We start from the raw sequence: 126,439 nt of genomic DNA, 5'->3' as shown, positions 1-126,439 counted from the left end.
CAGAATTTTTTTTTATAATTTATCTCATTATTTTCTAACAAGAGTTGACATTGCTCCATTGAGTTGTTCCGCGAATTTTGGGGCACACATTGACCCAGTACTAGTAGATGATGCGTTCAGTTCAAGCAACTGACACAACATGGGATATGACAGGTGTCTAACCCTCAGGACTTCTAATCCGTTTGACCATCCTGGGTGATTTCTTTTCAAATAAGACCGTGATCACCTATGCACAAATGTCTGTTTTATGATTAAATTAGATGAATCTTTTCAGTTTACTTATTCGAAAGAAAATTTTCTTGGTACAGGTGTCCCATTACTTGTGTCAAGTAGGAAAATGGCTTTAAAAATAAATTATATTTATGTGAAGGCATTGTAGATGCATAAATACTGTTCACCGCCACAAAAATTGGGTATTACTTTTTTGTTAAATTAAAAATTACTTAGGTACAGCAGCCAAAAAACTATCACTTTAAAAAAATTTAGTACTATTGCGGACAAAAAAGTGGGACATCAACGTCATTGTCTTGACTTTTAATGTGAAATAACACTTATCTGATTCTAACCCTACTTCGAATTGATTGACGTTGTCATTAAATGTTGTAGGTTGTAGGGAATGATTATAAGTAAGCACGTAGTGAATATTTATTTAATGCAAAGTCCCAATCAAAATCTACCTTTATCAAAAGAAGAGGGCATTTGGAAAAGGAAAATTGGAGTATAAAATAATTTTTTAAACTGTCAGCTAGAGTAGTGTCAAAAAAAAATGACAATAAAGTTTAAACTACATCGAATTTTTCAAAACTGACAGAAATTTGATGTCCCACTTTTTATGCTCCCAATAGTACATTATACGTTATGAAAAAATGATAGAGAAATAAAATCCGTGATTAGAATTTAATTAAAATGTTTTGATGATGTAAAGATATTGGGTTAATTTAATTTGGGCCCTTCTACTTTATGAAAATGTATGGCAGACAAAGTTAAGTTTATGGTTATTACTCTTGTCCGTAATTTATGGAACGAAGACCATTCAAGAGGGTTCCAGTGGTAGCTGCCTGTGTTACGGTACGGCCTCAGACAAACTGCAACCCCTCATAAATCTTCGTCTGCCATAAATTTTCACTTGTTCCAGAATTTGCTTCGACTGCTTTCTAAAATCTGTGGTTCAACATCCAGCACCCCCTAGAAATGATCTCTACCACTATCTTCCGTCCTTGGATGGAATTTTCCTGTTTCTCTCAATCGTTGCACCATGGAAGTAAACATTTTTGAATTAGGCACAACCATTGCCAACCCTATCTGGAAACCACTTCTATTTAATTCTATTTACAGTATTTGCGCGTGAACTCGCGGCGAGTGGACTGCGTTATGCCACCCGCCGCACCGTACGCGAGCAGTCGAGCACTATGTCAATTAATTCCACGTTTGTAAAATTTGGCATTTTAAACGATTTAATAACAAATACACGATTATTGAATTATTAATGTATAAAATGTCCCAAAATGGCACACTAACGGTGCACTACGGTGTAGAAGTTATTACCGCAAACGTCAGAAACATGTTTAAAAAATTCTATTGGACTTATTTGCTAATTTGGCAGTCTTTGAAAGTGGCACTTAATAGGTCAATTATTTCGAAATATATGCATTAAATTGCCATGAAAACTTTTTTTTTTTGTCTCGGAAGAATTTTTTCCATATTTTTTTCATGTACATTTAAACATCCTCGATAAAGCCAATTTTGGCACACTGCTACATTGCACCTTTTTTGTCATACAAAAAGTGTATGGAGCGTGTGGAAATCGAGAGTTCGCTTTTTCTTTACTATTGCCTTTATGATTTCGACTATGAAACCAGGACATAATTTATTGTCTAAATTGCCATGCCATTTATTCACGTATCCTTACGTTTTTAAAAAAAACGCATATTTTTCCTTTGACGCCCGTTTTTGAAAAAAAAATAGCGTGACATTGGGAAAAGTCCATAGTCCATATGAGGCAAAACCCAAAAAAATAGCGGATGGGCCGTAAACTTCCCAAAAAAAAATAGTAGGTTCCACAAAAAATGTGTATTTTGAGCGTAAGGACGACTTCGACCGCAACCCCCGCGGGAATATACCTCAGGACCTCATCCGGACTTCGCCCCTGGACCCCAGGGGGTAAAAAAAAGAAGATGTATGCAAAAAGTATATTTTTCGGAAATGTGTAGCAACACATTTCTTAAGCGATCAGCAGCAGTAGGACCGTAATGCTGCCACCACAGAAACATGTCAAAATATTCGGGAAGAAAAGGGCTCTGCGTGATACCTAGGCGCCGAATCATCCCCTTTAACCTCGACCAGTAGCCCTCGAAGCTGTTTGTGCATATCCCTGTCGTCGGATCACGGAAATATCGGGAATGGTTAAGGGTTTGGCAGGACGACTTTCTGAATATGCTGCAACAGAGCTTCCGAAGAATGGTGGGGAATGTATGCAGCATATCTCTTTGCTGAAGAACAGTCCTAAATCCCGATTCTCCACTTGGAGGAAATATGACGGCCGACGGGGTATTTCTGTTTAGTGATCAGTGATCACACTCTCGTCAATTTGAATCACGACCTCCTACCAACATGAAAAAAGATAAGGGTAAAAATGGAAATTTGCTAGATACATGTAGAACATACCAAGAAACAATTAAACAAATCAGGTTGTTGCAACAATTTCCAAGAACAAACGTTTCGAAAATTCCGATGCTGTTGGATCACTGTCTGCAATGTCAGCCGTGGTGGATATGCTGTCGCTGGCGACACGTCGAACATATGGGAAGCTCTGTGAATGTAATGTAACTTTAGTTATGGCCCCTTCGCAAGGATGAAAATTCATAATTCCCGCCCACCGCCGGATCCGCGCCTGACCACGCGACCACGCCTGACAAGATGTATTTTTTAACCTGCAAAGTGCGGTCGTTTTGGTTATGCCCTCATTTTTGCATCAAAAAGTGAACGAACGGCGTTGAACGTTGTGCAACGCAGTGATGAGGCTACTTTTACTCTAAATTGTGTCTTTCGTGCGTACCTTTATCGCACATTCAATCTTACGTGTTTAAATATTTCCTTACGATAATGTCAACAAGAAATTACTCTCTAGGTTTTAGGGATATTCGTTACTAGGTTGCCATAAATTTGGTTAGGTTGGAGGCTATGCAATGATCTCTATGGTGTACCATAGACATCAGTGAGACTATGCGGTTTCTGGTGACAAACAAAAGATATCATAATCATGTCAAAAATACAGAGTGAGCAACAATAACTGTTTCAGTTGGCAAAAAAAATTTTACATGACATTTTCAAGACTGTAAATTGTACCTATTTCGGTTTGTTTTATTGACACTATTGACAGCTGGTATACATTTCATATTTAAACGTCTTGGTTTTTGTATTCTTTTATTAATAAAATGGTTTTCTCGTTGGAACATGACATAAAAGTCACCAAAAGTCACCAGAATTTATTGCCAACTCAATCAGTAATTGTTGCTCACACGATATAAGGCGGCGAATTCCTTGTAACAGTTGCAAATTGCTAATTTCTCGCTAACTGATTCGTTTCAGAATCAGTTTTGGTTCTGGCATGACCAACTTCATTAAACTATGTTATGGCCATTCCAATTCCATTAAAATGAGCTTCGTATGAAGTATGTCATGGATAGTGATGAAGTGGAAGTGGTGCCATCTGTTTGTTAGACATCAAGGTAAAATTGCCGTCAAATTTAAAATTTTGTCAATCAAAAAACTCTGAAAATGCTCATTAAATGCATTATTTGTGGCAATTCTGAAAAACCTTTATTTCAATTTCCCAGCGACAGTGGAGTTAGAGCTAAATGGTTTGAGGTTCTTCGGGAAATTTGTGGTACTAGAAAAGAAATTCGTTAACATAGTTTAATGAAGTTGGTCATGTGATGGAGATGAAGTGGCGATATCTAGTGAAATTTAGAATAACCACACATTTAAAAAGTTAAATATCAGGTTATGTTATATGCCATTTCATTGTCAAAAACTGTCAGTTTATACTTATATGACACTATGGCAGGAACATGAAAAATTAGTTAGCGTCTTAGAACCTCGAATTCTGTAATTCTTGCATCGTTTTACTCCGAAATGAACAAGTTCCACGACGAAATTCTCATTCGGAGCGGTTTTGCTGTGATCTTTCATACTTGCGTGTGTAAAAACGTATTTAGAGGAAAGTTAGCGTCTTGAAACCTCGATTTCTGTAATTCTTGCATCGTTTTACTCCGAAATGTTCAAGTTCCACGACGAAATTCCGATTCGGCGCGGGTTTGCTATGATCCTTCATATTTGCGTGTGTAAAAACGTATTTAGAGGAAAGTTAGCGTCTTAGAACCTCGAATTCTGTAATTCTTGCATCGTTTTATTCCGAAATGATCAAGTTCCACGACGAAAACGTATAAACTGACAGTTTTTGACAATGAAATGGCATATAACATAACCTTATATTTAAGTTTTTAAATGTGTGGTTATTCTAAATTTCACTAGATATCGCCACTTCATCTCCATCATCGACTTGTCATTTGGTTTACTTTTTTTCGACATTTGGGATGGCCATAACATAGTTTAATGAAGTTGGTCATGGTTCTGGCACCATATTTAGTTGGAGTTGCGCAAACAATCTCACAATTGATGGTAACCAACGTTAGACATACAAAATTACTTTTGAAAATTCTAGTTACATACAACATGAAAAACCTCATTTCCCTAAAAGTTCGAATCCTAGTGAGTAATTTCTTGTTAACATTACTGTACATGCTGTACTTCAGATTACAAAATACGGGGTGATCAAGAAGGACTGTTTAAATTGGTAACACTGGATCGTATTTAAAATCGTATAACAGGAGTAACTTCCGGTTGTTGGTGGCTTGTCGTTGTTAATGCTGTACCTATATCAGATATTTGTCAAATAAATCAACAAAACATATCCAGTTGCAGTGTTATAAATAACCGAATTAAAAAAAGAGAGAGTGGGTCGTAAAGACGCACGATAGAAGTGAAACTTTTGTATTACAGGAAAATCAGAATATTGTAAATTATCACTGATAGATGCAAGAGGAGGTGGCTGAGCCGAGGTGCTAGTTGCTGGCTCATTGTCTTTATTATTTACCTATACCGTTTTTTTCACATTCTGAACTGTCACTTCACTCGTACGTTTTCTCTCACGCCACGCTCTTCTTCTTCTTTCTGCGCCTGACTTAAGCATATTTACAACAAAATTGTATATTTTAACGATAACACTAAACAATATCGAATTAGACTCCAAATTAAGTGAGATGGAAATATTGGCGCAACCGTTGTGCGAGACCACCACTTTTCGTCACACAAAAAGGTTACCGATCAGAATTTCAAACCCCTCCCATAAGAAGTTTCACTTCAAAAATTTTCTTAATTGTACTGCCAACTTAAACAGTCCTTCTTGATCACCCGGTATATTCATGATATTGGTACCCATGATTGTCATTTTCTATGGGGTATTTTATTTTATAACTAAATTTAAATTTGAAATAACCAACATTAAAGAGTCAACAAGTTCGTGACAGGTGAAGGGTGAAGGTGACATGGTATAGTTTCAACAATAAGACTGATAGAACCTTCATAGATTCGCTCCATTATATTTGTTTGTGCGTGAGCTTGAAATTTTGTAGTATATAAATATTAATTAAAAGTGACAGAAGAACAAGATGCCTGAAGATGATCTGCTGAGGCTTTTTGATCAACTGAATGTTAAGACAGGAAATTTAAATTCTAACGTTATTAAGGCATGGTTTGATACAGAGTGCGAAGATTTTCTAAAATGGCTATGTTGTTCAATAAATGAAGAATGTTATATAACAGCACAGCAAGAATTTGAGTAAGATACCCTGTTGTTTTAGATTTAAATAATTAACGTGTGTCGATCTACATCATTTTAGGTTCTCACAGCTTGACAATGTTTTCACAAATGATGAGTTAAATAAAAAACTGAAATTAACTGAAACACTATATCCAGATTTTTTGGAGGTTGATTTAAATTTGTTGAACATCGAAATTGCAAAAGATACTATTGAAATACTTGAGGAACAACTAAAAAATTACGACCATCAATTACAAATTAATCAGTATGAAATGTAATTGAATTTTTAATTCATTTAATTCATTAAGTTGATTTTAGGAAGTTAAATGAAAGTTTATCAGTAGAATTTTCAAAGATCTCTTCAGAAGAAATTAAAGCACAACTTGACAAAGAGGTTGCACAAGAAAATTGCACAAAACTGAGTATAAGGCTTGATGATATAAATAAAGAAACTTTTGCTCAAGTTACAAGATATAGTTTTTACTTAAGTAATTTTCAATTTGTAAGTACAATTAAGTTAACTAAAATAATCATTACATAAATGTGTTCAATAGATAGATTTTCCAAACTTCATAAACAGCATGGATATGTTAGAACCTTTGGAAAAACTCACTGAAGTTATTAATAACATAACTGCCATTATGAAAATAGATGATTTGTTAGAAATGAGTAGTGCAAAGTTTTTAAACCACTCTTTAGTGGAACTTCAAGACTGGTAAGCATATTATTGTACATATATAGTATAGCAGTTTGCCTGGACTGATTGGGTCATACATAGTAATAATTGGATTAGTACTATATCTATAACTTAAAACACCTAAGGTTTTTGCAAAAACCCTGATTTTGTGATATGGCTGCAATAGATAAATAACACCGTTAAAACTTGAAAAGACTACTCGCTAATTTTACTAAAGAGGCAGAAAATTACAATATTTAATAATAAGGCTAGAATGAAACATTTTTAAAAGCCAGCAATGTTTAAATGTAGTGCAGAACTTTTTGCATTTTACTGGTAGTTACACGATTTTTTGGATTTTAACGATGATGTGTATGAATTTAATAAAATTGTCATTTACAGCTTATTTCATACTAAAATTAGTAATGTGGTCTTAAAAATGGAAGTTGAAGCGTTAGAGTATACATTAAATTTTCTTGAAAACTGTGACCTCCACATTATGTACTCATTTATGGACTGGTAAAACTATGCATCATACTTACCTAATAATTGTCTCATTATTATTTTTATTCTAGTGATAAAACAATGTTAACTGTGGATTTAGCTAAGGACCAACAAAACTGGATGCTTAAAGAAATTGAAGAAACAGCTCTAAAGATGTCTGAACAGTATGTAAATGAACCATCTGTGAAATATTCCAAAAGCGAGCTTGAATTTTGTTTGTAAGTTCCTTTAACTTGTTTTCTATATTTTTTGTATTGTAACATGTGTTTGACTTTTTCTAGAAATAGATCAAGCTATTTAACTAAATGTAAGCAGTGGCTAGAAAAAAATCTATTACACTTTATATTATTGTATAAATTAAATTTGCAAGAGAAAATGGATGTAAGTAGTTCCAGACAATTTTTTAGGAACATTCGAAATTATATTTGTAAGGATGTTGAAGCTACAAACTTTAGGAGAGTATGTTGAAATCAAGTTTATTTAATATGTATTATTTTAAAAAGAGAATTCTAGGAAGCAATGTTCAAATTAAATGAGGAATTTAAAATGTTTTGTAACAAACCTATTGAAAAGAAGTTTAAGTTAATAGAAGATGTTGGTTTAGTTTTGTCAAAAAATGATGTACCACTAGTAAAGGTTATGAAAGAAGGCACCTTATTAAAAAGCAAAACCAAACAACTTAAAAAGCAACAGTTATCTTCTATTACAAGTAACATGATCATATCAAAAGAATTGTACTGCAAGTAATTATTTATTTATGTTCTTATTATATTTTTCTATTTTAGGATGTTTAATATTCAGGTTTTAGAAAAGTTTTTACTTTGCGGTCCAACTCTTCAAAATGTAATCATACCTCATAAACTCTGGAAGTTATTCATTAAAATTAATCAAAGTTTAACATCACAGAACTCAGCTGTCAAATTATTACTACAAGCTGCACAAAAACCTAAGGTAAGACAAAATATATTTTTCCACATAAATGATTGCAGAAATCTTTCCAGGATAAATTTTTGAAAAACAAATGGTTACATTATCAGAACCTGTTGTGGAAGTACTATGTTACAGATTATGTAAAAATGTTATCTTTTCTTGATCAAATTAAAGCTGATGGTTAGCTGCCTGTAACAAGTGGTGCATGCATACAAACTAATTTTGCAATGTCCATTAGTGAAAGACAAAAAAAGGTAGAATTACATAGTTTACATTTATTTTATTAAACGCATTTATATAATATACTGTGAGCTAAAACGTTATCCTGTTAGAAAAACATAAATTCTTTTTTATTAAATTTAAATTCTGCAAATATTCCTTTTTTAAGCTTACTGGTACCTAATAATCAGTCAAACACTCCATAGAAATCCTTTAAAAAAAACTATTTCCATAACTTTTCTTGCTAATATAATCGCACAAAATTTCTGAAGTTATTGAACATTGAACTGTTATGCCTCTTTACTCCACACTTTGATTGAAAGTGATGAAGCCATCCACCGTGAGAAATATTTCAAGAAATCAAGTCGAGTTTGGTAAATGTTAAATTTGAACTCAAGGTAAGTTGTCAAATGACTTTCAAATCGGTAAATCAATATCGGTAAGTACCCAGTGGACAGTAGACAACCATCTTTTGAAGCCCATTTTTAAAAAAGAACTTTACAAAACAATCGGCCTTCTGAAACCAGAGTTACAAAAAAATGTTACATATCTTACTGCAAATAGACGATCATTCGTGGAGAATGTCCATTGTCCATCAACAGTTTTCCACATTAGAAGCAATAAATAATAAATACTTGTTTGTGATTTTAAAAATTTCAAATATGTCAGTCTAATCGTGGAAAGATGAACAATTCATGCTCGACATACTCAAGTAAAAGAAAAAACTAAATATCAATAGTAATGTCAACTTTACATTACTATGGCGGACAATAAATTTAGGCCGGCAAATTTCTGACATTTCAAAAAAGTCAATGCAAGCGACCATTTATTGTCATTATGACTGATGTGTCAGTTTGTCAAACTGAAGTTTTTCAAGCTGTTTGGCGTTTCCTTCGCCTTTTTCGTAACTTACAGATCATGACGCACTAGCATTACTGATTTGTAGTAGCACTTCTCTCTGGGGCACGCTTCTTTTCCCAATTTTAATTTTGATTATCGCTGTCACGATGACAAAAATCGAAAATGGGGTTAGTTGAACATTATGCCAGCTTCACATTTTGATGTCAACTCAATGACAGGCCGGCCTAAATTTATTGTCCGCCATAGTACACTTTATACGTATTTGTATTCAAATAACTGTTGACTTCGATTGAACCAGTCCCTTTTAAACAGGGAAGTAGGTATAAGTTGGTTTATAAACAATTTAAATGCTTGATGGCTGTTGTATATGTTGTAGTATAAAGAATAAAGACTAATTTTATAGTTTTCAAAATTTCTTTAATTAGCGTTGTTGGGTTGTCTAACTGTCTGAACTGCATAATGTTTTGTCCTGTATTCAAAAGAAAAAAATAAATAATTATGAATATGGCAACTTTTAAACTTTTTTATTGAAGGTTTCTTAACAAAATATAAAGTTATGTGGAACATTAAATAAAAAATCACATTTCTTAGGATTCAATTTTTTTTTCAATACTATGCATAGTTTAAGTAATCATTAGTTCCCATTCTGAACGAATTTTGAGGATATTGCACAGGTTCCATACCCATATTAACATGGATGGGGTTATTTAAATCAATATCAAAACGATGGTCTGGTTTGAAATGACCTAGAAAAAAAATTCGTTTATTGAAAATCTCATGTTGCTGTTACATTTTACCAGAGAGTGTTCTGTTGAGTTCATATATAATTTGTTCTAGTTGATCCTGATCTAACTTTGCCATAACTTTTGTGCTATTATAATGCACTGATCTCCGTGTTCTTGATAGCAAGGGGAGGGTAAACTCGCTTTCAGAAACTGGAGTGTCATCAGACCCAAATTCCTTTAAAATATAATTTATATATCACAATATGTATAGAATAAAAAAATGAATATATCCATTTATTAAATTACCAAACATTTTCCACTTATGCAATACGCTTTTTTATCTGAAGTACTTCGTGAACAGTCAGTACCAAACGGAAACCATCCTTCTTCTCCGTTAACTAGGTAATACCTATGTAAAATATTCTCATCTTGGCAAGCTACTCGGCATGGTCTGTCAGGATCCTCTTGTAATAAAAAAATGTATTTTTGAGTATTTTGACTGTTCTGTAACGATTGAATCTTACCAACCGCTGGTGGAATTTGCATTCCTACTCCAGAAAGTCTCCCCACTCTTTCTTTATATTTGCTGCAAATCATCGATGCATGTTGAAAGGGGGACTTTATCCGTCCACAACCCTACATTCAAATGTTCACTTTAAATTTTTATAAAGGCCGTTTTGCATGCGACTTACAAATTGGTCGGGTTGACACAGTTGTATGCTAGACTTAGCATGTTTACTTTTACTCATTACTAATCTAATTCCAGTACCAGGTGAGATACAGTTGAAGTGACATCCACTGGCACTTTTCCATTTAATGATGTGTCTGCTTCGTAGACCAGTTCGCCAAATGACTTCATTGTCACTGCGATCAATCGGACAAATTTCAGGCATTTGAGAAAAAGCCACTTCTTCGTATGAATCACAGACAAAATCTTCACAGCGGCCATTTATGCAATAACTTGATTTACCATAACGATTGCGACGAGTCTGACATACTGTGCCGTCAGGAAATGTCCAGCCTCGGCTTTTGGTACCCCCGTTACGTTTTTGGCACCAAACTAAGCAAGCTTCTTCTGCTGCAATCAATATTTCTTATCATTACATTTATACAATTTATTTGCTTTATTAGAACTTACGATCTGCGCTAATTTTCTGCATACCTAAACCGTTCAAATCTTTATCTACATCTCTAGCTCTTGTACAAATTTGTTCCGCAAATTCCCTAATAGTGAGACGAGGAACATTAAGACATTGTTGAGCATTACAAGCTTGATATCTCTTGTTGATTCCATCACAGTGGTTACCACTATGAGACCTAAAAATATTATCAGGTAACACATATTTTTATTATTGCTGATAGGTTCACCTAGGATTATTGCATATTCGCGTAGATATCTTAATGCCAGTACTTCCAGAGCGTAATCTTCCTTCTTCGCCAAATAAACAACCTGAAGCACAATCACTAAATGGTTTCCATTTAGCCCAAATTCCAGACGATTTCTCTATACGTGACTGCGATGTTTGAGAAGTAGAACTGTAAGCAGCACTCACAGGAAAACCTCGCGAAATACATCTACCACCTTTACACCACTGAAAAAGTATTGCCACCTTCAAACTGCTTTTTTTTAACTTCAAGTTTACATACCATGTTATGACCACACATAGTTCCTTCCAATGCGGGATGAGACGTCCATGTATATCTTTCTCGTTCACAGTGTAAATCACGACAAACATCATCTAAGGGCTGCTGTGACGAGTGTCTGCTCCCACGTCCATATTTCAACATACCTTAAAGAACAAAATAAAGAAAGTCTACTGATGCAATTTATTTTGTAACTGGAAGAACACTTATTACAGCTAAAATAATGAAGTACCCAGTTCCTTATCGTGGGATAAGGAACAAGAGGATACATTTTAAGACTTTAAAGAATACATTTTTAAAATTAAATATTTTGCTATGATAGTTTGGTCTTTCTTTTAATACGCCTAAAGTATAACATAGGGTAAGAGTGAAGCCATAATCAAGATTATGTACATCCTTCAACGGTGTAATACTTAGGTCCGTGAAGGATATCAATTAATGTATAAAGCAATAATAATATGAATATTTCAAACTTTCGTAAGTATTTCATGCAGAACATATGTTATGTATATCTAAATTAAAATAAGTGAAGTATATTTCTTTGTGGGAAAGAATTTTATAAGTAATTCACAATACTTCTTACGCAGTTTCAGAAAAATGGAATCCAATCTAAAACTCAATTTATTCGGTTGGAAGTGATATTCATTTTTGTGTTAAAGTTTCTTTGATATTAATATTGAGAAATTAAAGCAAATCGAAAGTAAAACTTACACTGCTGATTTGAATCGAAACGTTCACCAGGTAAAGCACCTTCTGCGCTATGGTCAAGTTGACCTGCTGAACTTCCATGATCTAGTAAGCAGCGGGACTGTGGTGTACTATAAAAACATACATTAAATTTTAAAATTCAAAATTTCAAGGCTGACCTACTCTAAAAATTTTTGTAAATATCGTCTACTACACGCAGACCAAGTTATTTTTCCACTTCCTAAAGTAGGTGACATAATATAACTTGCTGGATCACAGTCATTGTCAGCTAAAGGACCATCATGTCTCATCCCTAAACTAAATAAAAATCGTTATGTTTAGAACAATTTAAGTACAATTAATATACTTGTGGCCTATTTCATGAGCAACGACGTAAACGCTTTCAAAGTGTCTCCCTTCATTAACAGTACAGCTGCTTGTTGTGGTACACATTCCAGCTACTGGAGCCAAACCTGTAAATTATTGATTTAAAATAACATTTTTTTTTAATATAGTAAGTAGAACTAACCCACTACTTGGTTAGAAATTTTGCCATGTTTTCCTCTAACATACAAGTCTAGACCGGTTAAAATTAAAGCATGGTCCCAGTGCTGAGGTTCGCGATCTCCAAGTGGATTTTTTGTTCTTTGCCAGTTGCAAAAATTTGAAAGAAATCGATCAATGTCAGGAGGTCTAACTAAACCCGCGGTTTCCTCTTTGAGTATATCTAGTCTTTTCAGCACAAAATTAACTGGTCGTCCTAGGCTGGGATCATGATAAAGTAGTTGTACCTATGACATTCTGTAATGAAACAAGTTGTACATCCATTTCTTCCACTACTCACTGCGTTGATCATGGCAAGAACAAATCTTATCAATTCTCTCTCCGTATCAACTGGAAAATTAGTCTTCATATGTTCAAACAAATCTTTATCTACAAATACGGCAGTTTCTACAAAAATTGGTGTACCTAAAGGGAAAGTTTCCCTTTTAGAACGATTCAGACTTATCAAGTTTATATCGCCTTCAGCTTTGGCCTTTATTTCTTTGGTTATTTTAATCTCGTCTCTGTTAGTAGGCAGCATTATTGTATTATGGTGGTAAGGACATGTTTTCTTATGATGTTTGCGAATAACGACATGAGGCTGTTTGGAAGTTCCGTCATGAAATCTCTTCGGTAGCGGATGTATAATATAATATTCATTGGGCTCAAAATGCAAAATTCCTCTCTGCATAATATACAAATAAATTAGCATATTAGAACCAGACAATTAGCAGTAATAAATAAAATAGAAAATTAACCAGTTCCTAATAAAACTTAGTTTTTGAATAATTTATGGAATAAAATGTTGGGGACATCACAAGTGTTGAAGGTAAGTAAACACAAATTATTGAACGGAGGGGCCTACAAAAATCAAATTATGAAGGTAAAGTTGCCTCGTTAGGTGATCTTTTAAATTCCACAATAAAAAATTACAATACTTTTTGAAATAATTCCGCATACAGCTTGATAGAATAGTTGTATCTGTTGTGAATTCTTATTCAAGAAATATCACTGACTTAAGTTAATTATTCTGTGAATCTTTATTAAGTCAAGTCCATTCACGTTGGATTTTCCTCTCAAGGTCAAATAATTTAATTTTTTGGCTCTAATTATGTTTTGTAAATAGTGACATGCAGCTAACCAACATAATGCGATTTAGCAATGCTCAATCCAACCTGTACGGTGTTTACCCGCATGTCACTATTTACAAAACATAATTAGGGAGCCAAAAAATTTAATTATTTGACCTTAGGAGGAAAATCCAACGTGAATGGACTTTACATATATCTTTCTGCTACAGGTGTCCCAGAGTTGCGAAAAAGCTCCATAACTTGTTTGTTATTAAAGATATTCGGCCGTATCACGACACCGTTATTAAAGTTGCCGATAACTAAAGTCGTGATTAAAATAAACATAAAACGATATAGATTTATGCAATTATAACGTGCCAGAAACTTTTGCTATTTTTTGCGGCAAACATTCAGGAATCAAACAACGTCAATCATTTTAATTTTTTGTTCGACACTGTCAGAATTTGAGAATTTTCTCCTATGTGAACGGATTTTGATAAACGTCACAACTTGTCAAAACAAAACCTCAAGCTAATTTTAAAGGTTTTAAGCGATTTGGAGCCTTTAAGGGGCTCGTCGAACAAAAAAACGTTGTATTCAACTCGTTCGTGTGTAAATTGGGCCTTTTTTGGCACTCGCGCCAAAAAAGGCCCAATTTACACACAAACTCGTCAAATAAACTACTATTATGTGCAATGGATCAATAAAAACACAATTTTACACATTTGTTACCATGATTTCAAAAAATTGGACCGAATATTCCCACTCGTGAAAATTGTATCGGTAATACCACCACTAGTGATTCCAGCGATAATTTTTAACAAATGAATACAGCCTTGACTATTACCTTCGAAAAATTTAAGCAAATCAAAAAGCTCGAATATTTGAATTTTAGCCAATAGCGATCGAATTACAGCGATAATACTGCACTAGTGCAATTATCGATAATTTGCACTAGTGCCAAATTTTCGCGTAGTCCTAATTCAAAAATCATTTGGTATTAATTTTATATTTTAAAAAGAATTACGTTTATTTGTACTTACTTATCATGTAAATTTTTCTCAGGAAATAGTCTGCCAAAATATCCTCTCCTGCATGTCAAATTGTCGATAATTTGACATGCACTCGGGATATTACTAGTGAGAATTGCTTCCAAATGGACTCACGTGTCTTTTTTGTGTTGTTGGAAACATTTTCTTCGATTTCTGCTTTAATTTATTCTTCCGATTTGCTGCCAAATTGCCAACTGGTTCATGGAATAGTCCTCCGAATACAACTCGTAGTCCAAATTATGTAGACTATTTTTCAAACTGGTTTCACTCATTCAATTGTGCTTGGGAATCTCACTCGTGATGACGCACTCGTGGATTCATTCCCAAGCACAATTGAAAATTCGTGACCAGTTTGAAAAATAATCGACATCATTTGGACTACTCGTGGTATTATAAATGAATACAAGTGTAGGTACGTTGTAAAATTCAATTTTTATCCTTTTGGCAAAACGTCATTATCTAGTAACTTCACGTATGTTTGAGTTAGAATCAGAAACAAATTTGAATTGATCATAATCATAAATAACTATTATGTTTCAAATTTGTTGACAACTGCTTCGAACGGTTATGTTTTTAATCAATGTAATAAGTGAAGGAAATTAAAAATTGTCAAATTGACAGGAGCATAAAATAACCACAAAATAACCAACAATAAATAAACGTGCCGGTTTTTTTTTGTTTTTTTTTCTGTTTCTGTCGTTTCAGTAGAGAGAAAGCGAGGAAGGAAATTGTGACGTCACCTCAAAAGGATAAAAATTGGACTATAGATATTTATATGGATACCTTCATTAGTTTAAAAAAACTGTGACAAATTTTTTCAGTCTGCAATTTATCTATTTTTCCATCAGGGGCCCTTCTACTCTTGCAGTGACAAGTAATTCTTACATTTAGAAACTTTAAAATTGAATTAGCTTTCTAGAAAAAAAAAACATTTTATTTCCGCATTTTATATCCATTAGGTACTTTATAAATCTTGTAAATATTATCCTTAACTTTCTCAAATTATTATTTAATATCTTATATGAACCGATCAACTTTTATTTTAACTATAAAAGGAAAAGAGTAGGTAATGATATTTTTACTCAAAATATGTACCTAAGTATGTATGTATTTATAAATTTTAATATTTTATAATTATTATAGTATAATGGCGGACAAAAAATTTCGTCCACAACTGTCATTCCACTCACGTATGCTGTAAAGCAGCCTTTAAGCGCGAATAACCTCACTTTACATGTTGACTCAAATTGTACGGGTGACAGTAATAAACTTCAAATTTTAATTTGCAAACGTCAATCATAATGACAATAAATTAATAATAAATTAATTAATAAAACATAATTTTTGTGAAATGACAGGAAAAGGGTGGACGACATTTTTTGGCCGAAATAATACATTTCGAGACAGAATTTCGGGCATCGCTGTCAATATACCGTCAAAAATGTAAAATAGGCTTTACATTATTAACCTCAATTTTACCGTTTGCGACGATTTTGATTGACATGCGATTGACGTGAACAGAAAATAAATTTCAAAATTTGACTTTTGAATGTCACGTTGACAATTAAGGGTGATTTACAACGCAATTTTTTGAAGTGACCGAAAAATGATGCCCGAAATTCCGTGTCTCTATCTGCACTACGGCGGCCAAAAAATTTTAGCCGTCATTTTCTGCAATAAAAAAAGAAAAAATTGTAATCCATGCTTTATTGTCATTATGATTACATCTTGATTATAATGGTATTTTTTGGGTGGCAAATTTAAAAACTTGAAATTATTTTGTCATTTTCTACTAAACAGAGCGTTTACCTCAGGTTATAATATCGCGGCCAAAATACTTTGGTCGTCAATGTGACATAAATGATATTCAATTGTAAAGCAAGCTTTAGGATATTTAACCTTATTTTTTACTGTTGTCAAAATTATTTTAATCCATCAGTATCATACGGGTGGGGTAAATCCCAACTGCGGAGGCAGGGTTCAAAATCAAAAGATCAACATGATCGCGGTTTAGACAACCTTCAGAAGCAAGTAAGACGATTCTATATTTATCAAAAACTGAATATGCCATATTTTTGACAAGAATAATTTGAAATTGTCATGTATATTGACATTAATACTTTATTTACATTTGAAGTGTCAAAAAGTGACGACCAAAGTATTTTGGCTGCGATAGTATCATCGTGATCATTAAAAACGACTACACTAGAAATTTGGCTGTGTAAATTTGAATGAATGTCATTGAGACAACTGAAAAATTCCACAATTAAGATATTTTCAAAAAAACATTCTGCAAACCCGAACACATGATGGTGGTACCATTAGAAACATTGCTGCCGAACTGAGTGTTAGTACTAGCACTGTGTTGCGGGCGGGTTTATTTTCACGGATTTGAAAATTTTAAATATTGATGTTGATAAACTTTGACAAATCTCGGTACGTTCACTCAGCCTAAATTTTCAAAAATCTCAGTGGCGTCCCAAGTTAACTGTAGTCGTTTTTTATGATCACGATGGTACCATTGCTCTAATTTTGTTCATTCATGTCGGATTTTTGGAATACATACAGAGTGTTAGGTAAATGTCCGGCCAAACTTTAACCGCGAGCTACTGGCTTCATGTAGAACTCGGAAAAAATATTTAAAAAATTCTATGTCAAAAAATAAATTGACATTTAATTTTTGAGGTACAATTTTTTTTAATTGCTTTTAGTCTTCTACGTTGTCCCACAACCTCGTAAGTAAAATTTCGGCATATTTTAAAAATACACCCTGTATAACATGTTTTATAAAATGTACGCTAATGCGAAGTAACCTATAGGAAATATGCTTTAAAACAAGGAAACCGCATTGTGTATGTTTTATAAAATATTATATACAGGGTGTATTTTAAAAATATGCCGAAATTTTAGCTACGAGGTTATGGGACAACGTAGAAGACTAAAAGCAGGTAAAAAAAAATTTTCCTCAAAAATTAAATGTCAATTTATTTTTTGACATAGAATTTTTTAAATATTTTTTCCGAGTTCTACATGAAGCTAGTAGCTCGCGGTTAAAGTTTGGCCGGACATTTACCCTGTATTTGAGCTTTAAGCAGTTTAAATTGATTCGCAGAATAACAATATGCATGTCAAAATGACAAGAATCGAAAGTGGGGTTACGGTTCCTAAAAGTTTATTTACACTTTACGTGAATGTCAAGATAGTGACGGCTAAAATTTTTTGGCCGCCATAGTATAAGGTGATTCATGAATAGTGTCTGATTTAGCGCCTTTTTTCTTGCAACAAAAATTACTCTCTCATAGAATACTTCACTGTTTTTCAATTTAAATACAATTGTGTGATCATAGTAATCCGATTTCAGAAAAATGAAACAATATTGTCAATCAAATGTATCAAAATAATAATCAAGATTTATTAAAATTTAACATAAAATAACATTTTTAATTTACAATGCGAAAATTTCCGATAATAATGCGGAATCTGGAAAAGTGCCCCGAATAATTGTATTTGACCGCGCTAAATCGGACATCATCTTGTAGATATTTATATACACTGCGCCGCAAAATTAACGCATAATTTAGAAAATTAATCGTATTCCTTTTTAGAAAATCACTGCCATTTGGAAACCAAAAATGTTCATTCGCATTATCTTAAAGTTTAAATCCGATACTAATTAGAAAATCACTTTTCATAATGCATCATTTAAAATTAAAATTTACAGGCTTTTTTAAAGTTTTTTCACAGTATGCGCTAATTTTGCGGCGCAGTGTATAAATAATTTTATATTTATAATTCGTACTACCTACAGTTGGTTGCAAAAAAAACTGTCAGAATAAAATTCACACATTATTACAATTTTTCTATAGTGTGAATCCTTCTTACGAGAGATATGATAGAATTGTGGTCAAAATTCAGCGACATTTTTAAAAATTATTTGATAGGTATTGCCAAGTAGACAAATGGACAAAATCAAATTTACAATTTACAAATTTATTGTGAAATAGTAAATGGCAACATTTAGAATGCGACATTTAACAGTTTTCTTTTACCACTTTTTTTTGAATACCCTATTTTAACAATTCGTCCAACCGAATCGTTTTAAACCTTAAAATATCTAATTTGTTATTTATCGAAGGTAAAATAACAAGACCTAATTTTTTTATCGGATAACTTTTTGCTTTGACAATTTTACAAGTTGAATTTGGGCATTTTTATTCTGGTTAGACTCGAGAGCTTTAGCTCGAGGGTTTAACCTTTTAATAAAAATGCCCAAATTCAACGAGTAAAATTGTCTAAAGCAAAAATGTGAAAAAGTGAAAATTGGGAAATTTATCATATATAAAAATTAGGTCGTGTTAATTTTGGCAAAATTAATTCCAAAATACAAACTTTAACGTTAGGTAATTATTTATTTATGATATAGTTATTAAAAACACAATTATTAAAAACAATTTGAGAATCTGACAGGAGCAGCATGCAATTTTAATCACTTTTGACAGATCACAGAGTAGCAGGATCGTGATAAACATTTTTGATTGGATGAAAGCAAGCGCTCTCATTTGAGAGATTTTAAATTGTACAGTTGTAAGCCAACACTACAAAATGCACTAGAATACATTATACATCAATTAGAGCATCATTTCAGGGCAAAAAATGTTACTGCTTAAAGGTAAATAAATAAATAATTTACGCTAGGTAGTACTTTCTCTGCGTAGAATTTAGTGATTTTGATGTCAGCCAATCTCTCACTGGACAAATTATAGTAGAGTTTTTTGCTTGTACATAGAATCATGTGATGTATATATATTATGCAAAAATTTTAATACAGCCTGTATATGTATAGTACTATCGAATTCATGAAAAACTAGGACAGCAAAACGTCGTAGTTATGACAATTTTTCAAAAATGTTGTAGTGTAACGTTTCTACGTACTTTATTTTAACTGGTTACTATGTTACTAATGTCCAACATGTCAAGTAGATAACCTAAATACGTTTGACGTTGGATTGAGCATTGCTAAATTCGAAGTGTTATAATGACAGACTGATAAATGATAAATATACTGACAATTCAATAGTCTGATACATACCTATAGATTAAATTTTAAGTGTTCCAGTTTTATTTGTCCATCGACCGTACATACAGGTTGTCCCAAAAATGGCGTACTAACGGTGCACTACCGGAAGGGATTACCGTAAACGTCACAAAAATGTTAAAAAAATCCTATTGAACTTATTTGCTGATTTGGCGGTCTTTTAAAGTAGCACTTCTAATCGTACATATTATCAGAAAGTACAAGATCACTCACTACCAATATTTAATCCTGTATAATAGAGAATTTAGAAGCTTTGGAAATCGAAAAAAATATTTTAAATCCACTACGGTAACATTGCAATGTAATGATTTACGAATATATCTTTGTTTACATTGTATTACCGTTAATAATAATAGTAAAAATTATTTTTTTTTGTCGGAAACATTTTTTCCATATTTTTTTCATCCTCGATAAGGTAGTAAGTAGTTTGTACGCCAATTTTGGGACACCCTGTATATCAAGTCAACATTTATTTTTTTTATCCAACACATCATATGTAATATGACAATAAGCATGGCGATTTTAAACAAATAAAGTGGCATATAAGTCACTAGTGATGTAAAAGCCATATAAGTTACTAGTGAACTAAAAACAATTTTTTGCTATGGTAGTCGGAACTAAAGCTTGAACTGATTCTCGCATCGTCGATCAAATTAATTTGTCACAATTGTCATCATTTTTCAACGATATTCTGAAGGTGTTGAATAAAGTTAAGTATCGCACACGTCTGTTAACGGCTATAAGTCACTTGAAAAAACTAAACCACTCGTTTTCAACTGGTGGTTTACCTGTTTTTTCAGTTTTTCACATGACATATATCCCTTCTAACACATTAGTAACAATTGCGGCCACGGAATTTTGGCCGTCACTTGTCATTCCATTGAAATGAGATGTAAAGCGGCCCTTACGTATTCGTAACCTCACTTTCTGCTGTTTGTCATTTTGACGCTGACTGACTTGCATGAAAACGCGCTTCCTCATTGCCTGCAACAAGTCAACCACACACATATTATACATGTATATGCAGGAATAACGCAAAGAGATTCATTCCCCTCGGATTCAAGACAAGACTTTCTTGGATCTTCTTGAATCTTAGCTCTCGGTAGTCTCGGTAAGATCTGTGCTAGGACTGCTAGGGATCTGTGCACCCTAGCGCAGGTGCGCATGTGCTGCATAACGCCTTTCATTAAATAAGCACAAACATGCCTTCCTGCACATAATGCGATATCTTGTAAAGCTACTTTAAGTGACGATCAAACAATGATATTTTATTAACCTAATGTTGACAAAGAGAAAGAAAGCGTAAAAATATAAAAACCAAATAAAAACATAATAAATAGGTAGGTATTACAAACATTCAAAGAAACTAGTATTTTGTAACTGCCCCATTTGCGTCTAAAACTTTTCTTAGTCTATTCGGCATGGAAAGGCATAGATTTCTGATGTAGTCCTGAGTTAACGCGTGCCATGCATCAGTGATCGCAGTAAGGAGTTCCTGTCTATTACGATAAATTTGTCTCTGTTTTTGCAAATGCCTTACCAAAAAACCCCACATATTCTCTATCGGGTTCATATCTGGACTACGACTGGGCCAGTCGAGGACGTTTATATTTTGATCCTGGAACCATGTTGCTACCCTATGAGACGTATGCACGGAGCAGTTGTCCTGCTGAAAGATAAAGTTTTGATTGGGATAAACCCTAGTCACTGAAGGGCGCATCACATTTTCCAGGATCCTAATATAAACGCCAGAGTTCAGTCGCTCTTCCACATGGAGCATTACCCCAGGACTAACAGCAGAAATCCACCCCCATACGTTAACAGAAAAGCGACCGGATCGTTCGGTCGGTTCAACGTAGCGTTCCTCATATCGGCTGTTTCGTGGTCTATACACCCTAACACGACCATTGTGCGACGACTGGAAGACCTTTTCGTCTGAGAACACAACTCGGCTCCAAAAAGCATTATCTTTTGCTAAGTGCTCTAAAGCAAATCCAACTCTTGCCTCCTTATGCTGAGGGGTAAGACGTATTTTTCTAGCAGCTGCGTGGTTTCGTAGTTCACTATTCCTCAGACGATGACGTGAGGTTCTGACGGAGCCCGGGAAATTACTGATATTCACTGCTGCAGTAGCAGTAGTAAAAGGACTGTTTCGTATCACAGTTAAAAGTTGTTCGTCTTCATTACGTGTAGAAATTCGACGTCCCCCGGAACCTGGACGTCGTTCCACTGTTTGATCTTGCCTCCATTTTTTAATAATTGCACTTATCGTGCTTCTTCCTATACCCAAACGTTCCGAAATTTTAGAATGTGATAGACCATCTTGGAACAGGGATATTATCTGCACTTTATTAAAATAAGGTATTGGTGCCATGTTCGCAACTATTTGAATGTCAATTCAAAAAGTCAATCATAATGACAATAAAGCATGGACTACCTCCATTTTTTTTGAATTGACATGAAAGTGACGCCCAAAATTCCGTGGCCGCGATAGTACCATAAATAACTATTAAGTAAATTAAATGTATTGTGATTACTGATTAGTAACATCTGTTATTTCAACAGAATAATTACCATAGAAAGTATAAAAAGTCAATAGAATATACATATACCTATGTTTTGTGACACTGAAGTAATAAAAAATCTTTAAAATTGTCAATCTTGTTGTAAACAAAAACAATCTTGTAAAAGCAGACATCTTATAAATTAATAAGTTAATCACAATAACAAAAACGTAACCCGTAATTATGCTAAAAAATACAAAAGTCAGTATCAAACTGCAAAATTCAATAAAGGAGAGCTGTAATGTTCGAATAGTTTGATTATAAAACTAGGAAGAAAAATAAAACAAACAAAAATGTTCATTTATTTTCTATGAATTAAAATTTATCATAAGAATTGTTCCGTCAATAATTCGTATTTAAATGATTTAGGATCAGTTTACAGAAGCGAAATTAAGTTAATCGTAATCAAATGCGAGATTAACTGTTCACGTGATCAGATTGAACCAATCGAAGTTCCGGATTCATGGGTTAATCGCGCATTAAAATTTAATTCGAATTAAATATTTAATTCTCTTTCTATAAACTGGTCCTTAATGTATTATGTTAGATATTATTTTTGTGGGGCTTGTGGTGAATTTTGTTTGTATATAGCTGATTAGCTAATAAAGACATATTATATTATATTATTACAATCGAGTAATCCAGAACAAAAAAATATAATATGAACAATTAATATTTTCAATACTTACAACGCCATTGCACAGGCTCACAGCAGATTTTTCTCCCCTATAGTAACATTTAGCGTCGTCGTCGAACAATTGTAATGGATAAGATCCATTTGCAAATGTTTCCAAAAAAACGAAATCTGTAGACAGGAGATCAGGGTTTGGAACTAATTCTATTTTAAAGTTTTTTCCCAGACTAGGTGCCTCTATGTGTAGATGATGCACTAAATCATTCCTTTTGTGAGGGACAACGAGATGTGGATAACTTATTGACAATTTAGATCCTGCAAAGAGACAACAGTGCGCAATTAAACACGAAACACGGAAAAGATTGTTGGAGTAGTATAAACAATGGAACTCTAGAAGATGAGTTGGTGCAATTTCCTAATTGCTTCCTACAATTTCAGAAAAAGTGGTTGAACAAATTGCTGCCGAGCAACAATCGTTTCCCAACATTTTGCGCTCATTATTAAGATATTTTCATTTGCAACAATAACAAATGCAAGTATGTAGTTATTACTAATTCATTTACTCCTAAGTAAGACTAATAAAACATTAATAAGTAAAGTAATAATTAATATTGGTTTATATCACTATAAATAAATAAGTCTATTTTAGTTATTAATTTTTAGTACCTACCAATTTTTTAGCATTATTTTAAGAAAAACTATAAAAGAATGTAACCTTATGTCTGACAGATAAAATATAAAACTCTTTTTCATAACTAAGAGACAGTTTTATTCCCGGTTTTATTAGACACTTAAATAGTTTAAGATCCAAATGTGCTAATTATTCGCATAGTTTCACTGTTACACCATTTTCATTGGTGATAATATGGTAACATTATTTCTAGATTTTATACACCTCACCTTACTGCCAGATGTTAAATTTTTAACGATCTGTGGCATGTAAATTTCTATTGCCTGTTAATTTTTCATTAAACTTTGATGTTTAAACAAACTGTCTGACAATTAAAACATTTATGCTGGTTGAATATCATTTTATAATTCTGATAACAGAAATTTTGCTTGTTAATTAGAAGTGGAATACTTTTTACAATAACCTTCCTTAAACTTGTACTGCAGTCACATACCGTTAGTTATATCGTACAAAATATTGAAAAAACGAACGAGTTTCTGCTTATTATAGCTATGTTATCAAAACTGCTGTTAAATTTTAATTGAATCCGATCCTACCATTGTAGGTAGGTGGTTTTACAGTTCACAATACACTCATTTTGCCACTAAAACTCTCATGAATTAAATAAAATCGCTGCAATATTCATACAAAACTGAATAAACTAAGCCAAATCCATAAAAAATACGTAGATCTATGAAAGTAAATTCAAAAGAAGTTTTATCAAATGAAAAACATTAATAGTATAAATGAAATGTGGAGTAATGTTTTTATAAATTCAGAAACTGTACTTGACAACTATAGAACTATATCATGCAAAACGAAGAGTAGTGGTTTATTCCTAAATCTAACGTGTTAATGAGATGCCTATTATCGTTTTGAGTATGACGATGTAGTACCTCTTTGATAACATTCGTTATTAGTTATGAATTACTTATCGAAACTATTTAATAGTAATACATTTTAATTAGTGTTGATCCTATAAACTGTATTAAACAATACATAATAAAACTAATTTAGAAAATTATCATTATATAAATTTTACACAATATGAATGACAAATAGTTTTGTGAATTAATATATAATCTGATGGAAAAGATGTGTGTACACTAGAATTTCAGTTAACAATAGCACACCTCAGTTATACCTACTCGTAATATTAAAAAACAAAAAACAAAATAGATATTCAGACCAACCAATACAAAAGAAATATTTCAATTTTTTAGACAAATAAGTGTTAAATTTGACTTTTATACGAAAAATACATAAAACAGTGTATATCGTTGATTTGTAGCCGGATGTTATTTCACACACAATAAAACGTTCATGACCTGTGATTGCCAACGTTGTAACACATGACCTCACCATTAGGAATTACAGATTTTCGCAAAATCTTAAGCATATTGCAGTATGTTTCATTATTTTTGTTCAACATATAATATCGTATGATCAAAAAGTCTTTGGATCGCAATAGCCATGAAATGTAAAAACCATCTATAGAATTATTTACTTTTACTGCCCATAGTTTTTATGTATACCTACTTCAAAGTAGCGCTAATCTCTCACGAAACTCATTTAAACATAAACGAGATGAATAAACCCATAATTCTATAGATGGTTTTTACATTTCATGGCTATCGCGATCCAAAGACTTTTTGATCATACGATATGATACTATTTGCACAAATGCATAGTATTAAAATGAATATTTACCAATTGGGTGCTATTCTTTTTAAATTTGGGAAATTTTCGGTCTGGTGCTTTCAACGATAATTTAAATATATTTTATATGTATTAGTAAAAGCTTTTTGAAGCGTTACGTTTACAGAAACAATTACTATTCTCATTATTTTGATGTGACATGAATGAACGCTCGGTATTATACCACAAATAAAAGCTGTATTCATACGCAAACAAGTTTCCAAATTGTAGCAAATACCTATCCAACAAATTCGTTAAATCATTTTATTTCAAATACATACGTACTTATAATTTGCTGATAAACATTTAAATACTAAAGTATGTATAAAAATATTAATGAACCAATCACATAATAGGTATTTAATTTTACAAATTAGGCCATAAAACAAGAATGGTGCAATTTAAATTTTTAATTAAAAAACTGCAAATATGGTGCTTTTGTTAAAAAATACATATCTACAAAACTGACAAATAGATCTTGACCGGCTGCCATTGACCTAATATATTCACAATGGTACTGACAAACTACACACACACACACACACACACACAGGTAACAATATATAAGGTCATATTATTTGCGTAAAACCGAAACATAGTAATGGTAAATTTGAAAACACAATGAGATTATTCATCACATTTTTTTATTAAAATTTCCCCAAGAGTAAGTGCAATGCCACTCACATCCAAAACAATAATATTGTTACACAACGAAACATTTGCATGAAATCGTGTTAATTCGAAAGAAAATGGTAAATTTCGAAGTGTTGCTAATTTTTAATTAAACGTCCGGGATTTATTTGAATTGCATGCCACGTTGTTAGGAAATACCCCGCAATAGCAAGGACGGCATTAAATTATTTGTTTGAAATTCGATGCAGCATAATCAGTGAGCATGAGTGCAGTATGTACAGTCTTTGGTGCTATTATTACTTAATGTAAACCTGGTGAAAGTTTAATTATTTTTTAAAATTATGTCGTGACTGAAAGAAAATTAAATGCCAGAATTTTTTAACTTACTTTCAGTTTAAAACCGAAAAAGAGATTATTAACAGTACAGAAAATGTAAGTTACGTGATTATCATTTATCACCTTAGCAATTTTATTCTCTCTAAAATAAAGCAGCTAAAAACTGAGATTATTTTCTAAATGTATAACATTTATTTGAATCAATTTAGGTATATGGTCCTCCCGGTATTGTGTTCATTTGTTTGTACCGTTAATTAAGTTTCTAGTTAAATATTAATGAAGTGGAGAGAGTTATTTCAATAGAGCAAAACGAGCTCGTGTAAATAATATTATGCAGCGGTTAAACTTTCCTGTTATTGTACTTGCTTCATTATTCTTAATTTTGTTCTCTTCCTTTTTCTCTCATCCACTTTCTCGTTAATTTTTTTTTTAATGAATAGTATCTACCTAGTATAAATTCCTCTGTTCACGTAACAGTGGATCGGCCAGACAAGGCAAAATCAATACATGCAACTCACCTGAATGTGAATTTCCTATGATTGATAGCCACTCAGCTTCAGTTAATAGCCCCTTCAATTTTTTTTCCGTTATCTGTAAAGTTGCAGTAATTAGTACATTCATACAACATAAATTAGCAGCAAAATGTCATTAAAAAATATTACATTTCCAAGTAATGATAATAATAAATTTTATATGGGAAAAAGACACGTGGAAAAGAGCTCTAGTCTTGTCTATTAGTGGTTGATCTAATAACCTACAAAATATAATCGATAACATATACAATAAGTGGCAGTCTCACATAACTCCATTGAAAATACCACGTCACCAATATAGGAAATTAGAAAAACTTCTCCTTATAACTCTGATAGTTTGAACCAAATTTTATGTTTATCCACTGAATATTACATAGGTATTGCACACCCCCTTACCCAGTTTATGTTCTTAATTGGAATTTATTACAATCAACTTCAGGAATGTGTAGTCAAGGCTCACTATCGCAAAGTTTCACAAGAAATTTACAACGGATTGATAACAATAATTAACCTTCACGGTTATATACCAAAATTACACCGTCAAATGCATTGTTAATTCTTTTAACAACGTTGAATCACTACGAGCAGATACAAGATTCTGTAAAATTTTTCAAACTTTAAGTGCGAAAATGAGTCAATTTCTAACAAAAATTCCTTATTGGGAGAACAGTAGAGTGGCTGTCAAACAAATGAAATGAAAATAAACGATAACCGATCTTTAAGTTAAATTATTGTCAGTCGCTTTGTTTGCAATCGATAATATAAAATTGATTTCTTCGACACAACGCAGTATCATTTATACCGAGATATTTTACTTAAACATACCGTGACAGCGGTACATGAAATATTGAAAAGGAAGGACGGCTTTATGGTATTGATTTTATTGAAATAACGAACTAGAATTTGCGTCAACATATTATTGTCGCTTTAAGAAAGGAACATCCCAAGGCAATTAAGCATCAGTTACGCCGGATTTTTATAATAAACAGTCAATCAAACATATTTATACCACAAAATGTGAATATTTTTTTTATCTCACCTAATGTTTAGATAACATAAAATTATAAATTACTCTTGGAGCGTTTTATTAATTTAATTTCATAAAACAAATATGGTTTATTGTTTCCTTAAATATTTATTTAAAATAGTTTAAGTATTTAAATTTTGAACATTGGATATTTTCAATATTAAAAGTACCGTATAAAGATTGCCAGAACAATATGCTTTAATTAAACAATTTGTTTCACAGTCTTCAATTTTAAACTTTCAGTAGGCTAAAATTTCACCTGAAATTTATAATTTTAATACAGTGAGCGGCAAAAGTATGGAATAAATTCCTTAAAAATTAAACAAAATTAAAAAAAAAAATCTTTGGACCGGTTAATTTTAGTTTATAAAAATACATATTTTAATGCAAAATAAAATTCCAAACAGTCATTTGTTTTCGAGCTATGACGTCATCTATAGTTTTTTTAAATGGAAACCCCCAATTTTTTTTCTTGATTCTGATAGCCCTTTTAATTGTCTAAATGCCAGTATGAAAAGTTTGTTACCTTACATCAGGAAATTTTTGAGAAAAAAAAAATTTATAACGAACAAAAACAAGTCAAAAACTGTGTTAGTAAGTATTTAAAATTATGGAATTAAATGTTCGAATTGCCATCCCCCAGCTTGTTGACAATAAGCAAATTTATGAAGAAATTCCCCCTGTTTTAGTTTTATCCCAGCACCCAACCAAAATTAAAATTTCTATACGTTGTGTTTCTGTTAAATGAGTCATTTTCGAAAACGTTTTGTAAAACAAATAACACATACGAATGAAATTGACAGTAACATTTGACTGTTTGATTTACCTACTTGATTTTTTGACTTGTTTTTGTTCGTTATAAAATTTATTTTTTCCAACTTTATTTTTTTTTTCTCAAAAATTTCCTCATGTAAGATAACAAAATTTGAATACTGCCATTTATACAATTAAAGGGGCTATCAGAATCAAGAAAAAAATAGGGGGGTTTCCATTTAAAAAACTATCGATGACGTCATAACTCGAAAACAAATGACTGCTTGGAATTTTCTTTGATACTAAAACATGTATTTTTATAAACTAAAATTGACCTGTGCAAAGATTTTTTTTGAGAAAAATTTTGTTTAATTTTTAAGGAATGTATTCCATACTTTTGCCGCTCACTGTATATAATTGATAGTGTACCTAATTGTTTAGCTGCCTATGGAGGCTATTTTGAACATTTCATTTTTATTTAAGCAAAGAACCTTGTTATAACATAACTAATGATAATGAATCTATCGTTAAAAGTAATGTTCAGACTATTTTTTGCAAATAACATTTTGTTTGTAAATTGTCTATTTCAACCATTTAGGTATCACAAAATGAAGTAAGTGACTAGATAATATTATTGTTTAATTTAAAAACAGCGCTAGACGTTGATTTTCACAAAAATAAAAGTTAGCAGGGGGCATGTAAAATGTATGTACTTACATATCCAAATTTGGTAAATTTGCACCGTTTAATTCAGGTTTGCTAACAAATAGGTTAACTATGGTATGATGACAGAAGACAAAAATGCAACGTGTGACACTTACAAACATTTGTTTGGCGAGCAAAACAAAACAGTATTTTTGCTAACGTTTCGCTCGTTAGCAATTGCTCGAATGGTGATACCCTCCCCAAGGTGTCTAATTAGGTGTTTTTGGAATTCAGTTAGATTCGACATTACAGCTGACAAGATAACTGTCAACAGTGATTGTAAAAGTCAGTTTTATTTTGACTTTATCTTGACAATTCAAAGCTTGATAGAAATGTAAGAAATTTTAAGTGTTCCGGTTTTTTTGTCCACCAACCGTACCATGCCGGTAAAAAAATTTTTGCCGTCATTTTCTGTCATTTCAAAAAAAATTGTAATCCATAATTTCAGAAAAAATGATAAGACTATCATATATGATATTGAAGTGAATTTTCTTTTAAAAAATGATTTTCACTCGAAAACACAAAATCCCAGCATCCTATTTTCGAAATAGGAACGTAGAAATGGCGACTGGTTTATCACACACAACTTTGTTTGTTGGAATTTCTGCAAAATCATAGCTGTTAGATGACTGAGTTACGCCACACGTGTCCAAAAGTTTTACTGGCCATAGGCGCCCTTTATCTTCTTTTTATTGAACATATTGTATATTCTATATTGCATTAACATTATACTCGTTGTCATGATCACATTACTGTATTTTGATACATTTTTTTACTCATTTTTTAAATTTTAAAATCAATGACAAAAATATTACTAACTTATAATAAGTCTTGTTAATAAACTCGAAGTAGGTTAGACACTTTATAACTACATACATACACACTCTCTATTTATTTCAAATTACAAGCAAGATATGTTTGATATTAACACAAGAATAATGTTATAAAATGTCAAAGTTGTGACTCAGACTGTTAAACGCAAATCTAGTGGAAATCTTTGATATATGAATGTATGTATAACCTTTCTTCGGTTTATTCTATGCTGGTCTTTGACTTTGGACATAGTAACTGAGGTGTCGATGACAATAGCCGCCGACCTTGGTAATTAGCGATTTTGGCACAAGCTTCCCCTCTCGCAAACGTTTGTGGTATTATGTATGGTCAGCAAGCGTGCCAGAGGACGGGTCAAACAAACAACATATCCGCCTCTTCTCGCGGACGTAATCTATCAACTGTGTATTCGTATATGCTGACGATAGTTGACTGGATTGAGTATTGCACCTTTGTTAAATAACACTTATTATCACGTAATTTTTGTCATTACTGCTTCATTCTTACTTTCCAAGATGGTCCCATTAATTATCTACATGTGAAACCAAGTTAATTAGATAGTGATGCTGTGAAGATGGCCTTTCGATATGAAACGAGTTTGGGATAGTAACTTACGATCTAGTTGCAGTTCTTTAATAACCTACTGAACCAGAAGACCGTATCTCGTAAAGCATTATCGATAATATTTTTTACGAATGTCCATTTAAGGATAAAACAGGATTTGTCGCCATCTTTTAAACAGAGTTGCAAAAAAAAACATTCAGAAATCTCACAGCATCGCAGATAAAATGTTTCTGTCTTCGATGAACTCCTTGTCTGAACCGTTGCACCGTTACCGTTATTTGTCACATGGGAACTGCTCTGTTTCTTCGCAATGAAGACGACATAATTCTTTGTCTAACTCGTTAATGGCAAAAACATGAGCATTTAATAATCTAACTGACGGCAGTCACTTTAACTGAATTGCATGAAATTACGAAAAGAATCATAAGGAACCGTCAGGTGTTACACACGAGCCACGTAATAAGTTGTTACTTTCAAGAGATCACGACAATCACCATGATTATTTTCTCATCAACTGAGATTCACGGTTCATACATTTCTATTAAAAATAATTATGTAAAATATCTTTACAATGAGAAAGTTAAATTCTGGACGAATGGACTAACAAAAACCTTGTACCAACACAAAAGAAAAATGAATAAATCCATTATTTCGGTGAATGTAACATGTCAAATGTAACATTGAATTGTCTTCTACGTGTACTTGCCTTTTGCTACTTCATTCTAATAGAATTGATCCTTCTTTTGTCATTTCGAGTTTAATTTTTTGCAAATATAATTCCGAATATAGAATGAAAACATATTTGTTTCTTATTTCATAGATATGCCAATATTAAAGTTTTACAACATTGTTTTATACGTACATATACATATTTGTATAGCTTACTAAAGATTACACAGGCCTGCAAAACAAAACTCTTAATCGATGTTTGATTTTGATAACTGATTTTGTATAACATTGGAGCCCTGATTACAAAAATACAATTCATTTTTTTGTATCACCTCAAGTTTTTTCACAATAAACAAAAAAAAATTAAGCAATTTATTTAGGAAAATAAGATGTTTATAATAATTCTTGGTTAATAATCTAACTAATTTTTTTATTCCTTATGAGAATGGCATCTTTAACGCTTTGTGAGGAAACTTCTTTTAATTGATTGCCTGCTGTATATTTTTTTTGGGTACATCGCGTTGTAACATCCAGCAAAAGTCTACCATCATTGATACGCTCCATCTTCCTTGATATCACCTCTCCATTTGTTTTATATCTTGGTCAAAACGTTCCCCTTGTTCCTCGCACCTTGGTGCTGTCACCAAGATTTGTAAGAAAAAGATTTAAGTGCCAAAATAGAAAATGTACTTTCAAACTCATATTAGGTACATCCCAAGATGTGAAAATTTTTAAACATGATTCTTACTATATTTTCGTAGTCTTCATCTTTGTGATTTCCAAGCATTTTTTCTATGACGTTCTTAAATGCCGTCCAGGCATTCCTTTCAACAACATTCATAGAATTTTGAAAATCATTACCTTTGTACAAAGATCTTATTTGAGGTCCTAACCTCTTTTCATTTGGCATTGGAGAGATCTGGTAACTTTGTACATTAATACTTGAAACATTGTCCATTTTTATCAAGAGGCTTTACAAATTGCTTCATCAAACAGAGTTTGATATGCATTGGTGGTACCTAATACTACTTTTTTAGGATACAACTAAATTATTTTTTATTATTGCTTCCCGGTACAAGTCTAGTTCTTAAAGGCCACTTCTTTTGAGTCCAATGCTTGTCTCGTGCCCGGCAGTCCCACTCGCAAATAAAACAAGGAAATTTCGAATATCCATATTGTTGTCCGATATTACAATATCGAAATTTTGAAATAATTTATTCATTCTAGGTGAACATTTCAATTTTAAGAAAAAACGATTTGTGAAAAAACTAGACGTGATAGCGCAAAACCAAAATCATTTTCGTAATCAGGGGATCGAAATTGTTCAAAAACTGTGAATTTTATGCAAACATCGAAATCAGTGCAGGCTTGTGTTATCATTTACATTTACACCATCAAAGCACATTCACGTAAGTGAAAGTTATAAAATGTAAACTACAATTATTATTTAAAAAAGGAATGTATTTTATCGGTACTTATTTACTTACTTTTATTTTGTCTAAAAAATTAATTGATTATTTTAAAGTCTAAACAAAAAATTCTTGAACACGTACAAACTGGTATCTATCAAAGTTAAATCTATAATTGTGAAGCATCCATACATACATAAATATTAAATACGTATGTACATACATACATTTTTCTTTAAAACATCTAATACATCTAAAACATCTACACACAGAGTTAATATCTTACTGTTAATTTTCTGTTTTCAGAATTTTGAGAAAAAGTGAGTCGACAGTCCTTTTAATTTGAAAAACAGTTTAATATAATAAAAATAAAAAAAGAAACTGCGGCTTCTTATAAAGTAAATTTAAAAAAAAAAATAAAAAATAATTTAAAACTTATCACATTTAATCACCTTAGAGCCGATTTCACCAACGCCAATTAACGTTAACTGTAGGTTAAAATGCTTCGTTACTTTAGTTGCCTATTGTTATAACAATGTTTTCGTATATTTTAATCTGTAGTTAAATTTAACTCACGTTGGTGAAACCGGCCCTTGCAACTTAAAAATTTGCTATTTATTTATGGATTCTAAAAGACTATTTCCCTCACAATATTTAAGCCAATGAAATCGCTTAAATTTTCAAAAATCATTCAATAGGGGCCAAATTAGGCGGAAATTTGCACTCGTGCAAATTATAGATAATTTGCAGGAATGCATTTTCCGATCATTCTTCTTAATAAAAAACTTTTTGGGAATTTTATTTTTACTTGCACTACTTTTTAATAAAAATAACATATTTGGGTAAATATTGTTCGGGATATAGTCCTCCGAATACCCCTCGGGCCTGTCAAATTGTCGATAATAATTTGACATGCATTCGGGATATTACTAATGAGAATTCACCTCATAAAAATTTGGCCAATGAAAATGCTCTACAGGCTGTTTGATGAAAAACGCCTCAACCCATAACTTTTTTTATTTATGACCCGATTTCAATGAACAAAAAAATCAAAGATATGGTTTTTCAAGCGCTACAAAACAGCCATTAATTTTTTTTTTTTTGGCGTTATCTTCAATAGCTAACGATAGTCAACTTTTTTTTTAATGGACACATGTAGTGTAGTGTAGTGTAGGCTTGGTCTGGTAACGTTTTTTTTTTTTTCTGAATCTAATGATGTATTGAAAGTTATCATTTGGTTCATAGCTAACTGAAAAAAAAAAAAACAATTTTTTGTGGTTCAGCTTATTATAACATTTTTAAGAGTGCCGTGAAAAACAATCGGAATACAAAGTACGATGAATGTCATCTAAACGTCAGCTTAGAAATTTTCATCTGCTTTTTAAAACTTTTTTATTTAAGTATAAAATAACATTGTGAGTCATGTAGGATAGCAGTCATTTGACTATTATTTTATGTTCGAGTGTAATAAAAATCGTAATTAGTCAAAAACAAAAATTTAATAGAAAGAATAATAATAATAATTATTATTATTCATGTTTTCCAAGAAAATAATATTAAAACTCATCAAGATTGCACCTGAAAATCTTCAAACTCACACTTGACAAAAAAAAAAGTTGCTATCGGTAGCTACTGAAAATAACGCCAAAAAAATTTTTTTTATGGCTGCTTCGTAGCGCATGAAAAACCATATCTTTGTTTCGACGACAATTTCCACGAGTGAGCGTTAGCGAACGAGTGGAAATTGTCTAACAAACAAAAATGAGTAAAATGAGGAGAAAAATTTCCCGCAATTTCGTACCATCGAGTTGTATTCGGCATGACAATTCCACGAAGGAAAATTTCATTTTCAAATTTTACACAATTTTTTTAATTTACACGTACTCTTATGACTCTCAAAGCGTTAGTTAACGTAGTAGAAAACAACAAAAATTTTACTGTGGACCAAAAATGAGTTTATCAAAATTCGATCAAGGAGGAGAAAATTACAGCGATAATTTTAGGAAGGTGGAGATGATTACAGCGATAATTTTTCGATAATTTTAGGACCATGCTAAATTATCGGTGTAATTCGTTACTAATTGGTCCAATGATTCAAAATTTCAGCCAATCAGCTTGTAGTCTGATTGGTTGAAATTTTCTGAGTGGAATTGTCAAAGAAACATTTTCTGAAATGAGTGATTAGAAAATACTACATATAATGTGTACATCAGATTTAAAGCACAGTCAACAATTCAACAAACTCGTATTATAAAAGAGGACACTGCATCGAGGTTGAACTTATTTCCATCAAGTAATGATCATTCCTTTAAAAGCACTTTTTATATTATCATTTATTTTTGCCATACGCCAAATTTTTTCACGTCGGAGTTTATTCATACAACATTACAGATTACCAAGAGTAGTGAATTTAAGTAATGAAGTTATGTGGCTCTAAAGGGTCGAGCTGTAAAACTGTAAAAAGAACTAGCGGTTGTCGTTTACATATTAAATAAATTTATCTAAAAATATTTTAACACAAGACTAATTTTTCTTTAAAGTACATAAAGTAAACAAAGAAACATTTACTTTACAACGGAACACTACCACCCTTTCAAACGATGACCGCGTCAGACATTGCTTAACTTCATTTATCGAATGATATACATACCTATATACAGGCTGTTACTGAAATGCATTGAGAAAATTTAAACAGATAAATAAATAATTTTCTCAAAATTCAGAAAATAAGGAGTAAGATATGAACTCTGGGTGTACGTATTATTAGATGTTTTAAAGAAGCATGTATGTAAGTATGTATGTAGGTACATATGTGTGTATACAAAATTGTCATAGTTTTTGTTAAGGAATTCATGAGGTCAAAATCACATATTTTATACACCTTCCAAACACAATACGTTTTGCTACAGAAAATTCATTTTGTAACAAAAAATAACATCTTCTTTCAAATTCTCATTAAAAAGAATGGTGAGCCCATTTTAACACTTTTTGAATAAAAGTCGACTAGATCGAAGGATATGGGTTGATTTTATTCACATAGCTACACACACTTGTTTTAAGAAATAAAACTGATTTATTACTTTATACATATTTAACAATCAAACAAAATTGTTCTTGCTATAAAATGAAATAGATTACAAGAATTCCACGATTGGAAAATGCAAATAATTTACGATTTCGTATACGTATACTCGTCTAATACATTCTAGACATGAATCTGAAGATTTATCGTCATCCTTTTATATTTTTTTTTAACAGAAATATATAAAAGTACATACCTGAAGACTGACTGCGGTTCCAAATAGCATACAGGCGGCTATAAAAAACCGCGTACACATGCCCCGCATGACCTAGAGACGTTTGTATAAGACCCATTTATTTATCACACAACATAACTGCACTAACACTAGAGTCAGACGTTTTCTGGCATTTACACATTTTTATTCTAGGAATTGCACGTTTTCTTTAACATTATGTATATTTATCAATTCAGCCTCTACAACAAGAGAGCGAAAGGTATTATACAGTTTCTGAAAAAAAAAGGCGTTCAAATAATATTTGTTGTTAGTTAGATCTTAATTTTAACTAAAAGTGAAAACTCAGCCTTGCACCAAAAACTCAGCTGCCTAGGTCCGCATTTACCCACAATCCGTTTAATGCGATCTGGATGAACTTCTTCAGCACGGTACACATCAGCTGTTCGCAAGCACTGAACTAGTCTGCAAAATACAGAGAGAGAAGGCTTTGATAGGAGATATTACCATTTCCACTTCACGGGCAACGAACCATGCACTTTGTCTAGTTTTGCCTGCGAACTTGGATTCATACCTGGTACAATTTTTTATTTAATCATAACTGTTAGCATCCTCAACTTCGTATTATTATGACACCAAGTTTTGTAATAGTAATAGTAATGAGCATAATTCCTGTGGCAGGTTACGGGTTAATGCAATCTTGAAAGCACAAGTGACACAACATTTTTTAATTCGCTTTATTATTTTTTGTTAATTAGTCGGGTCGTGAACAATGAATGACAGTGTCTGAAAATAATTCTTTACATTTATTCCTCTTATATGTAGTTAGATCTCTTTTGATATGTGGTTCCACGGGAATTTTCATTAAATTTTGGGGCTTGAAATGTACTTTAAATTTTAGCATTTTTAACTCTTCTCAGAAAACGGACATTCAATAACGATCTACTTATTGCCACATGGCATTTTCAAATAAATAGTAGTATGTAATTCTGAATTCTTAAGATTCCTATTGAAGTACCGTATGCGGACAATTATAATTTCTAGTTTTCTAGCTAGTCTAGCGAATAATAAAAATCTTATTGCAACTGTGTGGGTGCTATATTTAGTTTTAAATAACTTTAAGAAGGTAATTATTCTTATTGACGCACATTTCTAAAAACGATAAGATTTTACTTCTTAAATTATGTTACTTGTGTAATGTAACGAATTTGTTTTACATTAAAATGATTAACCATCTTCCAGACAAATGTAAACACCTATTTTGTACATTGTTCTACAATCTACAATTCTCTCAAACTTTTTTCATGGTTTCCGAACACCGATTCTGAGTGTTAATTTATTATTCAGGGAACAGTTTTCAGAAGATTGTTGAACTTCAGCTGTTTACCTTACCAAGTCTGACATGTAGATGAATAAATGTTTATTAAACGATTTTAAGAATATTTTATTTTTGTTTACAAGTGAGTTATCTGTACAGGATATTTACGATAAAATCTTTTTATCGTTTCTTTCCATGATGAATAAATGCATTCATTTTTACAGTGAAACGATTAAAAATTATCTAAATGCACCAAATTTAATATGCATAACTTTAAAAGCGAAAGTTTTATCATTAAACTAGTCGGAATTAATTCTATAGTTCTCCGTCTTACCATCTGTCTGTACTTCGCAAGTATCGAGTGTTCAAGTGAAAAGTTCATCAAGTAGCCTTTGAATTTTTCACAACATCGTGAAGTATGTCTTAAAAGATCAATGACAAACGTTAGGTTAGGATCCCGTTAAGAAGTGACATTTTGACTAAATTTATTTTATACAGGCTGGAACAAAAGTATCAAATATTGGCTGTAACTTTTTAATTCGACATATTTTTATGAAAAAATGTTTAATATAAAAGTTGATTGTTGTATTATCCTGCATTATCTGGTCTTTCTATTTTGTTCCTATCTTCTTTTGTTTCGCTGCTATGGCAACCAACTTTGGTTTTTTAAATAGCACCCATACATTTTTTGTGTGATTTTCAAACAAGCGTATCTTTCTGTATTCATAAATACAGTTTTGCCATTATGGGGAAAAAGAATAAAATTTAAAAAAAACAAAGGTGATAAAATTAACTTACTAAGTAATAAAATGGAATATCAAGAATGTTGACAATTTTTGTTGAACGTCATGCATGATAATAAATCAAACAATTTTTATATTGAACATTTTTTCATAATTTTTCAAATTAAAAAGTTACAGCGATTATTTGATATTTTTGTTCCACTCGGTATGTAATGTTAGTGCCAGGTTATAAAAAAGATATACAATTTTTTTTAATTGCTTTTAATCTTCTACGTTGTTCCACAACCTGGTAGGTAAAATTTCCGCACATTTTAAAAATACACCCTGTTTATCATATTTTATAAAACGTACACCAAGGGAAAGGGTATCAAAATGGATATAAAAACCATACGAATTTACTTTACAGCGATGTTCTTATTTTTCATTTCGACTAGTTCCAGAGAAAAACAATGCTCACAAGGAAGGTTACCATATAGGACCCTCGAAACCCAGGTGACATTTTTATACCTATTTTACAACTCACAGCAAATATTAACCTCGCAACTTTTTATTTTTATTTTACAATTACACTGAAATATGTAAGACAATCTCACTGACCTAAGAGGAAAAAGGTAAAAAAAGATCGATTAAGTCGTCTCAGTGGAGCGTATGGTTCTGCTGGAAATAATTTCTTTAGAAGTGCCCAAAAACATCTCAAGCATAAGATTATAACCTTCTTAATACAATTTTTTGATAACATTAAAAATTATCAGTATCGCATTGATAACTACATAGAATAGCGTATGTCCGTGCAGTTAAATGACGCGTTAAGTTAGCCATACACGAGCGGGGTTTCCTCAAGGAAAAAGTCTCCGGGATTTCCTTGGGCATTTCCTCTACCGAACCCTGGCCCACACACGGAGAGGATTTTCCTCATGGAAGTCCTCAAGGAAAACGCCTTGAGGATTTTCTCCAGGTTAAACTCCAGGTCAACATACTAGTTCTGTGTTGGCTGGTGGTGGTTGATGGTTATTCTCGTAGTTTTGCAAATTGTTTTCATCATGGCATCAATGGATGATGATATTTTAGCTGCTGTCGGTTGTGATCAAGAATGATTGAATCTGTTGGTAAGAATGAAATTTAGCATCAAAATTAACAGATCTTGAGTCCTCACTGTGACGAACCTTTCGTAAAAAGAATAAGCCTGAATTCCTTATTCAGAGAAAATTTTCCAAAAAGGAAAATTAACATCGATTGGTTTTTGTACAAATTATCGTGAACAAAATAAAATTTCGCAGACAGACAGACGCATGCACAGCAGCCATACAGAAATCCAAATTTTTTATACTGATAAATTATTGAAAATATGTATTCACATTCTCTTGCCGATACAATTTTAACTTTATAATAAAATTCGCTAACCATTTTGGCATTTATGAAGCAAAAAACGAATTATAATTTTTTTAAATTTTTAACCAGCATTTTAAACTTTGTTTCATAACCATAATTTTGTTAATTAATTCCAAATTAAGGCATCAAATCCCAAATCCATTTGGTTCAAGTTAAATCAACATTAATTTAAAGCATTACGTAATGAAGCAAATTTTACCCACACATATTTTTTTATCAAACGTCTTGTTGCCACGGAACAGGAACTTAACAGTTTGTTGTAACCTCTTCAACGCGCCTGTAGTACACATGCCACACCTTTGCATTAACATTGCATTGATAGATAACGACTGCGTAATGAAAGGCTTAAAGCAACATATTCACTAAAAGATTCACCGATGATTGCAATGAAAGTGTTCCCTTGAAATGTTCATTTTTTATTATTATCTTGACCCACCACTGCCGCAAATTATCCGGAATTCAGACTGAACTTCGTCATTATAGGTATTGACATCAAGTAATAACGAGATAATTATGCGCTGCAGTTATTATTACTGATATGGATTTATTAACGGAATTTCAATTTATAAAAAAAAAACAACTTAAATTCTATTTAAGTAACGAAATTCTTCGTGGAAAGGCTAAAACTAAATGAAATATGCATTGACGATATATTAAAATTTGATTCTTAAATTTAAATTTAGAAAATAAAAGTCAAAGACCGACGTCTGACTACGTTTGAAACATTAATTCTTGTCAAAAGACGACTCCGAGCCAAAAGCCCTTCGCGTCCGGTGCACACATTGAAATTTTTAATAATTAGTAATTTATTATCTAAAGACGACAATACCAACACTTTTTGTAATATTTTTGATATTGTTTTGTGTAACTTTTGAATTTAGAAGAAAACTGTACTTAACTTTTTTTCAATGGGTTAAATCCTATCTGGCATGTCAGGCACCATGTATGTTCTTACGATTTTCGTTTTTTTTAATTTATCTAGGCGAGCTGGGCTGGTACTATGGGTAGACTAGAGTCTTAGGCCAGCACTGCATGGACCTTACGTACACACCTATGTTCATATTCGCAGTTGATCCATTATTTATAATTATAATAATACATATTGAACCGTTCACAATAAAGGAGCACAATCATCATCAATTATCACCATCTACCCGATTTTGTTTTAAAGGAGCAAGCGAATGCATGCTCAGCTCAGTCACTATCCTGTGCTCAACAGATCGAGCGAGAATGCTCGGGCGCTTTTGTTCGTTCTTTTATTGAATACAAACAACTATTACTGCAGATCTGAAACTCCTGAGTTTTCTAGTCTTGATATTGTCTCGTATTTTTTTAATATCTACTTTACTGACCTTGTTACTGTTATCAAACAAATTTTGATATAATTATGAAAATATTAACATTATAGTTAATTACATAAAAAGTCAATAATGTAATAACAATTAGTCCATTATTGAGATTAAACACGCACCAACTCTGTACATGAACGCCATGGGTTACACCTTAATAAAACCTACCCTGACTCACCTTTGTTAGTTCTGAAAATAAATTTATTGCTTGCTCGAATTAAAACAGGGTGTGTAAGTTGAATACAGACAGATAAATTTAAGTATTTGCATGAAAACGCTCTACTATATTAGCAACGACCATGCAAATTTTGAAATAAAAAACTATAAAACCCATACACCTGTGTAAAATAGGTAAATATTTTTTTCTCATATTTTGCACAAAATTCCTTACATATACGTACTCGTATATAGGCGAAACAGATACATACTTTGTTTTATGGACGTTTAAAAAAATTTGCATATATAGATACATAATAATACTGTATGTAGTTTTTTACACATTCATACTATTTAAAATTTTATGTAAGTATGTATTTTTTATATTTATGAATTTAACGTGAAACCATAATTCCTACAAAATATTAAGCAATGTAACTTACGTTTTTTAAAATACATATATGTACAGTGGCGGCTATTAATTTGGAAACACCAAGATTTTTCTATTGTAAATTGTTTGTCACTTTGATAATGTTATTGACATATCAATTTCGGCTGCGACAGTCTGTTGAATGCGCTCAACGATGACATGGGTGACATGAGTTCATGACATAACGCTTACACTATCAAATATTAGAAATATCCAGTAAACTAGATTAGGTCGGTGTTTCCAAATTAATGGCAGCCAGTGTACATAATATGTACTTATAATTGAAATTTTTTAATAAACAATTGTCAAAACGTTGTCATGTTGGTATGAGCCAAACAGTGATTTTCATGATAATACGATTAGTCACACTGAGTGTCAACATTTTTTTAATGTAACTGCGCCTGCGCCCCGACGAGCAAGAGTTTATTTCATATTCGAAAAAGATTTCTCCTGATTTCTCATTAAATTTGTTTTGAAAATGAATTCGCGGAAGAAAGGTACGGGAAGTGAAGTGAACATAACCTTAACTATGATTTGGTGTCAAATTGTTATATAGCTGGTCCATATGCCCACATTTTAGGGTGGTACTATGGCGGACAATAAGTTTAGGCCGGCAAATTTCTGACATTTCAAAAAAGTCAATGCAAGCGACCATTTATTGTCATTATGACTGATGTGTCAGTTTATCAAACTGAAGGTTTTCAAGCTGTTTGGCGTTTCCTTCGCCCTTTTCGTAACTTACAGATCATGACGCACTAGCATAACTGATTTGTAGTAGCACTTCTCTCTGGTGCACGCTTCTTTTCCCAATTTTAATTTTGATTATTATCGCTGTCACGATGACAAGAATGACAAAAATCGAAAATGGGGTTAATTGAACATAATGCCAACCTCACATTTTGATGTTAAGGCAATGACAGGCCGGCCTAAATTTATTGTCCGCCATAGTACAGAGTGGTTTTTACTGCATTTTGACATTGACAATTGTTTATTAAAAAAATTTCACTATACATACTTACAATGAAAATGTAAAGTAAGAAGTAATTTTTATGTCGTTTGTTTCTCGCAAAAATCCTCATGCAGGTCAGTATCAATTTCTAAATGGTCATCTTTTGGCATAAATGACCACTCAGTGGGGTGGTACAAAAATTTTAAATGGCAACAGGGATGAAAAATTTTGTAAATCAGTAGAGGGCGAGAATTAGACACGAATTTCGGCAAATTGAACCACAAATTATCCCTAATGGTCTCAAATAATTTGAATACAGCTTGGCTATCTAGGTGATGGATGATGGACTTCATTTTGAAAATTTAGTTTTTGTTTTAATAGATCAATTAAAAAATGCCTCCACTCTTGGATAGAGGACGAAAAGGCTTTCAAAAGATATAACATTTGATCCCTATTACCATTTAAAATTTGTGAGTTGCCCTCTTTGCACCATCACTGGATAGAAGAAAAAAGTAGGTCAAAAGAGAAATATAAATTGATCGGTTCGAGACTTTTTGTCTAAAGTCAACGATATAAATTGAAGAAATTTTAATCGCTATTTTACATTCGTACTGTAGATGTGTGATAGTTATTTATTGTACCTATAAGTGTTTTAGATGGCGTTTTATCCACGGAAGAATGTTTAAACGCGAGACGATAATCGAGCGTTTAATTTTCTTAAGTGGATAAAACGCGACTAAAACACGAATGCAATACAACGTTTTATCCACAATCACACTCATTTAGAATCAGAATCGCTGGAATTTCATCTGGTTTTATCAAAAAATGATTTGACATTTCGCTCTGAAAGCGGGTGTCACCTCAAAAATCATTGAAATGTATTTAAAAAATATCGACTCCATTTGTAAAAATTTGTGAAATTGATGAAAAATGCAAGAAAGTTATTCTGTTCCTGAGATAATCCTTGAGGAAAGCTGAAGAAGCAACTCTCCAATTATTGCCTGGCGAAGTCCAGGGAACATTATGAAAAAGTATTTTCGAATTTAATGAATGGAAAGAAAAACGGAGGATAATGACAATAAATGAGGAAGTGATTGATTTAAGATTGTATTTTTCATTATCTCACTAGTGGAATAAAGTATGTAATGATTTTTGCAATTACATATTGGTAAGACATTCCATATAGAGTAAAAATCAGCAATTATTACAGATAAGTCAGGTTTTATGACTTGATTGATATTGATAATATTTTATCAATGGAATCTGAATCGGTTAAATATGAGAGAAACTTAAATATGAGCTTTACAGTGATTTATTTGTGAGCAAACTCTTTTCTGATTTACTCCGTAACGAACCGTCTCTTTGTGAAATGCAGTTCAAGTTTGAATAAGTGATATCGAAATACATATATCCAACCATGGCACATATCCATTTATTATGATTAAGTAAATGTCTGTTATAGTTGGGATAATAGATATTATTTTCTAATGAATATTTCATTTATTGTGCCATATCCTTCGACAACAATTAACCTCAAAATAAAACAATGTCGTTTCTTCTGTTATATTAAGTTTACATACATATACGAGTATATACTTACACCAAATAGTTAATCAGGACATTCTTGTGTATGTTAGTTTCCTAATGTCGAAAATTAATATCAAACATTCTGTAGTGACAATGACCCCAAAGTACTAGTATATCAATGGAACACACATCTCAAGAGTTTTTACATTACGAGTATTCGGTGACTGGTTATTGCATTTGCAGAGAATTAAACAGTATAGATGTCTTTGTGGCTACTACGAGTAAATACGTATGTACGAAAACGAAAACCAAAAACAAAATCTCACCACTCACTGTAACATCTCACTCTGAACAGATGTAGATATTTTTAGATTTTGCAGATAATTCATATGTTAAAATATTTTTCTCAAAAGGAAAAATTTGTTTAAACAAAATAATAGACTCATTCAATTAGAAATAAGTATAAATAGTTTTTTAAATAATACGAGTATACGCACTAATTTAAATAAATTAAATGAACAAAAACATTTCATGTAATAGTACCGGGTGAGCAACAATAACTGTTTCAGTTGGCAATAAAAAAATTTACATTAAATTGGCAAGACTATCAATTGTACCTATTTCCGTTTGTTTTATTGACAGCTGGCATACATTTCAAATTTAAGCGGCATGGTTTTTGTAATCTTTTATTAATAAAATAGTTTTCTCGTTGGAACATGACATAAAAGTCACCAAAAATCACCAGCATTTATTGCCAACTCAAACAGTAATTGTTGCTCACACGATAGTTTATTTAACGAGTTCGTGTGTAAATTGGGCTTTTTTGGCATGAGTGGGCCAGTTTAAAACGCTCATGTCACTCGCGTTTTAAATGCCCACGAGTATTTAAAAAAAAAACAGTTTACACACGAAGGAGTTGAATACAAGGTTTTTTTGTTCGACGAGCCCCTTAAAGGCTCCAAATCGCTTAAAATCTTTAAAATTAGGTTGACGTTTCGTTTTGACAAGTTGTGACATTTATCAAAATCTATTCACACAGGAGAAAATTCTCAAATTCTGACAGTGTCGAACAAAAAACACTTTTATATTATCACAACTTTTACGCCATAGGGAGTTGCAGAAGCTTCACGGAACATTTAAATATCATATCATTAAAACAGATTGTACGTATCTAAAAAAGTTTTAAAAGGTGATACAAGAATTATTCATTTCTGCATGTACAAGGACAAAATTAATATTATGTGGAATAAATCAATCTTCCGGACTGTGTAATTAGAAGTAGAGAGAACTTTTGAGGTTTGGACCAAAAACGATCCACGCATTGACTCATCGCGTTTGACATTCGCAGTTGCAGAGCATCCTTTGAACTGCACATCATTATACGATATTTGATATGGAGATCTAATTTTATTTAGCAAGTATCGGGTGTTTTTTTAAATTTCACCTTAAAGTTGGCGTTGAAGAGTCAATTGTGAACGCACTACGAATTATGGATGACGGATCAGTTGTTTAAATTTTCCGTTTTTACACGAGTGGTGCATTCACAATCGACTCCTCAAGGCCAACTTTGAGCTGAAATTTAAAAAAATACCCGAGACATTTGTCTAATGGACAGACAATAAAGACGCTGGACGTCTTGCTTTGCTATTATGTACTTCTATATTTCCACAAAGAAATGGCACCGCCGGCGCATTTTTTTGTGTTTATGACCAGGTTTATATACCTCCGTGAGACCATGTCTCACTCTCTGTTTCATCAGGTCTGTCCGAACGACAACTTGTGCATAAACAGTAGCAAATAAATACATGATTAAGGCCCGGTTTCTGGAAACATTTTATTTGGCCAGTTAGTTAACTCTCCGATAAATACAAAAATCATGTCATGTGATTGGTCACTTTCTAGTGTTTCTATAGCAACGCTTGATTTAACCGGCCGTTAAGTTATCGGACCGTTCCAGAAACCGGGTCTAAGTGAAGGGTAATTGTTCACTTTAACTACTTCTGGAATTTTCGCGTTTTTTCTGGCTAGACAGCCTCAGGGCGTCCTCCTAGATCGTTTCCCACCATTCAAACCTTGTGCAAATGAATTTTCCTTACCCTTTAGTTACACTAAGGCATTGGCGCGACCTTGACGCGACCTTGAAACACAACAAGAGAGAAAAAAAGGAATTTGCACAAGGTTTGAATGGTGGAAAACGATCTAGGAGGGCGCCCTGAGGGGGTCTAGCCAGAAAAAACGCGAAAATTCCAGAAGTAGTTAAAGTGAACAATTACCAAGTAAAGTAGTGTGTTGTCATTTTGTGCGTCAATCAAGCATCGAACAACATATTACACCAATGCCGAACGCTTAAAAACAGTGTCCAAGATAAGGTCAAATTCTGAATGAATATCCTACACTCAAAACGTAGAAGACTGTATTGAGGACTTTAGGTCCTTTGATATTACTGCCAATCAGAGCAACGATTTTATTCTTTTTTTTTTGTTCACAAGTTTTAAAAAATGCACCAATTTATATGCACCAAATATTGGGTAACAAGAGGCCAGAATGTCATTTTGAGAAATTATCCAACGCACAGAATATAAAGTCATTAGTTATTACCATCATGCGAACTTGTCGACTGTGATTTGATGAAAGAAGACAAAGGCAAGCTAGAGGCTCTGAACCTGTGAAACGCACAATAGATCGCCGTTTAAGACAGTTGTCCGTAAAAGACTACATCTGGTGTTATCCTTGACGAAAGAGCATCAACGCATATCAATGATAACAATATATTTTTTTTAAATACTCTACTACGATCAATCTTTTACCTTGGCCCCGAGTTATCGCCTATTAAACATGTATGGGATATGATGAGTAAAAGACTGCCGAATTTACATCATCTTCTACAGACTTCAGTTGTTCCCCAACAAGTTTGAGACAGAAATTTTCCATTTTAAGAATTATTTTAAAAAATAGTTTGGAACATGAGAGTTGTGACTGAGTACCATACCGACATTTTCACATATCGCATCGAACAACAAATAATGTCAAACTAAATTGTAACTTAAATGTTATACAACGTGATCAACAATGACTGAGTCTGTTGGCAATGAAACAATTGAAAAGTACTGGTGGTTTTTGTCTCGTAATTGGCACTGACCGGATTTTTTAACTTGAGACGACATTAATAGTATATTATATATTGAGGGAGAGAAATGCATGATTTTTCCTAAGGTGCAGTTTGTAGCCAGAGGGTGAGAGGCTACAAAGCACCGAGGGAAAAATGAGCATTCTCTCCAGAAGTATATATACTATTTTTTTCACGGTAGGGAGTAGAAACAGCACAAAAATCTCAAATTTTAAGAATAAAAAAATGATGACAAATGAGTTGTCATCTTTCGATGAATTTAATGGAATTAGTAGTTGCCTTGACAACACAATTAGATTTTTGTCACAACAGTCAAAAAAAATGAAAACTCCCATTAGATTTTTGTCACAACTGTCAAAAAAATGAAAACTCCCTAGGGAGCAAATATTTGCAAATATTTGCTCCCTAGGGAGAAAATGCTCTACTTCTGTCACGATGTTGACATCCGAAAAGTTGATTTCTACTCCCGATCGTGAAAAAAAACATCTTTGGTTATGCCTGTTGTAAACATTTATGCTATTACAAAAACGAACCTTTGATGGTAAATTTCAAATTTGCCAAATTTCATTGTTGTCAACAGATTCAGTGATTCTTGATCACACCGTATTTTAACACACCAAAAAACATAATGAAATATTTCAAAAACTTTTTCCATGCCAGATGAGATCACGGTGAGATCATTTAAATTTATAATTAAAATAGGCTATGGATTAAATTAGATTGGTAACATTGATGACATTTAGGGTTCTCTGTCCAATTGTTTTAATTTAAAAGAAATGAAGCAGTAGAAAATAATACAGTTTTATTGACAATCATCGAAAATGTTCAAAGTGTTCCCCGGCATGGATACAACTGTTAACTCGCCGTTTCTTTTTGTCTTAAATTTTGAAGCGTCACTTTGAGAATTCAAATCAAGTTGTCAACAGTGCTGCCAATCTAATTTAAAAATCATAGGTTACTTTAATTATAAATTTAAATGATCTCACGGTGATCCGTTCGGTTAACAAATGTTTCTGTAAAAACCCTACATAAAGGATTTTATTACAGTAACGGATTTAGTGATGTCATAGTTATATGTATATCGTTAAAAAAAGTACGTAGGTGTCCATTTGGCATTTGCATAACTAGTTGAATGTCGCTGCTTATATTACGAGTATACAGCGTGGAAACTTTTAGTGGATTAAAATTCGGAATACTGGAACCTGGATCATGTAAGGGTTGTGCCCAGACAGCGAGAACCCACTGTTGGAGAGGATACTAGTATCCTAGGCTAAACGTGTTATTAACTATTCATGAAAATCCGGTGACTCCAGCCCGGCAACTGGCCCGTGACAACGATATCAGTCTACGATATCAACTACTGTCCTGAGAATACTTAGATCTGCAAAGTTGCATCCTTACAAGATGCAGATGGTCCAAGAATTAGCTGAGGATGACCCGGACCACCGAATCCAATTTTGCGAGCAAATGATAAACCTGATCGACAATAACCAGATGTCATTAGCATCCATAGTTTTTTTCAGACGACAGTACTTGCACCTTACATGGTGAAGTTAATCGCCACAATTGGGCCGTTATTGTTATTGGGTTGACCAATCGATGGATTGAAATAAGAGGTCAAATTGAATAATTTGACTTCTTCTTCCAATCCATTCGGCCGGCAGGATCTCCGTATGTTACTTCCCTCGACTTTTGTTATAGGGGTATCTCAAGAGTAAGGTCTACGTAACAAAACCGAACAACATTGATGACCTTAAGCAGCATATTAGGCATAAAATTAGGCAAATAACACAGGAAATATTACAAAACGTAAGGGATGCATGTTACTATCGATTTGCAATTTGCCAAGAAAGAAACGGTGCCCATTTTGAACATTTGTTGCATAAAATAGTGTTGAACTTAGTTGGTACTGGTTTTTATTTTTGTAGCACGTAGACTTTGAAAATATTCAAGAAGCAAATAGTGCGTTGTATTCCTTGAGAAGTGGCCTTTCAAACGAGGAGTCACTTGGAATATCCTTATATTTGAAAAGAAAAAAGTTAGGGATGGTTGCGCACTTCAAAATGTGGGCAAGGAAAAAAAAATCGACCTATTTCAGGATTTTTTATGTCCAAGTTATGAATTTTATTCCAGTTAAAGTTTCCACACTGTACACTAGACCAAGTGCCATGTTACCATCACGATGCAAGTCACTAAAACTGTGTTTTTACTCATCAACCGGTATACATATTCCCTAATGTAATACATTATTATTATCATTTAAATTTATAATTAAAGGAGGCTCTGACTTTAAAATGACACCTGGATTTGAGTTGTCAAAATGACGTTTTAAAATTCAATTCAAAATATGAAACGGCGAGTTAACAGTTGTATCCAAGCCAGGTGTTTGATTCAACTGTTAACTACTCGCAGTTTCATATTCTGCATTGAATTTTGAAGCGCCACTTTGAGAAACCAAATTAAGATGTCAATGGTGTTGCCAATCTAATTTGAAGTCATAGCCAACTTTAATTATAAATTTAAATGATCTCACGGTATTATGTACCGAGCGATCATTTAAAAAATAAATCGAGTTTGCTTTGGAGCCTATGCTATAGCATGGGTTGCCATAGGTAACACGCCGACTCGATTTATTTTTTAATTGATCGCACCGTATTATTATATACGATATTTTGGTAAAAAGGAACCGATATAAAATTATGAATACCTATTATATAGTAGTTTATTTAACGAGTTCGTGTGTAATATGGGCTTTTTTGGCATGAGTGGGCCAGTTTAAAACGCGAGTGACCAACAAGTTGAATACAACGTTTTTTTGTTCGACGAGCCCATTAAATGTTCCAAATCGCTTAAAATCTTTAAAATTAGTTTGACGTTTCGTTTTGTCAAGTTGTGACATTTATCAAAATCTGTTCACACAAGGGTCAGTTTAAAACTCGAGTGAAACGAGAGTTTTAAAGGTCCACGAGTGCCAAAAAAAGCCCAAATTACACAAGAACGAGTTGAATACAACGTTTTTTTGTTCGAGGAGCCCCCCAAAGGCTCCAAATCGCTGAAAATCTTTAAAATTAGCTTGACGTTTCGTTTTGACAAGTTGTCAAATTTATGAAAATCCGACTGTCGAAGAAAAATAGTTATTTGTATCACAAGGCCAGAAACTGCACGTTTGCGAGCATGAGTACGGTTTGCAAATACGAGTCGATAGACGAGTATTGTAAGTACGAATGCTCGCAAAACAGTTTCTGGACGTGTGATACACAAAATTTTTCATGCCGACTTCTGCGGATTTTTGTTAAATGGAAGTTAAAGCACTTGTTTTAATAATTGGTATTAGGGACTTTTTTTGTGTTGGCAACACTTACATTTAAACATTTAAATTTTAAAATCAACATCGCTTTAGTTAAATATTGCTTCTTTGTAGTTTGTACGTTGTTATAAATAGAAAAACATTTTTAACGAGCCATCCACACAACAAACATTGACGTTTGATAGAATTCTGATAACAAATGCCAACCGAAACCGATGACAACTCGAAATTCCTACTTTTAGCCGGACTAGGCCGGCAATGCATGTGTTTCTGGACGATTTCGAGATCTGTAATTTACCAAATTCCGGCCGGCGGCACGAAAAATAAATTTTTGGCTTATAAGAGAAATTTACTCGGAAATTTATGATTTTTACTAAACAATTTTTTGCGTAATTTCTTATCGATATAATTAAATCAATTACTGGTAAAACTGAAATTGTCCAAAGAAATGTTATTTTCACCCCAAAAAAAATGTGTTACGTACAATATTTTTTAAAAATTGAAATATAACTGAAGAATTAAAATTTATTATGAAGTGGGCAGAAATTTGTCTTTAGGTGTTAATTACAAATTATGTCTTTATTTTTCACCTCTAATAAGGTTACAACAGAAAAAGATGAAATATAACTTTAATTATTTCGTGTTACAAACACAACTACTTCTTACTGTAACAAAGTTTGTGTTGTGTCACAATTTAATTTTGGTATCTAATTTTCTATTTAAGTTGCACAATTTCTGTATTCTTTCTTTATCATAAATAATGAACAGCAAACAAAATTTCAAAATAGATAACTACTGTCCCACTTAGTGTTATACACACATTACTCGTTATGAGATCTTATGTTGCACAAAAAGTGGTAAGCCCCGCGATGCATTCAACTAATTGTAAGATTCCAGAAGTCAGTATTGACACATTAATAGGTACACTTTCATGACCTTCAAAAGTTCTTGGCAAATTTCTTTTCCTCTAAAAAGACTAACGTTTTCTATATCGGATGCTCCAGCATAAGCAATATGTACATACCGGGTGTTATGGAAGTCCACGTAATCAATTTAACCACCAATAAGACTCGTTAAAATAAATATTTTTTTATAGATACATATGTATATCATTTTTTCCGCAAATTCTTCAAAACAGAGTTAAAATTAAATATAATTTGAACACATCCATTGATAACGAAGCACGAAAAAAAAATATTAAAATACTGAGTGAAAAACAGTAAAAACTGTTAGGCCCGGTTGTATAAAGCTTAGTTAACATCGTGTCAGCTAACAACGCGTCAAGTCGGAAATCCGCCCAATATTAAATATCCCCCAATCAGATCGCTTGACATTACGTTAACTTTAACAACGAACTTGACATCGCTTTATACAACCGGGCCTTAGTGTTAGAACAGCGATCGTTCTTTCTTCAAAAAAACTGTACAGTTTTTATCGCACAAAAACATTTTCACGTTTCAATTGATGATTGATTGATTGATTGATTGAAGTAGGGGTTAGAAAAATGTAAAAAAAATATTCGATTAATAAGAGATTAATATGTAAAAAACGTTTATCAAATTTATTACGTGGACTTCTATGACACCCGGTATATGTATTTACTATTTTTTTGTTCGACACTGCCAGAATTTGAGAACGTCAAGTCGTCAAGCTAATTTTAAAGATTTTAAGCGATTTGGAGCCTTTAAGGGGTCGTCGAACAAAAAAACGTTGTATTCAATTCGTTCGTCACTCGCGTTTTAAACTGGCCCACTCATGCCAAAAAAAAAAACAATTTACACACGAACGCCTTAAACAAACTACTATTGTCTTCAAGCGATCACAAAAAACAGATCGGACATAAATTCGTTTATTTTTTTTTGCTGCAGTTACAGAAAAATGACAATTTTCAGTTACAATTTTCAAAATTTAAGGCACCAGTAATTCCTACTTCTGTTGTTGCAATATTATTAGCACTTGAAAGTTTAATAATATTAGGCAGAATATAGCCTAAGGTAGTCCGTTTCGGCTCAGGGACGCGAGGGTCGCGGGTTCGATTCCGACCCAGGGCGGAAAAAAAGGCTATATTCTATCTCGTGATTCGGAAGTCACGTTAAGCCATTGGTCCCGGTCTATTGAGTTGGTCATCACGCCCCTCATAGATTTGTAAACCAGTCCTAGACTGTGTAACAACATTTTAGGCAGAATATAGCCTAAGGGAATCCGTTTCGGCTCAGGGACGCGAGGGTCGCGGGTTCGATTCCGACCTAGGGCGGAAAAAAAGGCTATATTCTATCTCGTGATTCGGAAGTCACGTTAAGCCATTGGTCCCGGTCTATTGAGTTGGTCATCACGCCCCTCATAGATTTGTAAACCAGTCCTAGACTGTGTAACAACATTTTAGGCAGAATATAGCCTAAGGGAGTCCGTTTCGGCTCAGGGACGCGAGGGTCGCGGGTTCGATTCCGACCCAGAGCGAAAAAAAAAAGGCTATATTCTATCTCGTGATTCGGAAGTCACGTTAAGCCATTGCTCCCGGTCTATTGAGTTGGTCATCACGCCCCTCATAGAGTTGTAAACCAGTCCTAGACTGTGTAACAACATTTTTTTTTAGTGAAGTCTACCAAAGTCTAAAGTTTACTTTTTGACGTTGAACGGCCATCTTGTTATTTTTGATTTTGACATCTATCATCCATGCACCTGGGCGACTCGTGTAACACCATAGCGACACCGGTTAAATATTGGGTCAAATTTGGTTGTTTCGCTTTTTTAGAGGCTTTTTTGATTTGAAGATAAAACATATTTTAAACATTATAGGTAGGTATCCTGTTATGGAAATTCAGGTGTCAATGTGAGGTTGCACAGTTACTGTACACTACAGTTAAAAAATGACCAAAATATATTTCCGGTGAAAACCTAGATAACCAAGTAACAACACAATATAACGTTTGTATACTGATATCTAAAATTTTATTTTTTTCTCTATTCTTTAAAATTAGTTTTTTTTGTATTTTGAATACTGAAAATTATTGATATCATAAAAACTCTTTGTTAAAATATTGAGTGCCTTTTGTACAGTGACATAACTATTTTCAATTATGCATTCCTTATTGTCAGATAGATCAACAAAAAAATACAATAAATTTTAAAATTTCGATCTTAATTTCTGCCACTGTAAGCGTACATTCAGTAGCTACCAGTATCAATTTAGAATCTGTCAGAACGAATATACGTACATGCACATTATATACCTACAATAAAAAACTTCCTGATTAAAATCACCATAATTTACATTTTACTTAGGTAGCTACAAAAGTTGTTGACTGATAGCATATCTTTATATTATTTTAAAGTTCAGGATATGTTGAATATATAAAATACTTACAAAAAACGATATTCCAAAAATAAACTGTTATAACAGAAATTACGTAAATACCTATGTGTAAGAACCAAAGGCATCCAGGCAAGTTTATTATACGTCTACTCTTCTACAACATACAATAACATTTCTTCTGCTGCATTTTATAAATTCTTAGGCTTAGAAAAAAAAACACCTTAATTTTCCTACAAAATTAAAATCAGAGCATGAATAAATGTCTACTTATATGCGTTTTAAAAATGGGTAATTACAAAAAACGTCCAAAATGACGATCGGGTTAGTCACATCATAAATGAATGATTCTCACGAAAAGCTCTGAGTTGGACAAATTTTCTTCTAATTGGGAATGTTCTGTGTTGTCCAATTGTTACAGATAGATAAAGGCACCTTTTACTAACAATATAACTGTCCATCTCAGTTGCAACTATGTAATCATACATGCAAAAGGCCTTAAGTAAAAGTTGACTGATTGATTGATATATTTTTTCTGCTCTGGGGTTAAAGGAAGCCGAACAATTGGTCGTTATGATGCTAAGCCACAAGCCATGTGAACGGATTCTGCAATAAATTGTTCGCACCTGTCTTTCCAAAACAGCCCTCCAAGTAACCTCCACCGACTGAGTTGTCTAAAGCGGGTTAACTGAACCCAGTTACCGAAGACGCCTTTCTTTACGTTCATTCGTAATTCGTGGCCGACCACTACCTTTTCTACGTTTTTGAGCCTTCGTTGGACCAAGCCCTTCATGCAGGAATGATTGTAGGTTCACTTCGACTCAATCTTCTAACAATTTCGCGAAAGGATAATCCGGTCTCATGCATTCCCACAATTCGACCCTCCTTTACGACGAACGCGGGGCATGACAACGACACAAGTAAAGGAAATCAACGTCTAAACTGTCACTAATCATTAACTTTGCTACATACGGGACAAAAGAACGTACCTATTAAAAAATTAACTACCAGACAAAAAACAGTTCATTGTTCATGATACAATTTTAATCATTTATTCCTTCATTTGAGGTGAAAAAATAAATTTTATAACGATCAAAAACAAGCCAAAAACTGTGTAATTAAGTACTTAAAATTATGGAATTAAATGTTCGAATTGCCATCCCCCAGCTTGTTGACAATAAGCAAGTTTATGAAGAAATTTCCCCTGTTTTATTCCCGCACCTAATCAAAATTAAAATTTCTATACGTTGTGGTTCTGTTAAATGAGTCATTTTCGAAAACGTTTTGTAAAACAAATAACACATACGAATAAAATTGACAGTAACATTTGACTGTTTGATTACTTGATTTTTTGACTTGTTTTGTTCGTTATAAAATTTATTTTTTCCAACTTTATTTTTTTTTTCTCAAAAATTTCCTTATGTCAGACAACAAAAGTTTTATACAGTCATTTAGACAATTAAAGGGGCTATCAGAATCAAGAAAAAAAATATGTGGTTTCCATTTAAAAAAACTATCGATGATGTCATCACTCGAAAACAAATGACTGATTGGAATTTTCTTTGGTACTAAAACATGTACTTTTATAAACTAAAATTGACCTGCCCAAAGATTTTTTTGAAAAAAATTTTGTTTAATTTTTAAGGAATTTATTCCATACTTTTGCCGCTTACTGTATAAGATATTTTGTACAGTAAAAAAAAAAACAAATTTTATTACAAGTCTTTATCGCAGTCATTGTAAGATATACAATTAAAATTTAATAAAAAATATTTTCTTTCTTGATAATAAAATTCTAGACAAATTTTATTCAATCTTTGCTAATGCAGAAATATGATACCATCGGATGGCATAATTGAGCCAAATGAGTAGGAGAATCCGCCTGCTGTGAATGTCCCACTATTAATTTATTTAGCAGTATATTAGGTACGTTGAGGATATTAAAATCAAGTCACTCAATCCCCTTGCTGGTTCATATAAACCGTTTCCTGTGACAGAACATCTAACATAAAACATTCTATTTAACAAATTTTTTTATTAGATGAATCATTTGCAATATTAGATTAAAAATCTAGATGTTTAAAGATCTGTTACAATTCATTTTAAAATAGAGATCTCGGTATTTTCCACAGTTTGATTATTAAAAATACATATAACTTGATTTGAGTGTACATATTTGTAGTTCATTTAAAATTGATATCAGTAGTAATTATTAGAAAAAGTTGTTCAGAATCCAATTTTCTTAAATAAAAAGTAATTAATATATTTTTTTCATTTCGTTTGACAAGTTCTTTCGTTTCCAAGGTGGTCTATTCAAAATTGAAAATAAAAAGTCAGACTTTGGGTACCATTACAAAAAAGATCAAAATTTTGAGTTAAAACTCGGTACATGGGGCGAAAATTAGATTCAGAATAACTTTTCCTAACAACTTCTTTCGATACATTCAAAGCGAAGCAATACACACAGAATTGGTCCTATTCATGAGGTCATAGTTGGCTAGGTTTATGAGTCGAGAAAATACCTCAAAAGATGCGCAATTTCAGACCTCTATTTCTAAAAATAACGACAATATCGTGCTGTCTTCATCTTAATTAAATGTAACACACTGTAAAGTGTAAAAAAGGAACAGTTTACACGTGTAACATGTTTTTCGTACAGTAATTTAAAATATGTTTACGATCTTACAAAAGAAGATATCGGTGAAATGAACAAAATATCAAAATTAGAGTAACAGTCAGTAAAGGGTTCGGTTAGTGCCATATAACAAATATTCACTTGCCGGTGTAACTTCCTGCTTGCTCGTTCGGAGACGAATGTAAGTGTGAATTGTGAAACAAGAAAACTAGGAACTAGTTCTTCAAGTTGGCCTCTAGCGATTTGACATTCATTATCGGTTTAAGGAATCATCCCGGAATTTACCCTGAGTGGTGTAAAAGTGCGTTTGTCATGAGAGTTTCCGTTGGGCAAAGTGGTTTGCTATCGTGAACCACCAGATTTCGATCCGGTTAGTTACCTGCCGGCACCAGAAGAAGCAATAGGGACGAATAATACCCGGCCAGTTGCGTCGCGAACAACGTGACTCACCCAACAACAGCAGCAACCCACAGTTCAGTTCTTATATTCAAGTCATTGTTTTGTTGAAGCGTACGAATACCAGTCGTGTGTCGCTTTCGCATTCAAACAGCAACAGCGGACCAGGTGGCACTTTCGAAGTTCGTTGGCGCTATTTTACCGGTGTAAAAACTTTCATTGTTATAACTGTTAAAATGGCGAGGTGGTTAGTGTACGCTTTTGTTTTTTTGCAAGTGTCTTTTTTTGTGTTCGGTGAAGACGTTGAGACATCCACCGAAAACACATCGAGCAGCACCAAGGAAATTACTCCTACGACGAACGTGGAACCCACCAGGGCATCCAAACCATCTTCTACTCCGCCACCGCTTGTGCACAACCCACTCAACGCAAGCGAAACTGTCTTCAATGTTACGAAGAACACGAATACAGAGCAGAAAAATGGGGCAACCTCACTTCAAAGCTACATGCAAGTTGCAATGGTTTCCATCGTTGGAGTATTTCTGTCCGTCAGTGCCATTTAATTTTTTAAAAGACTACACAGCTATTTTAAAGCCTTAAAAACTAGAAACTAATTTTTTAAATCTAAGTATACTTTAAAAATATCGAAACTTGTTAAATACCTTTCCATGTGATAAAGTTGGTATTCACTTATTATAATTCTTACGGTATATATCTTTTTTTTGTTAAAATTTCCACCAAAGAATAAATTGAGTACTTAATTTTAAAATATTATTAAGTATCATTATATTTTAACATAACAGCCTCTTATGTATTGCGCTTAAGACCAAAATATTTAATAATATAAGTGTACAAATATAATGAATGTTTTTATTTATTAATTTTTTCTATAACTACGTATGACCCCACCAAATTTAATATAAATAAAAAGAGAAAAAAAATTAATAGGTCGTAAATAATAACTCGCAGATAAGTAGATAAGTTCTGATTAAATTATCGTAGTGTACCTAACATTTTTGTTACCAATTACATATTAATATGTATAGATAACAATGCTGTAATTGACATATCTATTAATAATATTTGTAATTGTGTAGTTTTTAAACGATGAATTTTTAAGTTTACTGTTTCATTATAAGAAATTGTATCTGCAAACGTTAGTTAAACATTTCAAAATAAAAATAAATAACTGTTGGATAAAGTGGTGCACCTACTCGTAAGATTTGCTGATGATTTCGAAAATTAAACATCAGTCATAAAAATTGTGTATTCAATTGTTGACTCCTACTTGCATACTAAAACATCATATCATAATGTTCACAATTAAAATTTACGTCATGCATTCTTATATAAATCGACAATTGATTTTTAGTTCACAATCGAGGTTTTCATATGGACGAGTACCTATATATTTTAATCGCTTTTCTTGGTTAATGAAGTATAATACATAATTATGAATAGATATTTACTTATAAAATCATTTACTTATGAAGCAGACCGGCATTTCCTCTTTAAAACTGAAACTTATTTTTTAAATAGATTTAACCGAACGTAAATAAATAAACCACCTTATGGTAAATATCTGTTAATGTAGATGTAAAATTTAGCTATTAATAATACAGTTATTACACGCCTTTTCTCATATTACCAAAAGATATTCATCGTTGATTTATGAATTAGAGGAGCTATAAATTCAGATACTGAATTTCGTGCCAAATGGTACGACTACCTATGATACATACACACGCATGATCAAAAAACATAATTAGCACTATTAAAATGTACAGATTTATTAGGCCCGGTTTATTCACCTTCAAGTAACTTTATTTGAACGGTAATTACCATGGATCTACCAATAGCAGATTCTAAATCATAGCAACTACTGGCCAGATAAATTTACTTGAAGGTGAATAAACCAGACCTAATATACAGGATCATTATAAATTATTGTCCCATCGCAGCTGGCGTTGAAAACCCACACAAATTTTGGATGTGCGGCAGCCTCGCCATGTTAGCCAAACTAGTAAACTTGATTTATTTCCACTATCGCCAGGAGCGATACTATCGGCGATACTAGTCTCAATCATTTTATAAGGCTTGCTTGTTCATGTTGTTCAACTATGGTGGTGCAAATCGCACACATTTGGCATTACCTTTTACATGAGTTGTCATAGTAACAGGTCAGTCATTTGCACCACAGTAGTTCTTTACATAGATCGCACTTGTGCAACGTACTTCGTCTCGAACAAATTAAATACCGTGAGATCATTTAAATTTATAATTAAAGTAGGCTATGACTTTTAAATTAGATTGGCGACACTGTTGAGAACTTGATTTAAATTGTCAAAGTGACGCTTCAAAATTCAATACAAAATCTGAAAAGATTAGAATGAGTCTTCTTGGGCCATAGCCTACTTTAATTATACCTAAATTTAAATGATCTTAACTTGAAGTAGCCAAGTACCTAATCAAGTATCCATGTTTTAAATGTGTCAGTAACACATATCAGTTCTGAATCTGATAGGTCCTGAATCCTGATAACTCTGTGGAAAACTGAAACTTTGCTATTTATCGGTTAGACATTGCTCGTCATACGTCAGACATACAGTGTGGAAATTACTTATGGAATAAATTCAGTAATTTCAAAACTAATGACATTTGCCGAAAACGCTGAAACAGGTCAATTTTTGTTTTTAATAATGCTTATTTTAAGTTACTTCACTTGTTTATGACGTCATCCATTTTTGAGCTATGACGTCATCACCAATTTTTTTAAATGACAACCCCCACTTTTTTCTTCTCTTTCTGATAGTCCTTCTTACTACCTAAACAATGAATGAAAAAAATTGGTATCTTACATAACAATTTTTTTTAAGAAAATAACAAATTTTATTTCAAAAATTTAATTTAATTTTTAATGTACTTATTTTTTTTTCTATGTGGTTATTTAAAATCGAGGGTTTACTTTAATAGACCAAACAATTTAGAAGATTTATGACAGAGAATTCGCGCTGAAATGGAACAAATTGAGCGCGGTGTACAGTGCGAAAAGTTGGCGGGGGGTAATTTCAACATTTGCGTTACATTTTATTGTTAACCTTAGATGTTTGTTTCTTTCTGTTTAAGGTCAATTAAAATTTTTACATTAAAAATTAATTGAAATTTTTGAAGTAAAATTTGTCATTTTCTCAAAAAAATTGTTATCTAAGGTACCAATTTTTTTCATTAATCGTTTAGTTAGTAGTAAGGTCTATTAGAAAAAGAAAAAAGTCAGTATTGTCATTTAAAAAAAATGGTGATGACGTCATAGCTCAAAAATGGATGACGTCATAAACAAGTGAAGCAACTTAAAATAAGCACCATGAGAAATAAAAATCGACCTGTTTCAGCGTTTTTGACAAATGTCATTATTTTTGAAATTACTGAATTTATTCCATAAGTGGTTTCCACACTGTATAATAAATAATTACATATAATTTTAAACATGAACCATTTTTCTAATATGCTAAGTGATCATGAAATCTATTGGAAATTTTGTAAACAATCGACTCACTATCCTAAGTATTCATATACACCATTCACGTTGGATTGTGCATGGAGGATTGGTAAATTCGCATTATGCTGGTTCCTTGCATCTTACTATTTTAAGACATAACCACATAGCCAAAAAATATAATTATTTGACCTTGAAATACCTAATACCCAGTGACTATAAATGATTGAAGGAAAATAGTGGATTGGCAACATTGATGCAGTTGGTAGTGCAAGTCTTCTCGTGCATCATCTGTCAAACATTTCTATTTAGGTTAGGTTAAGTCACGAAGTACATTGTCGATTTAGATTTTTTTGACACATGTTTCAATTTTAAAAATTACGTGTGTCAGCCAACGATGTTGCCAACTAAAGATTTCAAATGTGTTACCAACATAACAAAATAATTTTCAATCATTTATAGTCACTCGGTACATTCTGACTTTACTTTACTCTCGTGTCAAAAATGGATTACTCCCTAGAATTCGAACTTTTAGGGAAATAACGTTTTTCATGTTGTGTGTAACTAGAATTTTCAAAAGTTATTTTGAATGCCTAAGGTTGGTTACTTTGAATTGAGAGATTAAATCCAAATAAATATGCCGCCAGTAACCAAAATTGATTGTGAAACGAAAAATCATCTATCACTTAGCGAGAAATTAGTCATTTGCAACTGTTACAATTAATTTGCTGTCTTACATTTTTGGGATATCTTTTGTTTGTCACCAGAAACCACATAGCCTCCAACCTAACCAAATTTATGGCAACCTAGTAACGAATATCCCTAAATCCTAGGGAGTAATCCATTTTTGACACGAGAGTATGTTGTTTATACCGTGCGATCAACAGTTACCTAGGTAAGGGGTCGCTATGACTTTGACAGTGTCAAATTTTTCGTATCTTTGCTAACTCAGCTAATAAACGTCAAACAACTGTCACTATGAATCAAATTTTAACTCAAAAATGGTTTTTACTTGAGAACATAAAAGATTCATCATTGAATCGTAATGGTGTTTTCAATAACGGAAAATTGAGATACAGTGCTGTTGCCTGTTTGGTCGCGTTTCGCCAAAATTTTCCAAATTTAAATTGAAACAAATATATGCAACCAAAAATACTTTCATGCATCCAGAACATCTGAATGTCTAGATTCGGACCAAAGAATACAGGGTGATTTACGAGGAATAATGAGCCCGACGGAATAGAAAATGCAACCCGCAATTCATCAGGAGAAAAACCCGGACATTTACCGCTTCGATGTCCGGCTTTTTGTTGCAATGTATTGTGGGTTGTATTTTCTATTCCGTCGGGCTCATTATTCCTCGTAAATCACCCTGTATACCCAGATTCGGATACACATTGCAAATTCCAAAGGCTTCTTTGATCTAAATACATAATTGTTGATCGCATATTATGACGTCATCAATATTTTTTTAAATGACAACCCCCACTTTTTTCTTCTCTTTCTGATAGATAACCCTTAATCCTACCTAAACGATGAGTGAAAAAAATTGGTACTGCTCGCCAAATCTTAGATGGCCGCTAAGGATGCGCAGAAGAGGGAGTGCGATGCAACATGTGGAACCGAGATGCGACAAGGTGAAGCGGTAAAGTGGGGTATAATTCCGAAGAGTACACTCAGATACAGAAATCGACTTGTTCTAACTCCGCTTCACTGTGCTTTTAAAAGCCATGGTTTGGAGTGTACCAGTGTTTCCACTGCTGCGACGCTCGAACAAGTGACGTCCCCACTCCTACCGTTACCATTGCGCATCCGAATCTCAGCGGCCATCTAACATTTGACGAGCAGTACCATACATTACAATTTTTTTGAGAAAATGACAATTTTTATTTCAAGAATTTAATTTAATTTTTAAGATAATTGTTTTATGGGTTTAGGTAAAATCGAAGGTTTATTTTAATAGACCAAACAATTTAGAAGATTTGCGGCAGAGATTTCGCGCTGAAACAGAACAAATAAGCCCTGACATTATTGAGCGCAGTGTAGAAAGTGTAGGTGAGTGCTAAATGGTTGGCGGCACGTAATTTCAACATTTGCGTTAAATTTATTGTTAATCTTAGATGTTTGTTTGTTTTTGTTTGAGGTCAATTAAAAGTTTTACAATAAAAATTAAATTAAATTTTTGAAGTAAAATTTGTCATTTTCTCAAAAAAATTGTTATACAGTGGCTCCAAATTCGTGAATTCCGAATTTGTGGTAGGGAAGGACCCTGTGGAGCTCGAAAAATACCAGACCAATGTATCTTTGTGGGGGGAGTCCCGATTTTTTTTTAATTTCCAAATTTGGACTACTGAAGTGATCCCCTACAACGCTCTGAATTTGAAATTCGCGAATTTTGAGACATCCTGTATGTGTATCAATTTTTTTCATTCACGTTTAGCTACTTAGCTAGTACGAAGGCCTAGAAAGAGAAGAAAAAAGTGAAAGTTGTCATTTAAAAAAAAATATTGATGACGTCATAATTAAGAGATGAAAAGTAAAGTAAAGAATATGCACTTTTTAAAAACACAATTGATCTCTTGGACGATTTTTCTCAGAAATTAATATGTACAGTCACGGTCACGGAATTTCGTCAGTCGTTGTCATTCAACTGATATTCTGTGCGATTCCATTTACACATTGTTATGATTTAGCGATCGTTATTTTAACGATCGATTTTTTAAAATGATTTTTAAAGAGCTTGCTGATTTCTTAAAGCAAGTTGATGATCTCTACAAGTATATATTTGCTAAATTAACTTGATTTTTTTAAATTTTGATTCGGAAGTGATTTTCTAATTTTTAAAAAAATATTTAAAACAACCAATTTTCAATGTAACGATCGATATTATAACTATTTGGAAACAGAATCGCACTGATTAGCTGTAAAACAGGTTTTATATATTTCTAACCCCACACTGGAATTTTTAACATGTATGTCAAAAACGTTACTGATGACATTTTGATTTTTATTATGCGTGACAGAATTTCTGTCACAAACATTTTGAATGTCAGTCATATTGACAATAAAGGTTAGGCTACACAAGTTTTTTGAAGTTGACAGTAAAATAACTGACTTTATTTTTTAGAAGATAACAACATCGTAAATTAAGTTGGTTAATGGTTAGACAGCATTTTTATGGCATTAGCCATTTGAAATTACTTTAAAACTGTACTTATATGGAAAACATTCAATCCAAATTATGATTTTCTGGTTTCTTTGTGCCTTTATTTGATTCAAAAACATTGAAAAAATGCTGTTGCAAATGACAAGTGGTTTTTTGCAACTTGAGTCAACTATACCTGATTTTTTTCGAAGAAAAAATAATTAGAGAAATGTTACTAAAATATACCTACTGGATTTCATAAACAAAAAACGGAACATTGAGAAGCTGTTCACCAATTTTATTGAAATTTTCCCAAAAGGTGTATTGTTTTGCGATAAATAAATGTTGGAAGTTTTATTAAAAAATAAAGCTTTTAATTTTAATAATGAGTCATTTATTCGATGAGGCATGCTCTCAATGGGATGGTCTATGTCAGTCTGGGGCATCCCTCTACGGGGGTATCTCATTCCAAGTTACTCTAATTCATCGGCGAAATTGCTCCAAGTTCCTTGAGGCCGTTATTCAACCGAACCCCAATCACGTCCCACATATGTTCAACTGACAATAAATCTGCGGAACGAGAAGGTCACATCAGCGCTACTACGTTAATTAACGTGTTGTAGGAATGTTGTGGTGACCCTTACCGAACGAGGGCGAGTTGTCCTGTTGGAAGATAGGGCATTGCAGCAGGCCGTATAACACCTCAGCAATGTAGCGAGCAATATTCAAATTGCCAGAAATAAAAACCAAAGAGAACCTAAGGCCATAACATCATATAGTAGTTCTCCAAACTAAAATTCCCTATGTAGGGGCACTGTGGCGTACAAGAGCAAACTGGAAATTCCTTTGTTCTCCACCTCACCTTTCTTCAGCCATCATGGGCCCACAAACAAAAATGGGATTCATCAGTAAACACCACCCGAGGACAATCTTGCACCTAGTCATTATTCTGATTGCACCATTCCCGTCTGGGAGCACGATGTCATCGAGTCAGAGATAAGATTAACATTGGACACTAAAAATTGAAACCCTTATCCTACGATATTTTGATTACATCATATCAATAATTCTTCCTCGCCTAAAATCACTCATTTGGCGAGAATTTGTACGTGACGAAGTGGCGGTATTGATATAATTTTTAACAGAGAGTTAAAAACCAAAATAAGATTAGGTACTGTGACAGTGTGACCATATTTTCATTGCTTAGTTTTCGTAGTAATGCAGGAATTTCGTCAGAATTTCAATAAAATTGGTCAACAGTTTCCATGTGTTTCGTTTTTTTTTATGGAACTGTAAAACTAGTGCCATTAAAGATCGAAATGACTTGACTGAATTTCTGATGTGTAATAATAATTTCCACGAAATTGCAATAATAATTTTCGTGATATAATGGGGACATGCTCGTTGATTCTACAAAGATTCGACAAATACACGAGCAATACTTAAAGACTAAAGAGCCCGATGGAATTGAAAATGCAACCCACATTACATTTATAAAGCAAAGCTGTATCCAGTCCAGGTTTGTTTTTCAAATGTATTGTGGGTTGCATTTTCAATTCCGTCTAGCTCCTCATTCCTCGTGAATAACCTGTATACACTGAGTTTTTTATTTCGCTGAACGGCTGAACATACAAAGTACATAGTTCAGTTCTAAAGTGGACAAGTCAATTCATTTGAGATAGGCAACCAAACTTACAGATGCATTAGGCGTATGTTCAGTAAAATAAAGAAATCACGATATAGAAATATTATTGTCAACTTGATCCTAGTTCTCTTCACAGCTATACGTATATATAAATATTTATGACAATTACAAATTATATTTTGATCGGACAGTTTTAACTGACATTCACATTCAGCATAACAGACCAGACATTATTATTTTAAATAAACAACAAAACCAAGCATATCTTTTAGATATACCTGTTCCAAATTCACACAATATAACACAGACATATAATACAAAAATTAATAAATATTTAGAACTCTCCGTTGCTATGAGGAATCTTTGGTGTTTAGAAAAAATTTCGATTTTACCATTTATAATTTCAGCAACAGGAATAGTACCCCAATCTCTTTTTAAAAATTTAAAAATTTTGGACTTAGAGAACACATTGGTGGTTGAAATTCAAAAAGGTATATTATTATTAGGGATGGCAAAAAAATGTAAATATATCGATATATTAATCATATGATATATCGAATGCATTATATCGATACAAGATATATATCGAAACAAATATATCGATATATGGATATATCGATATATTATTATCATATAAAAACGATATAGTTATTTTTTTCAAAATTCAAGTCTTCTTGAATGTAGTGAACTACTTCCAACAGTTTCAACATCCATTCGACTTTTGGGTTGCAAAGGAAGTTTCTTTTTCCTTGGCGCATCTGGCTTTTCAGTCTCTTTTTTCTCATCACTTAAGTGTTGCAAAATAGAGTAATGTTTTTGCTTTAAATGCGTTTTCAAATTTGTTGTGTTACCCGAAGTTTTCAAAATTTTTGAGCACATGTTGCATTTAGCAGTATTCGGAGTAACTTTTTGAAAATGTTTCCAAATGTTACTTTCTCGGAGGAGCCATACTTTCATCAACAGTCACTTTAACTAACAATTAACAAAATAACTTATCGCAACCACAATTTTAGTAGATTTTTCACTTTAATTACACCTTTCGATTTTCACAGTGAATACGGTTGTAGCTCTGCGAAGACTGTGGGAAAAATATTCGGTGACCAGTATTTATAAACTTGGTACGGGTATTCCCCGAAAGAAGTTTCCGGGGAAGAACCTAATTTTGTTCAAGTGAATACCCTCAGATTCAGCCGACAATTCTGGTACCTACCGGATGTCACAAATGTCGGCAAATAAGTTATCTCCTTGACGATAGATGTCACTAATATGTTTAAAGCAGAAACAGAAACAAAAAGCCGCCAAACTGTAGTCTGCAGCAGCGGTTTAGTTTTTCGATATATTTAAAACTATCGATATATGATTCGATATATCGAAGTTTATATATCGATATTTATATATCGATATATTTATATAAATATCGATATATTAAATATATCGATATATCGTTGCCATCCCTAATTATTATACTCATGTCACATCGTGAGGAAATTCCTTAACATTGACACAGAACATAAAACACAAAAAAGTCAAAATGCGGAGGCGAGACGCCGGTAATTGTTGATAAGGACTGCACTATTACTTGATAGTATTATCCGTAATAGTGTATGTACTCCGGCAAAATTGCCGTGCCGCCGGGTGGAGGTGGGATAGGAAGATTTACCTCGCGTTGGTTGGGTATTAAATTCAACTGATACAGTGGGCTTAAAAAAAAACGGGAAATGAAATTTGACCTAATGTGAATTGGAAATTTAATTTGTCAATTTGTGTCTGTTTGACAGTAGTATATCTGACACATAAGTGCAGTTTTTTAACCTAAATTCTAAAAGGTCGTTTCAAACTATAAAAATTTAATAAAATCTGACAGAACTTTTTCTGACAGTTCCCGTTTTTTTTTTGAAGCCAACCGTATAATAGTATATTATACACCAGGCGCGAAGGCTATAAGGGACTTCTTCACCGTGGTTTATATACTATTTTTTCCACTACTAGATACGTTAAAACCTTTTCGGATAATAATTAATAAAATTATTTTGTCAGATGCGACAATCCGAGTTCTCATTTTTCAACGGTTGCTATGAAAATCGTCTACGTTAACCAATAAAATCAACGAAAATCTTTCGTTTCTAGGTGACGGCTGTTCATTATTCACCTAGGTTAATAATGAAAATTATTATTAACCTTGGGAGAGAAATTCTACTTCTGGGGTCAGTTGGAGAGTCAATAATGAAGCCTTCTGAGACTAGTAATGGAAAAAATATATTACGTTTAATGTAGGTATTAGGTTTATAGTAGTTTATTTAACGAGTTTGTGATCGTTTGTGTGTAAATTGGGTCTTTTTGGGCCAGTTTAAAACGCGAGTGAAACGAGTTGAATACAAGGTTCTTTTGTTCGACGAGCCCCTTTAAGGCTCCAAATCGATTAGAATCTTTAAAATTAGCTTAACGTTTCGCTTTGACAAGATGTGACATTTATCAAAATCCGTTAACACAGGAGAAAATTCTCAAATTCTGACAGTGTCGAACAAAACAAAAAAAAACTAAAGTAAATATGAAATAATTTAATCAAATAACCTACATTAGAATACCTAAATAATCAATTTAACAAAACAGTTAATTTTTCTATAACATATTTAATTTCAATTATTTGTCTTGCATTTAAATTGTTTTTGTCAACAGAGTTTGTTAATTTTTCAATTTCACTCTTCAAAGTATCAATAATTAAATCCACATCGTTTTCTACTTTCAATTTTTTACACAACGGTTGATTTGTGTCTGGCCATTCTGAACACTGATGGTGAAACTCAGAATAACATATTTTTTGGAAGTACTTTAAATTGTATTTACTTTCGGATGCCCTTTTTTGGCTATAATCATTAATTAATTTGTTAATGACCGGTGAAGCCATAACTACTCTATCAACCACGGTTGCATAATTATCACATCGGAAAAACTTATGAAAGGTATCTAAAGCGCTTTGTACTACGACTGAATTCTTATCAGACAACAAAATTTGGAGCATATCGGAAATTAATACAGAAAAAACATCCTTTTCTTGGTAATCGCTAAAATTTCTCCTAGATAGAGCTTGTAAAAGCTCACAAACCAACAGTTTATGTAGAGTTTCCTTCAATAAAAATTTAGATTGGTTTATGACCTACAACATAATTACATATATACATTTAAAAAATCGTATGTAATATGAAAATATATATTTACAACTAATACATTCTCTTCTGTCATTTCCCCAATTACTGCAGTTGTAATTTTTCCTAATTTATAAATAACATATTTATTAAAATTGTTATTTTGGCTAAGGTCCTTTACATCAAAAGACCACAGATAAACAATAAATGGAATCAGTCTTGATGCATTTATCTGAAGATCATTGAAGTTGGTGTAAGAAATAATATTTAGATTTTCTACCTAAAATTGATTTAATATCAGTAATAACTATGTTCCTATACAAATATATTGTTACCAATAAATGTTTCAATTATTAAACATATGGACCAACTACATTACACGAAACATCTATCAAACTATATGTGTTATAAGTCGATAGCCCGAATACGAGTATGTATATGTATAATCTATTCATTTTGATTGTGACCACTCCCTAGTAACTTTTCAGTTGCTAGGTTATTGATAGGGAATTTTAGATAACACTAAATCCAGCCGCAGTTGGCAACTCTCGGAGGCGCCATTTTGACAGAAACGTCACGCTCACAGAAGACAGAACGGAGAACGACTTGCGCAAACGTTTTTCGACGTACACTGTACGCATATCTATAAAATTGAGTTTTGGTACAAAATTTTAGAATTCAAAAAGAAAATGCCACGTCGTCTTCTCTCAAAGTTGGGACCAAACGGTTAATATTGACTTGTTTCGAGACATTTATTGATGCCAACGGGAAAACAACTCACAAAGACGAACATCACCAATAAAGTTAACTCTATTTGTGGTTTTTTGTTGTACATTTTGGCTAGTAAGTGTTGTAGTTTGATACCTGACCTGACCTGACCTGCCTTTTCATCCCCTGTAAATCATTTTTTTGAACTTTCTGTCTGATTAGTTTTTATCTGAAAATATTTATATTAATCAAAATCAAAGCTAATTGAAAGTTTTGTCTTATTGCCAAATGACCATTTCCTACGTTCTTCATTAATATCGAGAATTGCATGAGGTGATTTCGAAGTTTTTACGTTAAATAATCTGTACCTGGATATAACCCCACTTTTCAACAGACGTGATCACAGAATCAGACGTTTTTAGTTCCTCCTACTTCAAATATTGATTTCCGTTATTAATATTGATAAATACATTAAAATCATTGCTTTACTACCATGGTCAAGTTTTGACAATTCTGACATTTTCACATCATGTTCACACCACACAAATATTTAGTGTAAAACGCATGCAGCACACAGCTAAACAGCGCCTACTATGTTTTTCGTTGTGGTCACAATCAAAGTGAATAGATATTATGTACTTCTATTTAAAAAAAAAGCGTACAAGTAGTGAGCACAATTTTGGCTAGATTGTCATATTGTAAACCTATCTTTTAATTGTTGTTACTTAGAAACCTGTAACAAAACCAGTGCCGATAGCTGGATTTTAAGCAATTTTCACACATTTGATATACATAAAGTCCATTCAATAAACATCTGGACTGTCAAAATCAAAATTGCAGTTGTTAGGTTGGTTAAATCACTAGTTATTTTCATATTTTTCAAACTATTCATTTGTTTAAATTGACATTGTCAAATAAATTGCAAAATTATTGAAGTGTTTTTTGTAAAAGGGTTAAAATGGAAAGTTCAAAACGAACTAGGGTGGTTCTATTAGCGCGAGAGAAGAGGGCCATAAGAAATTATTATGAGGAACAAACAAAAAAGTGATAATAACGGGAAGAAATTACAAATTTGTACCAAAGCCGCTCCAGTATTGTTAACTAAGAATTGGTGTTCGTTCTTATGATTCACAAATCAAAATTTTGGAGAGATAAGTGTTAATCAAGTGTTAAATAATTTTCTTCTGAATAAATGAAACAGGTTAGTTTATTTTGGATGATTTTGGTTGTTGTTACCTGTTTTCAGTTTGTCGCGTGTTTTTTATAAACTTTATTAAATTGCTCTCATTCATTTAGATGCTGCATTTCGCTTCAAGTGTTCGAAGCAATGAATGATTCAAAACATTTTTAGTTCAATGATTAAAAATGAAAACATAACCTAAATATATTTTGTAACTAAATTTTGACGTCAGTACACTCTAGCGAAAATTTTTTATATCCAAGTACAGTCAAAACAAGCATTTTATTTAAAATTTAATTTTGACAGTCCAGGAGTTTTTTGAATTTACTATACTAAATGTCAGTACTACGTTTTCTTGGAAACGATTAATTAATTGTATCCCCATTTACAGTAGCCCTCAATACGTGTACGCTTTTTTTTTAATAGAAGTGTACATACCTCCGAATTCGATATAACAACTTAGTGTAAACAGCCACCGAATTCGATGGCGCCCGAATTGGTTTGGACGATCTAAATTCCAAGGAGATTATTTTAGTCCATTCAAAAAATTGTCACTTCTCCAATTCAATACACCGACCACGGTAAAACGACCTAAACGCTGTGCCAAAATCAAAAAACCATTGTAGTGCAAATAACACACATTTTTCATAACATTTCCTATTACTTATCAGTCTTATCACAGTGACAGATAAGTCATTTGCACCACAATGGTTTTTTGATTTTGGCACAGCGTATAATGAAAATAGTCGTCCGAGATACCAATTCATTTAAACGAATTCGGCGTCCTGTTTCGGGGTATTGACCTAGTTAACTGAGTCATAGCAATCGCTGCTAAATTTCTCAATTAGGTAATCGGTACCTAGTTAATACTATTAAAAACTACAATACTTACATAAATCATAAAATCGTTGACTGGGCAGTCTTCTTTTTCTATAATATTACTTTTTTCGTACAAATCGCTGATCATAAACTCGATATAAAATCGATGTGACAGTGGAACATTTCTTGTATTTATAATTTTCCAAATTGTGGTATCGTTTTTTGATAATTCTTGGATTTTAACATTATTTGGTAGAATTCTGAAAATACGTTGAGCCAGAATTTTAAAAAATATTGTTTCTGGAGTTTGTTGAAATATTCCTAATTGGACTTCTTTAATCTTCCTAACTACAGCGTTAAAGGTTGAACAGCATGTACTTTCTGAAGAATGTCTAAAAACAGGTTCATAACTTTATGTACATTATAACAATTTAGATATCTACACAGAATATATTAAAAAAACAACATCAATTTAGGAGTGTACAATTTATTTCATTGTTTCCATATACATCTTAGTATTTGCGTAGTCCTGTTGAAATTATATTAGTGTTTTTCGAGATGTTTAAAATATTCTTTTTTTTTTAATTTTTTTTTTTATTTTTTAAATTTAAAATATAAAATAATAAAATTAAAATGCTAAAGAACCAAGTCGTATTTTACATTGTGTTTTTGTTCGACACTGTCAGAATTTGAGAATTTTCCCTTGTGTGAACAGATTTTGATAAATGTCAACTTGACAAAACGATACGTCAAACTAATTTTAAAGATTTTAAGCGATTTGGAACATTTAAGGGGCTCGTCGAACAAAAAAACGTTATATTCAACTCGTTCGTCACTCGCGTTTTAAACTGGCCCACTCATGCCAAAAAAGCCCAATTTACACATGAACTCGTTAAATAAAGTATAATCTGTTTCAAAATCAAAAATCCACCACCTGTTGAATTATGTTGGCAGAAAAAGAAATCCCTAGAAGAGGTTTACTTTTTTTGGGTTGGCTCAACCTCCCGCCAAAATTTGACATTGAACTGTTGAGTTTATTTACCTAACACAAAATAATTATTATGTGCAAAAAAGTGGTAGCTACCATATCATACCTTTTGAGTAAAATCATGAAATGAGTATAAAAAACACGAAGAACTACGACCAAAACGACTGTCAACAGTTTTCTTTCATAACCCCACTTTTTTCTGACATTTGCAGACACACTAAAAACAAAAGTTGGCGACGTTGTCGGTTGTATTTTCGAGGTAGAATACACTGTTGGTGGATTTTTGATTTTGAAACAGATTATACCTACTATTTTTGGAAATAACAAAACTTGTTACGTATTATTATTACAAAATATATCTTACGACCGAGTTGAAGGTGAAGCAGTAATAAAATTAATTCGTTCTCTTTAATGTGCACCATAAAGTTTTAAACTTTTTTAAAGTCAATTTCCTAGTGTTCTCTGTACCTATTCTACTTCACTTATTCATTAATCAAGATCATTGTATCTATATTAAATTGAGTATTGCTTTTACGTTTGGTTTTTCAATATATACGGTTGGCTTAAAAAAAAAACGGGAACTGTCAGAAAAAGTTCTGTCAGATTTTATTAAATTTTTATAGTTTGAAACGGCCTTTTAGAATTTAGGTTAAAAAACTGCACTTAAGTGTCAGACAGACAGACTGTCAAACAGACACAAATTGACATAAATTGACAAATTAAATTTTCAGTTTACATTAGGTCAAATTTCATTTCCCGTTTTTTTTTAAGCCAAGTGTACAAGGGAAAATATCTAGTAGGAGTATATTATTCAATTAGCAGATAATGAAGGCTATTACTCGTGAGGTTGATTTTGTGTCACGAGCGAGTGGCGTAATTCAGCCGAGCGAGTAATAGCCATTATCCGCGAAATGAATACTATACTTTTTCTACGACTATGAAGAGAAGTTGATAAATAAGTTTCATTATTAGACAAACTGAAACTGACGTTTTATATCGTGTGTTCCACAAAAAACTCACTCGCAGCAAGCCATGACAAAAGTGAAGTATGTCTTAGTACCAGATGTGAAATGGAAATGAACTACTAAAGTAAATTTATAGGTTATCTGTCACAACTCACAATATGATGAAAATTTGTAAGTAACAAATGAACTACTTCCAATGATCCTAAAATCGACATGACCAGTCTATCTATCTCTATAGTCATGGCTTACTGCGAGTGAGTTTTTACTGGAACACACGATAGTATATTACATACCGAGGTAGAAAGTCCTCCATTCCTGTCGAGAGAACAATAGTTTACCGAGAGGCTTGCCCTCGAGGTGAACTAGTTCTCGAGACACAGGAATGGACTTTCGCCGAGGTTTGTATACTATTTTATTCACAATCAATTTAATAAAACAAGCAACATTATAATAATAAAAAATAAATAAAAACCAACCTCCGTAATATTATCGTTTATTTCGGCAAAATATTAAAACTTAGTAGGCGCGCACGATTGAGATTGTATTAAATTTTATTTCACAAAACTCAAACCAAATTGACATTTGCTCACATTTTTTAACAAATAAAGTGTGCGATAGTAAAATAGAGTGTACCCTCCCCAGAATTGCGGGAATCCGCACACAAATTAACACTCAATCTTTTACCTGAGAAAAGCAAATTACGATACCAGAAAAACGTACAGAAATTTTCGCGATTGGTGCGACAGTAGCGCCACCACAGGTCAGTTATGGGTTTCATTACTAACCGCTTACGATTCATTACTGACTCCTTTTTTCACCATTACTGACCGGTTGATCTGTACACGAGTAATCGCTCACTTTCTAACCTTTAAGAGGTTAGAAAAGCTGTACGTTGCTAACCGATTGTGAATAAAAATTACACTACCCGACATGATTTTTCTAACTCACCCAACTATGAGAATTTCTTATACCTTTCATTTATTAAAACTATATGACACCCGATTTCCATATTCCATCACGTCACGTTTGCGACGGCGATTACAGTTTCGCCCGTAATCCTTTCATGCATAAATTAAAGATTACACTTTCGTCCAAATAGTTCAAATCTGTAAAACTGTAAATATGCAGTTTCGTCCGACGATAGATCAGGTATATAGTACGCTGGGGTGGCTGGGTTTTATTACCTACCCTTTGGAAAAACCCGGTAACTGCTACCCCTACCCGCACCTGCATCAGTATCGGCAGGACCGTATTTTCAGTTCTCATTCTGAATTAGTTGCAAAGAAAAATCTAAGTTTGCAAAATGGAAAATTTAGACATCCAAAAAAGTGTTTCTAAACGTGGAAAAGTATTGTTGATTGTTAACAATTATAAGTTCAGTTTTTGTGATAAATTGTTGAATGGTGAGTCGAGATGAAGATGCAGAGTTCCAAAGTGCAACGCCACGATCTACACAATTGGTGAAGATTTTTTAATATCACGGCATAATTTAATCCATTCTCACGAGGAACTCAGTAAGTCAGCACTACAAAAACAATTCGTGGCAGTAGCAGCTAAACGCAAGGCTTCTGAAGATATTGGATTGCAACCTAAAAGAATTATCCATTCTGTTTTAAAAGAAAATGAATCTGATCAACTAACCATTGATGACGTAAAATCTGTAAAAAGGAGTATATACGGAGAAAGACGCAAGAAGTTTCCAAAGTTGCCTAAATCTTGTTTGGAATCGCATTGCGCTTTGGAGGACATAAAAGAAAAAATAATTACTAACAGAAAAGAAAATTTTTTGATGATTAACGATATTGAATCCAACATAATAAGTTTTTCGTGCGACGTAAATTTAAAGCATTTGTGCAGATGTACTCGTATATTCTTGGACGGAACTTTCAAATACTGTCCAAAGTATTTCTTACAATTATTCACACTTCATGGATACTATAATGGGCATTATATTCCGTTGGCATTTTGTTTGCTCAAAGATAAATTAACAGAGACGATAGACGTATGCAAAATGTCTAACTATTCTGTTAAACAAATGTAAGGAAATAAATTTGAAGTTCCAACCACAAGAAGTTGTGATCGACTTCGAAAAATCTATTCACAACGCCGTCAAAATTCTATGGAATGAAGTTAAAATAATAGGCTGTCGATTTCATATTAGTCAAGCATGGTGGAGGAAAGTTCAAGAATTGGGGCTATCTAAGGATTATAAAGAGACAACCGAAGTTGGAAAATGGATTGGATACTGTTTTGGTCTTCTTTTTTTGGGTAAAAAAATTACTTATTATTTTGTACAATTTCACATTAATTTTATGTTAATGTAATTTTCATGTATTTTTCTCTTTAAAGATTTTTTTTTCTCTTTCTACAGAACCCGAAAGTGTTGGTGACTGTTTAGTATTCGAGCTGAATGAAATCAGGCCACATAATCAGCAACTGGAAAAATTCCTAGATTATTTTAGATTTTAGAAACGAGAAAACTACTTAAAAGAAAAAATAAAACAATTAGACAATTAGATTAACCAAATTACTCGGCTTCAGTTCATTAAATTGACTTCCCACTATTTTAGTTTTTAATTGAATGTAAATATGTATATAAATATAATAAAATTATATATACAGTTTATTTATTTTCATTGTTGCAAACCCTGTCTTTCGACATGTCTTAACATTGGTAGAGACAGGTACTCAATAAATTTTATTAAGTACAACAGGTACTGCCGGACGAAAGTGCATGTACCCTAAAATTGAGTCCGGCCGAAACCGTAAGTTTTGCGGGTAGGGCGTTTTAAGGACTAGGTAATTAAAAGATTTCTCCGGACGAAACTGTATGTACCCGTTTGCGAACTAGACACCTATGAACATTTTTTATGTACTCGTGTATAATAACATATTCATTGTAAATTAATTTCTCTTATAAGCATGAAGAGTACACTAGAAGGTGCAAAATTAAGTAGGCTTAAGTTGTGTTTGGCATATGTACCAGGGGATATGCTATCCCGCTATGATGGGTGATTTTTGTTGGGTTCTTCAAAAGGAAGATGATAGCCCGCATAATTGTCCTTAGTCTGTTAACAATTTGCAGTACAATTATCATTGGTTTTTAAGTTTTTTTACTGTTTTAATGAAAATAACATTAATGCATATGGGTTGTCACATATTATTCCTAACTCGGAATCTAGACGTGCTAGAATAAATCTGTTGACGTTTATAGAATCAACAGACCCTAATTACCCCAGATTAGGTGTTTTCACTGCAGTTATAAAAAAAAAATCAAAAATGTCGGGTAGTGTTATTACTTTGTATACTTGATACCATTGCATTGCATTAAAATTTGGGATTGGACTTAATAAACTAGTTGTTATGATATTTGCAGTGAGTTTTGAAGTTATTATTCAACGGGCCGTGGGTAATGAATCCTGTTATCCGATGAAAAACATTTTAATAATTACAGTATGATCCAATAGGAGTAGAAAAACTCATTCCGATATAATAATTTTGGGCCTCGCTCGGTAAAATTATATGACGGTGGGTAGGAAGTCCAGAACTGCGACGAAGAATTTATCAAAAGGTTAGAGGCATTCGAAGAACACTGCAAATCATAGAAACCCATGTCCATTTGATTGCTTTGTAACATGAAAGTTAAGTGAAGACTTCTGTGTATGTACTATAAATTTTAATAAAGCAGTTCTGTTTGTGTTATCAAATTTGACAAATTTTCTCAAAATTGTTGTTACATGTTATTATACCTTGGAGTTGGAATTTTTACGGCCGGTAATATATAGTACAGTCATGTTCAGATAAATCTGGGACAATTTTATTTTTCGCGGGCAATGTGGGCTGAACACTGAACATTGAATATTTCCATGGATTTTTTGCTGTCAGAACAATTAGCAGATTTCATTTATTTGTCAAAGTTGACAAGTGATTATACTTTTCAAAGCAATTTTACTGCAAATAATAATTAACTGCTTGAAGTCACATTTAAAACCCAAAAAAAAGTTGTCCCAGATTTATATGAACAAGTGAAATTGAGAGCTACGTTACAACAGTTGTCCCAGATTTATTTGAACATGACTGTACATATATGGTTTTCATTTGAATATTAAACATGATAAAAATAAATACCTTAAAACCAAACACCAAATATCTATGGCGAACATTGTTAGCCAGATTTTGTCTTGCATAACGCACTCCAACAGTAATTTTTCGATTTCCATATAATTATTTGGAAGAAGAAGTACCATCACAGAAACGTTTGTAACTAGCTCTTCATAAAACATTGAATTGTAATCGGAAAAGTACTCCACAAAACCTGAATCAGCTTAATTTTATACAATACACCATAAACGATAAAAACTTACAACTCTTGATAAGCGAGAAAATGGTTTGAACTATAAAAACTATCTGAAAATCATCCAATGTTTTCAATTCATTTTTTTTCCATTTTGGTAATCCTTTCATCAGAGAATTTGCAAACTTAAGAAATCCAAAACACTGTTTGGGTGCTATACACCTGTGTGGGTCTACTGTATGAAATGCCTGTAAAAGATAAAGTTTAGTGTTGATTTTAACTATTTTTTAAATATAAACCTTTAATATACTCTCGTGAAGAAGTACATTTACCAATGATTCTGTGCAAAGATCTGTTAAAAAATAAAAGGAGGACACGATTTCACTGGGAAACCTATTGGTTTGAAAATAGCCACCCTGCCAACTGAAATATATCGTTAAATTGAAAATACTGTATGAATTACTTAAATGTTACCTATGAATCATTACCCAAAACTGAAGTACATCATCATCTTCAAAAGCATTAACATTCGTTTCAAATAACTTTAAAGCCACTTTTATTAAAAAACCAGCTATTTTAAAACATTGACTACATTTTTTTGGATCCACAGGTTCCTAAATTTATTTGAAATTACTGAAAGAAAAAATTGATTTATTAAAATTTTACCATTTCTGCCACAGCTTCTAAATTACTGTCTATTTCTACAGTTAAAGTTTGTAACGCTGGTGATAAATTAAAACTTCTCATACTTGGCGCACCAGAAATTTTCTGTATTAATGTAATAAATCCCTTCCAATTGTCAGCCATCGACTTCATGTTGACACCAGACAATGCCCTACTAATTTGTATGATAATCTCTAAAACTAAAACACATATCAAATAAAAGAAGTAAGACTGAAAATATGAATGTTACTTTCTTTGCAGGCAACAATTTCATTGTCGCTTAAAAAATCAAAATAAATGTGTGTGTCTAAAAACCTTAAAAATCTGGCATGTACTTCTTGGGTTTTTCTAAATAACTCTAAAATTTCTGTGACAGATTTATAATACGAACTGTAAATTTTCTGGCTGTGACAAACTAAATGAATAATATGTTCATTAAACATAGTGAACTATTACCTGTTTTTACAGTGCTCAAATGTTAAAAATAGTATGTGGCACACATTAATTGGTACATTTGGAACTTGGCTAAATAAAACACTAGTATCCTTCATTATATACTCTAATACAAGATTTGAAATATCCATTAAACTTAATGCCACCTGTAATCATTTACACATCTCATTATTAATAATGCTAGTAAAACAACTGAACATAATTATATTGCAAACATTAATTTACAACTATTGATGAAGTTCATATTTGTTTTTCCACAAAACTCTGCTTGTTTGTTATTTTCATAAGCAGGACTACCCAGTTACTTTAAAGTTTAACACTTGTTTTCATCATTTCTATTGAGATAAATGACACTGGAGACTGGATATTATACTTTTACATCTTAACAACTTATAAAAAATTGCATTAAAGGAAGTAAAACTATGCATCCTCTTTTATCATTATTATCCATGAAGAAATCATACCTGAAAATTATTTTTAATGACGTCCAAAATCTCATTTTCTTCAGATTGCACTATCAAATTATTACTGGTATAAATCTACAATTATCAATTTAATCTGTTATTGATTTACTTATTCACCTTACCTCTTTTAAAGTTTGTACTATAGAGAGAATAATATGTTTTAATAAGTCCTTGACTTCTGTAATATCATACAATATTAGTCGATTTGTTGCTGTTTTAATGTTTTCGAGTGTGGTTTGAGGCTCCTTGTTGCTATCTGGTAATCTGTATTGCAGTATAAGGAGAATACTTGATACAATTAACTACAATTAAAACTTATGGAAGAAGGATATTATCAGTGAAGTTAAACGGTCTATTTCCTGACTCGTATTGGAACAGTTTTTAAAACTCATCTTCAAATACAAAAATATAACCTATAAATAAATATAAACCAAAACTTCCGCGCACATTGAGCGTATGCGGGAAGTGCAAAAAGATACATTTCCCGCGTGAGCACTTTGTTTGCACCACTACCGTAGGGAGTGCTGCATTAGAACGAACGCGGGAAATTTCTTCTCCCAAAAGTTAGCTCGTATCAACATTGTATTGTAACAAACGTATCGGTGTTAATTTATAATTCCGGTCAGATTTGGCGTTGAAAAGTCGATTGTGAACGCACCACTCGTGTAAAAACACAAACAACTGTAAGATTTAAACAGTTGATCCGTAATCCGCAGTGCGCTCATAATCGACTCTTCAACGCTAACTTGACCGGAAATTTAAATGAACACCGATATATTTGTTACAATCTAGATTAGACTAGAAGATACATTGTTGTCTGGTAGGCAAACCTACAGGGCTATACAAGGCACCTCGTCCAGCGAGTGATTGGGAGATTTTAAATTGTAGGCTTATAACCCAACACTACAAAATGCAGTAGAATACATTAATTAGAGCATAATTTCAGGGCAAAAATGTTGCTGCTTGAAGGATATACATATTTAAAATTTTACGTGCGCTACGCAGAATTTAATGATTTTTTTGTCAACCAATCTCTCGCTGGACAAACTATACAAGTGTAAGCAAAGTCTGAACACACTTTCGAGCCCACACCAGTAACAAGTTTAAATATCTATTAAAATATCTACACCCTTTTTTTTACCTTCTTTATTTAAGTATTATGTTTCAAGTTAAAAAGTTAAGTTTTTTAAAGAATTTAAAAATCGATTTGTTCCTTTAAGCTTATTGTTATTTCGAATACAACAGTAAAGTGATCACTAATCACTAATATACCTATACTTTCATTTGTTTATATTTTATAAAATATTGCACACATTTACACAATAAAATTTATTTTTTTAACTGTACAATAAAATATTCATTAAACATTATAATGGAATGTTCTTAGTCACAGTTTAAAAATATTGATTGTTCTTGTAGTTGTAGTTCACTTCTTCTTTTTTTGCTGTTTCTGACGCCTCTTTTCTTCTTTCCTCCGTTCTCGGTCAGCCAAAGACTTGTACAACTTGTATCCAAAAAATACTGAAACAACAAACTACTTAGGGCCGGTTTCACCAACGACAGTTAAAGTTAACTGTAGGTTAAATTATACGAAAACATTGTTGTAACAATAGGTAACTACGGTAACGAAGCATTTTAACCTACAGTTAACTTTAACTGCCGTTGGTGAAACCGGCCCTAAGTCATATAGTTTGTTAGTTTTGTTAAATATCACTGAAGTGTGTCTTGAATGTATTGATATTTCATTTTAAATATGTTTTCAAGTCGCATGGCACATTTGGTTCGTTTTAGTTTATGGGTGTTCTGTAAAACTTTATGGCCAACACTTGATTAGTTTTAACAACCTATGAAGTTGAAAATTGTACAGGGTTATTCTAAATATATGTTACATAATAAATCTATCGGGTGTTTTTTTTTAATTTCACCTCATAGTAGGCGTTGAAGATTCGATTGTGAACGCATTATACAGGTTACGGATCAGCTGTTTGAATCTTCTACATTTTACACGAGTGGTGCGTTCACAATTGACTCTTCAACGCCTACTTCGAGGTGAAATTTTAAAAAACACCCCATATAACTACCCTTTTGACTGGCGATTCCGCGTTCATAAGCAACAGGGCTATTGCTATTAGATTACGTCAAAAGAAGTCGACTTTTCAGTAGGTACAGTCTGTTTTTTAATCAAAGAACCACAACACCGCAATTTACACCTAAAATACAGCTGACAACATTGTACACTTTTGACCTAGGGTGAAAAATCTCATCATATAGAAATTGAGGTTATTAGTGATATTAGAAGCGCAGCATGTTAATAAAGTTAACAATAACTAATAACAACTAACTTGAAAGTTTAATAAATGTCTTACTTTGCGAGGCATTTTTAATAACACGATCAAATTTTAGATGCGAGTTTGCGTACTTTCAAGGACATTAAAAATGACAGGCGTTGGCTGGTATAGCCAACAGATATCATTAAATTTCCTAAAGTTAGTAAAATTTTATATTTGCAAACATAAATCAACAGGTCGTGGTTCTTTGATTAAAAAACAAACTATATGTGTCAAAAATTTTTAACGGTTCGGAAAAATCGTAGGTAAACATCCTTGAACTCTGCACATCAATGAAATCAAAAGCATTATGAATGTAGCAATATAGATAACCTAGTTAATCTATTTACTTTTATTTCGACATCGATAAGCCCTCATAGATAAAAATCGTAAATTAATGACAATCCCAAAAGTGGATTATTTTTTAACCCCAGTTAAAATTGCAAACGTTTTAAAAATACGGTAGAATAGTATTTAACATTACTAGCATGGTAAAAAGGGTTTTTACTGGCGACAGAAGGATATGACTGGAGAGCCGAAGGCGAGCCAGTCACCTTCTGAAGCCAGTAAAACCCGTTACTATGCGTGCATTGTTGAATATTTTATTTGTTCCTCACTTATAAGTAGTTATACAAACTATTAAAAATTCCAGTATTTGAAAAAAAAATCGTATGAGCTTTACACGTCTTGCTTTGGAAACGCACATCACTCATATTAGCACGGGTGTAAAATTTTACTGACTAGCCAGTAAAATTTTACATGCTTGCTAGTAGCATTTTACATGCTATCCAGTTAAGAGACATTTTCAAGGCGAATACTGAATACAGTGACTTGATAAACTGATGTTTACAAGTAACAAATAAATTAAATAAACGTCTTACCGAAAATTACCACTAACAGTACAATACACAAAATATACGCGTAGGCCAAATAATCGACCTTTTTTTGAACTAGTTTTTTCAGTTTATCCATGAATTCATCTCCCAATTCAGACTTTAATTCTGTAGCTAAATTTTTAATTTTTTCTGAAAGTTCGGCGACATCTAACTTGTTCTTTTTAACCTCATTTAAATTTGACATTTTGATAAAAAGCAGAACACAACTCTATGTGATTTCTTTCATAGAGCTCAGTTAGATATACCTACTACTATGTTATCACTTGTTTTTATCTGAAGTAGTTGGATATGATTTGATGATAGTACTCGATGCTACTGACGAAAAAATATTTGAAAAAATGCGAGAAGCAAGGAATAATAAATCAGCACACTTTGTTAAACGTATTAAATGTAAATAACTTAAAAAATATATTTTCATATATGTTTTACTCATTTTTCCCATGACGTAGGTACATGTAATAACTAATAGTACATATTATACATATTATACACCAAGGTGAAGAAGTTCATGATTATAGCCAGAGCGCTAAGATTAGAGCCCGAGGCGTGAAGGCTATAAGGGACTTCTTCACCGTGGTTTATATAAAAAAAATTCCACTACTAGATACGTTAAAACCCTTTCGGATAAAAAAAAAATTATTAATAAAATTATTTTGTCCGATGCGACGATCCGAGTTCTCATTTTTCAACAGTTGCTATGAAAATCGTCTACGTTAACCAATGAAATCAACGAAAATCTTTCGTTGCTAGGTGACGGCTGTTCATTGTTCACCTAGGTTAATAATGAAAATTAGTACAGTCCATTCTCTTTTGTTTTAGACCAGAGTAGGCTATAGAAATTTGGCGAGTTGTATGGTAAGACTGTGGCTGAATGACAATATACATCATGTATAATATTTGAGGTTACACTTTCTTGTCAAAATTCATGACCATATAGCCAAGCATTATCATTTTCCAATTAACTATATAGTTTCGAGGACTCAATAATGTGTGTATTTAGTGATAAATGTAAATATTGCACAAATTTAAAACTAATTTACCTTAATAGTTAATAACAATGTCAAATTTGACACTGGCAGTTCGAACAATTTTGATTTAGTTATTTTGACATAGCCCCGATACCAACATTTAAAAAAATTAAAATAGCCTACTCTGGTCTAAAACAAAAATGAATGTATTATATTAACCTTGGGAGAGAAATTCTACTTCTGGGGTCGGTTCGAGAGTCAATAATGAAGCCTTCTGAGACTAGTAGTGGAAAAAAAAATATATTGGATTATTTTAAGAACATTAAAATGATTTTTTTTCACTACTAGTAATAAAGTCTAGCGTTATCGGTTGTCATAGAACACTGAGAAGTTTCGTTTTTCTACGTTGGCTCAGTGACAGGTAAATAATTTTTCATTATTAACCAGTTTTAAGGGTTTTAACGTATCTAGTAGTGAAAAAAATAGTATATAAACCATGGTGGAGAAGTCCCTATAGCCTTCGCGCCTTACAACCCTCGGCGCGCCGCGGGCTCTAATCTTGGCGCTCTGGCTATAACCATGAACTTCTCCACCTTGGTATATAATATACTATTTTCGCCCGAAATATCAAAAAAGTTACTACATAATCATATACGGGGTCATTATAAATGATTGTCTCATCCCTCTACGGCCGCAAGCTTTATAACATGAGTGAGACTAGCATCGCCGATAGGTAGCGCTACTGGCGGTAGTGTAAATTTGTCTACTAGTTTGAGTAGTTTGTCTAACGTTGCGAAGCTAGTGGCACATCCCAAATTTGTGTGGGTTTTCAACGCCAACTGCGATGGGACAATCATTTATAATGACCCTGTATTAATAAGTTATTAATACAAGAAATAAGCATTAGAATTTAGGTCTTTGTAATGTAAAAATGTATAAGTATAACCAATATGATACGGGTATACGTATAACAGATAACTAAAGTCGGCAAGTACTGTATTAATTATTATGAATACAAATGAACTACTTTTTAGAAAAAAAAAACTTCAATTGCTTACCAAAAATCAGTACAACTATTGCAAGTAAAAGGAATAATACTAGTAAATCTGGAGCCATCCCTGCATTTTTTGCAGTTTCCACGTGGTTTGCGAAAAAATCAGGGTTTTCTTGGTTAGCGCGAGATATCAAACTTTCTCTTAATTCTTGTTTGTTCTCTTCCGATAGACCGTCCATACCCTCTAAAGCTTTTAACAATTCTTCCAATGGGGGCATTTGAAAATCACCATGTTCTGGAAGGTCGGGTTGGTTAGGAATCCCAGGTTCATTAATAATTTCGGGATCCATTACACTGCACACGTTATTTACTTATTTGCCTAATTCAGCTTTTAACTAGTGACAAAAGCGTTTCGTTTTAGCAACGCAACAGTAGCAAAAACAGTAAACACAACGTTTTCAGACAAGTCATCAGTTTATAGTTCACGGAATGTTATCGGAGTTATGTTGCATAACATTTATCCCTTATACTACTTACTGCATTAACGACTTAGATACGTACACGCACTCAAATTATTTTCAAGTAAAGGCAGATAACATTGGTTGATAACATAAAATAAGTTACATTTTTTTATAAAAACTTACAAAAACAATAGCTCCGTTGTACTAACGTCCTTTTTTCACAAAACCAAAACTATTTATGCCAATATAGGTATTTTGCATTTGTTTGTAAAATTCTGTTGTAATTTTTATTCGGTTTTCTGACGAACACAAAGGAATTCGACGTTCAAATGTGGACGGCTTTTAAAAATCAACGAGCCTCCCGCGAACGTAACTACAAGACTCTTCAATTCGTTACGTGGCATGGAAAATCTTTGGGAAGAATGTGCTCTGCAGTTAATAGAAAATTACAAAAATTATAATGTTTTGTGGGACCCTAAGGTCAATAATTATTTAAAAAAAAACGTTAAAGAAGACGCCTGGAAAAGAATCGCCCTTAAAACAAAATTACCAGAGGGATTTTGTAAACGAAAAATTATTAGTCTCCTGGCCCCCTATAGACGGGAGAAGGCAAAAAAAAAGAAATCCACAGGAATAGGAATATGCAATAGATACAAGAAATAAAGTGTTTGTCATGATCCGAAACGAAAACGTAAATGTAGTACATTTTTTAAAGCCGTTTGACGCGATGACAGTTTTGATATAAAATTTAACACCAAAAATAATCGAATCGGGATGAGGTTTTAGTGAGATTCTCGGTCAACAGATGGCGCGGGATTTACTTAGCTGTTTTTAGCTAAACCAAGCGAAAAATTTGTAATCTGAAAAGGGCAATGTCTTTCAAACATTATTGACAATTGCGGCAACGTTTTACTTTTTTTTATTTTTTCATCCTTTAAAAAATTTTTCATTGTATTTTTTTTTAAACAAAAAAAAAAATCAAAAAGTGGTCAACAGCGACGATTAAGCCATATTTACTAATGCTTAATCGATTTTTATTTAATTTTTTCGTTAGAAAATAGTGTCCGAAACAGTAATACGTTTTCTCTTTGATCGAACCAATCACAAATCTAGAGATATTATCTCAAAGCAACTCAATTCCTAAATTAAATCAACTAGCAGTGGTTGATAGTGCTGTATGGGGAATTATTTCTATTGGTGGTGGACATTCCAACATGGAAGAACTGTTTTATTCGTTGTAACACTCCAATTTCCCGCTCCGATGCAAGGTGTAAAATTACGTAAATTAAAACCAGGAAAGAAACAATATGTACCATCATCAAATGGATTTTGCGAAAATAAATTTCTAGGAATTTTCTCTCCCCAACAAAATGTTTTCACGAATATTCCACTTGTGTATAAAATGTGAAAATAATTTTCAATAAAAGAAAAAAAATAATTAACAAAATAGTTTGATCGATTTACACTGAATCAAAAAGGTTTTTTTGTTCGACACTGTCAGAATTTGACAATTTTCTCCTGTGTGAACGGATTTCGATAAATATCACAACTTGTCAAAACGTAACGTCAAGTTAATTTTAAAAATTTTAGGCGATTTGGAGCCTTTAAGAGGCTCGTCGAACAAAAGCACCTTGTATTCAACTCGTTCTTGTGTAAATTTGGCTTTTTTTGGCACTCCTGGACCTTTTACACAATCATGAACTCGTTAAATAATAATATATTAAAAGACAAGTTTCATAAGACCAGTCTTGAAGCACGAATTTAAAATTAAAAAACGAGTGGCGTAGCCACGAGTTATTTTAAAGAATGAGTGCTTCAAGGTCTTATGAAACGAGTTTTTTACACTATTTTTTGGAATTTGCCCTTTTTAAGCAGTTTTTAAACAAAAATGTTTACTTTCGTCGATTTATGGATTTTTGTGGCGGTTGGTAATGTCTTAATTTTAAAAGTGAAAATTTGATCAAGTCTTCACAGTCGCCTTTTGTTTTATCCAAATTCTGTCACAAAACACGAATATGGAAGATAATCTTGCATTTACCTATGTACTTACGCCCGCTGAAATACGTTAAATTACCAAAAATACGGTCGCGAATTTGCTGCCTGATAAATAATTTTTGACACATTTACATTTTATAATTTAAATTGACATGCATGACAAGATAATTCCGCATCAAGCTTTATCAACTTAAAAATTTTCGTAAAATGTTCCGTGAATTAATGACTATAAGGACATCGCAGATGATGACGTTGCGTTCGTTAACGTTAATATGTCTATTAGAGAATCAAAATGGAGGCAAATTACAAAAATAACTATTACTACATTCAAGAACATAAATGCATCAATTTTACGTACGAGATTAAAAAATAAGAAGTGAATTTGTTTCGGTCCATGAAGGAACCAGCCGGAAAAAAATACAATACGCAAAATATGAAGAGGTGGAAACTAAAAAATTGGTTCATCCAGGTCAGGAGCTCTAACATTCCGATAAGTGGTCCGATTTTGTAAGAAAGGGCCCGGCAAGGTTTTCCCGGTAATAGCGCTTTCCCGGCTATAGCGCTCTTTTTCTTCGGTCCTTAGAAGAGCGTTATAATATACAGGTCTATCAGAACTGGTGGACCAAAATAATACGGTGAAATCATCATCTTCTGGGAATAATAGGAAAAATATTTTTTAAAATCCATCCTCATTGGATTTTAAAATAAGAACGTTGTTAATTGACCAATCGCGTGTAAAAAAATTGCATTTGTCATAACTTTGAGTAAAAATGAAATGACCAACATGCTACAAGCGTATTTTGAGTGTGGCAAGAATACACAGGCAGCTATTCGCCTTTACCACCAGCATTTTCTTAATCGAACAGTTCCCCACTACAAAAAATGAATTAAATCATTATTAAAATTATTATTCATTTAGTTATTATTTAGTTGACAGTGACATTTGGAGCCACTTGATTTTTTGCTACAACGTATAGTTGAAAAATTATGGTTGCCGCTTCATATAAAAAATGAACAAAATGGTTTGAATAAGTATATACATATAGTCGACTCAAGTTGCAAAAAACCACTTGTCATTTGCAACATTGCAACAGCATTTTTTCAACATTTTTGAACCAAATAAATGCACAAAGGGACCTGAAAATCATAGTTTGGATTGAATATTTTCCATATAAGTACAATTTTAAAGTAATTTCAAACGACTAATGCCATAAAATTGCTGTTGCAAATCCAAATTGGTTTTTAGCAACTTGAGTCAACTTTACACACCGTTTACACACAGGAGTAAAATTTGTTGCAAAACAACTCAATCGTTAATTTAAAAAAATAAATAAATACTTATGTAAATAAAATTCTCTTCACCACACTTTTCACCTAAAAAAATGACAGTGACAGTGACAAAAACTGACAGTTCACAGTGAAACGGCAAAAATTTCATTACAGGCATGGCTTGCCTGTTATCAAAATCAAAAAAGTAAAACATTGCCGCATTTTGAAGTAATATTTTAGGACACTTGCAGTTTAAAAATTGAAAATCGGTCATACTGTTTCTTTAAAAAACGCTAAATACTTTTCCGATATCTTTATCTCTCTCGCCCGTTCTAAGAGTAGCACACTGAGTCATGCGAATCTGACAAGTAGAATCTTACCAGTGGCGTAACGTGTGCGCACTTCACTAAAATCAAATGGTTAAAAAAGATATTGTAAAAAGGATTCAATCGAAGGTAAAATAACAAAATCAAATTTTTTTATCGGATAAATTTTTCAATCTTACGAAAACTTTTTGCTTTGACAATTTTACGAATTGAATTTGAGCATTTTTAGCTCGCGGGTCTAACCTTTGAATAAAAATACTCAAATTCAACGAGATCGTGTTATTTTTGGCAAGATTAATTCCAGAATACAAACTTTAACGTTAATTATCTTTTTATAATACCTATTGTTATTAAAAACTGAACACACACGTTTGATGTACACCGGAATTAATCGAAGATAAAATAACAAGACCTAATTTTTTATCGAATGAATTTTTCAATTTTACGAAAATTTTTAGCTTTGACAATTTTACGGCTATTTATAATTTTTGCCCGGTGCAAATAAATAAAATAAATTAACTGGTAATTTTTTTATTTTGGTATTAAAGATTATTAGTAAAGAATACTGTAAAACTGTGTAGCCCTGAAAAGAACTGATTTTATAAAAATGACTAAAAAGACTCGGAAACAACACACGAAATCATCAACGTGCGACGTAAATTCGAAATGAATCTGGAATCGCCGAAACTAGACTTTTGACACGGGCGCACTGTAGCCTTAAATATTTCGGTGCGTAGCATACAGTGAAATTTTATATTAAAAATTACAGAACATGTTCTATAAAGGTAGTTTGACACGATGCTAAATTTTGTAGAAAATTTGTTAGAAAATGAGAGAGACCCTCGATCAGGACCAATGAACGATCAGGATCATAGTCTGTCTTTGTCAGATCCTGATCGTTCATTGGTCCTCTCTCATTTTCTAACAAATTTTCTACAAAATTTAGCATCGTGTCAAACAAGCTTTAATTCGTCAAATATGCGCATAAAAATGCACGGGAGCAACGGAAGCGCCCCGCCGGCGTTCCCACTCATTTCTGTACTGTTAGTAGTGTCATTTATCAAATTAATGTTTGAAGACATCACTCTGAAGTATGACTGAAGTGTGAAGTGTTTTTGAACAGTTAGAAAATCACAATTGGGTTATGTTGGAACTGTCAACATGTCGGTAACCATAATTTGTACTGCGTTGCAAACAGGATTTTCATTTTTCATCAGATTTATTGTTAAAATTTCAAGGTTAATTGTATACAAAAATGTCTCCATTTTTTATGTTAAATTTTATATTAAAAATATCATTGTGTCAAACCGTCTTTAGAGATATTTTAAAGACGAGTTATTACAAAAGCATCATCGGGGGTAAAATTGTGAACTATAAATTTGAAAAAAAAATTGTACTGTCTTATTACTTGAATTAACCCGTTGTAAACTGTCTTAAAAAAGGCAAAGCTATAACTGCACATCTTTGGGGAAATTAGGTACCGTCTGTTCGTGAACGTTCTGTTCCCAGGCGGATCGTCGGAGGCTTGCGGCGTATTTGTAACACCTTGCACCAATTTTTCGACGAGCCCTTTTATCTAAATACAAATAACTAATCTACACGTATTGCAACTTGCAAACGTTGAGTTCTACTAAATGTTGGGATTTATTTTTGAAAAGCGTTAATAATACATAATATCTTCAAAGGACATCCAGAAGAGACACATCTGGAGAACGAACTGATCTGTAGCAAAAAATGACAGAAAAATGAAAATGATCGGAAAATGTTTCTTTTAAAGAAATAAATTGACCTGTTGTTTTTTTTAACGCCATTATTGATGGCAACTTGACCATTGCTCCCTGTTTCCAAACTGGCCACTACGAACCGCAAACTAAAAGTACCTAGTCAAGTAGAAATAATCGTCCTGCCGTCTTGCTTTACAACTGCATCGAACTATTTTTCCAATCATCGGTGTTATATGGCACTATATCAAGTCATCAAGTAAATTTCAGCTCTCTTTCAAGCAAACAAATAAGGGCCAGTTTACAGAAGAACAAATTACGTTAATCGTACCTAATCAAATGCGAGATTAACTGAACACGTGATCAGATTGAACCAATCGAACTTTCAGATTCATGGGTTATTCGCGCATTAAAATTTAATTCTCTTTCTATAAACTGGCCCTAAATGTATTGCATATAGTATGAACTGTCAATAATAATTACTTTAATGGGCGACTCATTAGTGCAGGAACGCAAATCTCTTTCCCTCTACGTTCTTGTGATTTGACGGTATTAGACTTCTTTGTTTGGCCTTATCTAAAAAATAGCGTATTTAGAAAACCAGTAAACAGTCCAGGAACTTATAAAACGAATAGTTTCAAAAAGTCGAAGAGTCAAACAACTCACCACAAATTTTATAAAATGTGCTTAATGCACTGAAACGGGGGCTTCAAATTTGTCTTCAAAAGGGTGACCATCACATTCAACATTTGTTATTAACTTTGGAGTTTCAGTTAATAATAATTTGTAGTTTCGTTGAATTGTTTTTGTTGGTTTAAACAGGTTAGGAACCGAGTGCTAACTGAGCTACGGGCCGTCTAAAAGATCTTTATTTGCTGCTCTTGCGTGTGATGTTTCAGGTTTCACTTATAAGTAGAGTAGGATTTTCAATTTGCAACGCCTGCTCTAATCTGGAATTTATTTTATTACATGATATAATGCCTAAATGAAGACAAACACAGTTCAGTTGCATTATGAGAAGGTGAACATTTTTTAACACCAATGGTGGCTTTTGGAATGACATAATCGTAATGAGAATACGGTATGGTATACTATTCTTAGTCGAATAAGATTATAGGTATAGCGCCCATACCATATTATTCCCTACTGTACAGTCCAGGGGTTTATGGGAGCCTCATAACATAACCTTATTCGACGAACTATTTTTATTTTTATTTTACCCCAAATAAGTAGGTAACGAAAGAGATTTTAACTTGTTTTGATTTTATTTTTCTATATTTTTTTTTAATTAACATTTATTATAATGGTTATTATTTATACAGTGAGGGACAAAAGTAATATGTACAACAATTCGATAAATGTTGTAAATATTGATTTTTAACAACTTTAACAATACTAATTTACCTTTTTTTACTCGCATTCGCCGCGTGCCTGAAACCTAGTTGTCGCTCTGTAAAATACACCTACCGTACTCTAATGTAAAAATAACTAAAGTCTATTCAAAAAACATCTGGACTGTCAAAATTGGAGTTGTTAGGTTGGTTATTTTCATATTGCCCGGTCGGTATCTATGATTTTTTAATTTTTCAAACTAATCATTTGTTTAAATTGACATTGTCAAATAAATTGCAAAATTATTTAAGTATATTTTGCAGAAAGGTCAAAATGGAAAATTCAAAACGAATTATGGTGGCGCGAGAGAAGAGGGCCATAACAAATTATTATATTTATTATAAAGCCATACCTTAAAAAAAAAAAAAACGTTTCTGATTTTAACCCGACTGTGGAGAAACAGCATTTTGCATTGAGAAAATGAAAACCTAATTAAAACTGATTGGTTAACTATGTGGGTATTTGAGGTGGAACACCCAATATATCCTTAGCGGAATCTGACTCTTACTTATGGGAAGCGATTTTCAATTTTGGTTATTGTTTAGTTTTTACCTGTTTTCAGTTTGTCTGTTTTTCTGTGTTTTTTATAAACTTGATTAAATTGCTCCAGTTCTTTTAGTTGCTGCATTTCGTTGCAAGTGGTGAAAACATTTTTAGTTCAATGATTAAAAAGGAAAACATAACCTAAATATATTTTGTAACTAGATTTTGACGTGGGTACTCTCTAGTGAAAATTTTTTATACCCAAGTACAGTCAAAACAAGCATTTTATTTAAAATTTAATTTTGACAGTCCAGGAGTTTTTTGAATTTACTATATTCGCCTCACTTTGATAAATATTTGACAAGCTGTCAGTTCGACCAGAGTTCGTCGAAATTCTTCAAGGTCGGGTTTCATCTATATGCACTTCATGTGATCGATACCGCAAAGGTATCAATTTTGGTCATTGTTCACTTTAACTACTTCTGGAATTGTCGCGTTTTTTCTGGCTAGACAGCCTCAGGGCGTCCTCCTACGGTTGGCTTCAAAAAAAACGGGAACTGTCAGAAAAAGTTCTGTCAGATTTTATTAAATTTTTATAGTTTGAAACGGCCTTTTAGAATTTGGGTAAAAAAACTGCAGTTATGTGTCAGAAATACTACTGTCAAACAGACACAAATTGACAAATTAAGTTTTCAATTCACATTAGGTCAAATTTCATTTCCCGTTTTTTTTGAAGCCAACTGTACATCGTTTTCCACCACTCAAACCTTGTGCAAATGAATTTTCCTTACCCTTTAGTTATACAAAGACAGTGGCGCGACCTTGAAACACAACGAGAGAAAAAAAAGGCATCTGCACAAGGTTTGAATGGTAGGAAACGATCTAGGAGGACGCCCGAGGCTGTCTAGCCAGAAAAAACGCGAAAATTCCAGAAGTAGTTAAAGTGAACAATTACCTCAATTTTTGTTTTGAAAAGTATGCAGGAATACGAACATGAAGCAAAATTCATCTGTCGCACAGGCAACAGCAAGCTAACGATGACGGTTCGTATACCGCGCGCGATCAACGCAAGAAAACAGGGATTTTACAGAAAATGTTAGTTGAATTATGTTTTTTTTACTTATGTCCCGTGGGACTTTTTGCAACTTTTTTGCTAGTTACCCATGACGCCTCGGTAAAAAAACACATTCCTTCCTTGGTGCATAAATAACATCTGCATTATTCCAGTCGGTCAACCACCTCACATAAAGGGGAACGAATAATTGCTGCTGGAGTTTGTTCGTGCAGTTCCCACACTTCATTAACGAACATTTGCGGTAGTCTACAGAGTAGCAAAGTGAGAAATAATCGGATAATAATTTAAAAATCGAATGGCCTGTTATAATTATTGATTTGGCATCATTTGTATACTCATATATCACTAGCAGTTTCGCAAAACAGAAATAGAAGAAAAAGTCAACATATTTTTAAATACCTACTTATACAATCACATTACTTTATTGATTCCCTTACACCAAATACACTTTATGCACCAAGGGCGTAATCATTCGGTGACGCCGTGGTGCATACAAGATTTTATTTTTCACTAAGTATACGTGTTCTTAAAAAAAAAAAAAAAAAAATTGGCATCTTTGCAATTTTGAATTGGTGAGGGCGTTATGAATTCATTACGCCCGGTTATTCTTATTACGCCCTGTATTATTCCCCGGTTGTTATGGACATGTTTACGTATTTCGTATCCTAGGAGTTATCATGCAATTATACTAAAGTGAAAAATAAATAACTATTATCTTCAAGCGATCGAAAATCGCGCTTTTGTGTTTCTCTCCAGAGACGGTTAAAGTGTCTTTTTTTCTGAGCGGAGTAGAAGTACTTCAAGTCCTAGGAGTAGAAGTGTCCCACAGGCGGCTCGACCAAGTCAAATGTATGGTCATTTAAAGTATTTCTCACGATTTATTTATCCATTGCAATTATCAATTACACGAAATATGTAATAATTAAATTATCCGTACCCCCATTAAAGAAAAACCTCTAAAAAAGCGTAATAACGAAATTATGGATTATCACGAGCCGCCCGTTGTGGGCGTGTCCAGGGCGTGGGATGTCAGATGTCATGATGTCAAAATTAAAAAATAACACAAGATGACCGTTCAGTGTTAAAAAGTAAACAGCTGTAAGTTGTAATTGTTTGCTATTCACGTATTGATAACTTTTGTTACTTATACCAGTACGGGTGTCCCATTGGTGCGCGGCAAAATTTTATCCACGAGCTACTAGGCTTCATGTAGAACTCGGGTTGTATAAAGCTTAGTTAACATCGTGACAGCTAACAACGCGTCAAGTCGGAAATCTGCCCATTTGATTGGCTGATTCAAATCCAATGTTAAATATCCCCTTGTGTCTTGTATATCATATTTTTGTTCCACACTGTCAGAATTTGAGAATATTCTCCTATGTGAACGGATTTTGTTAAATGTTACCACTTGTCAAAACGAAACGTCTAGCTAATTTTAAAGATTATAAGCGATTTGGATTCTTTAAGGGGCTCGTCGAACAAAAAAAACGTTGTACTCAACTTGTTCGTGTGTCAATTGGGCTTCTTTGGCACTCGTGGGCCTTTAAAACGCTCGTTTCACTCGCGTTTTAAACTGGTCCACTCGTGCCAAAAAAACCTAATTTACACAAGAACTCGTCAAATAAACTATGTACTATTATAAAATGTACGCCAATGCGAAGTAAGCTCTTGGAAATATGCTTTAAAACAAGGAAACCGCATTCGTGTATTTTATGTCAACCAATCTCTCGATGGACAAACTATACACAATTTGTACAGGGTGAGCGAAACTTGATGTCTCAGCTCTATTCATCGATCTATATTTTGGCATATTTAAAAAGAGCTAATTTTTCTGAACAAATTTTGTAAAGAAAAAAATTTGCTATCTTTTTCCGTTAAAAAATTATAAGCAAATTTGTAAATATCAAAAATTCGCAATCGTCACGATTTAAACAAGATAGCAAAATTTTTTCTTTACAAAAATTGTTCAGAAAAATTAGCTCTTTTTAAATATGCCAAAATATAGGTGTTTCTGCGGAAAAAAAAATCGATGACGTCATTACTTCAGTTTCCAAATATGGAAAAATATGCAAATTTCGTTTAAAGTGGACCTTACTCAATCCCATTTAAGAACTTCTTTTCAGATTTTTTCTATCGTCTTTCTTTTTCATTTAATACAACTGAGACATCGAATTTCGCTCATCCTGTACAATCTTTAGCTTCACGTTTGTATGCGTAGGTTGTACTATGGCGGTCATCCAAAAGTGAACGTTTTTTTTTATACTTTGATATTTACTTTAAATCATAGGCGTCCTAAAATGTCAAAGTTTGACACTAGCGATAAAAAAATTATTGAAACTATTTTTTTTTAAATGCCACATCTCTCTCCGATGCAGACAGCTAGGGCTATTGCAAAGCTAGAAGAAAATTGGTCGTTGGCTGCTGTGGCGAGAGAATTACATTGCAGTAGACTTGCATCTTCAATATAGAGGGGTTGGCAAGAAAACAGGCTTGAGAGGCCGATGCGAATAGGTGTTGGAAAGGTTTCTTTACTAAAGTTTACTTTCACTTTAATAATGTATTAATTACTTCTCAGTCTCATTTTTATTATTACAACTTTTTATTATTAAAATAGTAACGCCTGCTGCACGAACGCCAATGAATACAGCCTGATTTAATCAAACGAAAAATACGGACATTTTCGCAAGCTATCGTTCACTTTTGGATGGCCGCGATTGTACCTACAAGATGGTATTGCATAATTCTAGAACTTAAAAATTATAGATAGGTATTACATTTAATAAAAATGTCCTGATGAAACACCACACTTACTCAATAATTTTATAATCATACCATGCACACAACGGCAATTATCAATAAGTAGAAAAAAATAAAAATACATAATTTAATTGCCAAATACACATGCAAAAAGTAACACTTTGGAGTTTTTTTTATGACAGTATATACCTAACTCAACTTTTCATGGTTTATTATGATGGTGAAATTAGAGATTGATAGATAGTTTTCTTCTAATTACGTATGTACGGTCGGTGGATAAATAAAACTGGGACACTTAAAATTTAATCTATGTAAATCAGACCATTGAATTGTCAATATATTTGTCAGTGTCTATATAATGGGTGCGTTTTTTTGCAATCTTCTAGAAGTTGGAGATTCTTCCAAAAGAGAAACTTCCCACAGTCGCTAAATCGGACGTTTTTTTGCTGCATTGTCTTTGACAGTTCACAGACACACATAACCTCATTAGTAATAAGTGTTTACTTTTTTGCCATGAATAATAACAATAACAATATGATATTATACAACATGTTAAACAAAAGGCAGGTGTGATTCTGCGCAGAGAATGTGGCTAAATGAACATTTTTGTCGTTTTGGTTGCACTATTGACTCTTTGCAACCTTGCAACTTTCCTGCTTTCTCTGCCATCTAATTTGATGGCAGAAAAGAGAGATGTTCGGAGAGAATCTTCCGCGACCAATAAAACGACACTTCTGACAGTGGGAGATTCTTCCGTTGAGCAAAAAAACGCACCCAATATGTCATACCAAAGTTAACCTATTTGTGATAAAGCCATAATTAAACGATGCAAATTTATAAATTTTGACTTATGTGATTGTCATTTTTGTCCCAGTTTTATTTGTCCACCGACTGTACATATTACCTTATTTAGCAAAAGTTGGCTATTAACATAATTTAAAAACTATCAATAAAACCTCAAGTAAAAAATTAACCAATAATAAGAACTATATAAACATTAAACACACCTAGAATGTTTTCATCAACATTTTAATTTAATAAAAATTTAAATATGTATTAAAAAAACATTTTCAAACTGATCTATACCTAGACCTATGTATATTGTAGAGACTAACTCAACTTGGCGTTTTGGGAGTGAAGAATTTTGTTTCATTCAATTCCTGTGAAAACTAAGTAAATACTGAAGACAGTAACTCTTCACTTTCCACAAAAATGGCTTAGCCACAAGTATCGGTGAAAGATTGGGGTTAACAAACACGTTTATCGTTTAATCGACAAATAGCTGCAATAGCCAATGGCAGAATTGAAACGTTGAACAGATGTTGAAAGTTTAATAAAAAGAGAAGTACGAAGGAAGTTTATTTCAAGCAACAACGAAAAACAAATTGAGTAAGTCTACTTACTTGATAAAGACACGAAGATTATACTTGGTAAAATAAACACCGAATTAGAAAAACCATGTTCAATAGGACCGTCTTGTCCACCTCTCAAATCAACCATAGTACTATAACCAGGTATTTATTATGACTTATTGATGAATAAATTTATTTATTTGTTTGCAACAATTCCACAGTTTGCCTCTTTTTATGCTTATATTTAAAGACAATAACAACGTACGTATTCCAACTTCCACCCTAAACCTCAACAAGTGACGTTGGGTAAAAACGAAATGTTACTAAATTGAAGTGAAGTTAGTAGTTTTATCCGGGAACATTGAAATATAATTATACGTCTTCGTTTATTATTTTAAGCGCATTATAGAATCCAGTTTTTTCACTTACGCTTTGCAAAATATTACTAAATGTGAAAAATATTTATAAATAAAATCACAATCAGGTACCTATACCTCAATTAAATAAACAATTTTGTCATTTTTTAAAAATGTCAGACACAACAGACATGAGTGAAAAATTAAATAATTCTTGTACTTTAGAAGTTTCAAGCGATTTAAATTTATCTGCTATAAATTTTCCAAAATTTTCAAAAAATGTTACGGTAACTGAAGAATTAAATGACTATTTACGAAATCAGCTTGATGTAAGAATTTATTTTTAATAATACAATACAACTAATTAATTTTAAAGCAAATGAGACGTGAAAATGAATCACTTCAACAACAGTTATCAAGAAAGGATTCAGAAATTCAACAATGTCAAATAAAAAGTGAAGAATTAACAGCAAGAATTGCAGACTACGAAAGTTGTTGTAAAAGTGAATATACTTCAGCTTCACAATTAGCGAACAGTAAAATTGTAGAATTAAGTAAAAAACTGAGAGAAAAAAATTCGGAAATTCAAGTGTATAAATCAAAATATTCTAAATTGGAAAATACAGTATTAGAATTAAAAAAACAAAGTGAAAATGTTCAAGAAATTGGTACCTATAAATTTTATATTACGCAGTTATTTTTAAGCCATGCAATAAATTCTTTAATTTTCCAGATAAAGAAGATAATTGTGTAACTGATCGTTCCGATGAAGTAAAGAAATTGCAAGAAAAACTAACGTCCATAACAAATAAATGGATAGAAGAAAAAAATATTAATTTGCAACTCAAAAATGATCTCAAAAAAGCTAATAAATGGTTACAGCAAGAAACTGGCGAAAAATTTGAAACTCTTTTAACGCTTAGCAATACAAATACAAGTTGGCGAGGTAGGGCACAAATAATTTGCGATTTACAGCAAAAAAATTTAGAACTGAAAGAAAAGCTTAAAGCGTACCAAGAAAATAATAACAAAGGTAATTATTTATGATAAAACAATTTAAATAAACATTTACGCATAATTTGTAGTTTCAACGTATGTAGAACCTAATCAAGCAAAATATGACAAAAAGATAGAAGAACTAAACACAGAAAATGCAGAACTACAAAACAATTATTTAGACTTAAAGCGAAAATTTAACGCTGTCAAAGCGAGATGCAAGGTCTTAGAAACAGAATATGGTGTACTGAAAGCAAAACTGTCGAATTCAAGTGATATACATGAGACAGACCAACAAACAATAACTAAAATAACAGTACGGTTAACAATTGTAATTTAAGATAGCATATAGAACAGATTTGGGTTGTCAGTTTTTTTTTTCTTCACTTAATCTCTACTATGCCATACTTTTAACTGCGCATTGAAAATAATTATTAGTCTTAGTTAATTTAAAACTGAACATTAGGTAGGTACTCTTTGTAAAATATATGCAATACAATTTGATCGGAAATTTTTCAATGATGAAATATAATATTACATAAAATGTTATCTTTATGAATAATACCACCCAGTAGGTAACCGTAAAATGTAATAAATATTGCCTAAGGTTGTAAACTAAGCCTATACATTTACATTTGATTTATGCTTCTTATGATGAATTACCTACAGATTTTTCTGTAGTTTTTTAAATTAATATCTACTTGAAATATCTTTTTTGTTTATTAATTAATGATTATTTTAGTTCTGTTATAACGCCACTATAACGTATAACATACAACTCAAAGCATAAAGGTGTACAATTAGATATAATTTTACATTGAAATATTTAAGTATGGCCCCTTTGTGAATTTAACTGGCAGAACTTTTGAAATTCCAAAAACACTCTTCTTCCTATCAATTATACAGCGCGCAAAGTTGGTAAAAAATGTGATTAATTAAATTTCTATAACGGGTCTAAATGCATCTATTGCTTAAATCAAATGTAAAGATACTTTAAACTATTTTTTTTAATTTTAACTTTATAGTCGCAGTTGTCATACTTCAATGAACTGAAAAACGAAGATTTAAAACAAAAAGATCAAACCATAAAAAATTTACAACAGGAAAACGAATCCCTAAAAGTTGAGTTAGTTAAAGAAAAATATTTGTCTGAAAATAAGTCAAAGGAATTATTGGAAAAAAATGATGATATTCAATTGCTTAATAAAAGAATAAGAAGTTCACGACCTCCAAGTTCTTACGTACATAGGCACGAAAATGTAATTTATCAATTTTGTATACTTACTGTGCCATATAAAAACAATACTCTTCCATTATTTGTAGACCGATACTAAAACAATAAGCAGATTAGAAGTGGAACGTCTGAAGCTTCTGGAGCTAACAGAAATACAAAACGCACGTCTTCAAGATGAAAGAAATGCTCACTCAAAAACACAGAACTTTTTACGCATGGAAAAGCAAAAATGTGCAAAATTGGAAGCAAATTTTGCTCGATTACAATTAGAACAAACCAGTTCACGTTCTGGGTATTCAACTAGTAGAGGAAACACTCCCAAACAAATTGAATATGATATTAAAGATAAACTGGAACTGGCTGAAGAAAATGTTAAAGCGTTAACCACAAGGCTTGAAATTGAAACTTTTGAAAGAAAACATGACCTCCAAGAATTCACGAAGATTTTAAAGAACTATGAGTAATCTTTAAATAAAAATTTTAATGTATTTATGTATTTTTATTTAACATTTACTTACAGTAATTTTATCAAAAATTAAAGCATAAATTTGTTAACTACTATAATAATGTATTAATATACATGTTTTACACAAATAATCAGAATATTTTATACAGATTAGAAATAAATCATGAATTACTTTAACGTCAAATTAGCTCAGGAATTATTACAATCAACATCAAAACGACTCAAGCACCAGTACTTTGTTCAACAAAGTGTTAAACTTCAATTGTGTATAAATTTCACAAAAATACATTAGGTATCAAAAATATTTATGTTAAACATTTTTGTAAGGCACAGGCTTTTGGATTTTTGGTTAATGGAATTTATATTGCTACCTCAAATAGGTAATGCGATATTTATAATATATGTATATAAAAGCAGTGTACGGAATGTAAACATTTCCACTACACGAATTGTAGGAATGAGACAGTGGTCCTTTTTAATTAAAATTATGTAATCAAAATATTAAAATATGCAGGAATTAAATAATTATAACCATTATTTAAAATAAACTCCATAATATGTAATTACCATTGAACTGACAGATTCATTGATGGCAAGCAATGGCATGTTCTTAGCACCTTTTACTGTTGTTCCGTTTTTACTTTAAAGTTACAAAAACATTACAAATATGAAAATTAATTCATTCACTGAGACTTAGTGAAATTGAGAAATTGTAAAAGCGTGCAAATACATGCATTCTGAATTTACTATTTAAATTTTTAAATAAAAAAAATATACATAGCTGACTTCAGATAGCATAAGTTATTTTAGATTCTTTAAAAATAAATTCTTTATGTGAAAATAATTTTGTGACATTAGAATGGTTGTGCTTTCAGCAAGCCTAACTTAGATATTAACCAACTGGACATAATTGGCTGGTAACATTCCAACTTGTCCTGTACGTTGTACCTCTCCAGTCATCCAGCCTCCATCAATACTACTTACATTGATAATCAAATCACCATCTTGGAAGCTAACCTCATCATCATCTTGTGCCTCGTAATCATACATAGCTTTATACACCCGTCCCAGTGATCCATAATTATGATTCACGGGATCAAGATTATGAACAGAACCTATATGACGCTGAGGAGGATTATTCACCGAACCGATATCTGACGAATATATAAGCGTTTGCGAGTTTCTTGCGGAATATGGGCTAGTAAATTGTCCCGTTCCTGGCTCATAATCACTAATTTTTCCAATATTATTTGGATTGCCGATTACTGCTTGTGGCTGTTTTACAGGTGGTGGTTGATGCGGAGGATTTGGTGGGTTAGCATTTTTTAGGTCTCCTGTTTCTTTGTAGCCGTTTTCATTTAACTGTCTTCTCTGTTCCATTTCAGCTTTACGCTGATACTCGCCATGATATGCGACATTACTGATGATTTTGGTATTTTGTTTGATACGAAGTGTTTCCGGATCGTCAGCCACCTGCGTAAATTTACCCTTGCTTTTTTCAAAATCAGCATGGTATTTTACGTTTGACTGAATTTTTGTGTTTTCTGCAATGCGTTTTAATTCAGGCGTTTCTGCCATAGTGGTAGCCTTTGCCTTTGGTATGTGCCTGAAAAAAATATTTATCAGAAAACATATTACGATTTACAACCATTAGGTGATAAATAATTTAAAAGGTCAAATATTTAAAAGCGCCTGCTTCATCAGTTTTCATTATTTATAACAGAAAATAAAACAGCACACAAGTGAAAGATAAATCTTGTTTAATAATGAAATTGTCATTTCACAAATGAAAGTGTGAAAGTTGTTATTAATAGGTCACAATAAAACCTTTATAATATCCAATTAAATAACTTATAATTTTAAAAGACATTCTATGTAGCTACGGAAAACTTAGTAAACAAAAAAAACCTTGAATATTCGTAACAATATCATTTCATTGTTATCATTATAGCAAACATTCCAAGTCAGTTTTCGTTTTATTTCACCACTATGGCCACGGACAAAATTTTACTGCGTTTTTCAGGTGTGATCAATAAAAAATTAGTCTTGTTTTATTTAAAGTGTCCAAACAAATCAGAATTTATAAAAATCATTTACTTGCACTTGGCACATATTTATAATTTTGATATTTTTCAAAAGACGGGTTACTATCAAACTTGCTTATATCACTATGAAACTAAAATATTCTACCATGACAAAACGACCCATCCAAGGTACTCATGAAATATAAAACACAATTTTTGCAAAGTTTATGTTAATAGCTGTTTTTTACGTAATTGTCACAATTTTATTTTATAATTTATAATAAAAACCATTTGTGAGAATTCTAAAATACACGATGACACTGTTTAGTGCTTAATAAAACGCTAAATCAGAGTAATGACATTTGAAATCAGAGTTTAACTAAAACACTGATATTTGGTTTTCACAGGTAACTAACGTTTCTTTAACCATACGGTATAATAAAATCACGCCAACTCGTAATAAAAAAGACTAGTTTTTATACTAATGTTCTAGTACCTACTTAAATCAAATTTTGTAGGGGCCATAAGAAAAAAAAAAGAAAGAAAAAAGCGCCTTATAACTTTACAGGCCGAAGGAATTTACATATTTTCTGTTTTAAAACGTCAAACATGGTTGGTCATTTCATTACCATTACGTGTGTGAAGTGAGGAAAAATTTTTGAAATGATATAACGTATTATGTTATTATTTTTTGTGGAGGTCGTGATGAATTTTGTTTGTACAGTTGCGGCCGTTGAAATCCAGACAGGAAAGATTTAAACACTCTGTATAAATTCCGAAATTTGATTAGCGTAAACAGAATTTTCATCAAGGATTATAAAGTCAGTGTCAGTATTTGACATATTAGGTCAGAATCGCGCGTAACTTTTGAAATGCCCCAATTATCTGATTTGCAAAAATGTGTTTGACTGAGGGACGGTGTGAGTATAAGAGCCATTGCGACAGAAATTAATGTGGATAATGTTTGAGTGACATTTTGAGAAACGTCACTTTCAATACCATTTACAAAGCTAAAAGTTTGGCGTTGTCAAAGTGTCTGAATTTTCAACGGCTGCAACTGTACATATACCTATACCAGATTATCTAATAAAGACATATTATTATAACAAAAAAACTGTAATAGTTCATAAAAAATCAAATCGTGAAATAAATGCATTTTCTAAAAGATTAATCGTTTTTGATATTGATACATGTACCGGGTGACTTTTAATGATTGAGACAAATTTTGTGGGTTGACATTCTTGGCACTCCCTAATAATTGGTAAGTACGCCTAGTCATTTGTCAAAGAATTGTCTGTTGGTTCGCTTTCTAGGTTAAGATCGAAGTTTTTTTAATAAGAAATTTCGAACTACAGCACATTTTTTTGCAAAAAATAGTTGTTTATGCAACAAGCGAGTAGAGTAAAATACTTTTTTTACGAGAAGGAAAATTTGCCGCTCGAGCGAAGCGAGTGCGTAAATCCGCCGAAAAAAAAAAGATACTTTACTAACGAGTTGCATACAATTTTTTTTTGGCGCCCGGAAAAGTTTAGATAACAATTTTTTCGACACTCTCAAAATTCGAACATTATCTCCTGTGTGAACCCTTCCTTTTTTTTTCCTTCTCATTATATTTAAATATGTATTACGTCATATATACTGTATGATGGCTAATAAAAACCAAACTGAACAAACAAATTAACTACAGCTTGTCCATTGTAGCTAGAGCTGTGACGGATGCTCAAAGTTGAATAAACAGGTCCGAAAAAGAGGTGGAAGCAGCAAAGAAATGCGACAAAATTTGTGTTAGAGTTAGACCACTGCGCATCCGACTCTCACAGCTCAAGCTATAATGGGGAAGTTGTACGTTTGTATACAGGGTTGCTAAAATGGTTTAAGCTAGAACCCTGAAATTTTAAACAGACTTAGGACTAATTCAAAGCTACCTTTCAAATGTTTTAATGTACAGTGTGGAATAAAATGATTTACATCTAGTTACCTTTGCATTACCCTTGTAAAAATACGAAATGCCGCTCTACAAAAAAAAAAAGCCTAACCTCAAAATATTCCAAAATTCCAAACGTGATTTATTGCGAAGGGATGATATGAATGCAAAGTAGAGATTGAAATTAAAAAGGAGCTAACAAAAGCAAGTCACAGAGCTAGTGTTGAAAGTGGCCACCAACGTTTGTTAATTCAATTTAGTAAATTGTAACAATTGTCAAATCGATTGATGACATTTATTGACAGAACTAATAGTTCGGCACTTCAAAAAAAAAAAGTAGAGCGGTACAGGAAAATTTACATGTGCAAAAATTCCAAAGGTAACTAGATGTAAATCATTTTATTCCACACTGTATTTTTTTATCCATGTTTTCAAAATACAACTTGATTTTTTTTATGGAAACATGGGTTAAATAGGGCATCCTTATAAATCTTATTTTTTTAGAATTAAATGATATAATGGGTTTGGTGATTTCTTCGATAGAATCTTAGAAAAAAAATTGAAGTTAATTTGAAACATGTTATACCTATCTATTGTTCGAATATTAATTGAAACATTTTATTAAATTTTCGTTTCGTTTAGTTTTGGCATTTTAGTTTCATTGAAAGCATTTATTGCAAGGTGTGTCAAACGGTATCAAATTTTAAGAGCACAAAACTTACGAAACAATTACTGTATACTAAGTATTTGAATGATAAAGTTTCAAATAGCAAACTTATGTACTCAACTAGGTACTATTCCGGACACGGAATCTTGGCCAACATTTTTTTGACATTTCTAAAAAAAATGTTATAAACCAATCATTAGCGTCATTAATAAATGACAATTATTAAAAATCACTTTGAAGTTTTTATTCTGACATCAAAAAAGCAAGGAAATAGCATTATCGAGTCAAAAGTTGGGTTATATTCAATAAAGGCCAGTTCACACATATCTGTCAGTTAAATGTCAGTTATGGCCAAGATTCCGTGTCCGGAATAGTACAGGGTTATTCTAAATGATTGTAGTCGAAGTAGGCGTGAAAACTGAATGTAAAATTTATGGTTGCCGCTCCACATAAAAAAATCATCAAAATGATGTGTTAAATTGGGTGCAAAACAACTCAATATTTTTGAAATTGATTGTAGAACAACTCAATATTTCTGGATTCAATCGTTAATTTAACAAAAATAAATAAAAATCTCATCACCGCACTTTTCACCTACAAAATGACAGTGACAGCGACACAACTGACAGTTCACATGAAAGCGGCAAAAACGTAATAACATGGGCATGGCCTACTTCGACTACAATCATTTAGAATAACCCTGTACTATGCCGGCCAAAAAATTTTGGCCGTCATTGTCTGTCAATTCAAAAAAAAAAAAAAAAATTATAATCCGTACTTTATTGTCATCATGATTACCGTCTTGATTATGAACGTTATTTTTTGGGTGGTAAATTTCAAAACTCAAAATTATTTTGTCATTTCTACTACACAGAACATTTACCTCAGGTTATCTATACTCAATTTCATATATATGTGCATCTAAGCAAGCCATGAAAATGTGATTTTCTGTTGGTATTAAAGCTAAAGTTGGTGATTTTGATTTTCAAAGTTGCTTGCTCTGCTCGAACTCGATTTGACTAATTTTTCAGTTTTGTTGTCCATTTTAACATTGCTGTTTTCAAAAGCAATGTTACGCTTTTTTACTGATTAAATTAAAGTAATTCTTATTTGTTTTTGTCTTTGTATTTTTACCAAGTAACGATTTATTGGACATGACCTTCAAAAATGTGACTTTTGTAATGTAACTAAATTAAAGATGCTTTTACACATGCACAGCTCACTTGATGAACATTTATATGAAATCAATTATATATATGTACGATTGCTCTAATTTTGTTTATTCATGTCGGGTTTTTGAATATCTGAGCTTCAAACAGTTTAAATTTATTGTCAAAATGACAAGAATCGAAAGTGGGGTTACGTTTCCTAAAGGTTTATTTACACTTTACTTGAATGTCAAGAAAGTGACGGCCAAAATTTTTTTGCCGCCATAGTACAATCGTGGCCATTTAAAAGTGTTTCGTTAGATAAATTAGGGTGTATTCGTTGGCGTTCGTGCAGCCTGTTTTCTTGCCAACGCCTTTTTATATTGAAGATGCATGTCTTATTGCAATGTAATTCTCTCCCCACAGCAGCCGACGACCAATTTTCTTCTAGCTTTGCAATAGCCCTAGCTGTCTGAACCGGAGTGAGATGTTGTGGCATTTTACAAAATACCTTCAATAATTTTTTTACGCTAGTGTCAAACTGACATTTTAGAACGCTTATGATTTAAAGTAAAAATCAAACTATTTTTTTGATGGATTTTAAATGCTGCGTCATTTACGTGTTTTCATTTTATTTTCATTAAATTTTAATTTTTTTCTAAGATTCTGTCGAACAAAACACTAAACCTATTATCTCATTTAGTTCTAAAAAAATAAGTTTTTTAATGATGCCCTATTTAAAAAAAAATCAAGTTGGCTTTATATTTTGAAAACGTGGATTTTTTTTGTTTTTAATTTAATAAGTAACTTTTAATGCATTTAAAATTTCAGGGTTCTGCCATAAAGCATTTTAGCGGGACGGAGCCGGTTCCATACATAATCGCAACGCTGAATATGTTCTTAAATCTCTGAAGAAAAAAAAAATGTAAAGTCAATCAAAGGAAAATGTTTCATTAATCAGTGACATTTATATTTTACACACCAAAGATAAAATAAATTTTATAAAATAGATGCGAAAGTAGACATTTGAGGTCTACTTATTACAATTTTAAAAAAATAGTTCCAAATAGAATCTACCAAATACAATTGAAGACCTCAATGTAAAACAATGATGGGTCACGTAAGTTAAATTGTTGGAAAAAAAATGTGTGTGAATTAACATGAATTGTAGACGATGGCAAATATCTCTACATCAAGTTGTGCAATCCCACAAAGCCAAAAAAATATGGTATGTTGTTCCACATTAAACCACTGAATTATGAAAATGCCTTCCTTGATTTTGCAATTTACTGGGTTTACCACTAAAAAGAAGTAGAACACAGATGGAAATCATTTCAATGAATCAAAGAATGTTAACTGAAAGAAAACAATTGAAAATTGACTAAATCTACTTTGTAGAGCATGACATCATCTCTTTAGCTTTCTTTGAATAATGAATCCTTTACCTATCAGCTAGGTGATACACCAATAAAGTTAGTATATTAATTAAACAATAAAGTACACTTATGGAAAATTAAATTAGTAAATCTTACGCTTCACAATACGGCTCCTTGTTGAAACCTTTGTAATTCCTCATATTAAGGGCCATTCCACATTCTTTGCATTTGAAGCATGGTTTATGCCAAATCTGTGGAAAAAATATTATAAAGCACATTCAATTTATGCAAAATGTATAATACATATATTTATTACTAAAGTGGGCAATCATTAATGCTATTAAAGGGAAGTGGCTTAAATTTTTGTGACTCATTTTCTTCTATTAACAGCCTTGACTGAATTATTTTAATGAGACCAACTTTTTTATAAATGGTAATACGAATAAGCTTAACTTATTACTTTATTATGGGCGAACGTAATTTTAGTAGTTAAAATGAGAATTTTTAAAATCAGCTCTTAACCAATTACTTTACTGTAAAATAAATTAGATTCACCTTATCCAAGCATTTAAGTTCTTCAGTGGGATACACAGTCTTTTCACACCTCGCGCACTTTTTACTCATTGTTATCTTCTTATATAATCAATTCACATTTATTAACACGATAATAATCAACGAAGAGTTAATTTAACAATGAAACCATTGATCCGCGACTTTATTGCGGAATTTATTGTTTAAACTTACACACCCAACCACCAGCACTTTACAGCTTTACGGGATATTCTTGGTTCTTTTCTATGATATATCTCTAAACACAATCGCAAGATCCTTTACGTCTAGTAATACCAACGTAGGGAAATAAAATCCCTCGATATTTGAAAGTAAAACCGCGAACTTTTTGTAATCAAACATAAAAATAACACTATTTTAAATTTTTACATTAAGTACGACTGTAAATCAGAAAGTGAACATTATACTCTTAAAATCTGATGGTATATGTACTTATTGTGCAAAAAGATTGCTGCAACCAATCTTTAGAATGATTCAAACATACTTGCATATTTAAATCAGCAAATTCGATAAAAGTACATATTCTAATAAAATATAACTTTTACTGTTGCTAGTACTAACAAATTGGTGATTATTCTCAATCTTTTTAATCTTATACAAAAAGTTACTTTAACAAAATCAAAAACTACTAAATACTACCTATACTAACATCTTCTGCAATTTTAATCACTTTATTTTGAACGTTATCATCAAAATAATAAAACTTTTAGTAGACTCCACACTGGAATCAAATTTGTTTACCATAAGTAACCACATAAATAATTCTACTAACAATTTCCTTCATTTATTACATTTTACAGACATATTGCTAATGAAATATATTACTTCACAAACACCACATCTCAACATTTTTCTAAAAAAATAAACAAAATCAATAATTCAATTTAAAAAAAGGTTTTATAAATATATAAATAATTCGATGTATCAAAACAAAATAGGCAAGGCATGACGGTAAAGTTTAGCAAACTATGTGATGCAATGTAAGTTGTCATACGCCTTAACTTTATCTGGAATAGCAGCTGCCTCCAACGGAACACGCACCATCAATTCTCGTAATGAAGCTACATATGATATTTTTCGATAGAACTTTGAACTAGAAGAAAATTGTTATCATCTTTAACAATCATGAAAAAAATATAAGCACCTAATAAATGGCTTAGCCATAAACAGCATAGTTTTAATCCATAGAGTAGGGTGGACCAAATATAAATGACTTAAATTTTTTCTCAGTTTTCTTCCCACCATTTGGTAACACTTTTTAAGCCAACTAAAGGCAGGTAATCTCGTAGCACCTCCATGCAGATATACTAAGACATAATCATCAGTTACAAGTCGCTCCAAAGTCCAAAGTATATACCTTAAAAACATATCATTAATAATTGGAAATATATAAATCATCTTAAATATACAAAAAGAGGTTATCCATAACATATACATAATCGACTCTTGATCTATCTGGTAAAAAGCAAGCTGAAAAAATAACGATAGCAGTGTGACCTCCAGCTCTAAGATATCCTCCATGTGAAAGTACTCTTTTATAAGGTTCAATCACACGCATGTCAATGATTCTTTGTTCACCTCCTGGTAATACCATCTTTTGCCAATCCCGCGCATGTCTTCGTTCATCAGCAGCGCTAAGTGGCTCAATTGGTTCTGGAGAATTGTCATTGTTTTCTTGATCTTCAGTACTTATTTCCAACTGACCCGTAAATACATGTTCTGATTTTAAACTCTCTGAGATACTATCAAGAGAAGAAATATCACTCTCTTCACTCGCTTCAGTGTGCATTACTTTCACCCTACGAAGTTTATTACTGCGTTTCTTATGGGCCAGAAAATTCAAGTTTCCTAAATGCAAGATAAAATATTTAAAAAACACACTATAAGTATAGAGCAATCTATCATCATCACATCACAAAGAATAGAAAATTTGATTACTACATTTATGTAATACATATTTGATATTTTTTTAAGAATGATTAACATATTGAACCATAAAAGATAATTAGTAAATAACATACAGAATTTCCATGAAAGAACTGCCTAAATTATTTACAAATTATAACTAACATTAAATTCAATGTTTTTATTCTTTTTGTAAATATTGATATAACACTATTTAGATATGATTAATAAACTAAACATTTTGCAGATTCTATGGTGTTACAGTGAACATATCTTATCAAAAATATCTAAATATACTTACCTTCTTTCTCATTCATTGTGAGACAAACATTCTGTAGATTAGAACTAAGGTGTGCTTCATACACAGATTTATCATTTTCTGTATCACTTAATTCTAAGTTATTAATTTCTAAAGGTAAATCATACATCAATGACTTTTTTAAAGCAGAAGGGCTCTCTGGAAAATCTACAACAACATAGAATAAAACAGCAAATTGTGCACATTTAAAACTAACCAGGTAATTGATTATACTCTTCTGAAAGCGGCATTTCAAAATGAAATTGCTTTTCAAAGTTTTCAAATTCTGAAACATTTGCTAAATCTTTGTGGTGGTCCTGTTGTCGACTATTATATTTATCAAAACTTGTATGTTTATTTTTGGGCTTTTCAGGTATCAAGTAAGGACAATCAGGTGATGTAGGTGATGAACATGTATACATTAAAGGATGTGAATTTGTTGCATTCTGTGTGGCAGAAACATTCTTATTAGATAATGCTGTAGTTTCATCATATTTTGTGTTATCCAGAACTACATCCTCTATGTTTTTGTGTTCTGCATCATTGACAAACCTTGCAACTCGACTAAAATTACTCGTTTCATGACTAGATGTATCAGATGTTTCTGAAATATCCATTTTATCCGAAATTGGACTTGCCTCTCCACTAAAAGGCAGTGCAGTTAATTTAACTATTAGATTTATATATCTTCAGTAAATAAAAAAGACACCTCATTTGCAATTTTTTGCGTTGAAACTCAATTTCTTAAAATGATAATGATGTTAATAGCTGTTTGTTCCACTTTTCCACTTAATTGCTTAATTCAATCCATTTTTAAAAGCGAATGTCAATCATCACTTGATCATAACCAATAACATTTAACGATGTCGACAGCAAAAGTACCAATGACCATTTTGAATAAGTGCGGGAATTTTTATTGATTTGGAAATTATATCTTCACGATTTCCTGACAAAAGATTAAGTAAAACATTGTGATTACCATTGTGTTTTATTAACAAAAGGTTAGAGAAAGTGATTTTAATTTAATAAAAATAGTAATTTATGCAACAAGAACCTACTGACATAAAGTAGAAATTATGTACCTTTTTTCAAGAATGGGAATCCCATCAGTGAAAAAAAGGACACTTTCTCTGCAATTAGAAAAACCATTAGTATAAAAACATAAACCTAAAATCTGACGTCTCTAAAGCTGATCGCATGACAATGGCAAGACACATGCAAGACAACTTCAATTGTTTTCAATGCAATGCATAATTCGGCTATTTCGATGCCAGAATGAAATAATAACACGTTACGGCATGTTACGGCTTTTTACCTTTTTTCACTATCATAAACATACATTGTGAAATATAGTACAGCTGTTTTTAGCAATTGAAGAATTTTTATTTTATAATGCAGATATTTTTATGACATGTTTGATACTATAGTAAGTCGCGGTCAACCTTCTAATATAATTCAGTTTTTAAGTTTTTTTTTTTTTGTTTTGTAGATTATCAAGAAATCAAGAATTGTGACTTTTTGTTCAATATACTTTTAAGGGCTGTTCAAACATTAGATACTGTATATGTCAGACAGAGTTGCTATAGGAAACAAGCGGCTACTACGTCGGGCACCGGGTACATGGTAGGTACTATCGCGGCCAAAATACTTTGGTCGTCACTTTTTGACACTTCAAATGTAAATCAAGTATTAATGTCAATATACATGACAATTTCAAATTATTCTTGTCAAAAATATGGCACCTTCAGTTTTTGATAAATATACCGGGTGATCAAGAAGGACTGTTTAAGTTGGCAATACAATTAAGAAAATTTTTATTTATAACACTGTAACTGGATGTGTTTTGTTGGTTTATTTGACAAATATCTGATATAGGTATAGCATTAACAACGACAAGCCAGCAACAACCGGAAGTTACTCCTGTTATACGATTTAAAATACGATTCAGTGTTACCAACTTAAACAGTCCTTATTGATCACCCCGTAGAATCGTCTTACTTGCTTCTGAAGGTTGTCTAAACCGTGACCATGTTGATCTTTTGCTTTTGAACCCTGCCTCCGCAGCTGGGATTTACCGCACCCGTATGACACTGATAGATAGATAATTTTGACAGTAGTAAAAAATAAGGTTAAACATCCTAAAGTTTGCTTTACAATTGAATGTCATTTATGTCACATTGACGACCAAAGTATTTTGGCCGCGATAGTACTCGGTACTCCGAATTACTTGCGAACACTGCAATGAGTTATGGACGAAAGGAGAAGACTGTGGGTTCATCTTAAAATAATTAACTTCACATTGTCAAAGATTGTATGCTCTATAGTCACTTTTGAAATACTTATACATATAAATTAAATAAATTATATAAATTTTTGTATTATAAAACAAAAATGTTTATGTAATTATGTTATGCTTAATATAATAACTACGTGTTTCTTATACATATTCAAAATGATTGTGGCCAAGAATGGCAACTATGTACGAAAATTTATGGGGCAACTGTGTGGGTATTTCTTTGACAGTTCATAGTCGCGCAATTTTGAAAACTGTCAAATCAGTGTGTAATGATATCAAAAAAATCAAGTGCACGCTTATGAAATGTCATATAAATGACAACTCTACCTCATCCACACAGTTGCCACATACATTTTCGTACATAGTTGCCATACTTGGCGACAATCATTTTGAATCACCCAATACTATGCCTATGATACTGAACTTTTTCACTTGAAAAACTACGCGTGTGTGAAGGGCTTCATAAAAAAAGATTTAGCAGATAACGAAAATTACTATATCCGTCTTACAAGACGGTGTGAATAGCTATAGAATAGAATATGAATGTTATCTGTGAGATACGAGCATCTCATAAACAATACTCAAATCTGGAAGAGCTCTTAGTCTATTTTTTGATGTTGTTGATTAATTCATGTGGGCGCCAAAATAACATGTTCAAATGTTGAATGAGGAATAATAACATGATTGTATTACAACAATATCAAAAATACTGTTTGCAATAAAACGTGTTCAGATGTAATAAGCTTTATTGAGAAATGTATAAAATGCAGAAAGGCACCCAATTTTTGACAAAAACAATCCATAACCTGCTAATCCGTTAATTGTTGATTCTTTATAGAACATGTCAAAAATTTTAGAGAAACGAAAAGCAATATAATTAAATAATATTACTTGTTTTACATTATACAAAGCAAAAATAATAAATAGATCATAAATATACTAAAACAAAACAAAAAAAAAAGATTTAGCAATAAACACGTTTTCCCCTTTTATAAAGTTAGGTACAAAGAGAACATTTTTTTTTGTTATAATAGTATTTATTTGTCAGTCTTGTGTTGTTTCATTTGATATAATGGATTCTGTAACCTCATTTTCAAATTTATTTTTAGCTTCATTTGTTTTTTGGTTTAAATTTACTTCAGTTGATTCTATATTAGTGTCAGTTTCCACAGTTGACTCAGTCTCTGAATTTTTTGCTTCCACATCTGATAATTTTTCAGAATCTGACAAATTTGTCACTTTATTATCATTTTGTATGTACTCATTGATTGAGTCACTTGGTGGTTCTGTTATTAGAGGAGTGACAACTTCTGATTCTGAATCAGAATCTGTCTCACAAGATGAATCCCTGTCCGAATCTGAGATATCTGATTTTTTATTTTTATTAGGGGAAAGAGAACTTTCTAATTTGGGAGCTATTGGTCTTTTCTTACGAGCAGGATTAAAAGACAAACAATAACAACATCTAAATGACAGGTAATCAAATTCTTCTTTGAGAGCCATCCCTTTGAAAATAGTAATCAAATGTTAATAATTATATTTCTGACTAGAAGAAAATTAAACTTACCATTATGACTAGAACAAGTTTTACAAATTAGTGCATATCTATTGGAAGGACCATCTCCAACAAGATAATCAACCATTTTGTCTAAAACAGAACGCTCCCTAGGCAAAATAGCCCTTGGCAACAGCAAAGGGGTGCTAGGGGCTGCAGGGCGTCCTACACTTGGTATCACACTTTGTGACTGAGAAGTAGATTTTGCAAGCAATGCAGGGGTAGTAGATGGTATAAAAGTTTGTTTTAACTTTGGAGTTGCAGAAGGTCCAAAAGTCAAGCGATTAGGTATTGCAGAAAACTGACCTCTATACCTTAAACCTGTGAAAAGTCATTTTTAACACTACATCAAAGAATTTTTATAATTATAATTAGCTTTAATAAAGTGTTATTTAAAACAGTTTCTACTTGAAATATGTATCTTATTCAAAGGCAGATAAATTTCTTACAAGCTTATTTATTAAACTTTACCTAATTTATGGAGAATTTTCATTAAAAATTAGAAAACATCTAGTTTAATTTATACCTGCATCAATTAAATCTACTTTCCAAGTTTTTATGTTTAATGTAAGCATGAGTCAATAAAAATTACCTGTTTGGTTCTGAAGAGCTGAATTAAAAGGAGCTAAAGGTCCACTCTTAACAGGTGTACTTTCATTAGTTAATGATGTGTTTTTCTTTACTTGTTCAGGAGCAAACTTTTCTAAAATAGTTTTTGCAACTTTGTAAGTCTCTTTGTCCATAACTTCTTCCAAAATTTTCTTCTTTTCATCTTTCAAACCGGATAGTTTCTTCTGGTTTTTCCTAATTTTTCTATTATAATACCATGATAAAATACGTTTTAATAAAAGTAACCTGGAATATTTTTATAGAAAAATACTTATACATCAAAAAATAAACAATGCTTACAATATTGGTAGTATAATTAATGGTATTATATAAATTATTCTCTCATAAGCAGAAGCTGGGAAGAAATAAAAGTAAAATATGAGGGCTGTAATACAATATACACAAACTGAAATAAATATGAAACGACCAACCATTTTTTTCTGTGTTTGTTCAGTACTTCGTCTAAATTCTTCTATAGACTGAATTTCATTCTCCAATTTTTCCAAGATTTCATAGGTCGTTTTCTTTTTCTAGAACAGAAAGAAGCTGATGAAATGAAATATAACATTTGATGGAACCAACTTACCCTAAATTTTGTTATGAGAATACCCATTTTTGATGTACGATTCTAAATAAATATAAATTCACGAGAAACAATAATTTATTATCGTTATAACATCTATCTTTGAACAGTTTTTAAAAGTTAACCTAAAAATCAAATTTTTTGTCATTTAAATTTTCATTTAGTCATGCCGGAAATATTGTGAAATGTGTAATTATTGTTACTTACTTGAGCTGAATATTCTAGAGACTAATTACAGCATCTCTAAAACTAATTATATAAACTAAAATTTTTTGGGTCTCTGTGGAACTGTAGTGCTGTCATACCCAATATATATCTTTAGTCTGTGCTGTCATATTCTCGGTTCTCGGATTTATAAAAATACACCCACCGCTGAGCAATGAGTGCGAGTGAAATGTTATGTGCTACATACTCCACAGATGACAGAGTGAGATACAAACTACACAAGGGTCCAGAAAATTTGGCGGCAAGAATGATATGACAAAATTGACTAATCTAAACATTTAATTACTTGGTGGTTTATTAATGCGAAAAATTTGAATACATTTTTAAAATAGTAGTTTATTTGACGAGTTTGTATGTAAATTGGGCCTTTTTTGGCACGCGTGGGCCATTTTAAAACGCGAGTGAAACGAGCGTTTTAAAGGCCCACGAGTGCCAAAAAAGGCCCAATTTACACACGAACGAGTTAAATACAACGTTTTTTTGTTCGACGAGCCCTTTAAGGGCTCCAAATCGCTTAAAACCTTTAAAATTAGCTTGACGTTTCGTTTTGACAAGTTGTGACATTTATCAAAATCCGTTCACATAGAAGAAAATTCTCAAATTCTGACAGTGTCGAACAAAAAATGAAATTAATACATTATATTATTTATTTAATAAGGGGGTCATTCATGAAACTTGGTAAGGATCGATAAGACATTGCAAATTCAAAACCATGACAACTGATATTGTTGAAGCATTGTACGTATTTGCCGTTTCGTTAACGATTTGCAAATTATCTGAGTCGTGAATGACCCCCTAAGATCTAATATATCTACAATTTTGAAGTGACGTCAAACATTATTATTGTTAAAATCAACAATTTTAAAAACAGCTTGCAGTGCTAAAAAAAAAAATATAAGTATACTTCATGGAGATTGGGAGATTTTAAATTGTAAACTTGTAACCCAACACTACAGAATGCACATTAATACATTAATTAGAGCATAATTTTAGGGTAAAAAATGTTACTTCTTGAAGGTAAATAAATAAATAAATAATTTAAGGTAGGTAGTACCTAAGTACTATTGCGGCCAAAAAACTTCGTCCACCCCATTTCCTGTCATTTCACAAAAATTGGGTGTAGTTTAACCCTTTATTGTCATTATGATTGACGTTTGCAAATTACAATTTGAAATTTATTACTGTCACCCATAAGAACATTGATGTCAACATGTGAAGTGAGGGTAGTTATTCCTTCCTAAAGGCTGCTTTAGAGCATTCGTGAGTGGAATGACAGTTGTGGACGAAATTTTTTGTAGCAGACCCATGACGAGCAAAAAAAGTGGGACATCAACATCACTGTTTTGACTTTTACTGTGAAATGAGCCTTATCTGTTTCTAACCCTACTTTGAATTGATTGACGTTGTCATTAACCCCTTAAATGGGGAGAATTTTTACAATATTCAACCACGCTGTGGGCGGTTTTTAATTTTCAGATTTTTTGTTCCTTTAATTTTTTGATTGATGACCATAAGGCCCTGATACCAATTATGCTTTTTTTTTTTGAAGTCATAAATTTTTCATTATCCAGTGGCGTGCGGTAAAGGCCCCCTTAAAATTCTTTTCTTCGTTTATAATATGATTACTTTGGTCAACTTTAGGTGCAGAACTTTTCTGTATTGTGTCTGAGGGTTGTCCCAACACTCCTCCTCCCAAAGCAACCCCCTCAAATCATAATATTTCTCGTTAGGTTGGTGAAATAATCAAAAAAATTATTAGAATTTATGAAAAACGTTTGTAGCTTTCTACATTTGGAAATTAATCCATCTATTATTAGCGGTAATTTTGAGGGTGAAAATTAACCCCTCCAAATTTTCGTTTTGGCAAAAAAAACATATACCTAGCGTAGAGGATACCTAGGCAAAAAAAATTTTCCCAAAAATTAACAGTAAAAACTCGACCTGACGATCTCGACCAAAAACTCATTCTCATGCGCCAACAAAACAATCATCTTGCGCACGAAATACAAACACAATTTTTCTACAACCGCTTTTTAAACCTTTGTTAATAAAATTCATACTTACTACAAAACGATCATACATTCAAGTTGCCCGCTTGCGCTGGTTACTTGGTTACGAATTTCTGTAAAATTTTCCTTGGGTGTTTTAATATTTTTTTTTCACTACTAGTCTCAGAAGGCGTCATTATTGACTCTCGAACCGACCCCAGAAGTAGAATTTCTCTCCCAAGGTTAATAATAATTTTCATTATTAATCAAGGTCAATAATGAACAGCCGTCACCTAGCAACGAAAGATTTTCTTTGATTTTATTGGTTAACGTAGACAGACGATTTTCAATTTTCATAGCAACCGTGGAAAAATGAGAACTCGGATCGTCGCATCGGACAAACAAATTTAATTAATAATTATTATTAGAAAGGGTTTTAACGGATCTAGTAGTGAAAAAAATAGTATATAAACCACGCTAGAGAAGACAATTTTAAGCCTCGCTTCTTTATTAATAAACTACCTCGGCTTAAAAAAATGTCTTCTCTACCTTGGCGTATAATTACTATTTTTCACTACTAGTCTTAGAAGGCGTCATTATTGAGTCTCGAACTGAACCCAGAAGTAGAATTTCTCTCCTACTAGTTAATAATTTTTCATTATTAACCAGTGGTTAATAATGAACAGCCGGCTTAAAAAAATGTCTTCTCTACCTTGGTGTATAATTACTATTTTCACCGTAAAAACAGTGAAAAAAAAAATTAAAACATCCAAGGAAACTTTTTGACAACTATTTTTGATCTATCAAAAAATGACATACTTTGCGACTTGACAATGATGCATAAATGTCGCGTTTTTTTGACGGTTGTAGAAAATAGTTATTTATTTAACGCGCTCGTTTCACTCGCGTTTTAATCTGGCCCACTCATACCAAAAAAGCCCAATTTACACAAGAACGAGTTGAATACAACGTTTTTTTGTTCGACGACCCCCTTAAAGGGTTCAAATCCCTTAAAATCTTTAAAAATTAGCTTGACGTTTCGTTTTGACAAGTTGTGACATTTATCAAAATCCATTCACACAGGAGAAAATTCTCAAATTCTGACAGTGTCGAACAAAAAAATAAATTTTTAAACTGTCAGCTAGAACTGACACTAGTCAAATTTCTATGACAATAATCAAAGGCAAAATGAAAATAAAGCTTGAACTACATCGAATTTTTCAAAACTGACAGAAGTTTGATGTCCCACTTTTTTTGCTCGCAATAGTACATACAATTACGGCCACGAAACTTTGGCCGTCACTTGTCATTCCATTGACATGAGATGTAAAGCGGCCCTTACTTATTCGTAACCTCACTTTCTAAAAGCCCTTCAAATAAATGTATATTTAGAGCAACCTATGGAAATTCATTTGTTTGAAACATTTTTGCAGCGTAGAAAATGACACAAGAAACGTCTGGCATTTTAACGAAATAAAATTAGGTTAGAAAATATTTTTAATTTTTGTAGTGCATTCTCCCTATTCCCCCTCTACGGAATATGACAATATGAAATTGGGAAAAAGCTTACTATGTAACCTGTGTAACTCCGGTGAATAATTGGTTACCTACAAAAATTTACGCCTATTCTAAGTATATATTTATTTGAAGGCCCGATACTATTACTATGGCGGACAATAAATTTAGGCCGGCCTGTCATTGGCTTGACATCAAAATGTGAAGCTGGCATTATGTTCAATTAACCCCATTTACGATTTTTGTCATTCTTGTCATCGTAACAGGGATAATCAAAATTAAAATTTGGAAAAGAAGCTCGCACCAGAGAGAAGTCCGTACTACAAATCATTTATGGTAGTGCGTCATGATCTGTAAGTTACGAAAAGGGCGAAGGAAAGGCCAAACAGCTTGAAAACCTTCAGTTTGACAAACTAAGGCATCAGTCATAATGACCATAAATGGTCGCTTGCATTGACTTTTTTGAAATGTCAGAAATTTGCCGCCCTAAATTTATTGTCCGCCATAGTACCTAAGGTATTAGATCAACACACTACGTAGTTACCTTAATAGTACCGTGTGAGCAACAAGTACTGATTGAGTTGGCAATAAATTCTGGTGATTTTTGGTGACTTTTATGTCATGTTCCAAGGAGAAAACCATTTTATTAATAAAAGATTACAAAAACCAAGACTTTTAAATTTGAAATGTATACTATGTATAGCTGTCAATACTGTCAATAAAACAAACCGAAATAGGTACAATTCACAGTCTTGAAAATTTTATAATGCATATAATGCATATATTTTTGTAATGACGAACTAACTGGGACTTTTTTTTTGTTAGATTTTTTTACAAAATAAATGAAAATTAGACAGTTGGCAATGATTTAAATTGTCATATTATTGTCACTGCCAAAATGAATGAATTTCCAAAACGGAGTAAAGCATCAATGAGCAAGCAGACGAACCAGCACATTTTAAAGGCTTTTAACAAAATAAAAAAAATTACTCATGGAGATAATGGAAACGAAAGTACGAAAAGTACAAAATTGTAGAAGCAGTGGCGGATGTTTTTTCGAGAAATTCTAAGTGCTGTGCAGGCTTCAGTTTCAGAAGTATGTACAAAATTTTAAATGAAGGACAAGGACAAGGCTTATGGGAAACTTTAGCATCCATGACATATTCCCAATTATTGTTAATTTGGTTGAAGATTCCGATTCGGACTTAGGAAACAGCGACGATGACGAGGATGAGTAGCAAAATGCAAAATTATTTCATTGTTACGTTCAACTGCCTTTTCGTATTTGTTTAGTGCAACTTGGCTTTTTTTTTCAAAATAATTAAACAAATTTAATTTCACAATACTTTGATTGGGACCAGTTTTGACAGAACAAATGACGTGACCCATAACCTAACTTTTTAAAAGCCCAAATTCGCGGTAAAAAGATATGTTCACAAGACAAAAGTAACTAAATTTAGTAACTTTAGTTCGTCATTACAAAAATGAATCTACTATATGTAAATTTTTTTTTGCCAACTGGATCAGTTATTGTTGCTCACCCTGTACTATGGCGAACAAAAAATTTTGAACGACTTGTTATTCCTTTGACATATATAAATGTATGGTCAACTAACCTCATTTTTTATTTTTGTCTTTCTTGTCATGTCACCAGTGACAAATTAGTCAATCATAGAGTGATCATAGATTAACACAAAAATTTTGGTGTGCCTATGTCGGTTCACGAATGGTGAACGTGGATGAATCGTAATCGTTACTGTACATTCTTTGCCGTCGAAATTGCGAAAGTCGCTGCAGCCCCTAGGCTATCGAGTGGTGTAGATAGGTATCTAGTTCTTAGAGGTTTAGCATCAACACAAAATCAGGAATGTCTTCATCATAGATGAAACCAAATTTAGTCCTATTTACGTCAAGACAGAACGACCCAACAGGTTGTATTTTGGTACACAAATATCAAAAAATTCAAAGTACAGATCAATCCACAATATTAACAAATTATAACATTTTATTAAACTTAAAATTAAAAGTTTAAATAAAAAAAAATTACAAAATAAAACTGAAGAAGTCAATATTTTATCATTGCTCCATTTTGTTGTACAACCAAGAGCAATCTATTCCTCTTGGACAGGCACAGATTTCGGTGATAGTTCGGGGGTAATACCTACTATTCATGCTTTGGTAATCGCAGTCAAAAGTTCTTCCCTGTTTCGAAATATTCTCCGCTGAGCTGTTAATTTTTTTTTACTAATAATCCCCACATATTCTCTATTGGATTTAGATCCGGACTTGGCCACTTAAGGACGTTTATATTACGATCTTGACCCCATGCTGCTACCCTATGTGCTGTGTGGATTGAGCAATTGTCATGTTGAAAAATAAAATTATTATTGGGAAAATGTGGTTCCACAGAAGGCAGCAGCACGTTTTCAAGAATCCTAATATAAACGGCACTGGTTAACCTCTCCTCCATGCGTAAGATTACCCCCGGACTCTCCACCGAAATCCAGGCCCACATATTTACCGAAAAACGGCCACTACGATCGGTAGCATCAACATAACGTTCTTCGTACCTCGTATTTCTGGGTTGGTTTACTCTTATTCGGCCATTGGGGCACGATTGAAACGTTTTTTCGTCTGAGAAAACTACTCGACTCCAGAAGGCATCATCCTGTGGCAAGTGTTGTAGAGCAAAACCAACTCTGACTTCCTTGTGGCGAGGTGTCATTTTTCTTGCTGCCACGTAATTCTTTATCCCACTTGCCTTTACGCATCGACGAGCAGTTCTCACCGACCCCGGGAAATGAGTTATTGCCACTGCTTCCTCAGCGTTAGAGAAAGGCCTATTCTGCAGGATGTTGATGATTGCCTCGTTCTGTTCCACGCAAGACACCCGCCTTCTTCCAGAACCTGGACGCCGAACCACCGTCCCAGTGTGTTCCCACTTTCGCATAATGGCATGGATAGTGCCCTTCGATAACCCTAAATTCGTCGAAATTTGCCCATATGACATACCTCTCTGGTGAAGGGTTACTATTTTTTCTTTAGTAAATTCAGATACGGCTGGCATTGTATTACTAAATAAAAAAAATAAAAAATTAAAAAAAAAAATTGTTACACAGTCTAGGACTGGTTTACAAATCTATGAGGGGCATGATGACCAACTCAATAGACAGGGACCAATGGCTTAACGTGACTTCCGAATCACGAGATAGAATATAGCCTTTTTTTTTTTTTTTAATTTCGCCCTGGGTCGGAATTGAACCCGCGACCCTCGCGTCCCTGAGCCGAAACGGACTCCCTTAGGCTATATTCTACATTCTACATAAACTTGATAGACGTTTACTTCAAACGGTCAATTTTTCGATTTAATTTGTAAATGTCATAATAACAGTAAAGGGCAGCTTACAATGACATTTTTTGATATGCCAAAATTTGATCGTTCAAAATTTTTTGTCCGCCATAGTACAAGACTTGTCATTTTGATGCTGACTGACTTGCAAAAAAACGCGCTTCCTCATTTCGTGCAATTTTGGAACAGGGATACTATCTGCACTTTATTGAAATAGGTTATTGGTAGCATCTTCGCAACTATGAAGTATGACATTGACAAATTTTTGGATGTCAATTAAAAAGTCAATCATAATGACAATAAAGCATGGACTACATCAATTTTTTTTGAATTGACATGAAAGTGACAGCCAAAATTCCGTGCCCGCAATTGTACAACTATTTCGGCCAAAAAAATTCGTCCACCCTTTTCCTGTCATTTCACAAAAATTGCGTTTTGAAAGTACAAGCACGGTTTGTGCGAGCACTTGCAAAACATTTTCTAGCCGTGTAATATACAAAAATTTTTCGGCCGACAATTTATTTAAAGCAAAATACAGGTGTCTCAAAATTCGCGAATTACGAATTCAGAGCGTTGTAGGAGATCACTTCAGTAGTCCAAATGTGGAAATTAAAAAAAAATCGGGACTCCCCCCACAAGGATACATTGGTCTGAAGGTGCACTCTTTGAAGTGCGTTTTCTTCAAATAGAGGCTGAAAAGTTCAGTGTTTATTGTTATTTATGGTGTAGATAATTGTGGAAAATAATAAATACATTTTTTATTTTTTTTATTTTTTTTAAAATTGCCATTCCCGTTTTTTTGCCATACGGCTTTTACGGTACCTTTCGGTCGGCCGTTTTTCCAATTCATTTTCCTTGTTCCTTTGCCTATCGGTGATGCGACGGGGCTCCGGGGCAGTTTCCCCGGCCACCCACGCCCATTTCACCTCACATTCACAGACATACACAACAACATTTATACACCCATGGGCACCCTTCCCGACGGGACTCGAACCCATGCTGACCTCGCGGTGGTGGCCGAAAGAGTGTTGATTCTTCCTTCCACCACCCTACCGTCAGCCCCTGATAGACATACACACACATCCATGGCCGGGCGGAGGTTCCTTCCTTTGAAAAAATCCTCCCCCTTCGGTGGGATTCGAACCCACTAGCATCGGGACCGCGACCTCGGAGTACTTTCTCCGACAGCCATGTGGCCACCGAGCCATAAAAAAAAAAAATAAATAAATAAATTTGTGGTCAGGACTAGTGGGAGATTCAGTGGTAAGTCAAGATTGTAAAAAATAAAGAAAGCGTGTTTAGGTATTCTTTATTTTCAGATCGGACCTTTTGAATTCCCTATCGTTTAACAGGAGCAGTGTACGCAAACTTTTTAAACATGGAACTGGCTCATTTACTTGAAAATATTCCATTGATTTTTCTCGTAAATCAGTGGTTCCAACATGACGGGGCACCACCCCATTTCAGTCGCAATGTGCAAGGTATTTTGAATCGAATGTATCCTAATCGTTGGATCGGACGAGGTGGTCCACGCCACTGGCCTGCACGATCTCCAGATCTCAATCCTCTGGATTTTTTCTTATGGGGGTACGTGAAAAACGTTGTTTACAACCGACCCATTCATAACGAAGAGGATCTTCGAAACAGATTACAAGAAGCTTTTCGAACAATTACACCTGAAATGGTCAGGGCCTCTAAATTAAACTTACTACGGCGTGCACAACTGTGTCTCGAAATGAATGGTGGACATTTTGAGCATCTCCTTTAATTCTTCTTTCTTTGAGTTTTTTTTTCGTGTTTCGCTTTGTTATTATTTGCTTTCGTTCTACCATTGTTCTACATATTAAGCTCGGTTCTTTTTAGAGCCACCATTTGTTGTTTGCTTTACGACTTCCGCCCAATAATAAATTTGTATTAATAGTTGCGGGCTATACGATGACAACTTTTATTAAATTTATTGACATTATTCTTAACCAAAATTTTTTGACAGTGCAATAATGTGCTAAATTTGACAATAAAATACAGTCGACCAGATATTTTGAGTAGAATGATAATATTTTTGGAAACCAAGCAACCCCCTCATTCATTCTGTTCTTCCCCAGTTTTTCCGCGCTTGACTAACGGGATTGGTGGATTTGATATGTTTCTAACTCAATTAAAAAAGCAGATAAGAAAAAAGAATCAGTCTTTCCAGTAATGTTATTGCTGTCGGCAGAAGTCAGTTTCCTCTGGGGCGTGAGTTGTGCCACATTCTGTAGATAATATAATTTCAGATATTGTTGAGCCAAATATACCTGACACTATAGCAAATATAAAACAGAAGTATTTACATGGGAGATACTTTAAAGAACTGGAACAATCAGAAATTAATATTCAGGTTTCTTATGTATGGCTTAAGAAATCAAATATTCACCCTGAGACGGAGGGTTTTATATTTGCGATACAAGATCGTGTTATAAATACAAGAAATTATAAAAAACACATATGCGGTTTGCAATCGATCATTGATAAATGTAGGATTTGCGGAACTGAAGAGGAAACAATTGACACATCATTTCTTCTTGCACCGTTTTGGCTCAAAGCGAATATTTTGTTCGACGAGCCCCTTAAAGGCACCAAATTGCTTAAAGTGTTTAAAGGAGAAAATTCTCAAATTCTGACAGTGTCGAAGAAAAAATTAGTATATTATATACCAAGGTGGAGCAGTTCATGATTATAGCCAGAGCGCCAAGATTAGAACCCGAGGCGCGCCGAGGGTTATAAGGCGCGAAGGCTATAAGGGACTTCTCCACCGTGGTTTATATACTATTTTAATAATTATTATTAATCAAATTATTTTGTCGTATGCGACGGGTCCGAGTTGTCATTTCTTAACAGTTGGTACGAAAATCGTCTACGTTAACCAATGAAATAGACGACAATTTTTCGTTGCTAGGTGACGGTTGTTCCATTATTCACCACTGGTTAATAATGAAAAATTATTTACCTGTCACTGGGCCAACGTAGAAAAACGAAACTTCTCAGTGTTTTATGACAACCGATAACGCTAGACTTTATTACTAGTAGTGAAAAATAACTATTTTTTAACTTTTACCTGCCGTTGCTAAGGTTATTAAAGTCAATAAAAATGTACGTAACTTTTATTAGATATAACATACCTATATAATTTATTGATTGCCTTTTAAAAGTTGATAAATTGAAGCAAAATCTTTGTTGCCGTATCCATTGGCAATCAATGTTCTGTATAATTGATGGGCAGCAGCACCTAATGGTACGGGTGCATTGCACGAAAGAGCCACACCTTCAGCTAATCCTAAATCTTTAGCAACTAAATTAACAGCAAAACCCCCTTTATATTCATTGCTAGGAGGTACATTTTCAATAATTCCTGGGACTGGGTTGTACGTAGATGACGACCAACTTCTTCCAGTGGAAACATTTATAATTGAGGCCAGTACTTTAGGATCCAAACCCATTTTGATTCCCAAATTCATTCCTTCCGCTGTGCCGATCATAGTGATAGCTAGAATTAAATTATTGCATAATTTTGCAATCTGTCCCGCTCCTGGTTTGCCACAATGGTGTACGTTTGCACCCATCTTAAGAAGAACTGGTTCCACTGAACTTAAAACTTGTCTATCGCCTCCTACCATAAAAGTAAGTGTACCGGCTTGAGCTCCCGTTACGCCACCGGAAACAGGAGCATCAAGGAAATTGATGCCATTATCTTTCGAAATTTTTGAAAGTTCTTGCGCGACTTGAGGCTGAATGGTTGAACAGTCGACTAGGAGAGACCCTTTAGGAGCAGATTTTAAAATTCCTTTTTCTCCTATAACAGCGTCTTTTACGATGTCACCGTTTGGAAGCATGGTTATAATAACAGAAGCATCTTTGACTGCTTCGTCTGGAGTGTTACATATTTGAGCTCCTTCTACTGCTTTTGAATTCGATGGTAAAACGTCGTAGATACGGAGAACTTCACCTTTCTTGATTAAATTTGTCGCCATCCGTGCACCCATATTACCCACTCCAATAAATGCCAAGTGGCTCGAGTTTCTTGCTGAAATAGATACAAATACATTTATTATGTTCAAGAGGTATTTTATTAATTATTATGAGAAAAACGAAGAATTGTACCGTGCTGCAGCATATTTGGCGCATATTTAAATGAAAATAAAAATATGTTTTATTAGTCTAACCCTCAATTTCATAATCAGCCTAAAGTTACTTTAACATTAAATTTTACCATTTACCATAGAAACATATTGTTGCAACAATCCATTAAAGTCACTTTAAGCTAAAGTCGACTTTAAGTTTATTATGAAACTGGCCCTAAGGGCCAGTTTATAAAGAAAATTAAATATTTAATTCGAATTAAATTTTAATGCGCGATTAACCCATGAATCCGAAATTTCGATTGGTTCAATCTGATCACGTGTTCAGTTAATCTCGCATTTGATTACGATTAACAAAATTTCGCTTCTGTAAACTGGCCCTTCGTTTATGTTTGATTTCAGCCAATGAAACTCTAAATGAGATTGAGATTTTTGGTTTATCACTGAGAAGTTTTAAATTT

General features: G+C 32.6%; 8 protein-coding genes and 3 long non-coding RNA genes across 18 annotated transcripts in view; 3 read left to right on the top strand and 8 right to left on the bottom strand.

Annotated features, from left to right (window-relative positions):
* Positions 1-2,175: 2,175 nt before the first annotated feature.
* On the bottom strand, positions 2,176-4,451 carry LOC138123643 (uncharacterized). Its single transcript, XR_011156873.1, has 3 exons — positions 3,056-4,451; positions 2,665-2,809; positions 2,176-2,602 (listed from the first exon to the last, which is right to left on the bottom strand). It is a non-coding gene; the product is annotated as an uncharacterized lncRNA (long non-coding RNA).
* A 1,088-nt stretch (positions 4,452-5,539) lies between these two features.
* LOC138123636 (uncharacterized) lies at positions 5,540-8,366 on the top strand. Its single transcript, XM_069038406.1, has 10 exons — positions 5,540-5,899; positions 5,961-6,146; positions 6,200-6,383; positions 6,436-6,596; positions 6,960-7,076; positions 7,133-7,279; positions 7,343-7,520; positions 7,575-7,795; positions 7,847-8,012; positions 8,063-8,366. The coding sequence occupies exons 1-10, from the start codon at positions 5,730-5,732 to the stop codon at positions 8,174-8,176; spliced, it is 1,644 nt and encodes a 547-aa protein (XP_068894507.1). The 5' UTR covers positions 5,540-5,729; the 3' UTR covers positions 8,177-8,366.
* A 1,214-nt stretch (positions 8,367-9,580) lies between these two features.
* Positions 9,581-36,721, bottom strand: LOC138123634 (A disintegrin and metalloproteinase with thrombospondin motifs adt-1-like). 3 transcript variants are annotated; one of them, XM_069038401.1, is made up of 17 exons: positions 36,556-36,715; positions 36,192-36,409; positions 26,941-27,013; positions 23,141-23,400; positions 12,972-13,355; positions 12,657-12,918; positions 12,495-12,600; positions 12,311-12,445; positions 12,152-12,258; positions 11,444-11,586; positions 11,165-11,388; positions 10,935-11,113; positions 10,489-10,871; positions 10,321-10,432; positions 10,103-10,260; positions 9,869-10,031; positions 9,581-9,817 (listed from the first exon to the last, which is right to left on the bottom strand). In XM_069038401.1, exons 2-17 carry the CDS (start codon positions 36,258-36,260, stop codon positions 9,684-9,686), a joined length of 2,892 nt encoding a protein of 963 aa, XP_068894502.1. In that variant the 5' UTR covers positions 36,261-36,409; positions 36,556-36,715; the 3' UTR covers positions 9,581-9,683. The 3 variants fall into 3 exon arrangements, with proteins under 3 accessions (XP_068894502.1, XP_068894501.1, XP_068894503.1); XM_069038400.1 differs by having other exon boundaries at positions 10,489-10,874; positions 36,556-36,711; XM_069038402.1 differs by lacking the exons at positions 9,581-9,817; positions 9,869-10,031 and having other exon boundaries at positions 10,117-10,258; positions 10,489-10,874; positions 36,556-36,721.
* Positions 36,722-39,244: 2,523 nt separating this feature from the next.
* LOC138123637 (coiled-coil domain-containing protein 13) lies at positions 39,245-99,853 on the top strand. 3 transcript variants are annotated; one of them, XM_069038408.1, is made up of 6 exons: positions 96,802-96,941; positions 97,512-97,803; positions 97,869-98,168; positions 98,221-98,447; positions 99,157-99,390; positions 99,455-99,853. In XM_069038408.1, the coding sequence occupies exons 2-6, from the start codon at positions 97,515-97,517 to the stop codon at positions 99,827-99,829; spliced, it is 1,425 nt and encodes a 474-aa protein (XP_068894509.1). In that variant the 5' UTR covers positions 96,802-96,941; positions 97,512-97,514; the 3' UTR covers positions 99,830-99,853. The 3 variants fall into 3 exon arrangements, with proteins under 3 accessions (XP_068894510.1, XP_068894509.1, XP_068894508.1); XM_069038407.1 differs by lacking the exon at positions 96,802-96,941 and adding an exon at positions 97,098-97,464; XM_069038409.1 differs by lacking the exons at positions 96,802-96,941; positions 97,512-97,803 and adding an exon at positions 39,245-39,334.
* On the bottom strand, positions 67,632-79,170 carry LOC138123635 (FIGNL1-interacting regulator of recombination and mitosis-like). Of its 3 annotated transcripts, none has more exons than XM_069038403.1 (13): positions 79,096-79,170; positions 78,886-79,029; positions 78,764-78,838; positions 78,303-78,445; positions 78,097-78,251; positions 77,850-78,046; positions 77,658-77,797; positions 77,483-77,606; positions 77,254-77,431; positions 77,018-77,204; positions 71,010-71,328; positions 68,303-68,509; positions 67,632-68,240 (listed from the first exon to the last, which is right to left on the bottom strand). In XM_069038403.1, the coding sequence occupies exons 1-13, from the start codon at positions 79,153-79,155 to the stop codon at positions 67,680-67,682; spliced, it is 2,490 nt and encodes an 829-aa protein (XP_068894504.1). In that variant the 5' UTR covers positions 79,156-79,170; the 3' UTR covers positions 67,632-67,679. The 3 variants fall into 3 exon arrangements, with proteins under 3 accessions (XP_068894504.1, XP_068894505.1, XP_068894506.1); XM_069038404.1 differs by having other exon boundaries at positions 71,010-71,196; XM_069038405.1 differs by having other exon boundaries at positions 78,764-78,827; positions 78,886-79,096.
* A 632-nt stretch (positions 99,854-100,485) lies between the features above and the next one.
* On the bottom strand, positions 100,486-107,821 carry Lasp (LIM and SH3 domain protein Lasp). The gene is made up of 3 exons (XM_069038413.1): positions 107,526-107,821; positions 107,127-107,221; positions 100,486-101,437 (listed from the first exon to the last, which is right to left on the bottom strand). Exons 1-3 carry the CDS (start codon positions 107,592-107,594, stop codon positions 100,717-100,719), a joined length of 885 nt encoding a protein of 294 aa, XP_068894514.1. The 5' UTR covers positions 107,595-107,821; the 3' UTR covers positions 100,486-100,716.
* Positions 107,822-108,308: 487 nt separating this feature from the next.
* On the bottom strand, positions 108,309-111,836 carry LOC138123638 (protein prune homolog 2). Of its 2 annotated transcripts, XM_069038410.1 has the most exons (7): positions 111,742-111,836; positions 110,453-110,689; positions 109,961-110,388; positions 109,747-109,911; positions 108,950-109,388; positions 108,685-108,897; positions 108,309-108,633 (listed from the first exon to the last, which is right to left on the bottom strand). In XM_069038410.1, exons 2-7 carry the CDS (start codon positions 110,455-110,457, stop codon positions 108,507-108,509), a joined length of 1,377 nt encoding a protein of 458 aa, XP_068894511.1. In that variant the 5' UTR covers positions 110,458-110,689; positions 111,742-111,836; the 3' UTR covers positions 108,309-108,506. The 2 variants fall into 2 exon arrangements, with proteins under 2 accessions (XP_068894511.1, XP_068894512.1); XM_069038411.1 differs by lacking the exon at positions 111,742-111,836 and having other exon boundaries at positions 109,961-110,413; positions 110,453-111,238.
* On the top strand, positions 109,825-113,186 carry LOC138123642 (uncharacterized). Its single transcript, XR_011156872.1, has 2 exons — positions 109,825-109,963; positions 111,233-113,186. It is a non-coding gene; the product is annotated as an uncharacterized lncRNA (long non-coding RNA).
* On the bottom strand, positions 112,768-115,240 carry Lnpk (zinc-ribbon metal-binding protein lunapark). Its single transcript, XM_069038412.1, has 6 exons — positions 114,994-115,240; positions 114,790-114,911; positions 114,504-114,733; positions 114,187-114,449; positions 113,607-113,915; positions 112,768-113,544 (listed from the first exon to the last, which is right to left on the bottom strand). The coding sequence occupies exons 2-6, from the start codon at positions 114,814-114,816 to the stop codon at positions 113,084-113,086; spliced, it is 1,290 nt and encodes a 429-aa protein (XP_068894513.1). The 5' UTR covers positions 114,817-114,911; positions 114,994-115,240; the 3' UTR covers positions 112,768-113,083.
* A 9,747-nt stretch (positions 115,241-124,987) lies between these two features.
* LOC138123632 (3-hydroxyisobutyrate dehydrogenase, mitochondrial) overlaps positions 124,988-126,439 on the bottom strand; it is a 4,300-nt gene continuing 2,848 nt past the window's right edge. The window contains exon 2 of the mRNA XM_069038398.1: positions 124,988-125,923. Within this exon, the coding sequence (XP_068894499.1) occupies positions 125,031-125,923 (893 nt within the window). The 3' untranslated portion in view covers positions 124,988-125,030. The remainder of the gene's footprint in view (positions 125,924-126,439) is intronic.
* The window catches only part of LOC138123633 (uncharacterized), a 3,058-nt gene continuing 2,679 nt past the window's right edge, over positions 126,061-126,439 (bottom strand). Inside the window, exon 2 of the long non-coding RNA XR_011156870.1 lies at positions 126,061-126,439. This exon is cut by the window's right edge and continues 387 nt beyond it. This is a non-coding gene — a long non-coding RNA (uncharacterized lncRNA).

This window comes from Tenebrio molitor, chromosome 2 (assembly GCF_963966145.1).
Source record: "Tenebrio molitor chromosome 2, icTenMoli1.1, whole genome shotgun sequence".
Classification (NCBI taxonomy): domain Eukaryota; kingdom Metazoa; phylum Arthropoda; class Insecta; order Coleoptera; family Tenebrionidae; genus Tenebrio; species Tenebrio molitor.
Note: the sequence above shows the minus strand (reverse complement) of the source record. Positions and strands in the feature narration are given on the sequence as shown.

Excerpts from the sequence above, each read along its gene's own strand:
- LOC138123636 (XM_069038406.1), top strand. The coding sequence starts at position 5,730 with ATGCCTGAAGATGATCTGCTGAGGCTTTTTGATCAACTGAATGTTAAG. Across the intron at positions 6,147-6,199 it reads CATCAATTACAAATTAATCA|GAAGTTAAATGAAAGTTTAT; the intron begins GTATGAAATGTA and ends AGTTGATTTTAG. Across the intron at positions 7,521-7,574 it reads AAGCTACAAACTTTAGGAGA|GAAGCAATGTTCAAATTAAA; the intron begins GTATGTTGAAAT and ends AGAGAATTCTAG.
- LOC138123634 (XM_069038400.1), bottom strand. The coding sequence starts at position 36,260 with ATGCGGGGCATGTGTACGCGGTTTTTTATAGCCGCCTGTATGCTATTT. Across the intron at positions 12,259-12,310 it reads TATTTACAAAAATTTTTAGA|TACACCACAGTCCCGCTGCT; the intron begins GTAGGTCAGCCT and ends ATGTTTTTATAG. Across the intron at positions 11,389-11,443 it reads CTATGTGTGGTCATAACATG|TGGTGTAAAGGTGGTAGATG; the intron begins GTATGTAAACTT and ends ATACTTTTTCAG.
- LOC138123635 (XM_069038403.1), bottom strand. The coding sequence starts at position 79,155 with ATGAGTTTTAAAAACTGTTCCAATACGAGTCAGGAAATAGACCGTTTA. Across the intron at positions 77,432-77,482 it reads TTCACGAGAGTATATTAAAG|GCATTTCATACAGTAGACCC; the intron begins GTTTATATTTAA and ends TATCTTTTACAG. Across the intron at positions 68,241-68,302 it reads CAGAAGAGAATGTATTAGTT|GTCATAAACCAATCTAAATT; the intron begins GTAAATATATAT and ends ATTATGTTGTAG.
- LOC138123637 (XM_069038407.1), top strand. The coding sequence starts at position 97,309 with ATGTCAGACACAACAGACATGAGTGAAAAATTAAATAATTCTTGTACT. Across the intron at positions 97,465-97,511 it reads ATTTACGAAATCAGCTTGAT|CAAATGAGACGTGAAAATGA; the intron begins GTAAGAATTTAT and ends TTAATTTTAAAG. Across the intron at positions 98,448-99,156 it reads AAACAATAACTAAAATAACA|TCGCAGTTGTCATACTTCAA; the intron begins GTACGGTTAACA and ends TTAACTTTATAG.
- Lasp (XM_069038413.1), bottom strand. The coding sequence starts at position 107,594 with ATGAGTAAAAAGTGCGCGAGGTGTGAAAAGACTGTGTATCCCACTGAA. Across the intron at positions 107,222-107,525 it reads AACTTAAATGCTTGGATAAG|ATTTGGCATAAACCATGCTT; the intron begins GTGAATCTAATT and ends TTTTTTCCACAG. Across the intron at positions 101,438-107,126 it reads AAGGAGCCGTATTGTGAAGC|GCACATACCAAAGGCAAAGG; the intron begins GTAAGATTTACT and ends TATTTTTTTCAG.
- LOC138123638 (XM_069038410.1), bottom strand. Across the intron at positions 109,389-109,746 it reads CACAATGAATGAGAAAGAAG|GAAACTTGAATTTTCTGGCC; the intron begins GTAAGTATATTT and ends TCTTGCATTTAG. Across the intron at positions 108,898-108,949 it reads GTTATGGATAACCTCTTTTT|GTATATACTTTGGACTTTGG; the intron begins GTATATTTAAGA and ends TATGTTTTTAAG.
- Lnpk (XM_069038412.1), bottom strand. The coding sequence starts at position 114,816 with ATGGGTATTCTCATAACAAAATTTAGG. Across the intron at positions 113,916-114,186 it reads AGCTCTTCAGAACCAAACAG|GTTTAAGGTATAGAGGTCAG; the intron begins GTAATTTTTATT and ends GACTTTTCACAG. Across the intron at positions 113,545-113,606 it reads AACTTGTTCTAGTCATAATG|GGATGGCTCTCAAAGAAGAA; the intron begins GTAAGTTTAATT and ends CTATTTTCAAAG.